At 46.7% G+C, this 144,179-nt stretch overlaps 1 protein-coding gene across 1 annotated transcript; it reads right to left on the bottom strand.

Annotated features, from left to right (window-relative positions):
* Positions 1-23,136: 23,136 nt before the first annotated feature.
* Positions 23,137-124,822, bottom strand: ALDOC (aldolase, fructose-bisphosphate C). Its single transcript, XM_078680110.1, has 9 exons — positions 124,688-124,822; positions 83,939-84,070; positions 82,588-82,799; positions 81,134-81,188; positions 71,138-71,298; positions 70,632-70,715; positions 28,498-28,672; positions 25,842-26,041; positions 23,137-24,384 (listed from the first exon to the last, which is right to left on the bottom strand). The coding sequence occupies exons 2-9, from the start codon at positions 84,048-84,050 to the stop codon at positions 24,289-24,291; spliced, it is 1,095 nt and encodes a 364-aa protein (XP_078536236.1). The 5' UTR covers positions 84,051-84,070; positions 124,688-124,822; the 3' UTR covers positions 23,137-24,288.
* Positions 124,823-144,179: the final 19,357 nt, after the last annotated feature.

The following is a 144,179-nucleotide window of genomic DNA, read 5'->3' as shown; positions in this document are numbered from 1 at the left end:
TACCATTTCAATTCCTTGAACACGGTAGGGCGATTTTATTTCATGTTCTCCTCCGTTTCCAACCCCACTAAGTGGCGTTATTGACCTTTTCACTTTCTCTGCTCAAGACTGTGTCTCCAACAGTTTCTTATCGCTACTGTATAATTACTCGCTCAGCGCCTCATTTAATTGCCTTGCTCTACTTAAAACGTTGTCTCGAGACTGCCTTCGCTGCTGTACCATTACGCTGCGTATTTGAAACTCTGTCTCGCTCTCCAAGGCATACTGTTACCTGCAAATCCCCCACGTTCCTTGCTACGAGTGAAGAGATAGCGTGCGTGCTGCGCAGCCATCCATGCATGAGCTTTCTTTATTGTTTTCACCAGCTGAACGTCTACGACAGCGTGTGTGTAAATTCCTCTGCGTAATGACATCCTATCCGCCTTGTCATTTTTGCGCATGACTGCTAACATGCATTTGTTTCTCCTTGGATACGGGCTTGTCTATTCAAGTGTGTTCTGTTTCCAAGCAACCACGCTACTACGGATGTCGCGCTCAGACCGCAAACAGTAATGGTGATGCGCACAGCCGAGTCTTATACATTTTTAGGTCTCGCCTGTCGATGCGCATGCGCATCGAGCAAGGCGAGAGTATTGCGAGTTATCCACTCTTTATCCACACTGCAAGGAATCGTGGCGATTCCTTGCAGTGCCCGTGACTTTTAAGCTCAATGCGCATGTGCATTGAGCTTAAAAGCGCGTGCACAGCCGCCCGCATTCCTCCGACACCTTTGAAGTGAAGCTTAGCTTCACTTCAAAGGCCCGGCTTCTTCACACCCACATGCCGCTCTGCCCCGCTCCGCCCTCTCCCCTGAGTCATCCTGCCTGCCCCTTCCCGCCGTGTCGCATTTCTCCTCCCCCCTCCCCTCTCTTCCCTCCGTCTTGTTTCGTCCATGTACCTTTTTCTTTTCTTTTCTTTAACGCATTGCACTTTCGCTGGTTCTGGCCGCTGAATCGACTAAATGCTCCCGCATCCGTAATCAGTGTTTTACCCTGAGGGTAGGGTTTAAATCCTGGCGTGTCCTCTCACCTTTCAGTAACATAGGTACCATTGAGTTGGATAACAACGAACAGCTGTTATATTATGCCAAGATGCTTCAGTGGGGTGAACATCCACCCGACCCCCTCCCCAATACATAGGTTTTGTTTAAAATCGAAAAGGTCATATTGAAATACCGTGTTGCATTATGGAACTGTTTAATGGTATGCTACTGTATTTTAAGCTGTGATCAACTTATATGTTGATACTCGGACCTGTATGTTTCTGCACTTTACAACCCATAGCTCAGTCATCTTGACTAGTGGCATGAAAGTGACTCGGTAAAGCAGTCTGTTACAGTTGATGCTTGTACTTGTGGTTTGCGCAGACCTGTTCTGGTTTCACGCCTTTTCTGGAATTGTTTTTTCCGTGAAATGTATTGTGAAAGACAAAAGGTGTTTATCAACTGTGCCTGGGAGAGCTGCAATCTGAGCCTGGCACATCGCGCCACATGCAATTTCCCAGATAAAAAAAATGCGTTAGGCTGAAATTCAACACTTCTCTTCAACCCCTCCGTGTGTGTACATTTTGGATGTCTGTGCTGCCGTCTTACGGCTAGAGCAGACAATTTAAATGGGAACATCAGAACATGTGATTTTGAGAGATTTCCGTTGCCGAGATTTCTTTTTAGTGAAAAGGCGACAATATTTTTTTTTGCAAATTGGTTAAAAGACAACATGTCATGCTGCACTATAAATGTCACATAATGGAGCAATTACTTGGACGTAACTGTATATAGACCTGTGCAGACGGGTAACAACATGCGTTGCACACGAAATTGCTACAATAAATTGAGTTGTCCAAACCTCCCCTTCTATTCCAGAAGGCACCCTTCCCATCAAGTACCTTTTTAATGCAGCACTCTCTGCGTGCTTGTAATCATATTGTTGGCCGTATAGGTGAGAGGTGCGTGCATCGTTAAGTTTTTCTTCCCCAGTCTCCTGGTGCTAACGTTCTAGATATTTAACACATACACACCTTCCGTTTTCAGAATCCATGGCTGGTGTTTCCTGTGTCAAACAATCATTTTGTGATGTAGCTGTGAGTCAGTCGGGAGCACAGACTTGTGAATTTCTCTCATCTCCACCTGATCTGTTTGATGAAGGAGTTTCGTGGAACATTTCGCCATTTATTTTTAAGTATATGTTATGGAGAGATTTATATAGCGCTCAGCTACTCCGTGGAGTGTCCCGGCTACCTCCCCATGAGGAACTATGATTATGGTGCTGGATGGGTATGCTACTCTGTGATTTCTACTCTTAACCATTTTAATGGAGGTCCTCGTAAACCTGTTTCAAGGTTCGGGAACCTCTGCTCACACCAGGTACTTCTGGGTTTCGAAGTGCAGGCTTAATACTCAGAACCATATGTTAGCTATCCAATGTTTAAGTGCGCTTCACAGAGGCACATGAACGTTTTGGGGTCAGTTGAGGAAGGGGTCATTACTAGATGTTTACTTGTCCGGTATTGCCTTGCAAGTGGAACTTCACAGACAACTACATAAAAAAAGCATTTGCAATGCAATAGGTCTCGCATTTGTGAGAGTTTAACCTATTGGCATTGTAAATGACAATGCCTTTTATTTATGTTTTAAAAACCAACACATAAATAAAAAAAATTGCCATTTACAATGCCAATAGCTCAAACTCTAACAACTGCGAGACCTATTGCATTGTAAATGCTTGTTAATACATGTTCCTGATTTAAAGGGACAAATTATACAGTTTCTTCACATCTATTTTATTGAAGCCTCAAGCTGTGCTCAGAACACCAGTGTTCACGCTGTTGCGCACAGCTCATCATTTTTAAGCCTACATTTTGCTACTGCTGATATCACACTCTAACCGCAAATATCAACGCTGATGCGCACAGCTTATCCCCATAGAAAATGTTTAAAAGCAATACCAATAATTTTCGTAATTCCACTAAACCCAGTACTTCAAGTAATGGGGAGCCTACGGTATGTATAGGATGTGGTAACCCACCTCATTCTAAAGAATCATGTTGTCCTGCTTCCAATGTCTTTTGCAATTATTGCAAAAAAAGTTGGTAATTTTGCAAAAGTTTGCCTTAAGTTAAAAGGACAAAAACTTTAAGAAACCTGCTGTATGTATAGTTGACAATGAGTCTTTTTCTGACTCTGAAATACTTTCTGTTGTTTCTGATCATACCACTGGCGATGTCATTGAAGGTGATCCTAAATCCTGTGTTGACCCTATCGTTGATATTTCTGTTGCAAGCAAGAATATCAAGCTCTTAGTTGATTCTGGTGCTAAATTAACCATGATCACTAAAAAACTATTTGATGAAACTTGGGAAGGTACTCAACCTATTCTTCCTCCTGACCGCACACCTGTGTCTTTCGAGGGTCGTAAAATTGACCTTGTAGGTTTCTTTGAAGAGGAGTTGTTTTTTAAAGGAAGGAGAATAAAAGGGAAAATCTATGTTGCTGTTAAAGTGTTAAACATCCTAGGGTGGTTTCACCAAGGACTTTTCGGAATGATCCTTAAATCTGAAATCAAAGAACAGGTCCCTGTTTTTGGGTGTTCCGATGAGGTCCAATCGCTTAAAGACAAATTCCCTTCAGTTTTCAGCTCTGATGTAGGGAAAATTCAGGGTTTTAAACACAGAATCATTGTTAAAGAGGGGCGTACCCTATAATGTCAGGGATGATTTAGAGAAGGAACTAATGCAATTATGTGAGAAAGGTGTTATTGAGCCAACTGAGTGCTTCCTTTGGTTTTCACCTTTGGTTGTTGCTAGGAAGAGGTGTGGTCAACTCAGGGTGTGTGTTGACTTAATGTCACTCAATAAGAAGATCTGGGTTGACTCACATCCTCTTCCGAAAATTAATGATCTATTTGCATCCACCAAAGGTGCCAAATTCTTCACCAAACTGGACCTGGCCAGTGCATATCACCATGTTGAGTTGCATCCAGATTCCTGTCATCTCACAGCTTTTGTGTCCCCTCTAGGCACATTTCAATATTGACGCATGCCTTTTGGGTTAGCATCGGCTGCGTCGGTATTTCAGAGTGTAATGTCCAACATCCTTAAGGGGGTTCTCGGAGTCTTCGTTTTTAAAGACGATGTACTGATATTTGCCAAAGATGTCTCCTCCCATGACTGAATTTTGCACAAAGTGTTAGGTTTGTTTCAGCAACATGGTGTTGTCTTAAAACTAGAAAAATGAAGTAGAGTACTTAGGTCATGTTCTCAATCAAGATGGGGTTAAACCTAGACCTGGTCTCCTGGAGGCCATTACCAATGCTTCCACTCCCACAGACAAAACTGGTGTAAAATACCTTTAGGGTCTTTGTGAATATTATTCAAGGTTTATTCCCTATTATTAGGCTTTCCTGTTTTCAGTTTCTATTTTTGGTCAATTCTGGTGGGTTTTTTTCCAGTGATTTCAGTACCTTAAAAAACAGTTGTTATCAGTGGTTACACATTTGCGCACCACTAAAAACAACAAAAAAAGTGTTTTCCGGTGTTTATGGAACATTTTGGTTTTATTATTGCTTGCTTTCTGCACTGATAGAACATGGTATATAGACAGTGTACGTATAGTGTTTATGAGGTCTAAATAGATTTTTGCAAATTAAACTTCTTGTAGTACACCATGCAATACTTCTTCAGTGAGTCTTTGGTCATGTGTGCTCGCTCTATCCTTCCCATGTAAACTGTGAAAAAGTCCTCTAAACATTGGGAATTGAGATGGGCAACGCCAAAACAGCCAGTACACAATTTGTTAACTCTGGCCACTGACATAGCTTTCCATGCCAATACTGGTGCACTTGAACATTGCGATTCTCATCAGAGTTATTGAAGCGGTCAAAAATGAAGCAGCACATTTTAAACTACGGAGGAAATTCCCCTTTACTGAAGGTATCTAGAACTTGTACAGAGTACCACAGTGAGATCTCATTGACTTCAAATGCCATTTGTGTGGAGGGACATTTCTATCCATCATTGCAAGCCATTTCTTATACATTGTAAAATAAACGTTCCTGAATTGTTCTTCAACATTGCTTTGCTTACCAAGTGGCAAGCACTCTAACATGGAACATGTTGCAGTGCGAAAGTCACTAAAGGTGTCGCCCAGCCTACTCTCTAGGAGATGTTTCACATCTACACCAATTATGCTGAACACTTGGCAGACAAGGGTTTTTTCAGACTCTAGCTTTTTATCATGTCCACTACAGCAGTTATGTTTTCCTGTAACAATTTAATAAAGCAGTAGAGTGTATTTTCTTTACCTCACTATCAATATGCAATCAAAGATCCTCCCATTTCTTGCCTTTGGCATCATCACTCAGCAAAAATTTGGTAAATGGTTGTCACATGGATAATATAGCATTCAAAGCCCTTTGAACTGATAACAATCAGCTAAAGGACACAGTTGGGATGACTCTTTCTTTGATGTCACAAAAAGCAAGAAATGATAAATATTTGCGTTTTAGTTCCTGTGCATAAGAAAACAGTGTTCCAGAATGGACTAAAAAGTAAACATCATCCCTCATTAACTCTGAAGAATGTAAAGATGCTTTCATCATACCATCTAACAAGTAGCAAGGATCTCCTATAGGGAATTAGTTCAGCTCGGGTATCAATTTTGACATGTCATCACACAACCTTTCCATATACGTAGCAGAGTCACTGTAAATACAAACAATATCACTCCAATCTTTGCCGAACTTGGAAAGAACCTTTTTTTGCAGAGCATTCCAAGTGACACAGTGTTCCATGTTTTCCAAAGGTCTAGTGTCATGTTTTCACCACTATCCCAGATGCTTGGTGATAGCACTTTGTATACATATACTTGTCACTATACCTTACATTGAATGTTTAAAGCCTGAGGTGTTGGCAATTCACCTACTATCCATACTGACCCACTAGAAACTGTGGGCTGATGCATTAAGGGTTTTTACCCATTCTCTGTGGGTAAATGTGATAACTCATTTTAGGAAAGAGTCTTATGAAACCAGCCATTTTACCTATCAGTGAAAGAATCAAACGCAGCCAAAATATTTCCAGATGCTCAACAGTTTATAGAATAATGAAACGAGACGTAAAACATGCTTCTAAACCCTTTATCTTTAGACCAAAGACCACAAAAACTGAAACAAGCAAAAAGAACAAGAAACAATATTTTAGTGGCATCCCTAAACATCAAAAACTCAAGCAGAATAATGTTAGCCCAGTCTTTCTTACTGCTAGCTTGTATAACAAAGTTACATTGTATTGGCCCTTCAGGAAGAAAAAAATGACTCTTTCACTCTCTTTTTCCTTTCTTTGAATGGCATTTAGTTTGTGGTTGTGCAGGTGTTTTTTCAGTGTTTATATGTTTTCACTGGTGAGGCCTATTTCTCTTTCAGTTGGGTTTTATCAGTTATTATAGGTTTAAACCTAAAACCCCACAGCCTACCTATTATGCTACAATAGTCCGCCCCATCAGTAATCTCCTTAAGGGTAATAGATTTGTTTGGAGCAATGAATGTGTGTCCCTATTTGGGGAAGTAAAAAATCTCTTAAGAAAAAGTGCCGTACTCAAACCTTTTTACTCAAGTTTACTGTGCTGTTTAACCGTTGTTGCTAGTCAGGTGAGGTTGGGACACAAGTTGAGGATGGTGTCGAGAAAACAATTGGGTTTGCATCTAGAGTACTGAGGTCACCTGAATTGCAATACTCAGTCATTGAGAAAGAACTGTTGGCCTGCTCATGGGCCATTGAAAAATTCTGCCCATATGTGTGGGGAAAGCGTTTTCTGCTTCAGACTGACCACAAGCCTCTTTTTAATATCTTGGGTGGTAGTCTAAGTAAGTGTTGCACTCCCAGAATCATGAGAATGGTTACCGAGTTGTTGCAGTATCAATTTGACATCAGACACATCTCTGGGGGTAAGAATGGGAGGGCAGATTTTCTTTCTCGTTTTCCTCCCACTGATTTCCAAGAGGATGAAGTTTCCTTCTCTGACCTCATTGAAGAGGATTGTGAAGATTGTCTTGTGGCAGGTGTGGACATCCCTGAACTCAAGTTTTGTTCTGAAGATGAATGGAGAGTAGCATTTTCTATTGACTGTGTGCTTCAAGATGTTTGTAATCTTGTAAGGAGCGGGTGGCCAAGAGAAAAGGTCTTGCCTCCTGCACTACAACCTTTTTCTAAGGTTGTGGATGACATTTCTTTGGAGGATGGTATTTGGTTGCGCAACTATTCCTCCACATTCGTTCAGGAAAGGGATTATAGATAGAGCTCATGATGGACACTTGGGTTCCTCTTTCACCTAACGTCGCATTCGTGACACTTATTGGTGGCCAGGAATGGATTCAGAGATTGATGAGTTTGTAATGGATTGCTGTATTTGCAAGTCTTCAGACAAGTCCATTAAAACTTTGGTTCCTCCTCTTTTGCCTGTAGAATGTCCTGACCGTCCATGGGTCAAACAGGGTGTTGATGTTATGGGACCTTATGCGACACTCAGTGGTAATTCAAGATTTATCTTGGTTTTGGTTGACTATGCATCCAGGTGGCCTGAACACAAACTTGTTAGAGAGGCTGACACTAAAAGCATTATTGATTTTTTGAGGGAGGTTTGGTCTAGAGAAGGGTTTCCTGAAATACAGGTTTCAGACAACAGTAAACAGTTTATTGGGAAGTATTTTGAATCTTTCTTGTCTGTTTCTGGTGAAAAACATTTAAAAAGTTCCCTTTATCATCCTCAAGGGAATGGACTTGTTGAGAGGATGAATTGAGTGAAGGGGGACTGTGTGAAATGGGCTAAAGCCAACAACCATGATGTTGTCAAATCCCTTAACAGCATGATATGGTTTTATAGGACCACCCCACATTCGTCCACCAAAGTGTCTCCTTTCGAATTGATGAGAGGAAGGAAGTCCAATACTTCCTTTCGTCCAGGGTGGATGTCCAAGTGATTAATGTGGAGTCAGATGTGCGGAAATTAATGTCTACTGTAAAAAGTAATGTTTCTGCTACCCAAGCTAAACAAAAAAATTGTTTTGACACTAAGAAAGGATCAAAGACCTCTATCCTCAAAGTAGGGGACACTGTTAAAATCACGAAGTCCATTCATGTTAACAAAGGTGAAAGCAAATTTGGACCACCTGTTAAAGTAATCAAGATGGTGGGCAATGCTATTCAAGTAGAAGGTGGATTTTGGTGGAACTTAAGCAGGGTTGCTACGGTTCAATGTTCGCAAGTATGCTTCAAGCAGGATGTTAGTCCTTCTCGCGCCACATAATCTGTTCCATATGGTGTCAGGAGGAGTTCCCGCAAAGTGGTTAAACCTGCAAGGTATAGAGAACAAAGTTTTGTGTGGTTTTTTCTGTTGTTTTAATTTTTTTATTATTTTGTTTGTTAGAAGAAGGAGAGGTAATGTAGTAATCTGTTAAATCAGATTATGTTTATTCTGCTTAATAATCCTTACATATTGTTAGTATATTAATGTGTTTGTGTTGCTTTATATTAGAATGTTCTACTGCTGCTTAGTTACTTGAGAATGTTAGTGGTTCACTCTTGAGTTTGTGACTGTTGAAGTTGGCTGCTTCCAAGCCAGCTCCTCTTCCATGTAACCTACTTATAAACTACTTTAGCAACGTTTGTTTTGGGGGATCAAAGCATAAGTTCCCGCACTAGAACTGACATCCCTAGTTGTCTAGTTCAAATGTGCAAAGGGCTTGAGGCACAATCCCCTATACCTCACCAATTGGTAAAGCCAACAGTTACCCCACCGGCTTACCCAAAGCAAATGCAAAATATTTAGCCCAGCACACTTTTTAGAAAGTCAAACAATTATCAAATTTATAATACAGTTATTGCACAAAGACAAGTTGATGTTATGTTTTTCTCATTGAACTTCATCCATTATTTTTCTTTTTTTTAACGTTTTGCAACCGCCAATGCATTTCGTCCGCAACACAATAATGATGGAAGAAAAAGGGAGGAACAATTCTGAATAATCAACAATGAGAGCCAATTGTACAAAATAAGAATAAAACCATATATTAAATTCACAGAACCCAATGTACAGCAATCCTGTTTTGTTCAATCAAATATATGCATGTATCCCAAAAAAGTGTTCTGAACATCAACATACCTCGCAATGTGTTTTTATGATGCGCTTTCATATGACCAATTTGCCCGTATTAGTGACCAGTCAATCTGTAAAAAATCTGAACAATGCAAAAAGGGCAGTCAAATTGGTATTTATCCTTTCAAGCATGTCGTATTTCATAAGGACTACTTAACCACATTACTACCTCCTTTGACAATTGGCTCTCATTGTTGATTATTCAGAATTGTTCCTGCCTTTTTCTTCCTTTTTCTTCCAACATTATTGTGTGACACCCTAACTTGGGTTCCAAAAAAACATTGCTTTTGATGAAATAAATTGTAACATAGTCTATGTAGCAAAAATCTGTATGAGAAAAGTTTTTCCGTATAGAGGATATTTAAATAATGAAGTCGATGTTTGATGTACATAATTGTCTTGGATTTTAAATGATTGTCTTCAGTATTGTAAATAAGTGTTTTTATGCACTTTTGTAGCCCTGAAGAAGTCAGTTTGTGAACGAAAAGCGTTGGCGGTTGCAAAACGCTTTAAAAAAAAGAAAAATAAAGGATGAAGTTCTATAAGAAAAACATAACATCGACTCGTCTTTGTGCAATAACTGTATTATAAATTTGATAATTGTTTGACTTTCTAAAAAGTGTGCTGGGCTAACTGTTTTGCATTTACTAATAAACTACTCAAGACATTTATTTATTTTATTTATTTTTAACACTTATAAAGCGCTGCTTATACCCTTGGGCGTCAAGGCGCTGAAACCAATATTAAAGAAGAAATGGGGGATAAGAGAATGAACAGATTTGACGGATGAGAAAAAAAAAAAGATTACTGAGAGAAAAGCCAGGTTTTCAAAAGTTTGCGGAACTGGAGCAGAGTAACGCTTTGTCTGATGTTAGGAGGCAAGGTGTTCCAGAGTCTGGGGGCCGCCACCAAAAAGCGTCGGTCACCCCAGGACACTGTTTTGGTGCGAGGGACAACCAGTTGGTTGAGAGTGGCTGATCGTAAAGCTCTTGTAGGTTTGTAAAGTTGAAGTTGGTCTCGTAGAAAATGTGGTCCTTGATTATTGATTGATTTGAAGACTATACAGAGTGCTTTGAAATGAATTCTTTTTTGTACAGTCAGCCAATGAAGATCTTTTATGTTTTTGGCAATGGATTCGAACTTTGTTTTGCCAGTAATGAGGCGGGCTGCTGCATTTTGTATAGTTTGAAGTTTTGCAGTTACTCGGATTTGCGCATTGAGAAATAAACCATTACAATAATCCAGGGATGAGAGGACAAGAGCAGAAACCAGTGTCTTAATAGCAGAATCAGGAAGAAAAGGACGTATTTTGCGGATCATTTTTAGCTTTAAGTGCGCTGTGGATACTGTTTTGTTGGCGTGATTCATGAAATTAAGTCCATCATCAAAGATAACACCCAAATTCCTGACCTTCGAGGTCGGCGTGGGAGGAGTGCCGAAGGTCTCTGGCCACCAGCAGGTGGACCAGGCTGGGGAGAGTGGACCAAAAATGAGTACCTCAGTTTTTTCTGAGTTTAGCTTTAAGCAGTTTGTCGCCATCCAGTCTCCTATGTCTAGGAACCCTTTCTTAAATTTTTCAGCTACTTGTTCTCCGTCGCCTTTGATCGCCAACACTAGTTGGGTGTCGTCGGCGTACGAAGTAAGGCTCATCCCATGTGCTTTGATGGTCTTAGCTAGGTCCGACACGTAGATGTTAAAAAGTGTCGGACTAAGGGATGAGCCTTGAGGGACTCCGCAGGGGGCGGAGAGTTGGGCTGATTGAAAGGGTCCTAGGATGACAGCCTGCGTTCTGTTGGCAAGGAAAGAGGCTATTAGGTTTTTGGCAGTATGACAGATGCCAAGTCCTTGGACACGGTCGACCAAGATGTTGTGGTCGACCGTGTCGAAAGCCGCTGATAAATCTAGCAGAACCAGTATGGCAGTGCCACCCTGGTCCCTGATAACCCTGATATCATCAGCGGCTTTGATCAAGGCTGTCTCGGTCCCGTGATATTTTCGGAACCCAAACTGCGTGTTATCAAGAAGCTGGTGTTCTTCAATAAACTCAGAAATCTGGGTATTCATGATCTTTTCAATTGTCTTTGCCATAAAGGGTAAACTAGCAATTGGTCGGTAATTTTTTAGCTCATTTTTGTCGAGCGAGGGTTTTTTTAACAGCGGTTTTAGTAATGTATTTTTGAGAGGATTCGGGTAATAGCCTGACCGCAATATTAAATTGCAGACCTGTGTGAGTGCCGGTATGATGACGTCTATGACTGGTCTGAGGACAGATAGAGGGCAAGGGTCTAGGGGTGAACCTGATTTGATGGTCAGTAGTGTGTTTTTTATTTGATCCTGGGTGACTGGTTGAAAGCACGGGAAGGCATTAGCTGGGGAGGAGGTAACGGATGAAGTTAAAACCGAAGGTGATTTGGAGGAGAATGCTTGGTAAATGTCATCTACTTTAGTGTAGAAAAAAGATGCAAGAGAGTCACACAAAGATTGTGACGGGGGGGCGTGAGGTCCGGGGAATTGCCTGATAGAGCTTTGGTGATAGAGAATAGTTGTTTACTGGAGTTCCTGGCCTTCTCAATTTGGTCAGTGTAGTATTCTCTTTTAGCTTCTGCTATCATGTTTTTATATAGTGCTAAGGATTCCTTATAGGCAGACTTACTACCGGCATCATAGTCTTTTCTCCAGGTTCTTTCCTTGCTGCGGTTTATCTGTTTTTGTGTCCTGAGTTTATCGTTATACCAAGGAGCGGTGGGTTTAGCTCTGTTACTGGAGTGTTCCTTGGAAGGGGCTGATTGGTGTGTTGCCTGACCAATCCAGTCATATAATTGCTGGAGAGCTAGATTAGGGTCTGAAGCGAACCCTGGGCAGGTTTGTATGAGTGTAAGCTTCAAGTTTTCTAGATTTATATTTTTCCAGTCTTTAAACGATAGTTTAGGTCCAGGTTGGGAATTGTTGTTACAATGATTGCTAGTAACAATATTGGCAAAGATTGCAAAGTGATCTGTCCACGACATGGGCAAAATATTAGTGATTTGCAGTCCTTCTAGGTTGGAAAAGATGGGGTCCAGAATGTGGCCTGCTTGGTGAGTGGCAGATGTAACAAGCTGTTTTAGCCCTAGATTGCCTAAATCAGTAGTAAGGGCAACAGAGTCGGCTAGGTGATCCAGATCTAAATGAAAGTTCAGGTCGCCGAGAACCGTGAAGCTGCTTTCTGTTGCTACAGATTCCATTATGGTGTTTATGTTAGACAAAAAGGTTGTTTTTGATCCCGGGGGCCGATATATTAATATACCCTTGAAATTAGACAAAGGGGAAATATTGATAGAGAATTGCATGGCCTCGCAGGCGGTGGAGGGAATAGAGGTTGTTCTAACAGGGTATAGATCTCTGGCGATTATAGCCAGCCCTCCCCCTCTTTGTTTGGGCCTGTCCTGACAATATGCCTTAAATCCCGGTGGCACAGCGATGACCAAATCTGGCTGTGAGGAATCATCTGTCCAAGTTTCTGTAATGAACAAAATATCGAGAGAGTGGTCGGTAAATCAAATATTTCCTGCCTGTGCTTACCAAGTGAACGCGCATTTATAAGGGCTATAGAAGTGATAGCACCTGCATCTTGGTTAATTGGAGTGCCGATAGTTTGTTGGGGGAATAGTAGAGGGATAGTGTGACGACAGTGAGGGCAAGTGGTGGCCATGTCTTTATGGATCTCTGATGGATTGATATGTAAACACTTGGACGTATTAAATGGACGAAAGGCATGTAGGTTGTGACTGGAATATGTTATAACATTTCCTGATAGATTTTGGGCAGGAGTTATGGCCCTGGGCCCGGTCCTGGCGCGGACGGGCGCAGACGGGCTTGCCTCTGGCACGCCTCCGGCGCGCCGCTGGCGCGCCCGCCCGCTGCGCGGGCGGGAAATCACTTTACTTTTATGCATCGAAAGGGCGGGAAGGGGGAGAGTGCTGGATCGACTAGAGCGCAGCCCTTCCCTGCTCAAGATGGCGTGTGAGGCAGGAGTAGTCACGTGACCGCGACCAAAAGGGCAGCGCTGTTGGGGGTGAAGCTGCAGTCGCGCAATGCAGCGCGCGATCAATTTCCAAAGGTGAGCACAAGAATTAGCCACCAGCAATGTATTTAAAAATACATCTCACAGTCATGGCCCTATGCACGGACAATAACAACAGCTGATAAATGCAGTATACAAGTTTTAAAACAGAGGATAGATAAGAGAGTCCCCCGGCTTCCGCCTCAGGGGAGAACAATATTAAAATAAAGGTTTTTTTACTGTATCCTGGTTACCTACTACAATGCCACTGAGTGCTTTGTGGAATATATAGATCGGAAAGGACTGTTATCTCATATATCATCTCTAATACCAGTATGGAAAGTGGGAGACACCTCCAGTGATGAAACTCCTCCTTAGGAGTTGTCAGCATCTTGAACAGATTGAGTTTACTAAATACTCTCTGCGCTTCAACACGTACATACCTAGGCATCTGAATCAAGCATTTTCTGTCCTGAAGGAGCAATGGAAAACACGTTGTAGGGACCATTTTGTACTGACTTAGCCGAACGACTCAAGAATGTATAGAACCTATCTATTGACAGTTCGGGATCTGAAATGTATAACGGAATATCGTTTGCATATATTAATATCCTTTGATCCTGTGTTCTCTCCCATCTAAGCCTTCTGAGCAAGAGGTATCTCTTTATCCAGCAAGTTTGCAGTTTCAGGTCCGTAGAAAAAAACAGCAGCAACAGAGGGCAACCCTAGAGAGTGCCCTTTCCCAAGTCAAAGGTATCTGACAAGATGCCATTTAGTCGTCTCAGGTTTAATATTGTGATTTTATTGGGCGTAAACCCTGACTGATCCTGGGTGAATCAGAGGCCGGATACAACCGGTAGCGGTGACAGGACCTTTGGGCCCTCACTGTGGGGAAACGCGATCAATTGACACATAACAGTTTTTCCCGCCCCTGGCATGTATGGTTGCAGGTATATATGATGGACACAACCAGATGGTTTGATGTGAACCTACTATAAGAGTTTAATCTGGAACCCCAACAGCCCTGAAGAAGTTGCCTGAAATTTCGTATGGGCGGCAGCGTAATTGATTATGGTTTGATTATAACCATTTTTAATTTGGGAAGCTAGCAGCACCAAATAAAGGTAGTTTCAGCTAGGTAGCTCCACCAAGTTTTAAATGTGAGGATTATCTGCTTATATCCTCATGGGGTCCATTGGGCATTCATGATATAAGCATGCTATGACACTTAGGTTTTGCGTTTTCCTTGGTTTCATGGGTCAAGGTTTTTGTTAAATAACACATACACACACGTTTCTTTAAAAGGAAAGGTGATAACCGATGATGATAAATGGACTTGCTGACGAGTACCAGCTAGCAGTCCCCTTGGTGTTACGACCGTGAGGTGCCTCCTTTCCTTTCCACATTTTTTCTTGCACATTAGGTGGATTATGATGGTATGAACATTTTAGAACTTGAATACGCCACAGCCTAGGGATGTAGTTAAGTCTGTGAGGGAGTTATAAAGTTTATTATAACCCCTGTAGTGCTGGATAGTCAAAGTTGGGTGTAATGACTGGTGATCAGGCCCATTGTTGATTGGTAATACGTTGAGTGGGGGGCGGCCTGATCACTTCTTCCCCCTATAGCTCCTATTGTTTGGATGATCCTGGGTGAAACCAATTCACAATTATTCTGTTAAACGGATTAGCTAATATTCTTGCAAGTAGATTTGTGTCTACGGTTCAAAGCAAAATTATTCTGTAAAAAGAGCAATTGTTTTTCATCTTCCAATGCTTGTGAACCAATATAATAGAGGCCATTCAGAGGTTAAGTGACAAGTGTCTCTCTCTTCTGGCTCTCTGAAACATATGTAATGTATTTTTTGCTAAATTACTTGACAATCTCTTAAACTCAACTGGTAGGCTAATAGGGCCTGGGGCCTTTCCACTTTGAAGTTGAATGATTGCTTCTACAATCTCTTATACCTTTAGCTTTTCCTCTAATATGTTTCCATCCAGCGTGGATCACCTGGGGATCCTAAGTTCCCTGATAAAAGCAATAAGGCCTATATCATCTGTCCCTAGCAGAGCAGTATAAAATTATGGCAGATGTTAGGCAAAAATTCATGCAATGTCTTCATATCCCGCGATAACCCCTTCCTTATCTCTAGTTATTTGGGCATTTCACTTTTCCACACTGTTAACACCCCCCATACCCCAGCCCTCAAAAGAGGGCATTGCAGTCTTTACCCAGGCCTTCAACCAAAAGGTGAGCAATACAGTCGGCACCCCTGGGGAAGCAGATGATGGGTTTGTCTCTCCCAGGGTCAGAAAGCCCACTAGAAACCAGGGATATTACATTCAAGCAAAACAAAGGGATATGGGTGTCCCACCTTTCATTGGGCCAAGGACCCCACCCCAAAAGGTGCAAACTATTGCAGAGATGGGGTTTGCCCCAATTTGGCCATGAAGGGGTGGAGGGCCCACTAGACACCAGGGATTTCAAAATGGCGACAAACAAAGAAAATGATGGCACTGACCCACTATGGCAGTGGGCCATACCACCAACCCAGAAGAGGCAAGTCTGTCCGGCCCCTGGGGGCAGACAGGAGGTTTGTCACAACCAGAAACCTTCCTCCTACTCTCCCTCCCACCCCGGGTGTTGGTGGGGCTAGAAATCCCACTAGACTCCAGGGATTTTACATTTGGCCAAAAAAAAGGGGTGTAGGTGTCTCAACCAGGATGTGGTGCCCCCCCTTGATAATAAGTAGGGGGGTTTGCCCCAAATTTGCCTTTGGGTTGGCAGAATGCTCTCGAGATGCCAAGAATAGTAAAATGATGCAGAAATAAAAGAAAGGATTGAGGCAGCTTACCCTGGCATCGGGCCATACACCCCACCCCAGAAGGGGTAATACAGTTTTAGTGGCCTCGGGGGGGAAGATAGGTGGTTTGTCTCAATTAGGGGGGTTGCCACATATCTTATCCCTTGGTTTTAGAAAGCCTACTAAACCAGGGCTTTTTTATTTGGCGAAAACAGAATTAAGGTTTTCAGGTATCCCACCCGGATATTGTGCCATACCCACAGCAGAAAAGAGGAAAAACAGTCTGTTTGTCCCCCAGTTATGCAAAGAGGGGTTTTGCCCCAATTTACATTTTCCGCCAGCAGGATAGAAAGACCACTAGACACCTTAGATTTCAAAATGGCACCAAAAGAAACAAAAGGATGGATAAAGCCAACCCTGGGATCGGGCCATACCACCAATCCAGTAGGAGTTTCTGCCCCCCTGGGGGTAGATAGATTGCCATGATTGGATAGGATGCCCTTAATATGCCCCCAGGGGAGGCAGCAGAGTCTACTAGACATCAGAGTAGAGTCAAATCTCAATATTGTCACACTTGTTACGCCTAATAGCTGCGGGTCGGCTGCGACCTGGGGAAGCCTACCAAACCCAGACACTACTGAAAACTAGATACCAATGGGAGTCCGATGTGATGTGCCTTGAATGGATCCCACAACATTATCTTACCCACAATGCCCTGCAAACATCAACCTTTGCCTAAAATCACCAACTGTCCTCACATTTTTGTAACATAAACTTTGGGAATCTGCAGTGTTCCACAAAATTCTTACCACCTAGAGTTCCCACACTTTTCCCACTGAAAACGCTACCCCACATGCGCAGCTTGGCCGAGTGTCTGCAACACAAAAGGCCCCAAAATACATTGCGGAGACATCTGCCAGTGGGGTAACTGTGGTATTTGGGCCCAGGCTCGGTGGCCATCTAAGGAAAGCTCCGAAACCCAGACAATGTTTAGAATTAGACACCCAGAGGAGTCCAGAGTGGCGTGCCTTGCATGGATTCCACCTTTTCTTACCCAAAGTGCCATGCAAACCCCAAATGTTACCTAGAATCACACATTTTCCTTGCATTTGTGCATCTGAAACCTTCAGAATCTGCAGGGATCTACAAAATTCCTACTACCCTGCGTTCCACCACTTGACTAGCATTGTCCCTCGTTTGATCAATTCCTTCCATGGCCACTAGGCCCAGCCACACAAGTGGGGTAGCGTTTTTATCAGGAGACGTGTGGGAACACTCGGTGCTAGGAAATGTGTGGATCCCTGCAGATTCCAAAACATTCCCTCATAGAAATGTGAGAAAATGTTTGTTTTTAGCCAAAGTTCGAGGTTTGCAAGGGTTAGTCCATTCAAGTTAAACCATCATGGGCTTCTCCAGAAGTATAGTTTCCAGAAATGTCTGGGTTGGTAGGTTTCTTACTAACAATTGGATTTCTCTGCATGTGTGGCTTCCAAATGTAAGCCCTTGTGCAAGAAAGGAAACATTTTGCAAAATATCCTCTGAAATACATAATAGTATGGATAATCACAAATTCAGAGGGGTACAAATAACCACTGTTCCTAAACTCAGCAGCTTGTGTACATTTAAAAAAATAGATAGGTTTCCTTCATACCCAATCTTTTCATTATATTTTACCATATGAATTGCTATCTAGTCAGTACACAATGAAAAATTATCATGAGATGCAGCTCAGTTGTTGCACTGTGTACTGCGTGTTTTTGGAGAACCTACAAACCCTATATATTGATTAGAAGTGTCTATCAGAAGTAATGACCCCCTGCTGAATTCAGAATTTTTTTCTACTCAAACTTGTATAGCTTTCTGGGATCAAATATGGATTTCACACCAGTTTCTCCCCCAAACTGCAAGTGGGCTGAAACAACAAAAATTAGGAAAAATAGACTCCCTCTTAGAAAAATAAAAAAACGGTGGTAAAAAATAATTTTTTGATACAACTCTTGTTCGAGAAAGCTGGGAATGGTGATCCTAACTTAGCAAAACCTTTGTTGATGTCATTTTTAGTTTAAAAAAACATAGGGGCATATTAACAAGGAACAGGGAAAATTAACGCTAGGAGCGCTTAGCGTTACTTGTTTTAACGCCCACTATCGCTGGATAATATTGCCTGGTTATCGCGTTATTAACAACGCTTACCGCCTAGGCAATAAAAAACCCAGCGATAGCGGAATTTTGGGAGGTTATCGCTGGTAATGCAGCGATCAAACTACAAGGATAGGGATATCCTTGTTGATAGACCATGGTGGTCTTAGCCATGTAATCCACCTCCCATTGGATTATATGGCTAAGTTTGAAAATTAGCAGACGTAAAAAAGTAGCAATAACCGTGGATAGAGCTGCTTTTTTTGTCTCTAACAGGGTTAGCGTGAAGCTTGATAATAGGAGAAATGTCGCTTAGCTCCTATTATTTTGCTCTGGAACGCCCACTTTGCATCTCATTAGAGCTAGAAAGGCAAGAGCAGTTAAAAAGGGTGCTAACATGCAATTTTGCATGTTAGCACCCTGTTGTTAATAGGGCAATATTTTTATCTCCGCTTCTTTGCGGAGATAAAGCCCTTGTTAATATGCGCCATACTTTCTTCCACAGCATCTTTTTCTCATTTTGCCCCCCAAAAAGAAAATATAGCTATATTTGAACTATTTTCTCTGTTCCCTTCAGGGAAATCTACTAACCCTGGGTGCCATTAGAATTCCGAAGGATGTTGGGGGAAAAAAAGGGTAAATGCTGAAGATTTAAGCGGAGTCCTACCCCAAATATCTAAAAAAGGCTTTGCACTTTGGGGGGGCTAGCAGTGAAGTGGTTAAACACTGAGTACCATACGTCAGACGAACTAGGACTTTCATGTGATTCTCACTCTATAAAAGATTCACCCCATTGTTGCTGAATTCTTCCGAATATTATACATTAGTATATAGTAAGTCAGGTGTGTCTATGTCAGAGGGATTATGTCCTGGTCTCATTATTTTACATACACCAAATTATGCAGTAATAATGTAGTCATTTCACGGGTGTCATGTTATTTTGCATACATTTTATGAATAATACAGGGATAGGTATATGCCTTGGTGACAGACAATTCTCACAGCATGCATTACGAAGCCTGGTTTCTGAGATGGGCTAGCCCCCAGCATTCTGGTCTAGGGGTTAGGCGTGGACTTCACATGTAAATATGTCACAGTAGTTTACACAAATGTGATGCAGTAACAAACACACACCATGCAGATAGGTAAAATTGGTTGCTTGTGTTCGATTGTCTTGATGTATTTTACATTAACATATGGTGTGGTATTGGAGTTGTATGTAACAATTGATTATGAATTGCACTGTATTTTGTATGTTAAACAAAATTTGTTTTATAACATAAAGCTTTGCTCTGAAGTATATCCGCTGCCCACTTGTGTCTATACATGGGCTTAAACGATGTGCAGATGTAACAAAATTACATAAAAATCTTAATCGAGGACAATTAAAGAAAGGTATGTCACCGTTGTAGAATATTTTAAAACGACTTCTGAACTTCACACACAGCAGACAAGAGTGACCACCGTTCAAAAAGCCAGTGTGCTACCTGAGAACCATTGCTGAAGTTGGCATCCATCTACTATGTCACTGATCCCTTTCCCAAACCTCCATCCCCAGAAAGAGCATCCCAACATTCTTAGTACTAAGGAGTAGGGTGTCTGTGGCCCAGAGGGCAATCTCACATCCACCTCTTATGGCCTTCAACCTGCAACACAAGAAACCTCATTTCCTGATCGTGAACCCATAACCTGCAACAGAAACACAAACACAGGTAGTATTCTCGCTACATGATTTATTTGTGTACTATATGGCTCATTAGGTGCATATAGAAAGGCCAGCACTTTTATGATATACACACACACACACACACACACACATACATATACACACATACAGCAGCAGTCACTTGTTCCCCTAACATCGCTTGCTCCTGTGCTTCTCATTTAGACATGTTACATAGCCAGAGAATGTGCCACTGTGCTTCGATGGGGAGGAGGAGGAGGGGCCACACAGGTGTTTCTGCTAAACCTTCCGAATAAATGGCAACACCCAATCATAGCTTCAGCAACCTGTCACCCCTTCAGAACCATGCAACACCACTTTAACGTCTTTGTATGTCACACAGTGCTTGAAGCTCTGGGGTGTCCTGAGAACGATTAATGCCATGTGTTACAATTGAACTCAATGGCACTCATTCATTACAACTCAGAGGGATGAAAAGCTGAGTGGACCCCGCAAACGTTCCAGCCTGTGTCCTGTAAGTTGCATACAGAGTTCTGCAGTGGATGTCCAACCCTATCAGTTAACTTACCAACTACTGAGATCTCAAGGTGAAGTCCCCAGTGCTGCAGAGTTGAAAAGCACAAATGGGTAGTATTGAAAAGTAAAATTTCCTAAGATTTTTGTAACTAAGCAAACTGTTGGTTGAATGTTTTCATTCTTTCAGTTGTGGTCGATTTGTATTCAGGTGGTATGTGATAGGATTTTGAAAAGGATTCCAGGAATGGGCTAAACAACTTTAAACTGACACAACATGAATCACTTTTTTGGTTCCTTTAACTCTTTGGAATTGGCACCAACAGTTTGTGCCTTACAGACTGACAGCATGATATTGTGAAAATAATAAAAAAAAATGGAGACCCTCTTTAGCGCGCAGAGGTGAGAAACAAACCCTGACGTTTCCATTTTGTCTTTGTCAGAAAGTCAGTTATTTTCGTGCAATGCTGACATGGAAAGCCCCGCCCTCAGCTATGGGTCTAGAGGCTTTTGAAAGAATTGTTCAGTGTGAGGCTCGAGCTGTGACCCCTCCCGATCCTTCTGTTCGTGGGTTTAGGATAGAGGCCCCTGACACTCCCCGCCTTCCTCACCAGTTTTACTTCTGATGGGTCTCCCTTGGTTCCTAGTTACCATCGAGTCCTCGTCTTCTTTTTACCATGTTCCAAGACCAATGTCGCCAGCCACGTCTTTTTATTTCAATCGCGAGACCATATGAGAATGCTATGTTTATTTGTTTCTGTTATCCCTTTCTGGTACTAAGCAAAACGTCGTTTCTGGGGGCCGATCTCCTAGCTCATCCTTTCCCACGTGTTCCTTGTTTTAAGTAATTTGTATTGATGCAATGACACTTGACGAGTGTGCTGTTTCCAAAACTTGCATCCTCTCTTAGACAAATGGATATGAATCTTTCTTGTCATCTTAGTCTTTCACTTATGTACCTGTGCAAAGATCAACTGATATAATACTAGCTACAAAGCCTAATAAAAATATGTTCTAAAAAAGCAAAGCAAAACTTTGTTTATTTATCCTTGTCGGAGGGGCAATGGAGCAGCAATTTCAGTTAACTGAAGCTTTTGGAGAAGAATATTTCAGTTCTGTTTGTGCTTTGGTGATGCTGGGTAAACTTTAGCTTAGTCCTGTTTGCTTTCTGCTCATGGACACTTTAAACATGTGGTCCATGAGATAAGGCCTTCGCAAAGACTACGGGGCTTATTTACAAGCCTCATGCGCCACCGGTACTCGCTTTTTCCCAATATGAAAAGTGACGTACCAGGGGTGCAAGGGGCTTGTAAACAAGCCCTATTGATGTTGGAGCTGCCCCTAGATGAAGAGTACAAAAGATTGTGTGATTCCTATGGCCCAAACTCTGAGGCCTTGGAGACAGTGTGTCCTTTTTAGGCTAGAAGATCATAGACCCTAAAAATGAACTGAAAATGAAACATAGTACTCTGGCTGACATCAAAGTGAAACAATCACAATAAGTTGCATAAAAGTGCATGGGCCTTACAATACCAGAAGGTTCTGACATAGCAAACTCGTTTTCTATAAGGCATGTAAACTGTTGATAATGAGGCTTTCTAGCGTTGCAATCTTGGTACTCCTTGAATGATTTTCTGATCATCAAGCATAACTCTGCTTGCACTCACTATGTGCCTCGGTTTACACTGGAGAGTGTCACGAGTCCAGGTTCTCGAAGGTAGCGGCATCCGTTGGATATGGTTTATGGGGTTTCAAAAATAATTCTTAAAATGTGCACCAAGATTGTGGAAACGTGGACATTGTGTCGGTTTTACAGATCTAGTTAGAACTGTTCATATGCTGAATAAATGTAAGAGCTTTTAGTTCATGGGCCTCGCTGGACATCAGTCTTAAAGATGCTTCAGATATATTATCAGGTGGTTCCTTAATATTGGCCCTTATTGGTGTGGCCACCTCTGTAAGCATTGTTGCTACAGTGTTTCCCTTCTTGCGTCAATGTGATTTCAGGGCAGGTTCTGATCATGGGGACTCTCCTGTTTCCTGTCTGTGGTAAGCTGCTTCCGCCCTTTGCAGAAATATGAGGTAAGCACTGCACTTAGCAACTGGTGAAATGAATGCGGAGAACAATGTTTTTGCTAAGAAAACTGTATCATGGTAAAACTTACACTGTGAGTACAAATGAACTCTTGAGGCTGTACTAGCAAGGGCTGCTAAACTCCTGCCTCATTCATGGCGGCAGAGACATTAAAATGTTATACTCACAGAGATTACAAACATCTCTCTAGCGTGCCCAAGAAAACACACTGAAGCACTAAAACCATAAAATACTGTAAGAAGTATTACAAATATAGTGTGATGACTGCATCAAATAACCAGATTACAATATTAAGGGCCTTAGAGTCTGTCGGACAGCTTACTCAAAACGGAACAGATACCCACGTCTGCCGTATTACAAGTGCCATAGGCTATAATGCACTTTTAGTATTGTGGACGGGACATCCGTCACATTTACGACGGAGTATCCCATCCAACAAACATTGAACAAGGCCCTAAGTAATCCAACTAACTTGTGAATAAACCACAAAGGCCTGCATGGTCAGTTAATGAAAGCAGAGATCATTTCGGAAAAAATGAACTCCATTAGGTTACAGTAAAAAGTGATTTATGCTTTAGACAATCTGTAAACTACTGAGGCATTTTTTGTCATTGATGAGATTCAGTTTTATCAGCACTACCTTGGATTTGAGGAATGAATATTGGAGCATAGGGAATCTTGCTCACAATCATCTTTTAATTTAAAGTAAAATAAACATTCAAGATGTTTTGAAGTGTTTAGTGTGAGTAGTATATAGTGATACCTTTCACATCAATTTCTGGCAGGAAATTTGACAGGTCTGGCGTATTCATTACCCCGGTCAGACTTCCACTGGCAGGTCAGGACCTCGGTGAAGAGGTGGGCACCAGTTCCGCCATGGGGAGTCTGATGTGGACCAGGTGTTCCTTGTGTTTCTGTGGATCAGTCCTACTCGAATTTATCTGAATCATAGAGACTAACAGTTGCCTTCATGAAACTGTTTGAAAATAACTTACAAACTTGAGACAAAGTTGTGGGTTATAGATACAATGTGAATAGCAAAGTTCTAGTACAGATAGTCACAGAAAATAATAATACGAATCCAAGTGCAAAAACAGAGGGCGTTTAGAAGGGGAAAAGGTAATAAATGACAACTTGTTTGAGAAAATATGGACTTGGAATGTAATATTCTCTGAATAGCAGCATCGTATATAGAATGAAAAGTGGGTTTGTGACAATATTGTTGTTTTTAAAGTGCATTCTTGCATCTAGTGTTCTGCTGAGCTAAAATGAGCTACTGCATTATTTGCTAACCAGAGGAGAGAGAGAGAGATAGATGCAGACAACCTGTCCTGGAGCCTCTTGGTTTTTCTCTCACCAATCCCTCCCATGTTCCAGAGGTTCTGTCTGGTAACAGGGCATCAAATCGAGGTACACGAAACAAAGAGGTCTCGGTCTCTTTCTCACTCATTTTCTCTCCCTCAAGCCACTGTTAGTCTCCAAGGCAACAGAAAAATGTGAACAATCAAAAACCTACAAAGGTTCCCTCTTAGACAAGATGTTACTTAGTAGCACACACCCTCAACAATCTACATGGATTGATTCATGTCCCAGGAACCTACCAAACCACACAAAAATTGACTCTACCCTACCTAACTCCAAGCTCTAGAACAAAGTCAAGTTAAAGAAGTTTAAGACATGACGTTTCTAGGAAGTACTGTTCGCAGGGAGGTTTCGCTAGGCCAGGGGCTGTCCTAACTACATTGGGAAGCAGAGGAATGGCAGGTGCAGCAGGAAGCAGGGATGGTGGTCAAATTGACAGTGGGGTGGCAGGCCATCCTGAGGCTGCTCAGTAAGCATGATTTTCCACATAGAGGGACTGGCTGGCCGCATCAGAATCCAATCCGCTGTGGTCGTACTGGCCTAGGGCTGCCATACCATTAACCTGAAAAAGAGAGAAAGAAAGAGATGGGTGACAGCCTGCAAAATGGACACAGTAAACAATCCAAACAGAGCAGGGAGTGCATGGCATAGCTGCAAATTCCTACCTGACAGCCTTCCTCTTTTTCACATACAGTTGTATGTTGGATTTAGAGTCACTGAGAGGTCATGTTTGAACTTTACATTCACCCACATATGCATGCGTACACATATACACACATTCCTACATACACACTCTCTCACATAAACACACTCTCACCTACACGCATGCCCACAACATACATTTAAAAACATTTTTTACTTACCTCTGCTACCAGGGAGAGTTATATTCCAGCTAATTGTACTCCATTTTTTTATTAGACTATTAGTGAATAATATATTGGTATACACTATTAGTGTAAAAAACAAAATACAAAAACAAAGAGATTGGAGCACCAACCACTGTCCATAAGGACGACCTGCCCCTGATGTTGCTACCTTCGAGACCATGAGTCTCAAATGCAGTGCCAGGTCGCAAGGAGCAAGCCAGGGGTCGTAGCTGCGACTACTTTCGACTCCTAAATCACGCCCATGCTCTTTCGCTGACAAACTATGTCCCATCTAGCCATATGTGGCTCCCCTGGCTGTCATGAGCTTTAGACTCCCTCAGGATCAAATACTTTGCCCTCCGCCATAGCGAGTCTATGCCCCACCACAACAACATATGCAAGATCCCTCATTCATTCCTATCTTCCTCCACCTCATCCTCTTCCTAGTCATCTCTCTCAGCTCACTCAGTCTCCAGTCGCACATGTCTGTCTCTCTATTCTCTTCTGTTTTCCATACTGTGTTGCAATATAATGCTAAAGAGTCCTCAACACTATCAATTCACACAGCTATAAGCAGTAAACCCTTCTCCCTCCAAGATGTAGCATATAGTCAAAAGTTGTGCTGGTGGTGGAATCTGGTGTTGCTCTCTTGGTCTTCAGACAAACTCTTCACAAGTTGCTATGGTGAACTTTGAGATGCAGGTATAAAGCTACATGGGGAAGGGTTATGGCAGGTATGCTCAAACAGCCATGTGCACTGAAATATATCAGTAGACTTATGGCTTTTACTGACCCCATTCTAAGTCGTACTATGGGGGTATGTGTACACTAGTATTTCTTTGACTAGGAGGCTCTACAAGGATGTAGAAAACGATCAGGGCTGGAGTTCAAGTGCATTGCACCTACTCACATAGCTGCATGCCTTTTCCACACCCCAGCCGTCATGTACAGGATGGGTGCATTCTGCACCAGAGTCCACTATCTGCTTCTATGCTGAAAAGTCCTTGCTCACCTCTCTGACCAGCTCTCTGGTCCTCTGTACTTCTGCTTAGAATTTCTGTCTGTGTGCTTCCTTTTCCCGCATGCAGCCTCAAGGCACTGTCCCCACTAACTCTTCAGCCAGCAGGGACACTTCCTCTACAAACATAATTACCTCAGCTCGTTTGAGGAACGCCTCAGTGGCCGCATTCTCGTTTTCCTTTTCGCCCCGCCACGCGTTGAGGGCTGAAGCTTGAAGGGCCCGTCCATAGGAGAAGGTGAGCGCCCATGGCCTGGCTAGTGGGCAGTTGTTGATGGCATTAAGGTTGATTGAGGCTTCCTCCTCACTCTGACCCCCAGAAAGGAAAGTAACACCTAGAAAAGACAAATTATTTAAAATGAAACTGGGGTGCATGGACAATGAATGCTCTGGATATGGGGTCCTATCCCCACATTCAGGAAAGGTGGAAGCAGCACCAAGTTCTGCGAGTTGAATTTGAAGGTAATGGGAGTAATTTAGTGCAAATGAGGAGTAACTGCAATTAGAGACAAGTAGGAAGGTAGAAAGGCCCCAGTGCTTGCCAGTATGTACCTTAAACAGAGACAAGAGGTTTGTGTCAGGGACAGGAGGGTTCATTGACTAATGCAATATCTACCTTGGATGGTGGAACTTAGAGGATGGAGTTACATGCTTACGTGTAACAGGCAAATACACCTGTGATGGAGGAAGCGGAGCCTGCATCCCATTGTGTGCCATCCGCAGTGAGGATATGGTGATTCATAGGCTGCACTTAGAACCGTGCAGGAGTAGGAAAACAGACCATGGCACTGTGTGCCATGGGTTGTGATGGAAAGGGAGAGTTGTGGTGCAACCGGCATGTGGACAGTGCATACCTGAAAGAGCTGCAAGCATGGTTTGTGGTAGTGCGCACCGGTACTAGTTAGGGGTCTTCCTTGAGCATATCCCTCTGAGAGTAGACTGGGAAAGAGCATGTTGCACTGGATATTTTGGGTGGTGGAAGCAACATACGCTGCTGTGAGCACCTGGGACAGAGAACACAGTGCATCACAGTGCATATCTCAGATGGGGGGTGGGTATGGAGTGTGTACATCTGACGGCTGGGGCACAGTGCATCGCAGTGTGCACCTGGTGTACCTGGACCAGCATCTTGTAAAGCCTACCTGGGACTAGTCAAAGTAGGCTGCACCACAGTATGTAACTTGGAGGGAAGTGGGAGGTGATTGTCTGTCGCCTTCAGCTGCTGAAGGCAGGGCGCATATTTACAAGAAAATAACGCAGTGCTGCACTGCAAGCCATCTTACTGCGCCTAGCTGCGTCATTAGGAAACTGCAGGGATGCGTCGTAGTTACAATACGACGCATCCCTGTGCTTTCCTCTGCACTGGCGCACAATAGGTTGCAGGGTGATTGTATTTGTGCAGAAGGCATACCTTCTTGCACAAAAACAATAATTGATGCAGAATGCAGCACACACAGAAAGAGGAAAACATGACGAGAAATAAAGGCATTTCTTCTCAGTGCACCACTTTTATGCCTCCCCTGGGGAGGCATTAGAATCTGACACATTTCCAGGTTTATGAAACCTTGTAAATCTGGGAATGCTTCAGAATCCATGAGTGTTACCTGGAAACACTCACAGCAACACCCATGGAACGCCTCTTTCATGCAGAGTAATGCATGAAAGGTGGCCATATTTACAAGGCAATGGCCTTGGTGGCTTTGCATGGTCTTGTAAATATGGGCCACTGCAGAGTAAAAAAAAAGTGACGCTCCAGTGGTGCAAGGGGCTTGTAAATATGCCCCATGGTATCTTGCAGTGTGAACCTAAGGCAGGCACTGTTATGTTACAGAACATGTATGACATGGCGGGGATATCGTACACTGCAGAGAGTTCCAGTGACTAGAGGGGTTTGGCGCAAGTCAGTGCATACCAGGGATATAAGGGGCACAGATGTCAGAATGCACACTAGGGATGAGGGAGGCACTGCACATACACTGTGAAAGGGATGGAGCAGTGCAGACGTGAGACATCGTTGAGTACTGTAGCACAAACCTATGATTGTGGTGGACATGCTGCGCCTCGTGTGTTCCTGCATCATTGGGGGAAGAGGCAAGATTTGTGAGCGCAGTGCAGTGTTTAACTTTGATGGCCAGGTGGGGAATAGTATGTCACAGTTTGTACCCGAGAGGATTTGGGTAAAATAGAATGCACACTGGGAAGTACAGCCTTTGGCACTAGGAAAAAACGCACAACAGTGCATAACTGGAAAAGTAGGAGGTGTGACGTATCACAGGTCCCTCCTTGGATGGTGAGAATCATGCTTTGTTGCAGCACACACTTTTGATGGAGGAGCACGTTGGGCATCGCTTTGCACACAGGGAACAGTGGAGAGCTTGAAGTGTTGCACTGTGTACCATGACCGGCAGGGGCATGGTGCATCAGCGCATGCGCCTGCGACTGCAGATAGCATGGCGCATCACGGCACATGAAGGAGTCTGGAGCAAGGTGTATCACAGTGTGTACCCGCACAGTATGTGGCATGGTGCGCTGTGGTACCTTAATGAGATGGCGAGGCACAGCAATTCGCAGTATGTAAGTGTGTGGCTCAGGGTACAGTAGGTCTTAGTGGGTACTCTGAAAAGCAAGGGAACAGTGTGTCCAGAGAGAGCACAAGAGAATCTAGAGGGTGCAGAGCAATGTAGTGCACAGCTGGACAGAGTGTGGTGCAGGGTGGAGTGCTTATTAGGGGGGAGTGGGGGTCACAGCACACATGAGTGATGACAGGGCCACGAAGCACTGCAGCTCATACCTGGAACTGCAGGAGGCACAGTGCGCCGCAAAGCAGTCACCGTAGCCATGGCTACCTCCTCTGGGCTGTACTTTATTAAGCAGGCATGGCCAGCAGTCACCATGTTGGGCTTCAATAGGGTGCCTTCCAGGTAGATGTGATGGTCACTCAGAGCTTTGTACACCGCAGCTAAGACCTGCAACCAGCAAAAATATCATTCAGAAGCTTGTTGGACTTAAAGACTCATAAAAGTAAACAGGACCTGTATACTGCCTTTCACAAACCCTTTTGGTGTAGAAAAGAGAGCCGCCTTGGCCTTTCTAATGGTCTACTCTTCATAGATGCCTCCTCTGTCTTGCCCTGTTGTTTCTATTTCTTTTCATGCCCCCTTCATCCTTTGCTGACTTTCTTTCTTGTCCCTGGTCTTGTTTCATCTTTCCTTCTAGAGATGAGGCTTTGTATTTTGTAGCACTCACACACTCTTTCTTGCTCTCTCTGCTTCTCTGAAACTCAAACCGACTGTAAAGACGTGGTACTACTTCTGTTTCTCAAGCTGGCAAAATCGCATTTCAAACTTAAATCTTTTAGGAACACAATCATGTGATGTGTTTCACACCCACTCTGTAACGCAAGACCAGCAACTTGGCAACTGCTATTCAAGGATCACATTCATGGAGTGATTAGAGAAAATGAGTAGAGGGGACGATGGGTTGAGGGTTGGCTCCGAAAGACAACAGTTGTGTGATAAGTTTGCTTTGTGCTCACTGATTTACTGATGAAACGGATGCCAGATGCTTGGGGTGATTTTGCTGCAGATACTGGATTGGGAGGGAAGGGGTTACACATGTGAAACAGAAAAGAATGTACCGTTTTCAACCTCTGGGACTTCATCTATATGGCAGTCGCTCTTTTTTTTTTTTTTTTTAAACATTTTATTGTCAATAAGGCATAGAAGACATTTACATTCACATCATTTACACTTAGTATCCCATTAGTACCCAATGCAAATCAGGAGCCGTTGCAGTCTCAACATTTTCAAACTTTTGTGAGAATGATACTAGTACAGATTAGAATTAAATAATCAGTGCAGCTCAGCAGACATGCGTATTCGACAAGGCTTCTAGTTCAGGTCCATTGCGCAATGTGATCATACAGTTTACCGCCCTGAATGCTTAACAAATCTAGCAAATAGAACTAAAATCACAACCGTGAAAACTTAACAGGTGTCATCATCACTCGGGAGTGTTATGGCCATACACAGACAGGTTCCCATTTATTGCACACAAACCCTATATGTGATCAATGGTGTCCTCCAGGTCCCGCTCCATCCCCCCACAACTCATAGTAGCACACAGCAGTTCCTCCCTCCTATTCATCTTCCTCATCCGACTCTACATCCTCGTCCTCCGGCAAGGGTGCACATGGCTCCCCCCTGTATTTGTTCCACGGCAGCCACACTTTATTCCACTTACGGGGACAGGCCCGCAGCACATACACCGCCCTTTCCTTCACTAACAGAAGGTCCATATTTCTAATCCAGCCATGCACCGTAGGTACATCCGGGGCTCCCCACTTTTGTGCAATGTCCCTTTTTGCAACTGTCACAGCCAACGTGACCCACAACTTTCCATACCTGTTCAGGTCTGTAGGGTCCCAAATGTTCAATAGGCATTTACGGGGTTCAGGGAGAAGTGACACCCCAAGGACTTGAGATAACGTGCGCATGATTTGTCTCCAGACTTCTCGGATCAACGGGCAGTCCCAGAGTGTATGGAGTAATGTACCCTCCTCCCCACAGCCTCTTAGACAGAAGGGGTGTGGCGCCCTCTGTATCCTGTGTAAAAGTGTTCTGGTGTAGTAGGTGCGGTGTAAGATCTTGAGCTGCACTAACCTGAACCTAGCCGATATGCCCACTTCCCTCGGTGACGCCAGCGCCTCATTCCACTCAGAGTCATCCATGTCCCCCACATCCTCAACCCACCTTTCTCTAAGTTTCTGCGTGGGGATTGCCAGATTGTTAACCAGTTTCTTGTACGTAAGAGAGGTCGCCTTCTGTTCCATAAATTCCGTCAACAACCTGTCCTCCAAAGGTGTCGATTCTGGAAGAGTGGTGTCAGGCGGAATGGCATGAAGGAGGGCGTGACGAATCTGCACATATCTGAACGTCTCAGTGGGGCCCATACCATACTGTTGTTGTAGCTGTGAGAATGCAATTACCGAGCCTCGCTCCCAGAGGTCTCCCACCACCGAGATCCCAATTTGATCCCACCATGCAAAACCTTTGCTTGATCTCAAGTTCCCCAGAGACTTCGTGTCCCACAGCGGTGTCAACCTGGTGATCTTCCCCTTCCATCCCAGACGAGATTGTGCTGCATGCCATAAGGTAGCCGTGTGCAACGTTGGGCCAAGCAACGTCCGAACCTGTGAGTGGTTATATAATACTGACAGCATGCCATCCGTTCCTAACTGCGACCAGTCCGCTCTATAAGCGGGGTCATCCCGCGGAGCATGGATCCAGCAATTAATCACCTTAAGTTGGGATGCCCAATAATACAATTGAAGGTTGGGAAGGGCGATCCCTCCGTCGTACCAGCCCTGAACCAATTTTGCATGCGATATACGGGCTGGGCCGTTGCTCCACAACAGGGCAGCTACCTGCGCGGCCACCTGGCGGAAGTATCGCGGAGCCACCACGTGAGGGGCGTTTTCCAACACGTAGAGAAACCTAGGAAGTGCCATCATTTTAAATAATGCTGCCCGCCCTAGGAGGGTCAGCGGAAGGGTAGCCCAATACTTAACGTCCGCACGTAAACGTGTCAGAGGTGGCACCAGGTTCGCCGTGTAGAAGTCCGCCGCATTCGCGGTGATGACAATACCTAGGTACTTAAAGAAGCCGTCCGCTAACTGCAGAGGGCAGTCAGGCCTCAACAAGGGTGTCTCGCCCCGAAGTATGAACAGTATGGATTTTGACCAATTCAGGGTGTAGCCGGACGCCTTCCCGTGCTCGTCGCACAGAGCCAGCAGGGCAGGAATGCCTTCGTTGGGATTGGTCATGTAGATCAGCATGTCATCCGCATACAAGGATACTCTATCCTCCCAGCCATCCTCCCAGGTGATGCCCCTAAATAGCGGCGTTGTCCTGAGCAGAATAGCCAGAGGTTCTAGCACCAGTGCAAAGAGCAAGGGTGACAGCGGGCATCCCTGCCGGGTTCCCCGCCCCAGGGGGAAGGTTTGCGAAATGTGGCCATTCGCCACCACATGTGCCATGGGTGACCTATATAGTAGCCGTATCCACGCTACAAATTTTGGGCCAAAGCCCATACGAGCAAGGACCGCAAAGAGGTACTCCCACTCCACCAGATCAAACGCCATCTTGGCGTCTAGGGACAATATGACTGCCTGGTCCGAGAGGAGGTGCGCCCGCGCCAGGACTCCATGGACTCTCCGCAAATTCAGTGCCGTACTTCTGTGCGGCATGAAACCCGACTGATCGGGGTGTATCAGGGTCTGTAGATGCTTAACCAGGCGACAGGCCAAGAGTTTTGCTAGGATCTTCGCTTCCACGTTGAGCAGGGAGATAGGTCGGTACGAGGAGCACGCCGTCAGCGGCTTGTCAGGCTTAGGAATGGCTACTATCGTGGCTATGCGTTGGTCCAGAGGGAGTTCAGCCTTGGCCAAACTCTCCACATACATATCGAGCAGGGGTTTGCTTAACAGGGGAGCCGACGCTTTGTACCATTCCACTGGTATCCCGTTGGGACCCAATGCCTTTCCAGATCGTAACGACTGTATTGCCAATTGGATTTCATCTGCGGTCAGGTCAGCTTCCAGTTCCCGTTGTGCTTCCTGCGAAAGCTCGGGGACTGCTATGTTACTAAGTGATGCCAATGCTTCCCTTTCCGTGACCTCCCGTGTCGGTGTGTATATATCCTGATAATGCCTCGCCAGAGTGCGAACTATCTGCTCAGGGTGTGTCTGCAGCCGGCCATCCTGTGTGTACAACCTTTGAATACCCTTATTACATCCACTCTTTTTATCCAGCCACGCCAGCATCTTCCCGGCTTTATCGCCCAGGTCATATATCCTGTGCGCTGTGGCTGCCAAGTGTCCCTTGGTCACCTTAGTAAGATGAGATAAGTACTTTTGTTGACTGAGGTGCAACGCATGAGCATTGGCCGGGGTGGGATCGGCCATGTGCGTTGCAGTCGCGGCATGTAGTGCCAATTCTAACTGGGTGAGTTCGTGTCTGGAGTCACGCTTATGCCCCGTAATGGCCGCCATCGCCGCGCAGGACTGTTTTGTACGCCTCCCATAGCACCGAGGGCGAGGTGACCGTGCCTATATTCTCCGTAAAGTAGTGTGAGGAGGCCAACTTAAGCTTTTTCCGAACACCCGGGAACTGTAAGTAATTGGGGTAGATTGGATAGATCCTGGCACGCTTCTGTTCTTTAGTCGTGATGTGAAGGGACAAAGGGGAGTGATCAGATACACCTCTGGGCAGGATCTCTAATTTGTCCACCATGCCCAACCCCAACCCTAAAAAGAAAAGGTAATCAATGCGTGATAGGCTGTTGTGTGTAGCTGAGTAGTGTGTGTACTGAGTTGCCGTGGGATTTAATTGACGCCAAATATCAGCGAGGCCCAGCGCCGTCAGAAAGCTAGGGAGCGTGGCCGTCCCTCTCAAGCGTTCCCGGACGGGAAAGGTGTCCAACAGCGGGTCAGATATGGCATTAAAGTCCCCCCCTATGATCATGTCACCTTCTGGAAGGTCGAGTAGGAATTGACCCAGCGCCGGCAGGGCTGTAGAGTGCAGCGCTGGTGGGATGTACACTGACACTATATTGAGGGGCCTCCCCTCCCACTGGCCAAAGAGCGCCGCAAAACGACCCTGATCATCCCTCTTGCAGCTTTCCACCATAAAGGGGGAATTCTTCTTACGGAGTATCCCGGTGCCCCTGGATCCCGTGGTGAACTCTGCATGTACCTCCATGACATATCCCCGCCTATCGAGTGCTTTGCAGGTAGTCCCAGCAAGGTGCGTTTCTTGTAACATCACCAAGTCGGGTCCTTGGCGTTTGATGGTCTGAAGAACCAAGCCTCGCTTAATCTTGTCCCCCAGACCCCTAACATTCCATGTGAGCAGTTTCAAGGGAGACACTACTGTTAGTGGCAGACCAGAGTCCGCGGGCGTTCCGCTAGCTTGTTGGGCCATATGGGGCTATGTGCAGTATAATGGACATGCAGAGTCGAAGCGGGACACCTACATAAGGACGTGCGTTAGGGAACCCTGAGTGTACAGCTTGTGTTCGGACCATGTGCCACGGTGAATAGATGATGACTAACAATAATAACCAGAACAAAACAACCCAACCCTCCCACCCCCTCCCTGCTACCCTGCACCACGGACTCGAACCCGCCCGCATCCCCAACTCGGCAGAGTGCATAATCCCATCCCCGTTCACCTTACTTGCTCGTGGGGTAGGTGAGCCCCCTACAGGCATCAGCCGATGCCCGCCCTACTCAGCTCCACCAGCATCAAGCTCCCAAGTCTCATATTGCATTGTCTTGCTGTCCGGCTAGACCAATCAGTCCTGTACAGGTTGTCCGGAGTCAAAGGGGTCCCTCTCGAGATCCGAGTCCAGCGCTGTCGCGCCCTCCTCGTTCGCGGGGCTATTCGATGGTCGATCCGCTGGTTCTCCGCTGTGTCGGCGCCCCTGGTCCCCGCGCGGGCGGTTCGGCCGGCCCACCTGTCTCCATCCATCAAGCCAGTCTCTAGCCACCTCCGGCATGTCGAAAAACCATGTCTTCCCCTCGGCCACGACGCGCAGTTTGGCAGGGAAAAGCATGGAATATTGTAGGCCTTTGTCTCGTAGTGCTTTCTTCACCTCCGTGAACGACTTCCTGCGCCTAGCCACCTCCGCCGTGTAGTCCGGGAAGAAAGCCAAAGTGGAGTTCTGAATTTTGACAGGCGGGGAGACCCTTGCCGCCTGGAGGATGGCGTCTCGGTCCCTATAATTGAACAATCTGGCCAGCACCGGTCTCGGAGTGGCCCCCGGTTTCGGCGTTCCACCAGGAACCCGGTGCGCTCTTTCGACAGAAAAGAAGTGGGACAGACCTTTAGGCTTTAGCTGGGATTTGATCAGGTCCTCAACGTACAGGTCCATAGCAGCTTTGCCCTCCGATTCCGGCAGGCCCAGGATGCGAACGTTGTTCCTCCGGGAACGCCCTTCCTGATCATCGAGCTTCTCTTGCAATTGTTTCGTGACTCTCTCCATGCGTTCCATGGCCACTTGCAGGTCCGAGGTGTCTTCGACTAGCGATTTCGTAATTACCTCCACTTGCGTCACTCTCTCCGCCATTTTTTTTAAGTCCGCCCGGAGCAAAGTGACCTCTGAAGAAATGGAACCCACAGTTGTTTTGACCTCGGTGAGGGTCTTCATAACGTCGTCTAGGGTGACCTTGGGAGAGGCCCCCGCGTCCGGGGTCGCTCCAGTCGAGTGGCGGCCGCCAGTCTGGGCCTGCCCATGCTGGCCATAAGCAAATTTGTCCAGCTTCGCCTGCGTGGACGTACTTCTTGTGCCCTTACCGGCCATGCTGGCTGGGCAAGGATGTGGGCGGTCGAAGCGTGCCGATAGGGCAGTGTGTGGTCCACGCGTTGTTCACTGTTCTTGGGCGGCCGGCAAGTCACTGTGGGTGCCTTCAGGTCGAAGATGGCGCCTTGCACGCCTCACAGGGCCCAGACGCTGCGCAGTCGGCCGCCGCGAAGAGCAGCACACCGGCCCACTGTAGTTTCAATGCGGCCCTCTGCGTGGTCAATGCAGCCCCCTTCACTCCCCTCAGAGTTTGCAATTGCGGTGTTATTTAATGCCGCTGGGTGGGTCTCGCAGGGGGGGGGCCCTCAGCAGAGTGCGCTGGACGCGCTCCGAGTTGCACCTTGTCAGCTCCAATGTGGGAACACCCGTAGACACTGGGTGCCCCACGACGATTCCTCTCCTGTAGGGGATGGGGTTCAGACGCGCCCCCTCGTGAAGTGGGGTGAGACTCCGGGCAATGGTCGCGCAAGAGGAGGGCAGCGCCCTCAAAGCAGCTTTCCTCACCGCGCCGCAGTATCAGCGTCGCCGGCCCCCGGTCCGTCACTCACTCCGCCGGCAGGATGGGTTCTGGTCTCGTCGGCCGCCCCCGCTCCTCCAGACGATGCCCCAGGCGAGAGAACCACCTCGGCCACACAGGGCGCACGCTCGCTGGCAGCGGCGCAGGCGTTCACTTCACAGGGCAGAACGTAGTTTCGGCCGGCCGACTCCTCCGCGCCCGGCCGAGGAGGGCACACTTCCGGTCAGGTCTCCCAGGCACTGTGGGTCGGTGCTTCAGGGCTGGCACAGGCCTCAGATCGCCGTCCCCAATAGTAGCCGATCCCGGTGTTCAGACACCACCTGGATCGGAACGGAGCATGCCGCTTGGGTACTTGGGCCGATGTCGCTCCTTCGAGCGGGCTTGAAGGACGGATTAATGCCGGATAGTTGCTGCGGGCCGGTTGCCTGGAGGAGCTCCCGCTTCAAGCTGCCACCATGTTCGGCAGTTGGCCACGCCCACTCGGCAGTCGCTCTTTTAATGTCAAAGACGAACACACACCAGTTGTTAGAGCATTGCTCAATCAGCGCCAGGACTACAAAACTGCCACCTATGTCAGCTCAGCATCCTACTAGATTCCTGCTACACGTATGTGTAATCAAAAGTGCAAACCACACCAACTGATCGTTACCATAACAATACATGGTAACTATGTTTGTTTTGTACAGAATTAACTTGTAGTGGTGGCCGCTTCTTACTCTCGGGCAATGAGCGGAAGGCCATCAAAACTTTGACTCCTTGCTTGGAGAAAACGGCACCTGATGTTGCAGATAGTCTGGCCATGAAGGAAGAGGTTTCAGACCCAAGCTGCAGCAGAGTTCAACTGCACACTAACAGGCCCCAGTCCCTCCTTAGAAGGTCGGGTAGGGTGATCCGGTTGTGTCCTGGATGAGTAGGAAGACTTCTTTGAAGGTCCTAGTTAGAAAGTTGTTTTTCTTTAAAGTTGCAAAATTGGATACATTCTTCAATTTGTGCACAGTGTTGCAGATTTGGGCTCCCATCACCCATAATGACTTCCCGCCATGGCTCCTTCCTTTAACTGCGATCTCAACAAGCAGATTTGCCTTACTACATCTTGGGCTGTACTTCAGGGTATAATTAAGGAACCGTCACTGGAGATGCTGACCCCTAGTACCACGGCTCTGGTCAGCTCGATTTGGTGAGCAAGCTGTAGAAGTCAAAAAGTCCTTCTCTGCAACATGAAATGCAGACTAATAATTTTGGAAACTCAGTAATATCATGATGAAGAGCAAGATTCGAGTCAGACCATACTGTGATGTTTTTAACTTCTTTGGCAGAGCTTGTTGCGTCACATATTTTGTCCGGATAGTGTCAAAGGGAAAGCTGTAGTCAAGAGGACCTCCGACTCTGAGGATATCAGTTTTTGATACTTTGAAGCACAGTTAGCTCTCCTTCATCCACTGATTTGCTAGGTGGTTCTGTTTTTTTGGCAATCTACCTTTTTGATTGCTCACTCGGCTACGCAGTTGACTATCATCTGCATATATGAAAAATAGTGTCTTGAGTTGAGCAATCCTTTGGGTTCGCGGTTCAACTTACAGGTTGGATAGTGGGGGAGCCAGAGGAGAGCCCCGTAGGATTCCACATGTTGGTTTTTGCATATCATAAGTAACCACGTTTGATGTTCTCCTTCAGTTTGACAAGAAGGAATGACTGCAATAGGCGACCATTCCCGAGATCCTGGACCATATCTGCAGTCATTCCAGGTGTGTTTTCTAGTCCACCATGTAGTAGGATTCAGACAAGTCAAGGATATTTTGTAGAAACCTGCCTCCAGGGAGGATAATAGGTCTTCTATGGCTTTGCAGTTGTGGTTTCTGTCCTTTCTAATGTCAGATTACCGATCATGAAGAGCCACATTGAGTTTAGAAGTTTGCATAATATGGCTCTTCATTATAGTGTAGAAAAAACATAACTGGTGTTATTCAGCCTCATAGATCTTCACTGGCTCCCCTTCCTGACAAATGTTAAGTGCAGCTCCATTTGCATTATCTACAAAGCTATTCACACCAACACCCCAGACTGCAATGTTGAATAATGACTCTCAGGTTACAATCACACATCTGATGAAAGTGGAGATTCAGTACTAACAAATTAACTTGAATGCCCCTCCAGCCCTAAACCTCGGCTTGCTCTTCACTAGCTGTTGGACCTGGCCCTCTTGGCAGGGTCATCCCTAAACTTTTTGCCTTCCTCCAATACTCTCTCTGACCTGTTTTTGTTGGTTTAATGACTCTGGGCACTTTACCACTGCTGACCAGTGCTAAAGTGCATATGCTCTCCCTGTTGTAAATTGTTACATTGATTGATGTTCATGTTTGGCTTATTTGGTTTGCTGTCAGTCCCTAGTCAAGTGCACCAGGAGTGCCAGGGCTTGTAAATACAAATGCCGCTAGTGGGCTTGCAGCACTGGTTGTGCCACCCACAGAAGCGGCCTAGCAAAATGTGTCTAGGGTCTGCCATTGCAGAACCTGCGTGCAGTCTGGTACTGTCATGCTGGCTGGGCAAGTGCACACACTTGCCAGCCCCTAAACCTTCCCTTAACTTCATATTAGTCACCCCTATGGTAGGCCTGAGGGCAGGGTGCATTGTAAGTGTAAGGTAGGACATGCTCTGATGTGTGTGGCATGTCCTAATAGTGAATTACTGCCAAATTCGTTTTTCACTATTGTAAGGCTACCAGTTCCCTTTAGGCCAGATGGGCTGCTGGAATTATTACACTCTATAATCCCAGCAGGCCCAGGGAACATGGTAGAAATTAATGTTTAGTATGCCTGAACTCAGAATAATAAAATACTTCTTTTAGTAAAGTTTATTTTAATATCCTGTGTTTGCAAATGCTACTTTCAGAAAGCTAGCATTTGCTTGCCTAACCATTTCAGCCCGCCTCTGCTTGGATGTGGATCTGACTGTCTGGTGTGTGTGAGTGACAGGGCTGGGAGGTGACAGGTGGTGAATGGCAGGATGACACCTTAGTGGGAGGTGGGAGTTTCCCTGAACTATGCATCAGGCTGTGCTCTGCCACCACAATGCTGGCTCCGCCCCCCTGGGGAGCGACTGATGACTCAGCCTGCACCTGGCCCAGGAAGGACCGAAGCTTGTCAACAAAGTGCTCCTGGCTGCCCCTGTCCACACAATGCTGGCTCCGCCCCCCTGGGGAGCGGCTGATGTGCCTGCCCTCACACTGAATGAAGAAACCAGAAGTACCCACAACAAGTGCTCAGGGACTGAGAGCAGTTAGGCAAAGGCCCCCCTGGCCTGTAAGAACAAAAGAAACTGGGTATAAAAGTAGGAGCCCTGCTCCTTGTAAATTAGATCCTGTTTGCGCTACAGAAGAAACTCTGCCCGAAGAGAAGGACCTGGAAGGACTACAAGGAGGAGTGCTGTCTCTGGCCTGTGTCTGGTGCCTTGCTGCAGAAGGAGAGGAAAAGAAGAGACTACAAAAGACTTTTGCTTTTATTTGAACTTTGTGCCAAACTCCTAAAAAGATCTCCAAGGGCTTGCTGTGGAACTTGCCCCCTGACCAGCGCCCCAGGAACAGTGGGCGCTACCCCCTGACAGAGGAACCGCTGTGAAGCGCTGCTTTCCCTCTGCACGCCTCTCCAGGAAAAGCGGAGCGCGCTGTGACCATCGCGCTCTTCAGCAACGCTCTGGGAGCTGCCCTCCCTCTGAACAACGTGACTGCCGCCTGCCCGGCCCAGAAACATCGTGAAGACCAGCTCAGCTGATCCGAGCACCGTGACTGGCCCCGAGCCGCAGCTCGCAACGTGAAGAAAGGTTGTGCCCGGTGCCTGCTTGCACCCCTTCGTGTCTTGTGCCCTTGAATCCGCCTGCCGCTGTCTGAAGAGCAGCTGCGGCGTGTGGGGCAAGAACGTCGCCTGGATTGATAGAGGCCTGCGCTGAGGATCGCTGCCCTCTACGTGTGCCCCCTTTGTAAGGAAAATCTCGAGGCGCTCTACTAGCGCGACCCGGCCCGCGCCGCAACGCCAACCTCCGAGCCAGAGCCGAGCCGCCGCTCGCTCCAACCCCGGTGGAAGACACCGCGACGCGGATCACCGCGCTGACCTGCGCCCAGGCTGCTTCACCCAAGAAAGGTACTGTTTCCTGCCCCGCGGTGCGAGCATCTGCCCTGCCTCGCTCGCACCGCCCTCTGCCTCGCCCAGCCCTCGGAGCCGCGTGCTGAGCGCTCCCAGGGCCCCCGCTCTCTCCCCCGCCAGCCGCGCACAGCCGTGCGGCTCGCACTGGGAGGCGGACTCTGACTCCCCGGCCGCCGCTCCCGCCAGAAGCGTGAGATTGGGCAGACCGGGCCAGATTTTCCTACGCGGAGAATCCCAGGGGCGCAGAGGGGCCCACGGACAACCAGGGGTAACCCTTGCTGATCAGAAACCGGGCCTGCAGGACAGGAAAAGTGTGTTGAAGAGCCTGTAACCCCTTTTTAAAGAAAAGTACAGAACTATTAAGAGCTAAACAAGAACTGTGGCATATGTTGAAGAGTAACTGGAACCTCGCATTTTAAAGTAACTAAACTGTATTTACAAGCCTGCTGCTGAACAAAATATAAAGAGAATATATTTTTTACTACAATACAGTTTGGTGTCATTGTGTGGTGGGTTGGTTGTGATGGTGTGATACTGCAAATGTTTAACCACATGTGCCCCAGAGATTAGCCTAGACTGCTTGCGCCACACTACCTAGAGGGTGAGCAGGGGTTATTCTTGAAGGTAATCCTTTGCCCTGACTTGGGAGAGAGGGTCCCTGCTGGTCGCCAGTGCTGCACTGCGCCAACTAGAGACCCCCATTTCCAACATTGGACGCAGCGGTGAGGATCTCGAATTTACATTTGCGGTGTCCATACATTAACTATTGACCATTGCACAGTGATGACAGTCCAGTAACTTAAGCCACAGACTCTTTTTTGATTTATGATTTGCGAGAAGAGATCTCCATGTGTTTTTGAAGTCATGCCTGTGTCAGTGAAAATGGAAGAGGCAGCATCCATTTCTTCTATTGACTGTGATTGGGAGAAACTAGAAAACTACACCGGGAAACAGCTCAAGAGCTTCTGCAAAAATTTGAACATTTCCATGACCGGACTCTCCAGAAGGGAGCAGTTCCAAAAGGCGCTGAGGGCCTGGGTTAAGGCAAGGAATGCCCCTGGAAAGGATTTTGAATTTGAGGATGCAGAACAGCAGCTGGAGGGACCCCTGACTCCAGAGTGGAGGGGTGCAACCTCCTCATTGGGTAGCAGTGTTTCTGGCCGAGGTCTGTCGCCAGAGGAGCTGGCGGACAGACAGGCAACCCGAGATCATGAATTGAAGTTGGCAGAGCTGCAAATAAATGGGCAACTGGAGCTAGAAACCAAGAAGTTGGCCCTGGAAGAAATGAAAATACAGCTTGCCCATGACTTAAGAATGAGGAAACTTGACTTGGAGCTCGAGGGGCGCGAGGCCAGGAGGGCTTCAGCCCAGCAACAAGAAATGTGTGTAGCTCTGAGATTGAGCTTTGCTGAGTTGGAGGTGGAGTCCAGCTCAGATGGTGGCAGCAACATTCAGGTATCTAGTGCTGACAGCATAGTGCGCGCACCTAGAGATGTGGCACCTGACTTGGAGGGGGTTAACATACACCAGGAGGTTCAAGGGCATGAGGTAGCTCCAGTAGTGAGGAAGCGTCCCTGAAGGGAATAGGGTGGCTGGCGTATCAGTTCATGGTCCTAGTGGTGGGAGGGATTCCCCCATGGTTGAGGTCCTGGTGGGTGAGTGTAAGGACCGCCCAGAAGAGTGTGGGTTGTGTGACAGAGACAGTTAGCTACTGTCTGGCCAGTCTCAGAAGAATGGTGTGGAGTATGTGTGTGAGGTGCTGGATGGAGAGGTGAAGGATGGTTTGGTTAACCCTGCTAGGGGGCTATGTAATCCAATTGTGGGAGAGCATACTTTAAGTCCCAGTTTTCCAGAGCTATGCCAACACCTGTTTGAGAGTGAGTTCTCTGACCCCAGGGAGCTCACGTTGGAGGCAGACCTTGTGGTAGATTCCAGAGGGTCTGGAGAGGCATTGGGGTGTGATCCTGTGGGGAGTGGCTCAGGTATCTTCCAGCCCAGAGTGGTGGAAGTGGCGCAGAGTAGCCCAGCTAGGTCCTGTAGTAGTGAGAGGGGTGTAGGGCCTCACGTCCTGTCCTTAAGGGGAAGGAGTGAGAATGGGTTTTGTCCCGGTAGTGCCCAACCTCAGTCTCAGAGCCTGGATGGTTCTTTAAGGGAACATCAGGTGGGGAGCCTAGGCTGTCCGGATGAGTCACCCGCTGAGGGGGATCCCCCAGTGGCTAGAGAACGTGGAGGCTCTGTAAACAGAGCTCCAGTAGTTCTGGTGACTGGCAGTACCACTCCAGTTGGGAGGGTGCAGAAGTCCAGAAGGAGGGGCGAGAGGGGGAAAGAGTCCCCAGTGGAAGAACCAGTGGGTCAGGGGCCAGCCGGCAGGGCTGCGTCCCCAGTGAATGACCGGGGGGACACCACTTCTGTCCTGGGGGATCGTCCCGCACTGTCAGAGGGACAGGGGTTGGGAGATCTGCGCCAGGCAGACTGTCGCACGACACATGAGTTATGTGCCACCCTCAGGGGGGGCAGGCGTGCTCCCCGGGAAGTCCTGGTGCGCCAGGCAAGTGTTCAACTGCAGGGTTGGGTCCCTGAGTTGAGAAGCCAGGTTCAGGTGTTGTCTGACCTGGAGGGCAGGACCACTGTAATCAGTGTCCTGGCCCATGTCGCTTCCAGGGGTACCACTCCAGTTGGGAGTGGGCAGTACTCTGGAAAGTGGTGCAGAGGGAGGGAGTCCTCGCCTCTGACCCCAGGTCAACTTGAGGGTTTAGACCCTAGGTTTAAGGGCCAGGTGCAGGGTGTCCCCCCTGACCTGGTGCCCCAGTTGCCGGATAGCACCCCTGAACTGGTGGGCGAATTGTGCAGGTCACCTGCCCCAGGTGCCCTGACAATTCTGGAAGGGGGTACCACTCCAGGTGGGAGAGTACAGAGCCCCAAGGAAGAGGACCGGGTGTGGGAGCGGCCACCCCAGTCTTTGGTACAGCCGTCAGGTATAGGCCTGGGGCTGGTGGGTCAGTGCCAGGATGACATACGTGACCTGACAGGAGGGAGAGTGGACAAAGGGTGCCAGGCACCTGGGGCTACTGCCCCCCGCTCTCTGAGGCCACAGAGGTTTGAGAGCCCTGAGAGGCATGAGGCCTGGGTCTCAGCCCTGACTACTGTCAGTGGCCACTATGATTTGGTGACTGTCTGTTGGGACACACCTGTGAGCAGGTTGAGGTTAGAGGCTGCACAGGTGGTGTTCCTAGGGGAAGAGAAGGGTGCCCCAGGGATTGGCTTGGTGGACCCTGAGAGTATGAACAGAGGATTTGAAATAGGATCAGATTGGCGTAGAACTGGAATGTGCCCCTGCTGTTGCGGGCCAGGTCCATGTTCTATCGCCCTAAGCAGGGAAGCCCATCACAGTGGTGATTGGTCTACCCTGCGTTTTGGCTGGAAGGGGGTTGTGTTGGACCTGGCCCTCTTGGCAGGGTCATCCCTAAACTTTTTGCCTTCCTCCAATACTCTCTCTGACCTGTTTTTGTTGGTTTAATGACTCTGGGCACTTTACCACTGCTGACCAGTGCTAAAGTGCATATGCTCTCCCTGTTGTAAATTGTTACATTGATTGATGTTCATGTTTGGCTTATTTGGTTTGCTGTCAGTCCCTAGTCAAGTGCACCAGGAGTGCCAGGGCTTGTAAATACAAATGCCGCTAGTGGGCTTGCAGCACTGGTTGTGCCACCCACAGAAGCGGCCTAGCAAAATGTGTCTAGGGTCTGCCATTGCAGAACCTGCGTGCAGTCTGGTACTGTCATGCTGGCTGGGCAAGTGCACACACTTGCCAGCCCCTAAACCTTCCCTTAACTTCATATTAGTCACCCCTATGGTAGGCCTGAGGGCAGGGTGCATTGTAAGTGTAAGGTAGGACATGCTCTGATGTGTGTGGCATGTCCTAATAGTGAATTACTGCCAAATTCGTTTTTCACTATTGTAAGGCTACCAGTTCCCTTTAGGCCAGATGGGCTGCAGGAATTATTACACTCTATAATCCCAGCAGGCCCAGGGAACATGGTAGAAATTAATGTTTAGTATGCCTGAACTCAGAATAATAAAATACTTCTTTTAGTAAAGTTTATTTTAATATCCTGTGTTTGCAAATGCTACTTTCAGAAAGCTAGCATTTGCTTGCCTAACCATTTCAGCCCGCCTCTGCTTGGATGTGGATCTGACTGTCTGGTGTGTGTGAGTGACAGGGCTGGGAGGTGACAGGTGGTGAATGGCAGGATGACATCTTAGTGGGAGGTGGGAGTTTCCCTGAACTATGCATCAGGCTGTGCTCTGCCACCACAATGCTGGCTCCGCCCCCCTGGGGAGCGACTGATGACTCAGCCTGCACCTGGCCCAGGAAGGACCGAAGCTTGTCAACAAAGTGCTCCTGACTGCCCCTGTCCACACAATGCTGGCTCCGCCCTCCTGGGGAGCGGCTGATGTGCCTGCCCTCACACTGAATGAAGAAACCAGAAGTACCCACAACAAGTGCTCAGGGACTGAGAGCAGTTAGGCAAAGGCCCCCCTGGCCTGTAAGAACAAAAGAAACTGGGTATAAAAGTAGGAGCCCTGCTCCTTGTAAATTAGATCCTGTTTGCGCTACAGAAGAAACTCTGCCCGAAGAGAAGGACCTGGAAGGACTACAAGGAGGAGTGCTGTCTCTGGCCTGTGTCTGGTGCCTTGCTGCAGAAGGAGAGGAAAAGAAGAGACTACAAAAGACTTTTGCTTTTATTTGAACTTTGTGCCAAACTCCTAAAAAGATCTCCAAGGGCTTGCTGTGGAACTTGCCCCCTGACCAGCGCCCCAGGAACAGTGGGCGCTACCCCCTGACAGAGGAACCGCTGTGAAGCGCTGCTTTCCCTCTGCACGCCTCTCCAGGAAAAGCGGAGCGCGCTGTGACCATCGCGCTCTTCAGCAACGCTCTGGGAGCTGCCCTCCCTCTGAACAACGTGACTGCCGCCTGCCCGGCCCAGAAACATTGTGAAGACCAGCTCAGCTGATCCGAGCACCGTGACTGGCCCCGAGCCGCAGCTCGCAACGTGAAGAAAGGTTGTGCCCGGTGCCTGCTTGCACCCCTTCGTGTCTTGTGCCCTTGAATCCGCCTGCCGCTGTCTGAAGAGCAGCTGCGACGTGTGGGGCAAAAACGTCGCCTGGATTGATAGAGGCCTGCGCTGAGGATCGCTGCCCTCTACGTGTGCCCCCTTTGTAAGGAAAATCTCGAGGCGCTCTACTAGCGCGACCCGGCCCGCGCCGCAACGCCAACCTCCGAGCCAGAGCCGAGCCGCCGCTCGCTCCAACCCCGGAGGAAGACACCGCGACGCGGATCACCGCCCTGACCTGCGCCCAGGCTGCTTCACCCAAGAAAGGTACTGTTTCCTGCCCCGCGGTGCGAGCATCTGCCCTGCCTCGCTCGCACCGCCCTCTGCCTCGCTCAGCCCTCGGAGCCGCGTGCTGAGCGCTCCCAGGGCCCCCGCACTCTCCCCCGCCAGCCGCGCACAGCCGTGCGGCTCGCACTGGGAGGCGGACTCTGACTCCCCGGCCACCGCTCCCGCCAGAAGCGTGAGATTGGGCAGACCGGGCCAGATTTTCCTACGCGGAGAATCCCAGGGGCGCAGAGGGGCCCATGGACAACCAGGGGTAACCCTTGCTGATCAGAAACCGGGCCTGCAGGACAGGAAAAGTGTGTTGAAGAGCCTGTAACCCCTTTTTAAAGAAAAGTACAGAACTATTAAGAGCTAAACAAGAACTGTGGCATATGTTGAAGAGTAACTGGAACCTCGCATTTTAAAGTAACTAAACTGTATTTACAAGCCTGCTGCTGAACAAAATATAAAGAGAATATATTTTTTACTACAATACAGTTTGGTGTCATTGTGTGGTGGGTTGGTTGTGATGGTGTGATACTGCAAATGTTTAACCACATGTGCCCTAGAGATTAGCCTAGACTGCTTGCGCCACACTACCTAGAGGGTGAGCAGGGGTTATTCTTGAAGGTAATCCTTTGCCCTGACTTGGGAGAGAGGGTCCCTGCTGGTCGCCAGTGCTGCACTGCGCCAACTAGAGACCCCCATTTCCAACATTGGACGCAGCGGTGAGGATCTCGAATTTACATTTGCGGTGTCCATACATTAACTATTGACCATTGCACAGTGATGACAGTCCAGTAACTTAAGCCACAGACTCTTTTTTGATTTATGATTTGCGAGAAGAGATCTCCATGTGTTTTTGAAGTCATGCCTGTGTCAGTGAAAATGGAAGAGGCAGCATCCATTTCTTCTATTGACTGTGATTGGGAGAAACTAGTAAACTACACCGGGAAACAGCTCAAGAGCTTCTGCAAAAATTTGAACATTTCCATGACCGGACTCTCCAGAAGGGAGCAGTTCCAAAAGGCGCTGAGGGCCTGGGTCAAGGCAAGGAATGCCCCTGGAAAGGATTTTGAATTTGAGGATGCAGAACAGCAGCTGGAGGGACCCCTGACTCCAGAGTGGAGGGGTGCAACCTCCCCATTGGGTAGCAGTGTTTCTGGCCGAGGTCTGTCGCCAGAGGAGCTGGCGGACAGACAGGCAACCCGAGATCATGAATTGAAGTTGGCAGAGCTGCAAATAAATGGGCAACTGGAGCTAGAAACCAAGAAGTTGGCCCTGGAAGAAATGAAAATACAGCTTGCCCATGACTTAAGAATGAGGAAACTTGACTTGGAGCTCGAGGGGCGTGAGGCCAGGAGGGCTTCAGCCCAGCAACAAGAAATGTGTGTAGCTCAGAGATTGAGCTTTGCTGAGTTGGAGGTGGAGTCCAGCTCAGATGGTGGCAGCAACATTCAGGTATCTAGTGCTGACAGCATAGTGCGCGCACCTAGAGATGTGGCACCTGACTTGGAGGGGGTTAACATACACCAGGAGGTTCAAGGGCATGAGGTAGCTCCAGTAGTGAGGAAGCGTCCCTGAAGGGAATAGGGTGGCTGGCGTAGGAGTTCATGGTCCTAGTGGTGGGAGGGATTCCCCCATGGTTGAGGTCCTGGTGGGTGAGTGTAAGGACCGCCCAGAAGAGTGTGGGTTGTGTGACAGAGACAGTTCGCTACTGTCTGGCCAGTCTCAGAAGAATGGTGTGGAGTATGTGTGTGAGGTGCTGGATGGAGAGGTGAAGGATGGTTTGGTTAACCCTGCTAGGGGGCTATGTAATCCAATTGTGGGAGAGCATACTTTAAGTCCCAGTTTTCCAGAGCTATGCCAACACCTGTTTGAGAGTGAGTTCTCTGACCCCAGGGAGCTCACGTTGGAGGCAGACCTTGTGGTGGATTCCAGAGGGTCTGGAGAGGCATTGGGGTGTGATCCTGTGGGGAGTGGCTCAGGTATCTTCCAGCCCAGAGTGGTGGAAGTGGCGCAGAGTAGCCCAGCTAGGTCCTGTAGTAGTGAGAGGGGTGTAGGGCCTCACGTCCTGTCCTTAAGGGGAAGGAGTGAGAATGGGTTTTGTCCCGGTAGTGCCCAACCTCAGTCTCAGAGCCTGGATGGTTCTTTAAGGGAACATCAGGTGGGGAGCCTAGGCTGTCCGGATGAGTCACCCGCTGAGGGGGATCCCCCAGTGGCTAGAGAACGTGGAGGCTCTGTAAACAGAGCTCCAGTAGTTCTGGTGACTGGCAGTACCACTCCAGTTGGGAGGGTGCAGAAGTCAAGAAGGAGGGGCGAGAGGGGGAAAGAGTCCCCAGTGGAAGAACCAGTGGGTCAGGGGCCAGCCGGCAGGGCTGCGTCCCCAGTGAATGACCGGGGGGACACCACTTCTGTCCTGGGGGATCGTCCCGCACTGTCAGAGGGACAGGGGTTGGGAGATCTGCGCCAGGCAGACTGTCGCACGACACATGAGTTATGTGCCACCCTCAGGGGGGGCAGGCGTGCTCCCCGGGAAGTCCTGGTGCACCAGGCAAGTGTTCAACTGCAGGGTTGGGTCCCTGAGTTGAGAAGCCAGGTTCAGGTGTTGTCTGACCTGGAGGGCAGGACCACTGTAATCAGTGTCCTGGCCCATGTCGCTTCCAGGGGTACCACTCCAGTTGGGAGTGGGCAGTACTCTGGAAGGTGGTGCAGAGGGAGGGAGTCCTCGCCTCTGACCCCAGGTCAACTTGAGGGTTTAGACCCTAGGTTTAAGGGCCAGGTGCAGGGTGTCCCCCCTGACCTGGTGCCCCAGTTGCAGGATAGCACCCCTGAACTGGTGGGCGAATTGTGCAGGTCACCTGCCCCAGGTGCCCTGACAATTCTGGAAGGGGGTACCACTCCAGGTGGGAGAGTACAGAGCCCCAAGGAAGAGGACCGGGTGTGGGAGCGGCCACCCCAGTCTTTGGTACAGCCGTCAGGTATAGGCCTGGGGCTGGTGGGTCAGTGCCAGGATGACATACGTGACCTGACAGGAGGGAGAGTGGACAAAGGGTGCCAGGCACCTGGGGCTACTGCCCCCCGCTCTCTGAGGCCACAGAGGTTTGAGAGCCCTGAGAGGCATGAGGCCTGGGTCTCAGCCCTGACTACTGTCTTTTTTTTTTATTTATTTATCTTTTTTATTTGGTAATCCTCATATATCACATATGAAACTCTTGATGGGACACTGGCTCCTCCATGCACTACTGGCCGTTCTGCACCGACCCTCATTCATTTTGGCCTAATGCAAGTTGGATTGCCCGTACCCTCAAGCGGCCACTACCTTCCCCTCCAAACTCCTTTTTTTCGCCGATCTTTGTGCGCCCTTTGCTACTTAGGAGTACGGGGAACCAGCAGGGCTCCAGACAAATCATTGGAAAACCAATCATCGAGATTGCCATGCCACCAAGGCTGCCCAAACACTCGTCTCACTTCTGGGATCACATGCCACATCTGATTTACAGGTTAACATAATCTGCCTCAGGCAATTAGCAAAGGTAGGGGGAGTTGGATCTTTCCATGCCCTACAGATCTCACGCCTTGCTAAGAGGATGATAAAGAATACGAATTTAGTGGTGAGGTCATTCACTTGATAGTTCGTTACAAGCCCAGACATAACTGTAAGCCTTGGAAGTACTATAGACATTAACAGTACTTCTTCCAAAAATTCCTTTATCTTCCCCCAGTAGTCCGCCAATTCAGGACAGTCTATAAACATATGAATGTCGTCAGCTCTCAAGCGGCCACACCTTGGGCAGTTATAGTCAATATTTGAGAATTTTGCCAATTTCTTCGGGGTTATATAAACCCTATACATGGTGTATATGTGATTCCTTTTCAGCGCAGCCGGCTTGATTACAGCATTTAACACCCTGAAAGAGTCGTGCCAGAAATCTAAAAAGGACCCGTCAGCCGGGGTAAGAGCGTTGCTCCACAATTTACAGATTTCAGACTCTGTAACATCCTCCCCCTCCAACATTGCCGAATACCAAAATGATATTTGGGATTTCCACTTACCCCTTCTAGCTACCTCTTCAAATTTGGGGTTTGGGGGGTTGTTATCATTGGGTATGTCAGGTCTCGTTGTCCACCAGCCTGACAATTGATAGTATTTAAACCGCGTCAGGGCTCCCCTAGTTAGATTAAACAGAGTGTCCCAACTTAAAAGTTGGCCTTCTCCCTGCAGGTCTCCCCACCTCTCCAACCCTGCCTGCTTCAAAGGTAGTGATAGTTGATCATTAAGGCAGGCAGGGAGGCCTGGTGAGTCCCATATAGGTACCTGCGGCGCATAATACAAGATGTTTAGTTTAGTCCTTACAAATACCCAATTTTTCAGAGCTGACCTTAAAATCTTCAACCTTACTTTCTTGAAAAATTTTGGGTCCCCAAACTTGTAAAGAAAGAAACTAGATCCCTGAGGGACGTCCTTTAATAAGACAGAAAATAGCAACCCCATTGATGATTGGTCTATATGGCCCGCCATAATTCTGAAATGCTTAAAATGAAAGGCATGGCAATACAACATTAAGTCTGGAAATGCTAGCCCTCCTGTCTTGAGACCCCTTCTTAATTTCTTCCATGCTATACGGGGGCCTTTTGCATTCCAAATGAATGAGCCCAATTTTCCTTGTAGCTTTTTAATTAAGGGTGCTGTAAAAGATAATGGAATTGCATTAAATAAAAAAGTGACCTTAGGAAGCACTATCATTTTCAGGAGATTTACTCTCCCATATATATTTAAAGGCAGAGAGGACCAACGTTGCAATAAAACAATTGTGTCTTTAATGACCCTTTCTAAATTAATTTTGGGGATTTCCTCTATCTCATTGACCAGATGGATTCCCAGATACCTCATTTTATTCTTCTTCCCCGTCGAACTAGACTGCTGGTTCCATTCCATTATTTCCGTCTTTTCAGCATTGATTGAGTACCCCGAAATATTACCAAACCCCTTTGCAACATCTAATAATCTGGGGATCGCTACGTCCGGATTTATAGTGTACATTAACAGATCATCCGCATACAATGCCAACTTAAGCTCCATATCCGCTATCTTGAAGGGTTTAATTATTGGATCAGCTCTTAATAAACAAACGAAAGGCTCTATATATAAGTCAAACAATAGGGGGGATAAGGGACATCCCTGTCGAGTACCTCTGGAAATATGGACCTGCTCAGTCAATGAACCATTTACTAAGACCTTTGCTGTCGGAGCTAAATATAAGTGCTTGATGGCTGTTATGTAGTTCATCGGAAAGCCAAATTTTTCCATCGCCAACCACATGTAGTTCCAGTCGACCTGATCAAATGCCTTGGCGGCATCCACTGCTACTATAGTCAGAGGCAGCTTCTTTTCTTGAGCCAGATCAATCGCTGCTACCACTTGAAAAGTCAACTCGTTGAGCTGCCTATCCGGAATGAAGCCCCTTTGGTCACTATGTACTACCGATTTTACTACCTTTGCTAGTCTTGTGGCCAGTACCCCCGCAAATATTTTATAGTCCACATTTAGAAGTGAAATGGACCTGTAGGACTCTATCCTACTTGGGTCCTTGTTTGGCTTCAACAGTAATGTGACCGTTGCCTCCGCCCATGACCTGGGGACTTGTCCTCTCCTGAGTAGAACTTCGTTGAATAATGGGGTCAGAACCCCTATGATCTGCTCTATAACAATCTTAAACATCTCCACTGGAAGCCCATCTGGGCCTGCGGCTTTGCCCTTAGCCATTTTCGCCAGCTGAGCCCTTACTTCCCCTTCTTTGATTTCTGAACTAAGGTAAGAGCTGTCTGACTCAGATAACTTGGGGAGCAAGACATTTGCAAACCAGGATTCCACTTGATGCTTACCCACAGAAGAACTCGGTCCATATAGGGCCTGCATATATCTCTTTGCTTCTTCTCTTATGCAGTCATCTTCGTTAGTTTTTTCCCCTGTACTTGATAAAACCAAACTATCTATCTGATTTCTTGTTCTGTCTGCTCGAGCCTTCCAGGCCAGGAGACGCCCACACTTCTCACCGTAAGCAAACTGCTGTAAATTACTAATGTCCCACTTTTCCTTCAATTCCTTGTCCAACCCTGCTTGAAATTCAGCAAGCAAACAGTCGAGTTCTCTCTGAAAAATTAGCCTGTTATCCGACTCCTCTGCTGATGCCCTCTGTAACTCCTGCTCCTTAAGCTTGATTCTTGAAATCTGTGCTTCCCTTTTCTCTTTCCTCAGTCTATTCCTCCTGATCATCAGGGTTGTTAAAAAAACCTCGGGAAAAAGCTTTATACGATTCCCAGACAATTTGTTTATTTGCTGACCCTGTATTGACTGTAAAGAATTCTTCAGACTGGGTCACTAAATCCTGTCTGACCCCTTCATCCAGCAGCAGCGTCCGATCCAATGTCCATCTCCTGAAATGTTTTTTCTGTTTCATATTAACTACCATTTCCACCACTGAGTGATCTGAAAGAATTGCAGGGACATATGATATAGAGTTGACTGCCGAAGTGAGATTCTTATCTACCAGGAAGAAATCTATTCTAGAGTGATGCCCATATCTTCTACTATAAAAAGAAAAATCTCTTCCCCCTGGATTTTTGAATCTCCAAATGTCCATCAAGTTGAAATCCCTCATTATATTCTTAAGTTCTGAACTGGTTTTTTTTGGTGGAGAAAATCTCACTCTTGATGTTCTATCCAGATCTCTATCAAAAATAAGATTAAAGTCTCCCCCAATAATTATTGGGCCTGTTGTCTCTATTAAATTGGTTTTAAGTTTCATCAGGGCACTCGGGGCGTCTAGATTCGGGCCATAGTAGACCGCGCAGACCAGAGGGGTGCTTCCTACCATCAAAGAAGCTATCAACCATCTGCCTGAAATGTCTGTTTCGTATTTTAACAACCTAATCCCCGAGCCTGCTCTAATAATCACGGCCACCCCCCTTGTACTACCACTTTGTCCCGAGGATATAATTTCCTGGATCCATCTACATCTCCTAAATATTTGACAGCCCCCCGCTCTCTGAGGCCACAGAGGTTTGAGAGCCCTGAGAGGCATGAGGCCTGGGTCTCAGCCCTGACTACTGTCAGTGGCCACTATGATTTGATGACTGTCTGTTGGGACACACCTGTGAGCAGGTTGAGGTTAGAGGCTGCACAGGTGGTGTTCCTAGGGGAAGAGAAGGGTGCCCCAGGGATTGGCTTGGTGGACCCTGAGAGTATGAACAGAGGATTTGAAATAGGATCAGATTGGCGTAGAACTGGAATGTGCCCCTGCTGTTGCGGGCCAGGTCCATGTTCTATCGCCCTAAGCAGGGAAGCCCATCACAGTGGTGATTGGTCTACCCTGCGTTTTGGCTGGAAGGGGGTTGTGTTGGACCTGGCCCTCTTGGCAGGGTCATCCCTAAACTTTTTGCCTTCCTCCAATACTCTCTCTGACCTGTTTTTGTTGGTTTAATGACTCTGGGCACTTTACCACTGCTGACCAGTGCTAAAGTGCATATGCTCTCCCTGTTGTAAATTGTTACATTGATTGATGTTCATGTTTGGCTTATTTGGTTTGCTGTCAGTCCCTAGTCAAGTGCACCAGGAGTGCCAGGGCTTGTAAATACAAATGCCGCTAGTGGGCTTGCAGCACTGGTTGTGCCACCCACAGAAGCGGCCTAGCAAAATGTGTCTAGGGTCTGCCATTGCAGAACCTGCGTGCAGTCTGGTACTGTCATGCTGGCTGGGCAAGTGCACACACTTGCCAGCCCCTAAACCTTCCCTTAACTTCATATTAGTCACCCCTATGGTAGGCCTGAGGGCAGGGTGCATTGTAAGTGTAAGGTAGGACATGCTCTGATGTGTGTGGCATGTCCTAATAGTGAATTACTGCCAAATTCGTTTTTCACTATTGTAAGGCTACCAGTTCCCTTTAGGCCAGATGGGCTGCTGGAATTATTACACTCTATAATCCCAGCAGGCCCAGGGAACATGGTAGAAATTAATGTTTAGTATGCCTGAACTCAGAATAATAAAATACTTCTTTTAGTAAAGTTTATTTTAATATCCTGTGTTTGCAAATGCTACTTTCAGAAAGCTAGCATTTGCTTGCCTAACCATTTCAGCCCGCCTCTGCTTGGATGTGGATCTGACTGTCTGGTGTGTGTGAGTGACAGGGCTGGGAGGTGACAGGTGGTGAATGGCAGGATGACACCTTAGTGGGAGGTGGGAGTTTCCCTGAACTATGCATCAGGCTGTGCTCTGCCACCACAATGCTGGCTCCGCCCCCCTGGGGAGCGACTGATGACTCAGCCTGCACCTGGCCCAGGAAGGACCGAAGCTTGTCAACAAAGTGCTCCTGGCTGCCCCTGTCCACACAATGCTGGCTTCGCCCCCCTGGGGAGCGGCTGATGTGCCTGCCCTCACACTGAATGAAGAAACCAGAAGTACCCACAACAAGTGCTCAGGGACTGAGAGCAGTTAGGCAAAGGCCCCCCTGGCCTGTAAGAACAAAAGAAACTGGGTATAAAAGTAGGAGCCCTGCTCCTTGTAAATTAGATCCTGTTTGCGCTACAGAAGAAACTCTGCCCGAAGAGAAGGACCTGGAAGGACTACAAGGAGGAGTGCTGTCTCTGGCCTGTGTCTGGTGCCTTGCTGCAGAAGGAGAGGAAAAGAAGAGACTACAAAAGACTTTTGCTTTTATTTGAACTTTGTGCCAAACTCCTAAAAAGATCTCCAAGGGCTTGCTGTGGAACTTGCCCCCTGACCAGCGCCCCAGGAACAGTGGGCGCTACCCCCTGACAGAGGAACCGCTGCTTTCCCTCTGCACGCCTCTCCAGGAAAAGCGGAGCGCGCTGTGACCATCGCGCTCTTCAGCAACGGTCTGGGAGCTGCCCTCCCTCTGAACAACGTGACTGCCGCCTGCCCGGCCCAGAAACATCGTGAAGACCAGCTCAGCTGATCCGAGCACCGTGACTGGCCCCGAGCCGCAGCTCGCAACGTGAAGAAAGGTTGTGCCCGGTGCCTGCTTGCACCCCTTCGTGTCTTGTGCCCTTGAATCCGCCTGCCGCTGTCTGAAGAGCAGCTGCGGCGTGTGGGGCAAGAACGTCGCCTGGATTGATAGAGGCCTGCGCTGAGGATCGCTGCCCTCTACGTGTGCCCCCTTTGTAAGGAAAATCTCGAGGCGCTCTACTAGCGCGACCCGGCCCGCGCCGCAACGCCAACCTCCGAGCCAGAGCCGAGCCGCCGCTCGCTCCAACCCCGGAGGAAGACACCGCGACGCGGATCGCCGCGCTGACCTGCGCCCAGGCTGCTTCACCCAAGAAAGGTACTGTTTCCTGCCCCGCGGTGCGAGCATCTGCCCTGCCTCGCTCGCACCGCCCTCTGCCTCGCCCAGCCCTCGGAGCCGCGTGCTGAGCGCTCCCAGGGCCCCCGCTAGCCGCGCACACCCGTGCGTCTCGCACTGGGAGGCGGACTCTGACTCCCCGGCCGCCGCTCCCGCCAGAAGCGTGAGATTGGGCAGACCGGGCCCGATTTTCCTACGCGGAGAATCCCAGGGGCGCAGAGGGGCCCACGGACAACCAGGGGTAACCCTTGCTGATCAGAAACCGGGCCTGCAGGACAGGAAAAGTGTGTTGAAGAGCCTGTAACCCCTTTTTAAAGAAAAGTACAGAACTATTAAGAGCTAAACAAGAACTGTGGCATATGTTGAAGAGTAACTGGAACCTCGCATTTTAAAGTAACTAAACTGTATTTACAAGCCTGCTGCTGAACAAAATATAAAGAGAATATATTTTTTACTACAATACAGTTTGGTGTCATTGTGTGGTGGGTTGGTTGTGATGGTGTGATACTGCAAATGTTTAACCACATGTGCCCCAGAGATTAGCCTAGACTGCTTGCGCCACACTACCTAGAGGGTGAGCAGGGGTTATTCTTGAAGGTAATCCTTTGCCCTGACTTGGGAGAGAGGGTCCCTGCTGGTCGCCAGTGCTGCACTGCGCCAATTAGAGACCCCCATTTCCAACACTAGCTAATCTTCAGAATAGAACTCAAGTGCCATCTCCCCTTTGACCAAACAGCCGACTCCTGCTCTGTATGTGCCACTGCATATTCTTGTGCTTGTATAACAGCCATGTACCTACAGCCAGCACACCTGGGCACACATTCTCCAGACTGCTGTAGAGTGCTCTGCTGCTCTCATTTTGGTACCCCCCCAAAAAGTAAACAAATCCTGAGGTTTATTTCTGTGTGCCATCTTTAAATGAGTGCCTGGTGCTGCAGTTTGTTTGTGAATAGGTTTCAACGACACAACTGTTAATTTCCAAATGCTTACTAGTAAAAGGACATTTTCTAGTTCTGTCCTAACACCAGTGGTTTGGAGAATTTACAGTGCACTTTTGAAGAACTATAGGTGCAATGTTTGTTTTTACAGGTAGTACATCCTAATCTGAATACTATAGTAGTTGTTTAGCTCCAGACTTCACTGCCATGGGAAAAGAATGACATATTTAGAGTTTTAATCAGTTTTTATGGTAGGCTCATTATTCGAGAGGATATTTTACATGTATCCATTTATTTAGGTTTTATGGTTTGCAGTAGCTTGGTAAGCATGGCATGGTTCCTAAACATTGCAAAGAGTACACTGTGCGACGTGGCAGGTTCACAGTTCTGCTGTGAATTGACAGTCAGTCTAAGACTCCCAGAGGCAGAGGAAGTTTAGTGTCTGTTCCAGCTGCGTCAGACAGACGAACGTTAGAAATCGCGGCAAACGTCTTTTTTGGCCTAATTTAGGAAGACCATGCATGATTTTTGCCTTCCCCATCTGACCTGCAGCATATAAGATTTGCTGAATACCTCTAACTGGTGCTCTTTTATTTTTCAGATCTCCGACTGGGGAACAGAATAACAAATTCAGAATGTAACAGGAATGCGTATCACGTAGCTACAGTCCTGGGCAGGGCTTGTAGACCACTGATGTCGATGTCATTCCCCATTCCGCAAACGGTAGGGCATGAAGTGCATATTCACTCTGAAAGTGCCTCTCTGCAGACCTTTCATCATTGATCTGTCTCAGAAGGGTCACACCTTCAACAGTGGTGTTCTCCCCATGCTGGAGAGATGTGGGACAAAAGCACACTGGCTAATGTTCTCTGGTGGTGCACCAATGGCACAGTTGTGAAGCAGAAGGGCTAGGAGAGATAGACAAAATGTTTGAAATATGGGTGATGATAAAGCCTGAACATATACGTGTGTGGGCTTCATGAAGTTGTTTTTACCATTTGTACTCAACTAAAGCCAAGATAGTGACACATTTACTCCTGACTGCAAAGCAGGTAATAATGCCCAAACGGACGACCCGAAGATTCTGTCATATGTTGAAGGGTTTGGAAAGCAAGAGTAAGTTGAGTAATTCAATTAACAACATATATTTATTTGACATTCCGGAAGTGCTAGAGACTGTTTTCCTAACTGCCTGCAGGATAATGTCTCTTTCCTTATAGTGAAAAAGGTTTGCAACAACAGGTCTAGGGACGGTGACTGGAAGTGAGTGCAGGACTCTAAGAGCCCTTTCATAGGATACGAAATGTGTGAGGCCTGGTAGAGCTAATGTTTGGTATTTCCAGTTTTCTATGAAGCCACCATGTTGTTGGCCTCTATATTTTCAGGCAGTCCTACAATAGGGATTTTGCTGCAATGCGACTACCTTTCAGAATCTTCAGCATGGCTTTTCAGATAGTGTGTTTTGTCTTGTACTGACGTCATTTTCCGTCGCAGCTCTGACACAGAAGGTTGAACCTCCAGGAGCAAAGGATTCGATTTGTTTTATGAGATTCTGTCATGGAAGCCTCTGTGGAAGTCTTACCTTAGCATGGAGCGGTGTTAGTTTCTATTAGCATGTCTGGCTTGTACAACTGGGTTTTTCCCCTTCATCTTGGCTGCTTTCGGGTTCGCCACACTGGTAATGTATTACTATTTCTAGTTGATGTAATTGTGTAGATCTGCTTTAGTCGAAATATGACAGCTGTGCCAGGTTCAGAGCATTTGATCTTGTACAGCTGCCAGCCAGGGCTTTAAGCGGGCCGGGTCTTATCGGTGCTGAGCACAGGCAGTTTTTGGTCTAGCGCCTAGCGTTGCAGTGCGCAGCACTGTCGCGCAGTGCGAGACCTCTTGTACGGGGTTTAGAAAGCTACCCACAAGCTAGTGCTTGTGGTTTTGCTTTCCCCGTCTGGCATTGGCTTGCACGTGCTTTTTTTTTTTTTAACGACACGCGATTGGGCAAAGACAGGGCAATGTCCCGCCTTTGAAAAGCCCCTTCCCAACGGTGGCTAGCATGCGCAGCAGCGCGTGTTCACTTCGCTGCTGCTGCCATGCTTCCTCCCCCACTCCTCTGTGCGCGTGCACCACTGGCAGTTACAAAGATTGTATGCATTATTTCGTTAGTTTTCCGTGCCTTTTAGCATATCACACAACAGCAATGAATACACATTTCAACTGTGCGGGGGATTTAAGTCACAGATCCCTGAATACCGCAGCAACAGAAAAAGTCTTCCTCTCGAGAGCACACCTCTGCCCCGGCATTGTTCTTTATTTTATTTTTGAGTTAAAAACATTATTGCAGCTGTTTACAATCAGTCATCGCGTTTAGAGGCAAGTGCCTCGGCATCGCCCCACAGCTGCCAGCACTTGGCGCTAACAGAGCGAGGCATGGGGTGCAGGGCTATTTTCTGAGCACGCGCCATCCCCCCCAGACTCCTGTCAGCGTCTCTCCCTCATGCGTCTGCAGCCTCTCGCCGCGGTAGGCCTCGCTGCCGCTTGTGAATGATGTGATGTTTCCATCACGCGGACAGGCTGTGCAGTAATTGGGACGTGCTCGCACCGCTCACCTTCCAAGACAGCGCTGCCAAAACACGGGGAATGTTTCTCTTCAGCCTGGCGGGAGAGGGGGGGTCTGGGCATCCGTGGTCTGGTCAGCCTGGCACAGACGTGTACGCCGCTTTAGTGCTATTTAAATCGCTGCATTAATTTATGGGCAGACTTGAGCGCGACCCACTCTCCTTCCCGTGCTGCTAAATTCACCAGCTTGAGGACGTTTTTTTATGAGGGAAGACGGGTGACATCCTTTGTGCTTGAAAGCGTGGTGCATGCATGGCCTTAGGTTCCGTTCTAAAACTAGCTGCCTTTATTAATTTGCATGCTTGGATTTATTTTGGCTAAACACTACGACTTCACCTACCACACTAACAAAAACTTGATTTCTTAACCTTTGGCGCCGATCCATCCTTTCTACGCAACCTCTGTGTTTTAACCATCACCCCATTAAGCCTCATGCACCCTCATGATGGGCCTCTCTTGGGCGCTGTGGCATTTCCAGGTGTAAACAAACACTGCCCCAGGAAGCCAGATAGTTGCTCACGTGTACTCATGACGGTGGAACACAGAAGTTGGTCTAGAAATGTAGTTTTCTACACATGGATGAGTGCTCCACGTTACGATAGTGGTCTGTTGAAATCTTTGTGTGCTGATTCTAGGACCGCACAGCTGGCGATTCGTGGGATCTAAAGGTGCTCAGATCTGTGCACATTGACATGTCAGTGATGTGTGGTGGTGTCCTGGCTAGGCTCCTGTGTATGCATCTCGTTAGGCGCATGGGTACTCACAAACTTTCTCTGGGGGGGAGGGCAATTTACAGGGTGGTTTGTGGCCGAGGGCCGCACCGGTGGGGGCAGGGGGCGGACTAAAGCAAAACAACCTGTGACCAAGAGGTTAAACAAAGGCCCACAGACCAGACCCATCATACACATGTCGGTCTGTCTGCGTGTCTCTGTCTCTGTCTGTGTGTCTCTGTCTGTGTTTCTCTGTGTCTCTGTGTGTCTATGTCTGTGTGTCTCTATGTCTGTCTGTCTGTGTGTCTCTGTCTGTGTGTCGCTGTGTCTCTATGTCTCTGTGTGTCTCTGTCTGTGTGTCGCTGTGTCTCTGTGTGTCTGTCTGTGTGTCTCTGTATGTGTCTCTGTCTTTGTGTCTGTCTCTTTATCTCACTCTGTGTGTCTGTCTGTCTGTATGTCTGTCTCTGCCTGTGTGTCTCTGTCTGTGTGTCTCTATGTCTCTGTCTGTGGGTCTCTTTCTGTGTGTCTCTGTCTGTGTGTTTCTGTTGGCATCCCATTAGGTGCATCAGTACTCACAAACTTTCTCTCGGGGGGGGGAGCAAATTTATAGGGTGGTTTGTGGCCAAGGGTCACACCGGTGGGAAAAGGGGCTAGAGCAAAAAAAACTGTGACCAAGAGGTTGAACACAGGCCCCTGCATTGGAGCATTAGTCCACTGAGCCACCAGACCCAGCATACACACGTCTGTCTGTCTGTCTGTCTGTCTGCCTATCTGTGTCTGTGTGTCTCTGTGCCTCTGTCTGTGTGTCTCTGTCTGTGTGTCTCTGTGTTTCTGTCTGTGTGTCTCTATGTCTCTGTCTGTGTGTCTCTGTGTCGGGGTGTGTCTGTGTGTCTCTGTGTCTGTCACTGTATCTCTGTCTGTGTGTCTCTGTCTGTGTGTCTCTATGTCTCTGTCTGTGTGTCTCTATGTCTCTGTCTGTGTGTCTCTGTGTCGGGGTGTGTCTGTCTGTGTGTCTCGGTCTGTGTGTCTCTGTCAACATCCCGTTAGGCGCATGGGTACTCACAAACTTTCTCTCGGGGGCAAATTTACAGGGTGGTTTGTGGCCATGGGAGGCACCGGTGGGGAGGGAGGTGTCAGGGGGGGCGGGGCTAGAGCAAAAAAAAAAACTGTGACCAAGAGGTTGAACACAGGCCCCTGCAGTGGAGCTACGTCCACTGAGCCACCAGATCCAGCATACAAAGGAGGCCTCGAAACGGGTCTCTATCGGGCTCTGTTTGGTGCCCTTGCACCGGTGGTCCGTTTTTTCCGGACTGCAGTGACAGCAGGCACATCTATGTGCGCGTGCTCACACTGCTCACTTCTCACTAGTGGAGAAGTAACGGCATGACGTCATGCCAGGTGAGCGTTGTAGCCTCTAATTCTGAATCAGTCCCTAAGCTCTCCAATTGCCTGTCCGTAGCACAGACATACCGCTTTGGGGGTCGATTCAGGCACTATATAAACAAATAAGTTAATTAAAAACTGCAAATGCTGTTCACGTCTGACCGCAGAGAATGTGCTAAAATCGATTGACGGTTCTCACCAGGTTCCATCACGTAATGCCCACTTTTGTTCAAGAGTAGAAGGCCCTCACTTCAAATAATGTATTTCTCTGCAATGGATTTTGAACAAACACATTTGCAAATATAAAACTTTAATCTGCCCAGGGCAGGGGTCGAGGACGGGGACGAGAGAATGTTGATCAGATACACAGTACTATTTATTGATTTAGTGAGTTATGCGTTTTGTTGTAGCGCGGGCTTTGTCGGAACACTTCACAAGTGGAACAGAAGTGAGACAGGAGCATTACGGGTACAAATGGCAAGTGCGAAGTTACGTTATATGTTGAAAGTGACAATCGTGTGCAAACAAAAATGCAGGAGGTGGCACACAGTGCGTTAAAGGAGCACGTGCGCAGGTTATGAAAACGGGCAAGGTGCGAGTGGAGGTATAATATTGCAATAAATGGAGGATGAGCGTACACGAGGGCAGGAGTTCCGTAGGCCATGGTGGCACTGGTGGAGGTACCGGAAGCAACCAACTGGAAGGGGTAGCCAACAGTGTGTTACAAGGGCACAGTGACGGGTACAGGTATTAGAGTACCAATCGCAGGTAAAGGGGTATTTCTGCTGCATTGGCAGTATCACAGGACACGTGCTCTGGGAGGGCACTCCCACAGACGGGGAGGATACAAAAATTTCCTGTACTAAAGGGTCTTCCTGCAGGTGAGGGCGCGAATTGCTATGGAGGTGTCTGAAAGGAAGCGAGCGTGGGGGGCAGTTGTGAAGGTCTGGGAGTAGTGGGCTTTTCGGAGCTGCGGCAGAAGTTAGTCCGGATACCTTCTGTGTTGCCTGGAAGGGATTAGACCAGTGATTTTTCCTTTTTAAGTCGGGGGTTCAAGCTGTGGTTTGTTTTGCATGTCAGGATGGCTAGTGCCTCCAGAGAGTTTCAGTTCCTTCGCGGATGAAGAGGGGCCAGCAAGGGGTGAATAACATGGGGGTGCTGTGGTCCCTTCATTTGGCCCCATAAATGAGGCGAGCTGCTGTAGGGGGAAAAGATTTGCAGGGGGTCAGGGGGATTGGGGAGGCCAGTATGGAGGCAAGTGCTGTAGTTCAGCTGGAGAGGACCAGCGAGGAGGCCAGGGTTGTCGAGGTATTGCTCCGGGAAGAGGGGACGAATTCCCACAGAAGGTGCAGTGGTATCGAGCAGGCTTGGCAATTGCATTAATGGGGGAGGGTTATTTGATTTTGTGCCGGGTATGACTCCAAGGGATTTTGCGCTGTCGACAATGATGTGTTTAGGGTTTAGTGGATTCTCTGGTCCATCTCTGATTTTACCCGGGGTGGAGCAGGTGTGGGGGAGTGGAGGAGGTTGTGCAAGGAGAGAGAGATTTGATCGGGGGGACGCCATGTGGTGTTGTTGGCAGGAGATGGGGTTGGGTATGACGGAGCCCCAAAGGGGGGGGAATGGGAGACGAGTGGAAGGATGGGCCCAATGTGGGGCAGGTGGACCTGGTGCAATTGGACAGTGTGGTGAATTCTGAGGTGGAGGGGGTGATGCGGGACAGGGGTGGGGGGGTGCAGAGTAATGGTGTTGGTAGTGTGTTTCAGGTATGCCCACGGCAAGGAGCGCCGAGTGTGACGGCCCCCCCGGCTCCCTTGGTTAGGCGGCGGGATTCAGTGACAACGCCGGCCTTGACGCCAGGTAAGGATGGTGACGGAACGGGGAGTGGTTTGGGTAAGCCTCGGCTGTCGGTTGGTGCGGATACCGGGGGTCCTGGGGTGCGCCTGGAAATGGCGAGGTATGTGAAGGGGTGCCGGGTGGGGTGCGGGGAGGGGGAAGAAGGGGTCAAGAGTTCTGGGCGTAGGCTCGTTGCCGTTTGAGATGGAGTATTGGACACCGTCGATGCAACCTCGGGGAGGGTGCCGGGTAGTTGTTAAGGAGGAGAGCGGGGTCCGGATGGGGCCCCCCCCCTTGTGGAACCGCCACTGCCGGGTTTGCTTGTTTCACCTGTCGGGGTGGTGCTCAATATGGAGCCCGGTCAGTCGCGGTCGAGCTGGCAGCGGTCGGGGAGTGAGTCGGTCGCGGACTTTATTGCGACAGAGCTATCGGGAGGTCGCATGCAGACATGGACATGGCGCGGAGGATCACCGGTTGGTGGGGAACCGTTTTGACGGGGGCAATTTTGGTGGACAAAGCATGGCCCATGGGTCGTTCGATTTTGCGTGCCCTTTTGGGCGATTCAGTTCCTGGTTGCAGTGGGCTTCTTCCTGGCGGACAGGCTCTGGGACGGTGACGCACGATTTGGATGACTCCTTTTTGGTGGGACGGCCGGGTTCGACGGACTGCCAGCAGCAGCTGGTCAGTTTTATGGGCCTCGTGGCTGCCTGGGGGTGCCCCTGGCGCCAGAGAAGAAGTACAGTCCTAGTACGGTGCTGTTCTTGCTTGGTATAGAGCTCGACTCCGGGCCTTGGAAGCACGCCTGCCAGAGGACGGGGGGCAGCAATGTTGGCATGGGGGGCGACAGCACTGCCCATGGGGTGTTCGATTTCAGGTTTGTGTGGAGCAATTCAGTTCTTTTGCAGTGGGCTTTTTCCTGGCGGACAGGCTCTGGCGGTGACGCACTATCTGGATGACTTCTTCCTGGTGGGACGGCTGGGTTTCGACAGACTGCCAGCCGAGCTGGACAGTTTTATGGGCCTTGTGGCTTGCCTGGGGGTGCCCCGGGCGCCAGAGAAGAGGCACGGTCCCAGTTTCGGTGCTGTCATTACTTGGTGTAGAGCTCGACTCCGTGGCCATGGAAACACGCCTGCCGGGGGAACAGGAGGAAGGCAACCTCATTGTGTTGGGTCTGACGCTGTCCGGTTTGACGCTGCGGCATCATCGACTACGGTTGTCGGCGGGGCTAAAGGGGGATTCGCTTGGGGCAGGCTTTCATGGGGCATTTACATGGTGCCTATGAGTGGACTTGGGTGGACTTTCGGCGGTCGGGAGCAGTGAGGCAGGGGATCGGTGGCTTCAGCAGGAGCAGGTGGTGCGGTTCAGGTTGAATTTGATGGAAGCTGGCTTGCGGGGGTGACGTTCACCGTCGGTGGGGGGAATGGGGGATATGGCTGTTGGAAGGCTGGGTGGGGGTTGGTCGAGGGGGAGGTGACAGTGAGTATGCGACAGGACAGATGGTACAGGGGTAGTTTCACAAGGTCTAAGAGTGCTTTTCGAAAAGGTTCAAAACCCAGCTGGGGAAATATCTTGGAAAACACACATGTTTGGGGGTCCTGCGGCATGCCCTATGGTGTATGGGTGAGGACCCGAAGGCATTACAGAGGCATTACTCTGGAGTGGGGCAGAGATGGAGGCTGCGCGTCCGGTTTGGGGGTCCTGCGGCACGCCCTATGGTGTATGGGTGAGGACCCGAAGGCGTTACAGAGGCATTGCTCTGGAGTGGGGCAGCAATGGAATCTGCGCGTCAAGTTGGAGGAAGGCTTAAGGCCCTGGAGGTCGGACTGTTGGCGGGAGTCTGTCAGGCTGTGGGGGGTGGGGTGAAACACTGACTTGAAGGACATTGCTCGCCTCTCACATGTGTGTCTTCAGGTACAGGGGCGGAGCCCCCTGCGGCGGCGCTGGAGATATTGGTGGACCCTCATTTATAAAGCAAGCAGAAAGGGGGGACCGGGGCAAGCACCAGAATCAGAAGTTGGAATGGGACGACAGGTTGTTTCATTGTCAGTGGCACAGGAAAGGGGCAGGTGCTGGCGTGGGTCATGGCCGGCTTTGTGCGAAGTGGCAAAGGGGAGAGTGCGTCAGACGTGGCCTTGGTACTGTGCAAGGGGTTAGCGTTGGTGAAACGAGTGAAAGGGGACCTGTTAGAGATACGGCGCAGGTAGGTTGGGTGTCATGTCAATTTACCAGAGTTTCGGTCCCAGGCGGGTTGGTAAGGGGACTGAGAGGCCAGTGGCCATAGATTGGACCTGGAAGAAATCTACAATGACATGTAGGATTTTGGGGAGATAGAAGGTTTTTAAGGGGATGGAGCGCCCGGAGCTTAGTACGGGGCAGTGGATATTTTCAGGGAGGATGGGGTTACACATGCCGGCACGGAATGGAGTTGTACGTGGTATACTTTAAGGAATCTCTGGATCAGGTCATTGGTGGCGCAGGTACCCGAGTGTCCGGGGCCTAGGGGGGGGTCGAAAGCCGTTAGCACGTCTTTCGAGTGGCGTTTTTTTCCTAATATATGGGGGAAGTTTAGGAGGTCTGTTTTGGATTAGCGGGGGGTAGGTCAAGCACAATAAAGTATTTAGCCAGGTGGAGAGGCAAATTGACGCTTTTGCTAATTGTTTACTGTTTGTGGATTGGGGGAACCAGTTTAGGGGAGGGGGTGGGGGGTTTGTCAGGAGATTACATATTTAGTGAGGTATAGTTTTGTACGGCACACGCCAAGGGTTTTCATGTGTAAGGTGCACCCGCTTCCAAAAGCGGCCTTTATCACACCTATCCTTTGAGTCTCTGGTCGGTGCTGTTTGTCTCACCCCCTCCCCCTTTGGGCCCCAAATTGGTGACTCGCGGTGAGAGATCGCACCGGAGTCAGGAGTTAGAGTCTACATCTCGGAGCTACTGGAGCGTCCTCATTCCTCTAGGCGCAGCTGTGCCTTGTTGGTTGTTCTCCGCACCTTCGGCTGTTTGTCTCACCCCCTCCCCCTTTGGGCCCCAATAGGGCTTTGGGGCGGGGGGGTGGGGGCGGCCGACCAGTGGGAGGCCTGCCACCCCCGGGGGGTTTTGGGGCCGGTGGAAGGGGGGGGTAGAGACCAGCAAGGTACGTGGGCTGGTTTTGGGCTGGTTGGTAGCATTGGGCTGGTGTTGGGCTATTTTTGGGCTTCTTTTGGGCTGGTTGTCATTAAAACCAGCCATTTTGGGTCATAGGCACCATTTCGGTGGCTTGTGACACAGCAGCCGGGCTGGGGTGTGGCGGTTATAATTATTTTCCCTCCCTCCCACCCTGGATTTCTTTCAGCTGCAAGGCGGGGTTTTCAAGTTTTGAGGCCTGGGGGGCAGGGGGTTGGGGCATTTGTCTTTTTTCAGGGTTAATAGGGTTTTTTTGTGGTGCAGTGGTGTTTTTTGGAAGGAGTTTTCTTGGGGGCCGGTGCATCAGGGTTTGTTTGATGGTTGTGGGGTTTGGTCGTGTCGCTGGAGCAGGTGCGGGTGTAATTTTCTGCCTGTGGGGGCGGTTTTTTCCTAACATATGGGGGAAGTGTAGGAGGTCTGTTTTGGATTAGCGGGGGTAGGTCAAGCGCAATAAAGTATTTAGCCAGGTGGAGAGGCAAATTGACGCTTTTGCTAATTGTTTACTGTTTGTGGATTGGGGGTACCAGTTTAGGGCAGGGGGTGGGGTGTTTGTCAGGAGATTACATATTTAGTGAGGTATAGTTTTGTACGGCACAGGCCAAGGGTTTTCATGTGTAAGGTGCACCTGCTTCCAATAAAGCGGCCTTTATCACACCTATCCTTTGAGTCTCTGGTCGGTACTGTTTGTCTCCCCCCCACCCCCTTTGGGCCCCAAATTGGTGACTCGCGGTGAGAGATCGCACCGGAGTCAGGAGTTAGAGTCTACATCTCGGAGCTACTGGAGCGTCCTCGTTCCTCTAGGCGCAGCTGTGCCTTGTTGGTTGTTCTCCGCACCTTCGGCTTCAACGGCGGTTGGAGTCCGGTATCTGCATGGGCTCATGCAGCTGATTCTTTGAGGAGGATCCAGCGCTGAACACAACTTGTTATGGCTGAGCATTCTTGCTCAGAAAGGTACTGTGGTGTGTTCGAATTCTACTACAGCAAATATTTGGATATTGCTTTGTCCAGTGTTTGAATCCAAGACATCGGGTTATTTTATTGTTATTTTTCTTTGGATAAGTGTTACTTGGAGACAATGTAAGTTCTATGGACATTATAAAGGAACAGTACTTTCTTTAGGGGGCTAAAGGAAAAAAGACATAACTTTGACAGAGAAGGATAAGTCTGTCCTTTGTATTCTAGTGCTGATGGAAGCACCTCATATCAAAAACCAGAACTAAAGCTCATGCTCTGCTTTTCCTCCCTCATTAACTGCATTCTCTTTTTTTCTTGTTCTTTGCTTTTGCCTCTTTGGAAATATTTATTAAGGAATGACAAACACTAGGGTATGTATGATTAAGAAAAGGCAACCTTATGAGAGAAAGGAGGGGGGCTGTGTGAGGTATTAACATATGTGTTCTATATTATATGTACCACCTCAATCAGTGTGAGAAGTATCATCACTGAGTAGGGAGTTGTATAGAGGAACACAGCAGCCAATGTAGCTTGGTTGCAGGTTTTAGACTGTTTAGTGAGATCATATGACAGTAGTTAGTGTTTTGTACTGTATTAATCATTGTGTTTTATGTTTTCAGGTATCTCGTTCCCCGCTGTTCCTACCCTAATTCATTTCCCTCACTTGATCACCTCAATACTCTGTGCAATATCCGTTAGAGTTGAGGGTGTCGAGAGGTGGACCCCTTTGAGCATCGCCCGGATTCTGAGGAGTTCCTGTGGACGTGACATCGCCAGCCAGTGTAGCTGATGGAGGAGAGGGCATGAGGCAGTCGGGGGGAGGGGAGGCATTTAAGACCATACGCGCCGCCGTGTTCTGGACTACCTGAAGTCTACACAACAAGGATTCATTGACCGAAGCCAAGAGGCCATTGCAATAGTCAAGGCGGCTCAGTATCAGTGCCTGTGTCAGGGTCTTTCGAGTGGAGTCGGGAAGTAGGGGAAATACTCGGTGTAATAGGCCCACCGCGAGATCTCCTCGTTTGCGTGGAGGGAGACCTGACTCGACTCACTTCTGGTCCAGTGGGAGTTGGCGTTCTAGTAGCCCAACTCCCCTCTACAAAAATGGATGCCCCTCCAGAAGCGCAGCGATGAGTAAGGGTGAAAGCTGTTGCTATTGGCACGAAGTGTTGTTCTAATCGCTTGCGCTCATTTGTGCACTCACGTATGTTTTTAATCTGATTTACGAGTTTAGAAACGGATCTTGAGTGATTTTAAATTATCGTGCTTATTTGCACAGATATGTTTTTTAAACTGATTCACAAGTTTTAATAATGGAAATTCACTAAGGTTACCTGCATTCTTTACTGAGCGCAACTCTCCCCGGTCCAACGCAAGATCTCCTCTTTTGCGTTGAGGGAGACCTGAGCCGACTCACTTCCGGTCGAGTGGGAGTTGGCGTTCTAGTGGCCCAACTCCCCTCTACAAAAATGGATGCCCCTCCAGACGCGCAGCGGACGAGCGCAGCAGGCACGCCAAAGGCAAGCTCATCTGCACCCGTCCACATCCTGACGTCTCCAGGAGCCAGGGACCCTGGTCGATCCGCCCTCGACCCTGGCCTGTTCCCCCTTCAAACCTACTCCAGCAAAGAAATGTTAGCACTAAGAACTAACCCTCGGTTGGTGTGTGAGGGTTCATCCTCAACACCTTTGCGGTGCCAGGCACTGCAGTGCCGGACGTACTGCTAGACAAGTCCGTTCCAGTTGTTTATCAATATTTACCAAGGGACAAGGACGGCCCTTTGAGAGCACCCCCAGTTTTTTATCCCACTTAAAGCCCTGCTGCCAGCACACAACAGAGTGGATGTAAATGTAAATGTCTTATCAAACCACGAATGTAGATGGAGTCAAATTATGGTCTACCACGATGCAGGACTTTTGATAAACAGACATTTCTTATCATGACCACTAGATGGAGCATCTGGACTATATATGAGTTAATTCAGTTTTTGGAACGTTGCATTTTGCAGATGCAGTGCCGGTCCTAAACAACGTAATCCTTTTTAAGTTATTGCTGTCATGCTTAGATTCATGTAATTGATTATATACCAAAAATACATGCTTGTGGCCACTCACTAGTAGTTACCAGTGTGAGAGGGCCCACCTGAGCCGCCCCATTAATTCCACACAATTACAACCCACTGGCGGCTGGCACACTCTGGGAGTGACCTCCAGGGTTCAGCTACCATTTTATTTATTTTTATTTCTTTTGAAACAATTGACGTAAAAAGAAAATAAAGAAAAAAGAAACTGCTTGATGTAAAAAAATTAAATAAAGAGAAAACAAACAGTGCAGTTCATTACAGTACCCATCGCAAACAATAGCATAATGATCCGTACAGCAGAGAATGCTGCCCACAGGCTCCCCTCCACTTCAATACATTATCAGCACCGCACAGCTGTACTGGACAGCCTTCCGTATTACACCAATTATGCCAAATCAGAGTATTCTAATAAATATGCTGTCACCGGTGTCCATATATCCTTGAGTCTAGATGCAATAGGTAGTTCTTCCGCATAGGTATCTAACACACTAGTAGCGCAGTAGACAGCTGTGTAGCAGTGAGTGCCGCTAGCGCCAAGAACTGTCCATCAGTATATAGGTCTCACAATGTGGTCACCCCTGCTGTCTTCAATATTACCATTGCCCTGGATTCGTGTGTGACAGATATATTTGGATGAGCAGCCAGGGGCATAGCCGGTGCATAGATAGAGGGTCTGCCTGTTCTAGCACTTAACCCGTGCCAGGCCTTCGAGGTGCTACGTGTAGTATTGATCTCTAGCCGAGTGATCTCAGGCCATGTATGTAGTAAAATGGCTCTGAGGGGAATAGGGTGGGCATCACCAGCTTCTACCGCCAAGTGCGACAGATAGCACTTTGGAAAGTACCAATAATGTGCAATCTGTGCTTGTGCACAAAGGTAATATAATTGCATATCGGGGGCGCCAAACTCGCCCCTCTGATATGGTTGTGTCAATATATCCCAGCTTCCTCTAGACTGCTTGCCAGCCGTTGCCAGTGTTAACATACATATTTTGAGGGTCTTAAAAACCGCACTGTTTACTACTATAGGTATATTCACAAACATATATAAAAACCTGGGCAAGACAGACATTGTTATTATCGCTACATGGTCAGCCAGTGACAGTGGTAGCCGTATCCACCTGGTGAGTTGGTCCGTCAGTTTCACAATTGCTCGTCCGTACATGCGGGCCATTGCCTCCGGGTCCCTGTGTATCCAAATGCCCAGATATTTGATGGTTTCAGTATCCCATGCAAATGGGAATTCCATATGATGTGGGGCAGTACTTTGTGTAAGGGGGAATATGGTGGACTTATCCCAGTTTATGCTGAGGCCTGAATATATTTCAAATCTCACATACTTCTGCATCTGCATACAGAGAGATAGCAAGTGGGTGTTGCCTAAACCTCAGTGCAGTGACGCTTGCCTCTGCCAGATTATATCAAACACAAGGTGATGATGGACGGAGTGCTGCAACCTTTCAGGCACTCACCCCCAGTCACAGACCTGGATTGAATCCATCATCGTTCTTTAGATCACTTCGGCATCCTAGTTCAGACCCAGCCATATGCAAATCAGTCTTGACCCTGTGCCTCCTGGGAACAGTCCAGACCGAACTGCCAGGCCAGGTCCTCCCTGGACCGGAAGCAAGCAACAGTGGAGCTACCATTTTATTCAAAACCTCGCGCCCGAACTTCAGGTGCATGCAACTTAAAAGCGCCATCTGTACAAGCCGGGTGTCTCTCCACATTCTTCCCCATGTTAGCTCGCCCCTTAATTAAGCCCATCTTTCTTCTTTGATCTGGGAGAGGCACTCCCACCCCCCCCCTTTATCTCGTCCCGAAAAAGTATGGAAATGGGTCATGGGAGGAGGGATGTGATCTTAGGGAGGAGAGGAATGGTGAAAGATGGTGAAAGATCTTACAAGATGCCTCCATAAGACTGAGACCCCACTTTCGCCTTTAATATATGTTTTTCCTGGGCACATTAGTATTCTATCAAATAAAGCTATACATGCGACTCTGTGATATTGCTATTTTACAATGCGGCTGAAAGAACCTTTTAAAGCTCTCTTCTATTTACCATATTCACTACATATAGATGCTCATAGGCGTGTAAGAAGACTATTCTTTCTCTGTTTGTCAAAATATATGATGCTTCTCCTCTGCTGTGGAGGCACCCGGTACAGCCATCTTAAACATTCACTGTACCTTCCATGAGCCATAGTAACACCCCCCAGCATGTGGGGGTGGAGCTGGCGCTCGGGAATGTAGGGGGTGCCCTTGCAGATCTCCCACCAGGCTGCCCCAATCCTCCTTCATCCACCTGGACAAGACTAGTGGGTATGAAAATACAAACATCCCTGCAAAGTAGAAATACTGGGCCATGTGACACAGCATCTCAGAAAGGTCTAGAAGATGTGTGGCATCCAGGTGACAACCTGTGCTCTGTCTCAAGCAAGCCTCTGCTCCAAGGGATCTCTGCTTGGCTGGCTTGTTTCGGGCACATAAGACTCACCTTCTCGGTCACATACTGGCATCGCTTCAGATCATGGTCCCCGTCGGGCAGGATTTCTGGTTCCACGATGGGCACAATGCCGTTCTAGACCAAGAAAAAACCAGTCAACAATTGCCCCAATACTCTTCTACAATAAGAACAAATAGAGTACCAGCTCGGCACACAAAACACAGCATGAGATGGCTCGCAGGCAAAAATAGCCACTAGCAGACCTCGCCTGCCTGACTCCACACACTGTGTATGGGGTGGCATTCCGCGTTCTCGCCTTCTCTCCACACATTTAAACACAGGTCTATAGCACTGTAAAGGCGCAGCTGGCAAGCCACCGGCTCAGGATGGGGCATCAGGCACCCTGTACATCTAGGTGTAAATAAAGAAGCCTCTCTAGCACCCTACAGCCTCATTCCTGCAAGCGAGAACGCAGGATCCTATCCTCTGCTTGACGAGGAAGGCGCGGGGGCACGGATGCTCTGGAGGTTGTGGCACTGGGTATCCGAAGACCTCACCTGTTGGCAGATGCTGGCGTAGCGGGCCAGGACATTGGCATTCTCAATAATGGCCAGATTTGAAGGAGTGTTGTCGCTGATCTTCAGAACGCAGCGCCACTTGGCAAAGTCAGCCCCATCCTTCTTGTACTGGGCGCACCGCTCCGCGAGGCCGTCCAAACCTGGGGGAGAATCAAAGGCACAGTGAGCACTGGGTGCAACAGGACACGTTAAACCCAAAGGAGCAAGGGGACAGGAAAAGCAAAGGGTGGCCGAAAAGGGCTTCACTCAGATATGTTCAATGATAAGACGCTTTTCATGGCATGCCCCAAGGTGCTTCGAGCACAGGTGTCCTGCAGAAAGCATTCTGTTCATTAAGTTTCAGGTTCGAAAAATACTATAACATCCTAATCTCTAAAATAGGTATGTTTAATGAAATGTGTTCAAATGTATGGGAAACAGATTAAGTCCAACATTCCTCTCCCCTCCCCTACCTTTACTAACCCCTCCCCACCCATTGTCACTTCCAAGCTCACTTCCATTCCCCCCTTGACCAAGGCTACACTTCTTCCCTTGCTCCAAAAGGTAAAGTCAGGCTCCCCCCTAGACTTTGCCCCTGCCCATATCTTGAGAGAAATCTTCTTAAACTGCCCTATTCCCCCCCTCACACTCCTGAACGATTCACTCAGTAATGGAGTGGTCCCCACCGCTCACAAACTTGCGGCTGTTATTCCTATTCTAAAAAAGCCCGGTGCTGACCCTTCATCCCCTTCCAATTACCGTCCTATCTCCCTTCTGCCCTACCTGGGCAAGGTTCTAGAAACCTACGTAACCAGCACCCTGAGCTCCCATGTGGAAACTAACCACTGCCTCTCCCCTCGGCAGGCGGGCTTTCGCTCCCTCCATTCTACGGAGAAGGTGGTGACCTCAGTGATGGACAGCCTACGCGAGGGCATTGATACCAACATCCCGCAGGCCCTCATCCTTTTAGATCTGTCCGCCGCGTTTGACACGGTGGACCACTCCATCCTCCTCACCTGTGTCAGGGCGGCGGGCATAGAGGGCCTGGCCCTCGCCTGGCTGGAGTCCTTCCTGAGTGGCAGGGCTCAGGCAGTCCACCTAGCTGGTTTCACCGCTGCCCCTCGTAGGGTGGTATGTGGAGTCCCCCAAGGTTCCTCACTTTCCCCTCTTTTGTTTAATTTATACATCTACCCCCTTATTTTTATGTTACAGCAGCTCGAGGTCACAGTGTTTAATTACGCCGATGACCTCCAGCTAATTTTCAACCTCTCCCACTCCCCCTCGTCCTCCCTGAATGTCCAATCCGTCATGTCATTCATCCAAGATTGGATGAACTGCAACCACCTCAAACTCAATCCGGACAAGACGGAGCTTGTCTTGACCGGAGGTGGTTGCAGTCCCTGGTCCTCTTCCCATTGGCCTTCTTCACTTGGTGTCCCCCGCTCCCTGTCCCCAAAGTCAAAACTCTTGGTATTTTCCTAAACTCCTCACTTTCTGTCCACTCCCAGGTTAATTCGGTTGTTTCTTCCTGTTTTTTTTCCCTTAGAACCATTAGGAAGATCTCTCGCTTCTTCTCTCTGCCTGCCCTAAAGATCATAGTGATGGCTATGGTGCTCTCGCGCCTTGATTATGGCAACATCATTTACAATGGCGCTCCAGCCTATGCCATCCACCGTTTGCAGCTAGTGCAGAACCAGGCTGCCCGCCTGATTCACGGCCTGCCTAAATTCCATCGAGTTACCCCTCTACTGCAGGCCCTGCACTGGCTGCCGGTGAAAGAGCGAGCCCTGTTTAAACTTGGCTGTACCACCTTTCAGGCCAAAATGGGCACTGCCCCGGAGTTCATCTGCTCCGCCATCACTTCCTATACGCCGGGAAGAGAGCTTCGATCCACCCATCTGTCCCTGCTAACTACCCCTCGTTTCAGAAAGAAAAAGGCGGGCGGAACAAAATTTGCAGTTCTTGCCCCTGTATTCTGGAACTCCCTCCCTACGAAACTCCGCATGACGCCCTCCTATACCGAGTTTCGGAAAGGTCTCAAAACTCTGCTCTTCTCCCAAGCCTATAATGTCTAGACTCCCCTTGCTCCCGTTAGCCTCCTTGCAACCCAACAGCGCCAAGAAACCGCACGGTATAAGCGCGCTATAAAAATGTTTTTAAATTCAAATTCAAATTCAAACAGTGGAGAGAAAGAGAAGTGAGACTGGGCGTGAGAGGACTGGGGGAGGAGATGAGGTAGTAAAGATTAGAAAAATGAGAGAGAAAAGGGAAATGAAGAACCTAGTTGTAGTAATGAAGAAACGATGTGGGTAGTTTAAATACTTTAATCCTTGAAGTAGAAACCTTCAGATGCCGTCAGCTTGTCAACACGGGACTCGGCTGCTATGTCAACATTCGATAGCAAGCGCCGAGCTGTCAGAATGGACTATACCAAAGTGCTAGGGAAGAGTGGGGGGAAACGGGGAAAAGGCAAGAGGAACATTCCAAGTTACAAAACATCATCCTCCCTAGGGGAAAAGGAGGAGAGGGAAAAAAAAGAAAGAAAGAACAAACCGGGAGGGCCGGGGTGGGGAAAGGAAGGGAAACACCCCACCCATAATCCTGACCCATGGTCTTTCGCAGAAGACCCACAGTAACTCAAAAACATTTTGTGTTCACATTGCAGATCACGATCTCATTATGTATTGTTTGTGCCAGTGAGGGGAGATCCTAGGTCTATCGCTCTTTCTGTCTTGTCTGACCTCTCCATTGATGTTTCCCCCTCCATCCTTCTTGAGCCTGACCTAGCTTCTTCCCCCCCTGTGGGCACCACCCGATCATGGCTCCATAATCCTCCATCCTCCATGACCACTGTGTTCTTTTTTGGCAATCTGATGGTACTGGGGGCATAAAACTTGTCACCCCCTTTTCTTAGTCTCTCCGGTTTCCTGACGTAGACATTTTGTCCTCGCTGGAATTCTCTCTCCTTGACTCCCCACTTCTTGTCGTACCATTCCTTGTATTTCCATTGATTGGTTTCGATCCTCCTCTTGATCTCTTTTGGATCGGTCTCTTCTATTTGCTTTCTTCCCATCCAATTGGGGGTCAGCTTCGTTCCAGCTTTTCTCCCTCTCAGTAACTCAAATGGAGTGCATCCTGTAGTAGACTTTGGAGTGGTGTGGTATGCCCATAGCATGTCTCTTATGGCTTCCTCGATGTTCTCCCCCGCCTGATTGGCCAACTGCATGCACTCTTTCAACATGCGGTTTACTCTTTCCACCTTGCCGTTTGCCTTGGGGCAATACAGTGGCGTGCGGATATGGGCTATGGAGCAGTCTTTCAGAAATTCCTTCATCTCTTCAGAGATCAGCTGCACCCCATTGTCCGTTACCAGTGTTAAAGGGATTCCCTCTCTCGAGAACACCTCTTTTAGGAATTCAATGATCGCCTTTGTGTTCACATTGTGGACAATCTTGCAGGTTATCCAGCTTGAATAGTAATCCACCAGAACCAATAGGTACCAATCGGGGGACCCTTTGCCATGGATGGGCCCAGCTATGTCGAAGCCTAACTTGTCCCATGGAACCTCTGGAACTTCCACCGGTGACAACGGTGCTCGTCTAGTGACTTTAGACTTGTCACTCAGGCTGCATGCGTAGCAGTCCCGCACTTTGTCCTCCATCTCACCGTCCATTGCTGGAAACCAGTAGTCCATACGTAGTCTAGCTTTGCTCAAACTACGGCCCAGGTGTCCTTCGTGCGCTAGTTCCACGAACTGGCTCCTTAACGCTTCCGGCGGGACCAGCTTCCCGGACTTGAGTATGAAATTCCCTTCAACTGATAGATCTTCCCGCACATTCCAGTACGGTTGGATCTCGGCCTCCATATCCTTGCACTTCTTTGGCCATCCTGTGAGGATATGTCTCTTCACCTTCTTCAGTACTTCATCTTGTTCCATCTGGGTTACCCATGCATTCTTTTCCACCGCAGCTAGCCTCATCTCCAGGATTGAGTCACCATTCAACTCTTCGTCCTCCTCTCCTCCTGTTGGTGCTCTCGATAAAAAATCTGCAACCCTATTTTGTTGTCCTGGAATGTAAGTCACTCTGAAATTATAGGCTTGCAATCCTACAGCCCATTTAGCTATGCGGGGCGTCATGCTTTCCATGTCCTTCTTAGTAAAAAGTGAGACCAGAGGTTTATGGTCAGTCTGAACTTCAAATGGAATACCCCAGATGAAAAACTTGTAGTGACGGATGGCCCAATAGACCGCAAGTGCCTCTTTTTCGATGGTCGAATAATTTGTTTCTGATGAAGTGAGGGTTCTTGATGCAAAAGCCACCACTTTGACTTTACTCCCCTCTCTTTGCGCTAATGTCGCCCCGATTCCTCTGTTGCTGGCATCAGTCGAGATGATGGTGGTTCCATTCGGGTCGAATTTCCCAATAAACGGGGCTTCAATGATTGCCTTCTTTATGCTCTTCATGGACATCTCTTGTTCCTTCCCCCAAACAAAGACACTATCTCTCTTGATCAATTCTCTTAGGGGCTGCGACACCATGGCAAAGTCCTTGATAAACTTAGCCATGTACTCAGCAAGTCCTAAGAACGATAGTACATCCTCTTTGCTATTGGGTGTGGGAGCGTCTCTCACTGCTCTGACCAAGTCGTACTTAGGCTTGATGCCATCCTCCGATAAGGTGTGTCCAAGGTAGTCCACCGAGCTTACTCCTAGCTTGCACTTGCTTGGTTTGGTGGTGAACCCAACCTCTTTCAACTTCTCTGACACCTTCTTTGCCATCTCATTGTGTTCTCCATCGCTACCACCGTAGATCAGAATGTCGTCTTGGAAACAGATCGTGTTCCTGCAGTCTTTCAGCACATGTTGCATGACTCTTTGGAAGGCCGCGGCCGCTGACGCCAAACCAAATGGCATTCGCTGAAACTTGAAGTTGCCGAAAGGGGTGGTGAATGCTGTTAGGATTTGCGAATCAGGATGCAGCTTGATTTGGTAATATGCAGAGGACAGGTCTAATACACTAAAGTACTTGGCCCCCCGGATCGTGCTTAACATTTCACTGATCCGGGGAAGGGGAAACCTGTCCACCAGGATATTTGCATTTAGATCTCTCAGGTCCACACAGAGTCTTATGCTGTTCCCTCCATCTTTTGCCGTGATCACAATTGGGGCCAGCCATGCTGAACTCTCAATTTCAGTGATAACTCCTTGACTAACCAACCTTTGCAGTTCCTGCTGGAGGGGTTCTCTCATGCGCAACGGTATGGATCTAGTCTTGTGCACTACGGGTACTGCCCCCTCCTTTAGAATAATCCTGTGCATATAGTTCTTAAATACTCCCAACCTTTCGCTAAATACCTCCTTAAACTTCCCTCGGTGAGGTCCCCCGCTATGCCTACCGGGTTAATCAGTAACACCTGCTCTTTGTTGTTCGGGTCTAATTTCATTCCCAACTCCTTCTGGTGTTTCCAGCCCAATAGAGTCGAGCCACTAGTGGATACATACACTTTCCCCACTGTGTGCCTGTCCTTAAATGAGATTCTCATCGTCACCATGCCCTCTAATGGGATTCTCCCCTTGTTGTACCCCTTGGGACTGATATCAGCTTGCATCATTTTGACAGGATGGTTTGCAAATTTATCCTCAAACACACTTTTGTCCACCAATGTGTAGGGTGAACATGAATCAGCATACATACTGAACTTTACACCATCAAGTAAAACATCACATTTAGGATAGATGTCATCCTTATTTTCATCCTCATCCCCCACTTGGAAAATAAAAGATTTCTCCCCCGCCTCTTCCTGGGGAGACTCCCCAATGGCGTGTACCGCTTTGCTAGGTGTCTTACACACCTTGGAGTAGTGCCCCCACCTGTTACACTTCCTACATTGTACATTTCTCGCCGGGCACTTCCAATTGTTGGCCAAGTGATTGGGACTACCACATTTAAAACACACCATAGTACCAGTCTTACTGCGAATCATCTCTTTACTCTTGTCCCCTACTTTACAAATGGTTTCACCCTCAGAGTGGGTCTTGTTTTCCGCCCTCTCTTTGTTCGTCCCCTCCTGTGCTTTCATTTCCCTCATACATCGCGCGGTGTGTTCTAGGCCCTTAGCTATGTTGATGGCCTCCTCTAAGTTAGGGTTCTTAGTGAGTAATTCCTCTTGTGTTTTGGTATCATTAGTGCATCTCACCAGTTGGTCTCTAATCAACGAGTCAGTGAGTTGCCCAAATTCACATGTTGCTGATAAACCTCTCAACACCGCTATGTAAGCACTCACCCTCTCCTCACTCTTCTGCCCCCTCTTAAAAAACGTATGTCTTTCCATCACCACATTTATTTTTTCTTTGAAGTGAGACTCCATCTCCCTTAATGTGCTCTCATAGACATTGATACCCTCCCCTACTTCCTCTTGATCATCCTCCACCAACCTCCCTGTAATATCTTCATATATTTTCGTCCCATGCGTGCCTAAATTGTGGAGCAGTATGTGTTGTTTCCGTATATTTGAATAATTGCTACCTCCTATGGCAATGAGATACGATTTAAATATGCCTTCCCACCTCCTCCAGGGAATAACTGGTTCTCCCAATTCATTCAGGAAAGGTGGAGGCTGACTCATTCCAGCACCAGCCATTGCCATGTACTGCCCTTGGGTTCCTAATACACCTTTAAAAGAGGAGAAAGTAGAGGAATACTAGGTGAATCTGGAGAGGTGTACTCAGAATAAAGTTTCAGTAAAACTACAACATACCCTCAACAAAAACACAGTTTCCTACATTACGATGTAATTTCAGCAAAACCCAAAGTTGTTTCGGAAGTCCCCTTTCTTTTACTACTAATTGTAGTCGGAGTAACCAATAGGAGTGCAAGCCCCCTCCCTTTATTGGCGGGAACTTCCTGTGGAGAAGTCTCTTTGGAAGTAGTTCCTGTCAGGACGGAGCTGCTCGAAGAAAAGATGACCCTTGGAGAGCTGCTGTGGTAAGTACGTTATGCTGACTCCTAATTTTCTTTACAGTAGAAATGTTTTGCCTGGATTCCTGATAGAATGCTGTGGCCGCTCGGATTAGGGGAAAATACGTCGGAGGAACTGCTATTCCTTCGCCTGGGAGCCTGCTGGTTATCGCGCATGCCCTGCGCAGCCGCTACTACCAAGGTGACGTGTCTCCAGAGTGAGCGCAGGCCGCAGATCTGTGCGCCGTGAGGTGACAGAAGCGTTGAAAATCAGTCAATAAATCTGCAAACAGCCCCTTTACTCGCCACTCAATAACGCCAAAATGCGCCACCTCAGTCCGTTTATAATTTTCCCTCGGCGCCCTTATAAACGACAAAATGCCCCCTGTGCCCGACCTGACACACGAGTAAACCTCCTTCCCCACAAATCCTTAAGTGTCTTCATGCAGCTCCTCTGATAGACACGAGTCAACATGTACACAGTGTCTCCTTCACAGTATTACTATTCATTCCAATTATTCACGCATCAGACCACGGCAGTAGTATCACTTAGCTCTGAGCTGCTAATCACGTGGACTCCGTGATTCTTCTGTTGACAAGCAATTAATTCACTCCAGGGGAACGGAATCCACTGTCCCTGGCACAGTCTCCTCACCTCGTCGCCATAAAATGTAGTAATGAAGAAACGATGTGGGTAGTTTAAATACTTTAATCCTTGAAGTAGAAACCTTCAGATGCCGTCAGCTTGTCAACACGGGACTCGGCTGCTATGTCAACATTCGATAGCAAGCGCCGAGCTGTCAGAATGGACTATACCAAAGTGCTAGGGAAGAGTGGGGGGAAACGGGGAAAAAGCAAGAGGAACATTCCAAGTTACAACACTAGTCTATGATAAATGTCTATCAAACAAACTCCAGAAACTCCCGAAAAAGTATGGAAATGGGTCATGGGAGGAGGGATGAGATCTTAGGGAAGAGAGGAAGGAGGTGGTTAGGGAAGAGAGGGGACATGGTGGGAAGGGAGGAAAGGGTAGACGATAGTTAGGGAAGAAGAGGGTTGATCATGGTTAGGGAAGGAGAGGGAGACGATGAGCTGGGACAAAGAAGGTACATCGAAAAAAGACATTAAAAAAGGGGCATAGGATGCAGAGCAGCAAGTGTGGGCTGTTTTGGCCCACTTGCCTATCAGGAGCAGAGTGGGTGCCATTGGTTCTTCATCATGTCAATCAGGAGAACATCTGTTGTTCATACACAACATCCCAGGGCTCACCTAGAGAGTTATCTGTACAACTTGTACCAGTATTGCAAACAAACACAGTGTATGTGCTCTTCACTTCTCGTCCTTAGGAACCTATTGTGATGTACTATGAGCAACACTGCACTGTGGTAAACGCCAAAGGCTGCCATAGAAAACTGAAAGAATTGCAGTGTAGCAGGTTCGGTTTGTATTCCAGGCACAAATGGAAATTATATGCACTATTTATGAAATGTATAGCTGCCTGGCTTCACGGCAGAGGCTAAACTGTCCATTTAAAATGTGAAATGGCCCTCTACTCTATAAATATCCAGAAACCCTCCCGAGAAAGAGACTCCTCATTTATTTGTTGACTTGCAAATAGCATTTGTCTACTTTGGCACATATAGTTTGCTGAAACACTTCCAAAAAGCAGAAAAGGTATGTCACATAATTAGCATGGTGTACTTTCAAATACGATTTAGTGTGACAATTATTTTTGTGAACCAATCTTTTCATATAGGAGCCAGGAGTCTGTGAAATACCATGTAATCATTGAAGCCAATTCATCCAAATGCCAGTGACAGCAGAAGTGATGTCACATAACCTGTGATCACAGTGTGGACACCTTTCCCAACATGATAAAAGCATTCAATAATACCTGATGCTGTGAAAAAATGTATTTCTTTACACAATACTGGTGTGAGATAAACGAATTGATGTGACAAAAGGTATAATTGGTGAATGTACATATTACAGTGCAAGCAATCAATAGGAAACAGAATGATGCACCAAAAATCAGAAACAGTCTTCCCTAGGCTGATCGAAGATGAGATTGACAATGCATCAAGCCAACAGCTGAAAGAGGCGGATCCAAAAAAGTCAAGGGCTGCATGGTGCAGCAGTGCCAGGATGCAGATATAAGGCAGGGCAGTAGATCACAAGATGAAGGACATTCATTTTGCGCCATGTCTGCTGTTTGTGCATTGGGTTTGAATTATGCAGATTGGCGCCAGATGTTGTCGTGGCCAAAAACCAAAAGGTTTCTGGCACGGCTATGACAAGCTAACATATTTTGCTTTATTTTATACTGTCTGCAGAATACAGAATAGAACACCCTGACAGGTTTGACTTCTGAATGCTAAAAACCCGTTATTCTGTGGGCATCAAATTGGTGTCATTCTTTATGTGATATGGTCTATCAGCTAAGAGCAAACAAGGCTCCAGTGCAGTCATAATTATAAGATGTTCCTTTCAAGGAGAATGTTGTGCAGCATCCAAAAATAGGAGAAATGAAAGGTTACAAGGCAAGTCTCTAAATGATCTGTACAGGCCATGAGGCTGAGATAGGGAGACTACCTGATTGAGTCAATCACACCGTTGGGAGGACAGAGGGCGAGAGAGAGAGGGAGAGAGAGAGAGACAGAGGGAGGGGGGGAGAGGGAGAGGGAGAGAGAGAGACAGAGGGAGGGGGGGAGAGGGAGAGGGAGGGAGAGAGACAGAGAGAGAGAGAGAGAGAGAGAGAGAGAGAGAGAGAGAGAGAAAGAGAGAGGGAGAGAGAGAGAGAGAGAGAGAGAAAGAGGGAGTGAGAGAGGGAGGGTGAGAGAAGGAGGGTGAGAGAAGGAGGGTGAGAGAAAGAGGGAGAGATAGGGAGAGAGAGAAAGAGAGAGTGAGAGAGAGAGGGAGGGAGAGAGAGAGAGAGAAGGAAAAGAAAGGGCGAGAGAGAGATAAATGAAAGAGAGAGAGGCTCTTGTGTCACAGTTGGCCCAGAGCCAATCATCCTGTTGGAGAGAACATTAACTACCTTGAGTTGTGGTCTCTCCATCAGTTCCTGCTAAAGGGACGACACCTTTATCGACCTGTGAAGACATTAAATAAAGTTTAAGGAATAAGAGGAGCATTCTCGAGAGACCTTCCCCAGCAAGCAAGAGCCAGCACTGTGCTAGCAAAAGGCAGCCTTACACAGGGCGCCCCCATGGGACGTGGTAGGCCCCCTTCTGTCCAAAACCACCCACTACATTGCCAGCCGCCCTTTACCTACAAGAGATTGTACCCTTCCAGACATGAGACAGCCTGTACGAGCGAAATGTACACTTGTCGCGGAGTGACGCGGATGGAGCCCACGAGCAACAAGCACAGTGCACGTCACGAGCAACACTGCTTGACACTACGCAGCCACCCATTAAACATTGCACCCCATTACCAGAAAAGATAGAGCCCCCGCGTGAGGGACAGCACTCTCCTCTTCTCAAAGCACAACAGCACATGGCAAGACTGCCTCGCACGGCGCCTCATCGACACTGCACTATTGTGATTGCTCACTGACGGTGAGATGCCTCTCAGGCTCCATGTCCTCAGTCCTATAGCTCCTCCATCACTGAAAAAGTGTTACCTGTGAGCCCACAACTTAGGACCTCTGTGTCACTGGTCTGGGATCCCTCCGCCGCCTCAATGGGTCTATATCTTATGGACTCTGGCCTGGGATCTCTGTTCTGAGATCATTCACCCACGATCTCATTACTAAGGTGGAGGAATATTGATTACAGGGGCCAGTGCCTCTGAAGGGCCCACAGGGCTGGGACAGAGCCAATCAGATCAGCTGCCTTATCCAAGGCTTTTATAGCCCTCTGCCTATTTAGAAATATTTTGGTTTCTCTGTAGGCAAAACCACCTCTACCTCTCGGTACATCTTGATGTTTTCTGTGCCCCTTACAAGATCTTTGCCCCTTCTTTGTCCCCAGAATCTTCACTGACTAGCCCCAATGCATATTTAGGATTTCAGCATGGATCCTTCCAATGCCCACAAGTCTTCTGCTCTTCTCCTCGGCAGCTGGGTAAAACCTACGTTTCCATCGCTGTCCAGAGGTCGGGGTGACATCACCCACGGAGACTGCCTTCTCGGTCCGGTTTGAAGTCTTCCACTAGTTCCCACACCCTCCACTTCTCTGTAGCAGCCTCCAGCTTCCTCATGTCTCCCTCCTGCCCACAGCCTCAGCGTTGTTTGAAGTATACCCCATGTCCCCCTCTAGAATGCCCAACACCCCAATGGCCCACTAACATATAGCAGCTTCTAATGTACTTCTTCTCTCATGGCACCCTTCTCCTCCCCTTTGAGATCCCGCACCTCCCCATGGAAGCCTCACCAGAGCCCACTAACACTTCAGTCATCTTCTGACAAACCACTCTGCAGCCCTCACTGTGGTCCGTCTTCCATCTGGGCCCCCTAACGCAAAGTGCAGAGCCCTTAAACCCCCCTACCTTGATTCCCACCACGATCCCTTTGTCTTTGATGATCTGCACAAAGTCGGTGCCACAATCCGCCGTCTGGTACATGGTTTCATGGAAGAAGATAACTCCACCGATGCAGTTCTGCATCCGCTCATCCGCGGTGAAGAGGATCTGGCGATACAGCCGGCGGTTCTCCTCCGTGTTCTCCACCCCAATCTGGTTCAGGCGCTTGGCCATGCTCCCTGAAACGAGAGGGGTGTGCGACATAAGGAACCGTAGTGCTGTAATGAGACTGCTGCATGGCTGTATTAACAGGGACACTGCAGTCCTGGCTGCACAGTGGTGACAGTAAAGGATAACTGCGCAGCGGGCTCTGCTGCCGGGGTTACAGGAGGCCTTTTCTACACAGCGGGCTGTGAAACAGTACAGACAGGGCCACCGGTAGTAACTGTGTGTAGATGTGGTGGAATTGCACCCAGCTGTATAGTGGCATGTAATTTAGCTCTGATGCGAGTACAGTAGTAGTGGTACTGTGTGTCAGGTGTGGCAGTATCAGTAGGGTCCTTATAGAAGGTACATAAAGATGTAACAGGCCGTGTTGTGGTAGGGACAATAGGCCATGTCAGTAGACAACAGCAGGCCATGATGTGCCTGAGACATTGTGGTTGTGGACTGGTTTACTGTCGAGTATCTGATGCTAGGTATATTGTAATAATAGCAATGAAGCAAGTCACTGCCAGGGACAATATAGCATGAGCAACCTAGACACCTGCACTGAGAAGGGCACAGTATTTGAAACAATGAGGAGCGGGCAGCAAAGATAACTGGGATGGAGGAGACAAAGTAATGGATTAATCTGATTTTTGGTCTCAAGTCTCACATTCCAGGTATTACATTGTGTGCAAATAGTCCTAGAAAGTCTCTAGAGGCGAGCGCGGCATAGGTCTCGAGGTAACACAGAGATTCTTTAAACTAGGATGTAGATATTACAGCACAGGTGTGATTGGCTAATAGCATCGCTCTACCACAATAGTATGGCAAAGAGAATTAAGTGTGAATCAAGAATGGAGCATGAAAAGATAGCCATCACCGAATCTACGCCCTGTAATTCACCAGGTTACATGGCTTTCTCCGTGGTCATATGTCCTGCTTCACTAAATAATTCCAAGAACTCTTGACCCCTAGATGCAGACCCCTACCTACCAACACCAGCTCAGCAAGCCAGAGCCAGGTATGCCATCTCAAGTACAAACATCATGCAGGGCCTTGCAAGAAAAAAAACAGGCTTCTCTCTACCAGGACATGCATGTCTGTGTCCCCATGGAAATACAGAAGTGTCAATATCAATCCCCATTCCTTAATCTAAGCATGCAGGACTCACCGACAGATTCATCAGCGGCAAGGATTCCTTTCCCAGGTGCCACAATGCTCTGAGCAATGTCCGCCAGCTCCTTCTTCTGCGCCGCAGAGAGTGCAGGGTACTGGTGAGTCATGATGAAAGCTCTGGTGTCTTCTTGGTAGGGAAATAGAAGGCAGGGAAACAGTCAGGTGGTGGCTGAATCTTGCTAGTCTACCTGGAGTGTGGTGACCGGCCTACCCCAAGGCCCAACAACATTGTCACTCAAGGTCTGAATAATTTCAGACATTATTACCCAGAGTAGTACACAGGTACCAAATACATGGTCCTAATAAGCCCTTACATAAAAAAGGATGGAAATTCAATTTCCAAGACTGGCTTTTTGGACTTTCACAAATCACCCAACTCATGTTGCCTGAATCCCTGATCCCGTCTAAATACTCTGAATATTTAAAATAATATTCACAAGGCAATCTTTAACTAAAGAAAATAGATTTCAGACACACAAGCTAGGAATTTTCAGAAAACTGCACTGTATAGGAAAACAATAATAAGAGAAACTGAAACTAATTAAAACACTATACTAATATGCTGGTTAATTATGATATGACGATATAAATGTATTAAAATTATTTGATGAAACAATAACAATCACGACATGTGGGTGTATCTTTGATGCCAAAGATCTCCTCTATGTTTATATCATGCTTGTAATTATTGTGGAAGGTTGGTCGGGCTCACCACCTTGAGAAAGGCTCAATTGAGCCGAAACACGTTGGTGTTGCCATTGAACTGCATATCAAGTATGCTGTAGCGTGGCCCTGGAGTGCCTGTCTTTCTTTGGTCTACTGAAATTTGTGGAATATTGAACGGGGATCCGAGCCTATATATATATTTATATACATAAATATATATATATATCCAAAGCAGCGGTATGCTGGTGTACATTCTGACCGCTGGTGTTGCAGAAAAGGGAGCCCTCTTTAACACAAAACATCCCTCTGGTATAAGGAAAGTTCTGCATCAGGAACGTAAGTATATCTCTTTTTTTCAAACAGCTCTCGACACAGGTACTGGAACATAAAGTTTTTATCAGCCATAATGCACCTTGTTTAAAGCAGTTTTTATACTCCTCAAGTGATAGTGATACCCGTAACGTGAACACAGACAAAATACTTTAAAATGTGTCAAATTGCCGAATGTAAAATCAAATATCACTTGAAATTCCTGCTGTGGTAAAATAGATCATTTTCAGTAAGTCAGTGCAGTTAAAATCATATTTGTTATTACAACAAAATAAGCTTCACAAACATCCGATTATGTTAAACTGTTTGTTATCACTTAGATCTCGAGTCCAAAATAACTGTTTTTTAAATGTTCGTTCTTCCTTTCATTCATGAATCTAAATACCATATGTAGCACTTAGAAACTGCATGGCTCTGCTGAATGCTTGAGTTCAAGCACTGAGTATTAAAACAACACAGTCTTACTGTTCCTCGGCTCGGCATAACTGGCCATGCAGCCAGCTCCAAGCAACCTCATTGTCCAAGAACAGAAAGGGCCGCCACAGAACAAAAGTCCCCGCCAAGGGTAGCACTCGGGCTCCCAGAGCCCACTCCCCATTCTGCCTCCGCCCCATTCTCCTTGAATATTCTCATGCGGTGCTCGTCAACCTCAACAATACATCCAAAGCAGCGGTGTGCTGCTGTGCATCCTGGGCGCTGGTGGTGCAGCAATGGGAGCGCTACCGCAAGCGCTCTTCAACACAAAACATCCCTCAGGTATAAGGAAAGTTATGTATCTGGAACGTACGTATCTCTGTTTTACTTCAAACAGCTCTCGACACAGGTATTAGAACGCGTTCGGGCTGCAAAGCTGTTAGAAATGGGGTAGCATGGTGCAGAGCGGGCAGGCCAAACTCCAGAGGACATGTGTGAAGCATCCACGCAGTACACAGAGGCACACTCCAAAAAGAGACATGACACCAGATTAGGTGAAAAGAATAACTTTTGTATTGTGTCAGACATACCATAGTAATCACAGTAATCACTATACTGCACCAACTGGAACCAGGGCAATATATACAAGGGGATTATTTAGATGGCAGGGCCAGTCGGGCCCTGCCATTGCTAAGGGACAAAGGATAAATGAGAAAGGTAAGTCCATCAGTCTCAATCCTGCAATGAAGACATCAAGCATTATCATGTGGCATAAGGTAGGAACCTGAAGCGTAAACCACAGTGACATAACGCATTGGTCAGGAACATCTGCAATAAAACTTCATAGCATGTCTTTCACCATAGGCATGGAATCAGGCATAGATCCCATTAGCATGCACGTCAGCACATTAGCATTGGTCTAAATCACCAGCCTTGATGTAACACGAAGCAGGAACACAGTGTGCATAAAACTAGCATACACACATTGGCATGAACCCCCTTAGGTATAAAACCTTGCTTAATCTCAAGCGGAAGGCATCAGGGGCATGCCTGCACTCCCCAATTAGCATTAGGTATGACATCTGCGATGCAGGCCCTAAGAAAAAAAAGGCCCCTATAATTTGGCATGCCCTTTGGGTAGAATCAAAGTACCCTCACGTGCTCTCTATAATGACATGAGGCATTCCAGGCGACAACATAAACATATTTGGGATTTCCTAGTAGGGTCACGCTAAAAGGAACAGTCCTCTGGCAAGGGTTAACTTTAAGCAGGATAACCAGGTTTCATAATCTCAGGTCCCTACAGGTAACATTCCCTAAGTCTGTGCGCCAAAGACAACATTTCCTATATACCTGGTCAACATAGGCACACATTCATTAAAGGCAACCCTTTGTATGCATGTATATCCACAATCAGCCGCATTCCTGATGCATGTGCGCTACACCAGGGACGTTTCCTATGCCGGGCTTGTATTACGCATAGGCAAATATGCAACCCCCGGAACAACAGGGAGGCAGTGATGCAAACAACGTTTCTTAGTACACATCCACCAAGGGTTACATCTCTTAGGCAGGTATAGATTCAATACCGTTAACAATTCTCCGGGAGGTGAACAGTCCCAGGAAATGGGGCTAACACTTATGTGGCCAGTTTAGATTCTGCTCGGGCTCACGGAGGTCCATGGCAGTTGGAAGTGGGGCTCTCTATCAAGGGTCTGGCCCTACGTTGCAGGTGCTCGCTGCCAGATGGGGCACCTGTAAAGTCAACAAGGCCACCGGAGGCGGGCACCGACAATGTGCCCCGCTACGCCCCCACCACGGTTGGCCTGGGCCCCCTTGGCCCCCACATGGCAGCTAGAGCCCCACACTCATAGGGACTCTTCTTCTCTCTGCTGCAGGCTGGACGGCAGGCGCGCGTCTTCCCTTTCCAACACGGGAACCCCGCCAGCAGCCTTCCTCGCTATCGGCTGCGCTACCACTCCTCATCCGGGTCTGGAGCAGATCGGGGGGGCTCTTGCTCTCCTGGAGCTCCCCTCGGCGATGTCCAGGCGGCCCGGGTCTTCTGGCTGCGCCGCTTCCAAGGAAACCAGGCACAGGAGCCAATCAGTTGGCGGCTTCCGGTGGGCGCGGCCGCAGGACCCAATGGGGACGCGCCTGCCACCAGACGGGGCCGATGATTTCGGCCTTGAGGAACGCTCCGGGGCCTACTGTGGCCTTTCCTCTACCGCGGCGGCCCTCCCAGGCTTCAGGGGCCGCAGCGGAGAGCTTCATTAGCGCTTCCCTCTCTTTCGCCGCGGTGGGACCCGCGTAGTTCCCCTCTTGACTCCGGGACCGGCAGCGGGGAGTTTGGGCACCACGACTCTTCTTCTTCTTCTGGCGCCCCCCGCCCCCAGGCGGAGATCGTGGCAGTCAGCGCTTCAGGTCGCAGCGCTCCCTACAGGTACGCAGGCGGCGGCGGTGATCTTGGGCAGTAGTGAAGTGCGGGGTGGGCTCCCGCTGACTTCAATCAGCACCACGTTGCGGCACACATGCGGGGTGGACACCCCCTCTTCCAGGGGGACACGCGGGGTAGGCACCCGCTAAAGGGGCACTAAAACGCGGGGAAGGCACCCGCTATATTGGTAATGGTGAGAGGCGGCACACACGCGGGGTGGGCACCCGGGATGGCGGCGATAACGCGAGGTAGGCTCCCGCTGTGCTTCACAATAAAAGAGTTCCTTTTTGGCCACACAGCGCTTAGGTGATCCCAGCGCTTTTGTAGCACAGCGCAGGGGGCACAGTTCTCTCAATACAGCAATGTAAGCCTAAGCTCGTCTTCATTGGCACTTTGAGTATGGCACTTCCAAGGTGCTAGGGCAGGAGACAGTCAACTGAAGTATAGCGCCCACCAAATATAGCGCTCACGAGGCGCTAGGTCCCAGCAGCAGACTCTGGGACAACAGGTCGTGCTCCTCACCTCCTGGGCGCAGTCAAAGGTGCTCCTTAACAGTCAGATCAAGCGCTCTTCTCTTCCAGGTGCTAGGGAGCAGCCAGGGCCCAAGTGTAGCCCTCACGAGGCACTAGGGCAGGAGAGCAGGTAGGCAGTGCTAGGCCAGGTCAGCGGTCAGTGGGTACTCATCAGTACAGGACAGCAGCTCCTTGGAACCATCATCCCCTGTAGCATGGCACTCCTTCTGTACAGCAGCCTGAACTCCAGCAGTGGGCACTCACTGGCCCTGTGGACAGTGGAGGGGTGCAGATGGGTTCAGGGGCCAGCACACAGGCCCATGTGGCGACACCCCCTGGCAGTAGGTCCCCTCTCTCTCAAGTCCACGCTCTGCCTGAGCACATGGTGGCACAGCCCCCCTACTTATACGCCCCTCATTCCACCTACCAGACAGTGCCAGAAGCTTCTAGAAGCGTCTGGGGAAACTGGTTCTAACTGGCTCAGGGCTAGAAGTAGAGCACCCTGCGTGCCAGACTTTCCCTCCAAAAGCTGGGATGGCTGGGAACCAAAGATCTAGACTGCTAACCCACCACAGTCAGGTGGCACCACACACAGCCATGGCATCCATTTTAAAAGCGACATCTCACCAGGGTGCATTCTTGCAATGGGGGAATTACAGGTACGCACACCATTACCATTGCATTACATTTAACATGGCATCTCACACCACACATGGCCTATACATTTCTCTACCATGGGGGAGACATCCTACAACAGGGGGGTTGAAAAGCGAAAAATTTCTGGAAAATGGGCCAAGTCCAACATAAACCTTCTTCAACCATAATGCACCTTGTTTCAAGCAGTTTTCTATATTCCTCAAGTGATACACGTGCTCTAAGATAACTATAACTTGCACCCTTCGGATCCACTGCTAATTACCCCATATATCACATCATTCATGACACCTTCTGTGACATCATTGATTACATCAGTGCAACATTTGCAATGAAATTATTGTTGAGAAAACTGCATGGCGGGGGCATGAGGTATAGAAACTTTAGGGCACGAGTTATAGTTACTTGAGATAACTCTAATTGGTGAATTTCTGTGGTTATTAGAGTCTAAAACATTATATTGTTGCTGAACATTTCACCTACCTTGAACATTATTTTAACCTTTGTTTTTTTCACGGATATATATCTATAGCATAGTTCAAAAATAAAGCCAGGGCCTCACGGTGTGCAATTCTTCAATTCCACAATGTCCTTGACATTATGGTATTAAAGAATTTTCACACTGTGAGGAGAGCCCTGGATTTATTTTTGAACTGTGCTAACATATTACGGTTTCCACAAAACCGTGGATGGGCACCAGCACACAAGGTGTACGTCATTCTCAATTTCTTTGTGGTCGGAGGAGATATATATATATATATCAAGCTCCAAATTCCTTCGTTTCAACAAAGAAAAGCCGCACTCATGGGGTAACGTTCAAGGCAAACTTTTAATTGCTATTCCTGCCAAGCGAACAGACACGTTTCGGCATGTAGCCTTCTTCAGTGTTGACATCACCGAGCGTCAGACATGTTTATAAAGTTTTTTGTGTTGATGTTTTTCATGGTCACAAACAAAGGAGAACAAAACCACTGTAGATAACGTGGGCGCCATATTGGAGCATGTTTTCTTATTAATGATTTGGCCATGAATTGGTACCGACTTTAAATTCGTAATTACGAACAATAAATCAGAATACAGTGGTGCAAAGATGATCTTGCCGTGGATCGGCTTATGTCCCTTGTTACATTTCATGAAACAAGAGCAAACAGAATCCAATCTAATTATCAAAATTAAGACTTGAAATAGCACTAGAATATCAAAATCAAATAATCTGAATCTAAATGTGTGCAAATATATACAGTGCATCCATGGTGGCTTTCAATTCACAATCTCACAAAGCATTAGTTCGTAAAATATTATAATACTCATTATACAGCTTGAAGTTTCATTACAGATAGATAGTGAATCACTCGAAATAGTCATAGAATAGCCATTCTATGAACCCAGGTGAACAGCCATCTCTTCCCCACTATTCAAACCTTTGGGAAACTTGGTTGACAAATCGATAATATATCTGGACTCCAGATGCCTCAACTTACGCAGCCTGTCACCCCCCTTGATAGTATATGGGATATAGTCTAGGCCAAAATACTGATGCTTACTTCTGTCGCTCTGGTGACTTTCGGCAAAATGTCGTGCAACAGGATAAGCCAGATCAACTTTGTCAATCGCCCTGAGGTGTTCCAAGACCCGAATCTTCAATTGGTGTATGGTACTACCTATGTAGCGTAGACCACAAGGGCAGACCAAACAGTACACTGCATACGGTGTACTGCAGGTGATAAACGTCATGATGGTCTTGGTTAAGCCTACATCAGGTATGTCTTACGCAAGAACTCTCTTGCTTGTAGTGCAAGCCTTGCACCTGACGCAAGGAAAAAAGCCTCTCATGTCTTTTAGAGTATTAGGTCGCGATGTATCTTTATCTAGATGGCTTCTCACCAGCATATCCTGTAGCGACCTAGCTTTTCTAAATGTAACCAAGGGAGACCTAGGTATGTCATCCCTGATGACATTATCCGTCATCAGGATATGCCAGTTCTTGCGCAACATATTTTTTAGATGATTGGCTTCAGGTGAAAAGGGGGTGATCATACAGAATTTCTCTTCCTGTTTGGGGATATTTTCCCTCGATTTCTCTTTGAGAAGCTCCTGTCTGGGAATTTTTCTAACTCTCTGCAGAGTATTTTCGAGTAAATTTCTGTCATAACCTCTTGAGTTAAACCTGCTAATGCATTCCGAAAAGCCGCCTCGAAATCCTGCTCTCTAGAACTATTCCTCCTTAATCTAATGAGTTCACCTTAGGGTATACTCTTAATCAACTTCGGTGGATGGTTGCTGCTGGCGTACAGGGTAGAATTACCGGCCGTAGGTTTCCGGTACAGTGCCGTATGTAATTCACCATTCTCAATAAACACCCTCAGGTCCAAGAAGTTGACTTCCACCGAACTAATTGAACCGGAGAAGTGCAAGTTGTAGTTGTTATCATTCAGGACATCGGTATATCTCTGTGCACTGTCCATTGTCCCTTGCCACACAATGAACAAGTCATCGATATATCGATGCCATTGTACAACCCTGCCGCTGTCCTGTCCCTCTGTGTGTCTGGACACCTGCATCTCCCTCCAGCCAACGAATAAATTCGCATAGCTGGGGGCGAAGCAGGTGCCCATCGCTGTCCCTGACACTTGTCTAAAGAATTGGTCCTCGAATAGAAAGACGTTATTCTTGAGACAGAACTCTGCAAACTCAAGTATCATCAAGCTATGTTTCGCAAAACGAAGTTGACGTTGATCCAAATAGTGCCAGATAGCAAACAAGCCATGTTCATGCTGAATGCATGTATATAAGCTAGTAATGTCCAACACCATTAGTAGGTATGTAGAGTCCCAGGTGATTGTCGTGATCTTGTTGAGAAAGTCCTTCGTATCTTTAGTATACGACTGTAGGTTTGCCACAAAAGGAAATAGAAAGCTGTCAATGAACATGGACAAATGTTCTGTTAATCCGTTGACGAAAGACACAATGGGCCTGCCAGGGGGATGTAAGCAGTCTTTGTGCAATTTGGGAAGATGGTAGAATGTGGGAACTGTAGGGTTGCTACTTCGTAAGAACATATGTTCATCGCTCCCTAGCATTGATTGATCATACCACTTCCTTAAAAGTCCGTCATAGAGTTCTACGCTCTGTTTATATGCATCGATGTTTGTTTGTACATAATACTTTACATCAGATAGTTGTCTGATAGCCTCCTTGCGATATTCAGATCGAGTCATCAAAACGACATCTCCTCCTTTGTCTGAGGGCTTGATTATGATGTTGGTATCGTTCATTCGTTCACTCTAATTGGTGAATTTCTGTGGTTATTAGAGTCTAAAACATTATATTGTTGCTGAACATTTCACCTACCTTTACCATTATTTTAACCTTTGTTTTTTTCACGGATATATATCTATAGCATAGTTCAAAAATAAAGCCAGGGCCTCACGGTGTGCAATTCTTCAATTCCACAATGTCCTTGACATCATGGTATTAAAGAATTTTCACACTGTGAGGAGTGCCCTGGATTTATTTTTGAACTGTGCTAACATATTACGGTTTCCACAAAACCGTGGATGGGCACCAACACACAAGTGTACGTCATTGTCAATTTCTTTGTGGACGGAGGACATATATATATATATATACACATCTTTGTGCAACACTATCTTTATTTGTAATACACAAGGAAAATGGTCTTCGCACATGAGTTAAGACTGGTAAATAAGTCCTACATAGAGAAGATAACTACACTTTTTAATGGTGCAGGTTTGTCACTTGCTTTTACGAATTTCAAGGACATGACTGCAAATCTTGTTATTGGTTTCCATCAAATAACAAAAGTTTCAATTACATTAAAAGAGCTCAAATACTTCTGAATGGAATATGTATCATCCTAAGAATAATTTAAGATCCCTTTTAAGGCTGTAATTTTTTTAGACAGTGTGTCCCCGATATTACTTCTTCTCCTCGATGTCACAGATACAAATACACACATTATAGTTGGATTAACTTTTCAAAACGACTACCCAGTGTAAGAAGAAAACTTCTTTGTCGATGACAACTGTCTACTGATTACCTTATTGCTGTACTGTATTGTGTAAAGTCATTACCTTGTTGCTGTATTTGTTTACTTTGACTGTATGCTCTCATTATTTCTAATATGTTTTGTTACAAGCTCCCGCTGACCACATTTGACCTACACATATACTCTCATGTATCTCGAATTATTCTTTTCACACTACTTGTACAGCGCTCTGATACCTTAGGGTCTAGCTAGTGCTATATATAAAACTCTAACTAAATAAACAAATTATGTTTTGAATTTGCAATCTTTTGATGTATTTATATTTCTGTACACTCAAGTCACCTCCCTCTTTCTATACTCATTTTTTTTTTAAACACCTGGTTCATGTTCATTTTACTTAACAAATTGGACAGTGTCTGGGAAGAGTATGTTCCTCTCAAGGAGATAATCCTTCTTCAACTTCATCTTTCTACAAGATTGTGTGTTGGAGCTGGGTCTTAGCTAGAGATATTCTGGTGCATGGACCACTCTCTGAAGGGTAGATAAATGCGAAACCTGCACATTACAGGCTTGAATCATGGGCGGACTGGCTCAGACGTTTAACATCTGGCAGTGCTTAATTTGTAAAAGGAAAATGCGGAGGCCCAAAGTTTTGCTAAGAAGCCAATGGCGAGCCCTGTCTAAAGTCAGGGTACTACTTACAGAGACTGCGTAGTTTTGATATCACTGCATGCCTCTTTAATCCACCTCCAGACACTCTTTACCGCTGTATCTAATTTATGCGGGTTCTTTGTTAAGTGCTGCTTTCTCCCTTAGCCACTGTTTTTTTGGTATTCTCTTCTTCCTTCTTTCTCCTTCGCAGTGTTCTCTGACTTGCTCTGGATCAGTCTGTTGAGAAAAACATAAGCGCTGCCCGTGGAACGCGTCTGAAACCCCCGGCTAAAATTAAGCACTGTTTCCAGAGCAATAAAATGAGCACCACTTTTTTTGGGATAATTAAAATATTAGCTGTTTGATCGGCTAGAAACTAGTTACTTTGTAGTACAATTTTACATATCTATTCTTTATTATTATTATTTTTTAATGCAAATGTTTGAACAGGTACATCATACAGAGAAGAAAATGGCCAAAGGGGGAGCAGGCACACTCATTATCCACCTAACCGTATTCTAAATCTCCAGATCCCTCCTGAGAGTACGTTTCTGCTAGAGACCTCACCTTTCACCTGGCCAATAATATCCTTTCCGGCTCTCGAGTGCAGAGCGTAAGGATTATCCAAGTTGAGATGAGCTTCTCAGAACCTAAATCTCTGGACAAGCCTCTGGGGCCATCTGCTCAGCCTGTGGATATCTGTGCTTTACGTGACTGAGAGTGAAGGGGGGGGGTCCACTGACACCTGGACATAGGCCCTGACTGAACCTTTTACCAATACCAACAGCCAGGCCCACTGCAATTATACAATTCTGTGACTGTGACTTACTGCATAGTCACTTGCCACTCAATGCACAAAAAACTGTCTAGGTCAAATTTGGGTGACCAGACGTCCCGTACTTCCCCAGACAGTCCCGGACTTCAGTGGACTGACCCGGTGTTCTGACACTTTTCTTAATTTTAAATACACGCCCGGGCGGTGTTGGGGACAAAATCAGGTAATTCTGCGAAGCAGATTTGAAAAGTATGCTCTCCTTTCGCAGGCGCCTCTGAAGACTGAATAAATGTAAGTAACTCATCTGTTTCGGTCAGGCGGCACAGGAGCAGGGCGGCAGAGGGCAGGAGGGCAGTGGGGCTCAGGGTGGAGGTCCTGCTAAAGATAATGTTAAGTAAATGTAGCCTTGTAAATGTGTGCCCCTATATATAAAGGCACAAATGTACAAGTCTAGTGTCTGCATATATTGGGACATATTTACAAGGCTATGCATAAACCGGCACAAGCTGGGTATAGAAGTAAGGCTACAGGCTTTAGCCATACTTTCATGTCTGGCCTGTCCCGGTTTTTTGATTTTTAAAATCTCGTCACCCTAACCCAAATGGATCAAATGTTTCTTTAAAAAAGCCCAGCACGTGGGGCCTTGCAATACAAAACACTTCGTAAAGGTTAACTCTTCACCTTTTTAGGTCAAATCTGGGCAGCGGATGCGCTGCGAGGCATGCTGTATTGAGGTATGGCATGGAAACCCGCCAATCTTTTCAATTGGCTCCCGTTACTGTCCTTGCAAAATCGTTGCTTTTTATTTGTGAATAAGTTTAATAGTCCCTCCTTGGAACCGCCTTGTCTGTATTTGTAACCTCACATACCGACTGGACTTTTTAGGTGTTTTGTTAAACGGTCTGCTTTATAAGTCAGTGAGCACTATTTTCTTTAATGATCTTCCCCTATTCCACCCACGACATCGCAGCACGCCGCACGCTTTTGCTAATGTATTTATTTAAATCACAGAGTGGTTCACTTTAACTATAGAAGCTGTGCATATTTAATTATTTAATTTACAGCACGGTCTGCTTTCACTTTAGCGGCCGCACATATTTATTTTATAGCGCGGGCCGCTTTCACATTAGCGGCTGCGCTAATTTATTTATTTAAGTAATAGCGCGGGCTGTATTCGGGCGCGCTACAGAACATTTCTACAAAATAATTTTTTCACTTTGGGTAAAAGCGCTCCATACACGCTTTCACTTTAATATTGGCCATGCACCTTTCTTTAGACGCTGCTCACTGTAACCTGAATGCACGAGCAGCGTCTACAGCAAGGGGGTAAATGCCATTAAAGTGATCCTACATTAGCGAGAGTGTGAGCTATTGGCAATAAAAATAACAATGCCTTTTATATATGTGTTGCTTTTAAAACATGTAAATAAAAGGCATTGTCATTTACAATGCCAATAGCTTAAAGGCTCGCAAATGCAAGACCTATTGCATTGTTAAATGCTTGTTTAGTTGCTTATAGTGTAATCTGGGAATAAGCTATGAGACTAATGAAGTAAAAGATTTCCTCCGGTAGGAACAATACTTCAAGAGAATGCAGCACCTATAATACAATGACACCACCAATCTCTAAAGATGCAGCTGAGATGGTACGTCATACTAGCGCACCTGCGACACAGTCTAATGATCTGCTGTGCACGCTCTAGGCAGAATAGGGCTTAGTGGACATAGCACGGCACACATATTCACCCAAATAATTTAATTGTTCCAAAAATGTATTCCATTCCCGATGCCATAGCAGCGTGTTCCAGCCTCAGCGACAACCAGCAGGGAAATGCACCATTACATGGCCATTGTAACCTACTTAGGCCTAACGTGCCCATCCATTGAGGCGGTGGGAGAGAAAGGAACATTACACGCCTGTCTCTACCACCATTTCGCAAGTGCAGCACCACTTCTCTTTGGCATGGGCTGTGTGTGCATGCCAAGAGGCTGGCATGCATAAAAGGAGTGAGCAAGGGTCACTCCCAAACATTAAAGATCGCCAGTGCAAGCTTCCCTCAAACAGGACAGGTACAGCCCTGGCAGTAGAAGTGCCAGCATGCTTCACCAACGCTCTAAATAGGCCACAGAAGTGCATGCATTTCTCACAATTGGGGTATATACAACTTAAGAAATAGTAGCAGTGCAAACCGGCCCCATAAATGAGACTGGTATGGAAGAGGCTGCAGTAGTATAACCAAGCATCCATTACAAATGGGACAGGTAGCAGCAGTGCAAGCTTCTCTTAATGGGGCAGGGAAAGCACAGGCAGCAGCAGTGCAAGCTTCGCTCAACAAACGAGACAGGTAAAGCACAGGCAGCAGCAGGGCAAGCTTCAGTGGAAGCTTCTCTTCACAACCAGTGACGGCTTCCTCGGAACGGCTTCCTCGGAACGGGGGTAGTGGGAGAAAAATAAATTAAAAGTACCTTCGGCCGCCGCCTCTCCTCCGTCCTCAATCAGCACCTCAGCATGAACGGAAGCACACAGGATTCTGGACTCTCCCAGCCAATCACGACGCTGCATGAGCAGTGTCATGATTGATCTAAGCGCCCTGTTTGGCTGTTCAGGCAGTGCCTGGGAGCCTGGGCATGTTCTCTACCAGGCTGTGCAGCACAGTCATGTGGAGAACATGGTAAGTGCGCATGACTGTTTGGCCGGCGTCAAACAGTCACGCGGATTTAGGGAGTGCTCACTCAGGAGAGCTCAGCTCTGCCCCGACCCTACCTGATGTCGAGTCACACAAGGACAAATTAAATAATAATAATATCTTGTTATTATCATTTTATCTTTATTTTTTTTGGACGGCTGAAATAGCAGTGGGGCGACACTCCTCTGCTTTAGTGGAGGAGCTGCCAATGTTAACAAACATGGCAGGTAAAGCACAGGCAGCAGCAGTTTACGCACCCATTACAAACGAGACAACTGGATGGCAGGCTAAAGCAGATTAATATACCTTAAACCTAAAATGCACTAAAGTCGTAAAGTCTGTAAAATAAAAAATAAAAATAAAACTGCGAAAAAGTACGTCTATAAAAGCCACTCACGTTCCCAAATATCATGCATAGACCTTTAGTTGCACATTAGTGTCACATGGCTCGTTTAAAAAGCACATCAATCCAATGAGGGTTTGTGAGTGGGCAACACAGAGAGGGTAGGAGACATAAATACCTCCTTTTGGTCTCCATACCTTCATGCAGGCTCCCTTGTACTACAGCTGCACTGCTGTGCTCATCCACTTCAGCTCTTACATGCATCAACCAGTCAAAACACACCCCGCCTTGGAGGTATAATCAGCCATTACAGGCAGAAAAAAAACACAGCCCACACTGGTCTTTTCGGCCGGCTCCTTTGTCGGTTGCCTACTGTTACCACTGAAATAGATGGAATGTTGAAAACGTGGTGGTGGATTCACAAATGTATGTATGCGTATGGGGTTTAGTGATGTCTATGTGAATTGGCCCCGGAAACATCTAAAATGGGAATGTTCAGAGAATGGTACATATATGAATAGTAAAAATGGAAAGGACTGCGCCCTCTTTGTCCTTTTACTAATAGGAGGTTTGGCATTTTGGGGCCAGTTCTCAAAGATGTTTATGAGTATTACTTAACACACTTGAAAGCCTTTGTCAATCGCCCCATATTTTCTTTTCAGATGTAATATGATAAAATATCAAGAATTATTCATATGGTCCTTCAGTGAAGGTGTGCACGGTTTATCTGGTTGATGGAACCACATTCATATATGACTACTGATCGAAAGGACAGTCCAAGCCTACTGCAGCCTCTGGGAGCACTACAGTTTCGTCCATTCTTCACTGCCTGCATAGGCCCCAGACACGGACACTACCTACCCCTACCGACCAAGGCCACCCCACACACTGCCTGCCCCAGAACAGCGACGCCGCAGTGTGCATTCTGACCTCAAGACCTCCAGGGATGCCCAGTCCACCCCGAACTCCCCAACAAACGACGATTTGGGCCCGAAACCAGAGCAGATTTCCTACTTTAATATATCTTCTGGGTCGAGTTTAGATACTGATCAAATAAGGTCTGCGCACCTTGCTTACAGCAATGTGTTCTGCAAAGTGCTTTTTTTTTTTGCAGAGGCAGGATATATAATGTTGTCTGTCATTTCCTAAATTAGGCCCCGCTTAGTGCCAGTGGAACAGTTTGTGTTGTGTCACCGTGCCTAACTGATTAAGGAAAGAAACAATCAATCAACACTGTAGCTTTATTCAGTTAATTAAAACCATAGAGATAATAAAACATATAAATCAAGTTACATTAAAACCAGTAACAATTATAAAACAGGTTGAACAGATCAGGCAAAGTTAATAATTCATGAGCAGTAGACACAATCTTATTTATATAAACTTACATAAAAACAGGAATAAAAATTCAAAATGTAAGTTCTGTTTTTCAATCTAATGGCACTGATTAAAAACTGCTTTTGGACAAACAGACAGCCTTACTGGTCAACAGTTAAAGACAAAGAAAGACAGGCCTACATTGAGTAAAATTCAGTGATTTCAGAAGCGCCAAACAATGCTTCAGAGGATAATGCCAGCACTCTCAAAACAAGTCAGAATGCAAAGTGGACTGAACAGAATCAAAGTCAGAAGGAAAGGGGGGCAAACGATTCGAAGCAGCACAACCACTAGGAAAACTTATCAAAAAACGCACAGAGTCCACCCAGACGTGTGCCAATAAAAATCTGTGTTGATCGCTGGTAACATAAATACGGCTCAATAAAGGTGACAACTTGTAATAAAATGTATGGATGAACAGTTTGTTTGGCGAGTTCAATATCGTCCAGGAGACTCTGTCGATAGGTAAAGAATACACAGATTTAGCTCTGGCCTTATCTATCTTCACAATAGATTGGGGGATGGAGAACCAATCTGGTTCCCCAATTCTGTGGCATACGAATTTTAAGAATTTGATCCATGAAATCTCTAATTATTTAGAGGTTTATATAGCGCTGATTAGACCCTAAGGTATCAGAGCGCTGTACAAGTAGTAAGCAAAGGATAATTTGAGCTACTGAGAGTATACGTCTAGGTCAAATGTGATCAGTGTGAGCTATAAACAAAACATATTAAAAATAGTGAGAGCATACAGTAAAATTACAAAAATACAGTAACAAGTTAATGACGGTCCACAATACTATACAGTAATAAGGTGATGACATTAGTGCCAAAGTGGGAATGACAGGATCAGGAGGCTACAGCGAGAAAGTCTGTGGAGTGGGACAAGGTCTTTGGGAAGCATAGATAAGATAACTTGTTTGCGGGTAGACGCAATTGTTGAGTAGCAGAGATTTGAGATCTTGTTTAAAGCAGTAGAGGGAGGGGTTGCACCTGAGATCTTTGGGGAGTGCGTGCCATATCCTAGGGGCATTTCCTGAGAAGGTGCAAGTATAGGTGGATTTCTTTTTCAGCTTAAGGGGTATTAGAAGAAGTGAGGTGGCGCTTCTCAGTGTCTGGCGTGGACCAGCTCTAGAGAATTTGGTTTCTAGGTATATTTTTTTTGTATGCAGAGCTTTGCTTGTGATGCAGGCAGTTTTGAGGATGCATCTTACTTCATTGGGAAGCCAGTTGATACTTTTAAGGGCAGGAGAGATGGGGTCAAACCGCTTTATTCAGGTGGCGAGTCTCGTTGCCACATTGAGAGTGGCTCTCACGGGTGCAAGATGACATTTTGGAGTTCCAGTGAAGATGGCGCTGCCATAGTCGAGTTTAGAGAGGACAAGCGATTGCACTACAGTCTTAAGGTCATTGGTGGGGATCAAAGATTTGATTTTTTGGAGGTGTTTCAGTGTGGGAAGGGCTCTTTTAGCTGAGTTGTTGATGTGCTCCTTCATTGACATGTTTCTGTCCAGGGTGACACCTAAGGGTGTTATGTTTGAAAGTGAAAGAGAGGAGTCCAGTGAATTCAAATTCTTGAGCCATTCTTGGATTCGTAGCGGATTGTTTTTAGGGGAGAGAATTAGCAATTTAAGGTACCATCTATTGAAAGCCAGTCAGAAATGACTGATCTATTAAACTGCATCTAAGGCATGACCCAAATAGATATTCATAGGAGCAAGGGACACATTTTATGTACATCTTCCAGATAAGCCAGACAAATATGGTGGCTAATATAGGTAGAACAACTAAGCAGTAGGGAGAGAATATGTCTACAGAACCTATTTTCTTTGCTTTGAAGGTTAGCCACAGCAACACAGCCCCAGACCCACCCACATCAAGCAGTTGAGTCCCATTTGCTTTCATAAATCTTGATCATAGGTTTCACTGATTTGTAGCCAATTTTGAACGTGAAATCGAATGCATTTCCCACAAATCTAACAAATTGCTGCCTCCAAGTTGCTGCTTGATGATGCCAACTGCCAGAAGAGTTAAAGGGAATCCCGAGGTACAGACATTGTTAACCTTGTTTATTACTGTACCCTATATTCTAAACTGTTTAGATGTTGTGGTTTGTAGGCCACTCATCATCATAGAGTTTTGAGAGGTTAGTGCTTAAGTTTAATTTGTCCAAAACCCAACCAATGGGTCCAGCATATATTTTAAACCACGAGTGGAGCATGGCAAAAGAACAGCATTGTCCGTATAGAGAAGGACTGGAATGGGTCGATATCCATTTTTTGGAAAATCTTAGTCATCACTCAGCAAAGTGTATTTCCAATTGATTGGTGTACAACATAAATAGGAAATAGTGCCAAACGCAGCCTTGTCGGACACCTCTCTCGTATTAAAGAAATTAATGCAATTTATCATTGCCTCAATATCCCACCCTGGCAGAGAGATTCAGATGCAATTAGCTCTGAAAATTAACCAAAGCCCAATCTACTCCCATTGCAAGCATAAGTGATCATATCTCTGATATGCTGACAGAATCAAACTCTGAACGCAGGTCCATGCAAGCAAGATGCATAGTCCTTGTTTACCAACAGTATATTTATTATTCAGCAGATAAAGTTAAAGACATTGCTCAATGGTACCCACTCTAGACCTAAAAACAAACTGTATATTTGAATTGATGTTATTGTCAATAGTCCCAAAAGTCCATAAGACCTCTCCCAGCACCTTAACAATAGAGTTCAATAAGTATCTTGGGCGGTAGCAGCTAGGAGTACCTTTGTTTCTTTATTTAAAGATGAGGACAATGATGGAGTTAGACTAAGACTGTGGTAAATTAGACGCACAGACCTTGTTTAAGACACTGGTCTGTAGGGGGCAGGGGAGTGTATACACTTCGATTGTTTTAAAGAGATACTTGTGAAGCCCATAAGGGCCTGAATTTTTCCCACTGGTCTATTATGGATGGCTTTAAAAATTCTTCGACAGTAAATACAGTAGGAGGAGTAGGTGGCAAAACAGTTGAAAGTTTGGAATCATGCACTATACTAGGAGCAGAGTATGTTTTACTAAACTGAGAGAGACACACATCGGCATTAATTAACACCTCCAGGGACAAAAAAAGTTGCATTAAAGGGGAAATTAAATAGCTTCCAAAAAGCATTGCAATGTTTGAGAGCACTAACAGCTTGCAATTTACCCCAAGCCTCAGTCCTTACGCCAATGTTTCGCCTAAAAAGTGATTTTTTATAGATGGGCCGAAGTAACAAAGTCTCTCCATTATCCCTAGTAGATTTTTTAATACATTCAGTAAATTCTGGTAGGGCTCTAGACATGAATAATCAAACCACTTCTTGGGTTTTGAACATTTATTTAAAAATGGAACTGTCAGCAAGCCTTTGGCTGGCACACAAACGATTTCAAAAGAAGCAATAATTTGACTAGGTTCTGCATATTCATCCAGACAAGTAAATAATATACCACATTCATTTTATGAATCAGCAAATCAATTAAAAAATATATTCGGGTTGATGTGATCCCATTTAAGACTATAATCTCTGTCCTTTATGGCTTCGACTCCAAGTTGAGCTAATAGGAGTGGCTTTTTGCAGTAAAAAAAAGCGAAACAAAGCAGCCAGTGTGTTATAGTAGATTACCCGCAATAATACAATTTTGAAGTGAGTGTGCTAAATCTCCGGAAATAGACAGAATATCGATGCTACCAGAAGAACCTCTTCCTGTAAAACTCAGGGTATGAGGAAAATCATCATTGAAAGCCTCTTGCACATAGACCAGTTTATTAATGCTAATCAGAATGTTAAAAGTTTCTCTTGTGGGTTGTGTGAAAATGCCCAAGTAACCTCCAAAAGATTATGAAAATCCACACAGAAAGTCAGATGGGATAAATTATACTTTTGACTTGAAATCAACCTATAGAATAACTGAAGATGCAGAATGAGTAGAATTTTTAAAACCCTCCGATAGGCAAGGCAGCCAATTAGTATTACAGAGGTTATTTCTTTTAAAATGATCATCGGAATTCACCAGCAAGATCTCAAGTGAATTCATGTTTCTTAACAATACAACTTGCTAGTTAGATGAATCAGTGTTAAAAAAACAATTTTAGAATCGAGTGTAACGGAAACCCTACTCAAGCAACAGCCACAATCCTTGTCAGAGTGAACGCAAAAAGTCACCAAATAAACCTGTGCTTACCCTCTGGTAGCTTGGCACAAACGCAGTTAGACTTAGAGGCAATGAGTAAAGTATTTATGAAGAACTTAAACAGTAAAGAAGTGAAAACACAACACAAAAAATATCCCACACTAATTTTGAAAAATAGAGTAAATTGTTAAACCAGTACACCCAAAGTTCTGTATTTTTAATGTTTCTAGTAAAATCTAGCTCCTAAAAACTCAAAGTACCAAACATGGACATCTAGTCGCCCGAGACCAGGGCAAGGTTGAAAGTTATGGTCAACCGCGATGGAGTGCAGTTTTGACTACACAAAGTGGATTGGGCCTGGTCTCAGCTTACCTTTGGACTTACAAGTTCAGCTGGGGAAGGCAGCTGGCGGTGTCCGAGGAGGAGACACCGTCATAAGGTTTCTATGTTCGAACGTAATCTCTTTTATGGAAGTTGAAAATCTCTAGCGGGTGAAGCTACTGGCTGTATTCAACGAGGGCTCCAGGAGGCCAGATACCTTTCCAGAAAGGAGCTGCTGAACAGGATTTGCATTTGCGGAAAAGAATTCCTCTGAAATACACAGCACCCCACAGGCAGCAGGGCAATCCTCCACAGGTCCAAAAGTGAACTGAAGAGTGAGTCTGAGGCTCCTAATTTTCATACCTGGTGCCAGATTTGTAGTGGGAGAAAATTCTGGAGTTTTACCCCACAGAAGTGGGTGGAATTTGCTGCCTCCATGCCCTGGCCCCAGGATGTCTGGGGGCACAATAGGCTAGTGTGAAGCTCTTTGTGTGTGCTGAGGCAGTGTTTTTGAAGTACAAATGGGACTGTGCACAACTCCCCCACTAGCCCCCCATCTTTCTTGGAAGTCCCATCTTTCTTGGAAGGCCCATCCTTCCAATACCCAGTCCCTCTATTGTGTGGCTGTCTGGGGGAATACACAAAAGCCAACTATACCTAGTCATTTGATCCAAGAACAGGTGGCAGCACCAAATGGCTAGCACAAGAAAATGCCAATATTCTAAAAGTGGCATTTTCAGAATTGTCATTTAAAATCTGGCTTAACCTTTTAAAGAGGGTTTTAAATAAGAAATCCTCAGACACCAAACATGATATTTATACCTGATCCCAAAAAAAGTTGTTACTTGTAATTATGTAATGTTATCCTATGGGAGTGATAGACCTCACATTAGTGAAAAACTACTTTAAGAGTTTTTACGACCAGGACATGGTAAACTTAAAAGCACATGTCCAACTTTTTAAATACACTGTATCCGGCCCTGTAGGCCTTACTAGCAGCATTTAATTTATGGGCCCTGGGTACCATGCTGTACCACTAAACCAGGGCCTTATAAGTAAATTAAACGTACCAATTGAGTGTAAGCCAATTTGACAATGTCTTAAGGAGAAAGCACAAGCATATTAGCACTGATTAGCAGTGGTAAAGTGCAGAGAGTCCTCAGGCCGGTCAAAACGGGTTCAGAAAGCTGGAGGGTGAAGGTAAACGTTTGGGGGTGACCCTCCATTGAGGGCTAAGTCCAGAAATATTGAACACCAAACAAGATCACCTAGCTTGGCCAAAGAAAGCCAATTGTTAAAATCCAGTGAATCTAAGGTGGTAAATCTATTGAAAGTGGGGATTACAAAACATGCGGTAGAAGTGACACACAGCATCTAGTAAAAAAAGATGGGTTATGTGGCTTCCCCTTTAAAAAAAAGAAAGAAAAATATTGGTTGAAGAGGAAGGTTTACAAAAAATTACCAAGAGGGAGCATATTTATACTAATGTTGTGTCTAGATACCATCAAAAATAAGTTTCCGCTGGTACAGTGTCTCTAAAATTTACCAGAATACAATCCCTGTTACACAATTTAGGGCCAGACACAATCCCAGGCACACACCTGACCATGTTAATTTCATATTAGTGCTGACAGCCATAAAAGATTTAAAGCTGACTGAGCCAGAACACAACTTAGTTTTTCAACTGCACATGGTCCTCGGCTGAGTGAGGGCCTTACAATGGCATATCTGTCAATAGTATGACAGAGTGGATAGCATAAGGTGAGAGCTGCAAGGTGGGTAAGGCTTGGCAGCAAAGCCTCGGCCTGAGTGCTGCCTCAAGGTTAGAAAAGTCATGAAACCTCCTAGGCCTTATCAGGAAGAAGGATGTGAATGGGCGTATCCGAAACTACTTGGAATACGACTTCATTGGAATCGAGTAACCAGAACGGCAGTGTGTATTATCGGTTGAGGTGACATAAATAAAATATTGTCCAGGTGCCTTACATTGGTCGTAAAACATATTTCTTGAGTTTTCAATTATGTGTGTGTGTGGGGAGGAGGGGCGTTTGAGCCCTGTCTGTACCCTGCCCCTTCGCTGGCTTTTTGGGCGGGTGGTGCAGTTAGGGGACTGCAGGTGGCAGAAATTGATGGGGTCCAAGATGGGGAGGTGGGGGAGAGGGGCGGGCTTACAGGCTTACAAGGAGGGGGCAGTTAGAACTGATCTCTCCTTTGTTACAGTGGTTTATTCTGCTCATCCTAAGCTCTCCTTTGTTACAGTGGTTTCTTCTGCCTATCCTAAGCGCCGGGACGCCCCTTTGCTGGGGCAGCTGTGCGCTATAGAAGTTTTCTTAACATAACATAACATAACATAACATAACATCAGTCAACAGGACAGTTCCAACTTTCACTAAATTTCGTATAGCAGGCAAGTGATCAGGACAAAAAAGTGATTGAGGCTCCGATTCAATTACGCCTGGGATCCTCGTTCAGACATGAGTCTGCAGGTGGGGCGGCTCTGAGGCGCTCAGCAGGGGGGGTGGCAGCGGCCGAACGGGCAAGGTCGCCACCAAAACCGAAGATAAAGCGGGTGGGGCCAGAAGCGGGAAAGGCAGGACTAGCGGATGATATGGCCTCAGCAGGATGGTCTTCTAGGGCTGAAAGGCCCCACGGGGGAGCCTTAGTGAAAAATAAGCTGCCGGCCGACAAAGCAGGAGCAGTGGTAGTAGGCGCAGGAGAATGACTGGAATGAATAAGGCGGGCCGATTCCCCTGGCAGCCGGGTACTTACCTCATCCGAGCCGCGAACATCGCAGCGGGGATTCCATGGCGAGAGCAGTACCACATGTGCAGCATGAGGTGGTGCCAGGAGCACAGGAGGTACCTACCAGCAGGGTATGTAGGCCTGCTGCTAGATTTATATACCCGCGCAGGCAGGCCTCAACCTGCGTGGGAGGCAGCACTCTCAAGAATGGGACCATGGAGAACGAGGAGTGCTAGGGCCCGTTAAAACAGTTTCTCCAGGGTCCGCCTTAGGTATGTGCAAGCTGTGCACCTGCACAGGGCCGCCAACCCCCAGGTGCCACCACACCAATATATATCCTTAATATAATAATCCTCTGAGGATGGATACATATTTGCGTGGCGGCCCCTGGCAGGCATTTGGCGGCCTCCGGCTCTGTTCCACTTAAAAAAACACTGACGCCCCCCCCTCTTCACTCCCCATGCCCGACCCCCTCTTCCAGGGCCCCCTACCTATGCTCCCTGCGGGCCGCCATGAGCCTAGAGCCGCCCCTGGTTTCTCTTACAGCCATTTGGTGTCACCATAGGAAGGCGGGCTTCTGGGGAATGGATGGAGATTGGGGAAGAGGGAAGATATATGGCAAGTGTCCTTAAGTCCAGGCAGAACATGAATTGGGGCGGGCCAGAGGCAGTGACTAGAGTTGTCCATATAGGTGAGAAGGGAATTTGGAAGGAAATAGTGATGAACGGCGTTAGAGGGCCCAGTTTTTTTTTAGGTAATTACCCACCCCACTGAAATGAACAAAGGCGGGCAGGTAGGCAGCAAAGAGAAAGGCCAGTGTTGTATCTGCTGCTCAGCCAGGGTCACTGTGGTGTGGAATGTTGGTGAGTGATGATGCTGTGGAATGTTGGATGGGAAGAGTCAGTTGGAGGATGGGCTGAGCAGCAGGGAGGCTGCTCCTGGTGGAGCTCTTTATTACATCTCTTGATCTCAACATCTTAATAACTCATCTTACATTATCTCCACCTGGGTGGATGACCCTTCATTTGATTCCAATATTTTGGTGACAATTTAAAGAGGAATAGGGAGGAACCTGCGTGTGTTAATTGGGCGAAAGAAGAAACTACTGAAACAAAACCTATATGAAACAAACCTGAGGAAACTTCTGGAAGAAGAATTTTAAAGGAACCTAAAAGTACAGAGGACAGTATGCTCTCCAGCCCCACCAGTGTCCTTCATTTGTTTACAATAGCCAGCCAAGGCAAATTGATATGGGTGGTGGATGAGGGTGTTGGGGCAAAGAAGGTGTAGACACTGAGAGTTTATTGCTGACCAGGTGGGAGAGGTAGGAGGCGTCAGAGGTACCAGAGGTGTTGGCTCTGCACCACTGGTAGAGCTTAGTGCAGCTCAAAAACCCCGCACCGAAGTCATTAGAGCCAGTTCTGGGACGTTGATGGACCATGGTGGACAGGCAGGAGGAAGTTGCTCTGCGGCCTCCTCCAGACAGCAGGAGTCCTACCAGGAACAATAGGAAGCTCAGTTTGGTGATGGTGGTGTGGGATATGGTGATGTGCATGGTACGAGTTATGAAGTAAGGTGTGAGGTGGTGTGCATGACGAATGATACGGTTCTGGATCACAAGGAGGAGAAAGAAGAAATGCTTGATGTCGCAGGTCAATAGCAAGACTAGTGGAGAGAGTCCAATGATTTGTGCCATGGGTGTGTGTGGTTAACAGGGCACGATGGAGTTGATGTTTTTCAGAAGGCATTGCCAAGGTGGGAAAAGACGAGAGCGGTTCCGTCCAGACAGATACGAAGCTGGCATCAGGACAGCAAGCTTGGGAGCGGGTTCTGATCTAGCGGTCAGGTAAGCAGTCAAAAAACTGGGGAAGTACAAGGAGGACGCAGTCTCTGTAGAGTCATTAGGAGTAAGCGCAGTTTACAATGGGGACGATAAGAAACTGAGGTTGTCTCGGGGAAAGTATGTTAAGGGACTGACATGGATGGGTACAACTTAGTGGGGAGGGTACAGTCACAGGATGCAGCGCAGTGATCAAGAGACAAGGATTCAGAGGTGAAGAAGGAGGACAAAGTGACAAAGGAGAGCAAGAAGATTAAAATTTAGAAACTTCCCTAGGTGGACATTACTAACCCTCAAGGAGGCTTAGAATCCCTGTTACTATAGAGAGTTGGATGCGGCTTTCCTTAAATACTCCAGTGTATATTGAAAGAAGGTCCCTGAATGTTGTGTGGCTTTATTTAAATATATAAATGTAGTCAAAGGCACAGTTAACTTTTGATGGTTGGACATGGGATGACAAGGAATTTAGGGCAAAATAGGCAGCAGATGCTGATTGAGTCTGGGGACAGCTGGACAAGAATTGTTTTTACAGAGAATGACACCAGCAAGGCAGGCTCCGACGTACACTGTCAGCAGGTGGACTTTGATTTACAATAACTTTCAGGGCTGTAGCCCACAGGAAAGGGTGGGTGCTGTTGGCAGGGGTCAGGCAGGAGGTGCAGTGGCATGCTGGGCATATAATAAAGTTTTATGCTTCAGAGAGTTTTGCCGCTTCCAGCACAAATGCTCCAAGTGCAGGGCCATAGTCATGTAGTGTGGGCCACAAGCTGTTAGTGTTGGGGCCCAAGGTGGCATAAGGGAACAGCTGCAGCCCAGTAGTGACAGGGGAAAGGGAGGACAGAATACTCTGGGAAAATGCTTGTACACCAATTAGAATTGGCAGATTGAGGCACTGTATATCAATGGGTAGTAACTTTGTGGCCATTGGAGGTTTTGAATTTGGGGGCATATTTACAAGGCCCCTGAGCTACCAGAGCATTACTCTTTTTGACGCTCCAGTGGCGCACAATGCAGAGCCATATTACAAGGCGATGCACAGCCATTCTGCTTGGCTTTTCATGACCTTATATTTATGGCCCGTTTCAGGTATTAGTCTGCGGGAAAGGAGTGTTCGATGGGTTTTGCTATGGGTGTTCCCATGCAACACCCATGGGTTCTGCTGCATTCCCAGATTTACACGGTTTTGTAATGCGTCATATTCTAACACCTCTCCAGGGGAATCGTTAAAGTTAGACAACAAGAAGTAATACCTTTATTTCTCCTTTTTTTGCTCTTTCTAGGTGTGCTGCATTCTGCAGCACACATAGAAGGAGGAAATGCCATCAATAATTGTTTTTGTGCAGGAAGGTGTCCCTTTTTGCACAAAAACAATCATCCCTGCAACGCAGGCACCCTTGCATCATGGTGCAAGGGTGCCAGCATTGGTGCTAGATAGAGCAAAGCACAAGGATGCGCTGTATTGCTGTAAATACGACGCATCCCTGTACTTTCCTAATGACGCAACTCATCACAGCAAGATGGCTTGCAGCGCTGTGCTGTGTCATTTTCTAGTAAATATGCCCCCTGGTTTCAAGTTGAGGGACGAAGGGCTGAGAGGACAGCGTTGGGTAGAGAACCTGTGTTCATTGTATAGACATGAGGAATGGGCGTGGACAACACTGATAAAGGATGTTCACCAAGAGTGACTAGCAGGCCCCTTTTCAGATTGGCCTTTGTCATATTTGACTGTTTCCTCTATTGAAGTGGTTCCTAATATGCAAGCTGAAGATGACTGATACGGCTCCATTCATTGCCAGAAGGGCAATTTGTAATGGATTTAATTCTGGAGTAATTGGGTAAGGTTCACTATGCCTCGGTTGATTTGCCCATTGCACTTATCAATAGAATGGGGCCCAGGGAAGCCTGTGACAAAGGGTGACATTAAGTCCGCTTTCAAGATTGTTGCCAGTGCACGCACCCCTTGGATTTCGAACTGCTGGAGGTTCAGTTTGCAGGTTTCTTTTTTTGTGGACAAAGCATGGATTATGGGCTGTTCTATGCCCTGTTCGAGACTATTTAGTACTTTTATGCAGTTTGTGATGGCAGCAGGCAAAAAAACTCATTATATATACAACTCTTAATGATGGGTTCCCCATTCTAACAAGAATGTGACACTTTACTGGGCAAGTTTAAAGAGTTGATGCAGGATCAGGGTGTGCCATTGGCACCAGACAAGACAGGTGGCCCAGCTGAAGTTTTAACATTTTTGGACGTGGAACTGGATTCTAAAAAGTCTGGAAGTGCAGTTGTCTTTGGACCAGAAAGAGATGTTGATGGAGTTTTTGGGCAAGATGCTGGCGAAAGAAAAGGCTCAGGTTAGGGATATTCCGGTCCGTCTTAGACAACTAAATTTGCTTGCAGAGTAGTGAGGGCCTCTGTGTATGGCTCTGTCTGGGACCTGGCTGCCCCACCACAGGGTTCGCCTGATTGAAGGAGTGAAGGCAGATTTGAGAGTTTGAAAGACATTCATGAAGAATTTTCATGGCATGCCCATGGCAGGAATGAGTGCGGAAGCTGAATGGCCTTTGGAACTGTTTTCTGATGGAGGGGCTGTATTTGTTCCCAAAATTATACCTTTGTATCCACAATTGGCACATGCTTGGCCACAGGCAAGCCCCTTGTAAAAGATACAATGGGTACCAAGGGCACTGTGACCAATGAAAGCCTCCGAGGGCTGCACCCATTGGGCCACCCTTAGAGGCCTTGCACTTTAAACAACAGCAGGCTGTGGGTTTTGCTGCAGAGACAAGTGAGGAGTTGATATGGCACACAGCTCTGTTTGCCATGCCTACAATCCACTGCCTAAGGCCTAGGTAAGTCACCCCTCTAGAAGGGTGCATTGGTCCTTAGGTGAGGGTATAGAAGCATGAGCCCTGTACCTCCTACAGTGTCTAAGTCCATTCATAGACATAAGTGTAGTAAAGCAATAAAGAATATATGGTCTTGGAGTTGGTCACTAAAAACTCCACAGCTCCATAATGGCTTTACTAAAAACTGGCAAGTTTGGTAGCAACTCTCTCAGCACATTAAACCCACACTGATGCTAGTGTAGGATTTAATGTAAAATGCGCTCAGAGTGCATCTTAGAGATGCCCTCTTGCCAGAAGCGTCATGCCTACCCCTCCAGGATGGGCTCCGCCCATGAAAGGGGAAGCTTCAAATGGTTTCCACCTTTTGAGCCTGCCTTTTGCTGCCCCCAGCAACTGGCTCCCACCGGTTCTGACCCCCTCTTGGGCGAGAGAATCATCGGGAAATCCAAGCTAGGAAGAGAGGTGTGCCCACCTTTGCAAATCCCACTCCTCAGGCGAGGAAAGGGAGGTGAAGAACACATATCAGTCCCCTTCAACTTGAAGATGAGGGGACTCAGCCAATTAGGAAGAGGCTAATGCCTCCTCCCACTGGAGGGTAGCAAAATATGGTGTGTACCCAGCACAAGGAAGGGACCCATTGGTCCCAACCTACATACTCCTTTAATGCCCCTAAATTTTGTATTTAGGAGTGATCCTGAACCTTGCCTCCACAGATTTGAGGAAGAAAGAGGAACAAACGAAGAGCCATGCTGATCCAGGAAGAAATCGATGCCATAACTGACTTGGCCCCAGCCCTACCGGCCTGTCTCAATCACGACCTGCCTACAGCAAAGAAACTGGCATGTCCAGCAGCAGCAGACCCCCAGAGCCCAGAGGACCTTCCCTGCACTAAACTAACAGACTCTGTCTCCTGTGAGCACTGGATTTGCTCAAAACAAAGACTTAACCATCAGAGTCCCGACTCCACGATTATGCACCACTCTGCACCCGGTTGCAACGGGCCGAGGCTGAGTGGCCCCATACTTCAAAGAGATCCCCCTGGTGATCCTAAGTTGGGATCCGGTGACCCCTGACCTCCCACAAGCTTTGAAAGTAAAGCTGCAGCCTTTACTTGAAGGGGCCCCCGACCACAACCGAAGGCAGTAAGACAACTGTTACGTTGACCGAATAAGTCCAGGAAGTCAGACCGCATCTGTCCGACTGGTGCTAACCGCAACCGATCACAGCCTAAGGAAACAAACGCCTAAGACACTCCAGCCCTCTACACCTTTCCGGCCTTTGATGGCCCAACTGACAGTGCCCAAGCATCCTCCCAGATCCCCTGTCACCTTCTCAGTCGTGGGTCAACTTCAAGAATTCCCCCCCAACCGAGCCTGCAGCTTCCTGAAATCGACGATCTTCACTGAGAAGCCCAGGGACCCCAATGTCTGTTTTACCACCAGCATCCGGCCACCTCGGTGCCGCTGGCAGTGCAGTTCTTGTGATGGTCGTTAGTCCCTGCAGTGCTGACCGCAACCTTAGGAGCTTTGCTCCCACACCCAAGTGGCAGCAGACCACAACCAAAGGCCCCCTTAGCCCGTTGGCTAACGTTGGGCCCCGGTTCCTGGCTGCCCCATTGCCACTGGTGGTGCAACTAGAGTGTCCACTTGGACCTTGGGGAGCCTTGTCCCGAAACCTCAACCTCGTAAGTCAAATACTTACCTCTGAGTTCGATAACCATTTTTCCTCCCACAGGGACTAACAGTATGAGAGTTTGGGTCTAGAAAGTGTTGTATGTATAACTGCTAATGTATGAGGAAAAGTGAGCACTACTGTAAAATAATCTGAAAGTAATCAACTGCATTTCCTTGAACAGTCGTGCCTTTTCAAGTATTTATTACCTACCTGTACCTAGTCCTATTTGGTATTATAAATAAACCATAAGTATACTTTTTTTATACTTAACCAATTGGTCTGGATTCTGTCTCTGAATGTGTGACATCAGCCTTGATTGAGTGAGTACAAAAAATGCTTAACACACCCTCCTGATAAGCCTAATTGCTCGACCATACTACCACAAATAGAGCTGTTAGTGATTGTCTAATTTAGCCTCTGCTATACCTCTTGGGACCCACTGGACTCTGTGCACACTATCCCTTACTTTGGTATAGTATATGCAGAGCCAGCTTCCTACATGCTGTCTCTTATTTACAGTGGCAGATATTCTGTTGGCTTGCACCATGGGTGGACGAGCGGAAGACAACAATGCAGGGGCACCTGTAGAAAGTTGGAGGGGCTGCATGATGTAACTGATCCATGGTTGTTTATCAGAAACCACAAGAAGAGCTTGCGGTCTCTAGCTTGGGAAGAGTTTTTGGCTTCAGCTGCTTGGCGCCGGGCGAGGGCAAAGACAGAAAAAGGGAGGATGTGGTCAAATTCATTATGCTGTTAATTAAGAGAGGTTTGTCGGCGGTGACTATCTCTGGTAAGTTGACAGGCGTGGCATTCTTCGGGAAACTATATTGACAATATGAGCCATCTGCTTGGGAGGTGGGGAAAAGGATACTGGAGGGTTGGACGCAGGAAAGTGGAAGTAGAGTAAATGTGCAGAGACCGGTGACATTGAGCATTTTGTGGGGCATGATCGGGATGCTTCTTCATGTGTGCAGAGATGCGCCAGAGTGTTTGTTGTTCTTGGTGATCATGGTGGGGCTGTTTTTTTGTGGCATTCAGAGTGGCAGAGGTCGAGAAGTCAAAGAGGAAAAAAGGTATTTTGGGGTGAAGATGTTCAGGTTTCATATAATGTGGTTCTGGAATGGTTACCCAAGACAAAGACAGATCAATCAGGACAGGGAAAATGCATTAATTTGTGTTCGTGGGAGAAGTTTTCAAATGGGGTGATCAGACCGGAGAAGGGTTTTTGGCATGCAGGTGGTGGTAAGCATTCAGCACCCTGAGTCCTAGGAGTAATGAGGAAAGCGTTATTTGCAATGGGTTTACCCAGATGGGATTTTGGTGCTCACTCAATTCATATTGGGATGGAAGCATTGCCCACAGCTGGTGAAGGTCCCGGGTGTGTTACTAGGGAGATATTCTCTCTTCCTCCTCGGTGCAGCCTCCCGGTCCAGCGAGAATGGGGGACTGAGATAGGGGAATGGAGGAGTGAGGCAGGGCCATGAAAGGAGGAGGTAAGTGAAAAAGTAAATTACAGAAGCTGCAATGGCGCTGGGGCATAGGGGCTTGAGAGGCCATTTAACCTTATCTATGTCTTCTTTTACTACTTCAATGGGGAGCACTTGGCTTGTTTCCTTGCTTTAGGGTTCATGCACCCTTGCTCAGTGGTGCTTGAACAGTTTTCAGAGTGGGGTGCCGCCATCAATGTTATATCACTAAAATCCTAGGGACTGTGAAAAGTCCTAGTCTCAAAGAACAAGTTTAGCAAATGAGACACATACTTTCAGCAGGTGAGTGGTAAGGGTGTAGTTTGTAGCCGGTGCATTTTGGAGAACACTGTCACATATATATTACTAAAACACAGTGTGGAAACACACTTTCATTTAAATACAGCACATTTTCTACTGTAATGACAGCTACATTTGCATGTAAAAATATACTGCACACAAACGATAATATGTGGAAATCAGGTTTGAGTGAATATTTATTATTAGCCCATCGTGAAGATAAGTGTCTCGATTTGTTTTGATCCTATTAAATTCTTTGTTTCGAGCACACTTCAGAATTTAAAAAAAAATCGGCCATGTGTGCTTTCCTAAAGGCTGAAATATTTGAACAGTTCATTTACAGGTATTTCAGTTAGCATTTGTAGAGCACTGTACAGTCACCTCTGGGGGTATCTGGGCGCTGGGGTGTAAAGTCTCCGTCAAAAAGTCAAGTTTTGAAGAAACGATGGGAGGAGGGAAGAAACGAGCAGAAAAGGCAAAACACAGGGAAGAAAAACAAGTGAGAAGAAAAGGCAAAACAGAGAGCAGAAAAAAAAGAGCAGAGAATGCAAAAACAAGGGCAGAAAAACGAGCATAAATGTAAAACAGAGCTGAAGAGGGCAAACCAGACGGCTGAAAAACAACCAGAAAAGTCAAAACAGGGCAGAAAACTAGCAGAAAAGGCAATACCGAGGGCAGGAAAACATGCAGAAAATGCAAAACAGAGGGCAGAAAAAGGCAAAGCGGTAGAAAAACAAGCAGAAAAGACACTACAGAGAGCAGAAGACGAGCATAAAAGGCAAACAGAAGAGAAGAGGACAAACCAGAGGGCACGAATAGAAGCAGAAAAGGCAAAACAGGACAGACAAATTAGCAGAAAAGGCAAAACAGAAGACAGAAAATCGAGCAGAAAAGACAAAATGGAGGGCAGAAAAATAAGCAGGAAATGCAAAACTGAGGGCAAAAAAAGGAGCAAAAAGGCAAAACAGAGCAAGAAATGAGCAGCAGAGGCACAGACAGAGGGCAGCAGGTAGACAGGCAGCAGAGGGTAGCGGACTGTCGGAGGCATTAGATCAGAGGCTACAGTGGTTGCGAGTACCACAGGAGCTCGGTTAAGGGATTGCACGGGTCTTGGTATTTGCACCGCAACCAGTAATGGGAAAACCACGGGGAAAAGAAGCGGGAGCGCCCCAGGATCTGGAGGAGAACACAGAAGTACAGGATAAGCAGGAGGCGCCTGTGCAGTTCTCAGAGGGGATGATGCAGCAGCTGGGCAGGAGAATTGTTGCAGGGGAAGATGGCACAAGTACCTGCTCAATGAGTTTGCGCTGCGGCCTCCATTTGTAGGCTCTGGGTGGAGGGCGGGGTGCTGTGTGGCAGGAGGGAAACAGGGGAAAGAGAAAGGAAACAAGCAGAAAAGGCAAAACAGAGGACAGAAAAACTAGCAGAAAGGTAAAAGAGAGACCAGAAAACGAACAGAAAGGCAAAACAGAGCAGAAGAGTGCAGGAAAATGAGCAGCAAAGGCAAAACAGAGCAAGAAACGAGCAGAGGAGGCACAATCAGAGGGCTGCAGGTAGACTGGCAGAAGAGGGTAGCTGACTTAGGGCAAGCTGGACAGGAGAACTGTCGCAGGGGGATCTGGCATGAAGACCTGCCAGGTATTTAAAGAAAAACATTGCTTACATTTCATGCGCTACAACGCATGCGATTACAAAGCTGTTGTTACAACGACCGCGTTGTTACAACGCAAGCCATTACATCGAAAGTTCTTTCTACGACTTGCTGTGGGAGCGCCCTAAACTAAGGAAAAGTATAATTTACTATTCCAACACCTTCCCTACTGTTGCACATGCTGGAGTTGGAATAGTAAATTATACTATTCCTAAGTCCAGCGTGCCCCCTAATGCAAGTCGTAGAAACAACTTGCGATGTAATGGCTTGCGTTCAATCAATCAATCAATCAGGTCATTTATAGAGCGCACTACTCACCCGTAGGGTCTCAAGGCGCTGGGAGGGGGGGGTGCCGCTACTGCTCGAACAGCCAGGTCTTGAGCTTCTTCCTGAAGGAGAGGTGGTCCTGGGTCAGGCGCAGGTTGGTCGGGAGTGAGTTCCAGGTCTTGGCGGCCAGGTAGGAGAAGGACCTTCCTCCTGTTGTCGCTCTTCGGATGCGGGGGACGGCGGCGAGGGCGTGGTTGGTTGATCTGAGGAGGCGCTTGGGAGTGTAGAAGTTGATCCGGTTGTTGAGGTAGCTCGGGCCTTGGTCGTGTAGGGCTTTGTGTGCGTGGGTGAGGAGACGGAAGGTGATTCTCTTGTTGACCGGGAGCCAGTGCAGATATCTCAGGTGTCCGGAGATGTGGCTGCGTCGGGGGATGTCGAGGATGAGTCTGGCCGAGGCGTTCTGGATCCGCTGGAGTCTCTTCTGGAGCTTGGCGGTGGTTCCGGCGTAGAGGGCGTTGCCGTAGTCCAGTCGGCTGGTGACGAGGGCCTGGGTGACCGTCTGCCTCGTCTCGGTGGGGATCCATCGGAAGATCTTGCGTAGCATGCGCAGGATGTTGAAGCAAGATGAGGAGACGGCGTTGACTTGTCTGGTCATGGAGAGGGAGGAGTCCAGGATGAAGCCCAGGTTGCGTGCGTGGTCCGTCGGTTTGGGTGCGGTGCCCAGGGCGGGGGGCCACCAGGAGTCGTCCCAGGCGGAGGGCGAGGAGCCCAGGATGAGGACCTCCGTCTTGTCCGAGTTCAGTTTCAGGCGGCTGGTCGTCATCCATTCGGCTACATCTCTCATCCCTTCGTGCAGGTTGGCTCTGGCGGTGGCGGGGTCGTTGGTCAGGGAGAGGATCAGCTGGGTGTCGTCGGCGTAGGAGATTATGTTGAGGTTGTGTTGGCGTGCGATGGCCGCGAGGGGGCTCATGTAGACGTTGAAGAGGGTGGGGCTCAGTGAGGATCCTTGAGGGACGCCGCAGATGACTTTGGTGGCCTCTGACTTGTACGGTGGTAGGCGGACTCTCTGTGTTCTTCCGTCGAGGAAGGAGGTGATCCATTCCAGTGCCTTGTCCTGGATTCCGATGTTGCCGAGGCGCTGTACTAGGGTGCGGTGGCAGACAGTGTCGAAAGCCGCGGAGAGGTCCAGGAGGATGAGGGCCGCTGTTTCTCCGTTGTCCATCAGAGTTCGAAGGTCATCGGTGGCAGCGATGAGGGCGGTCTCGGTGCTGTGGTTCGCTCGGAAGCCCGACTGTGAGGGGTCGAGGGATCCGTTCGTCTCAAGGAAGGCGGCCAGCTGTTTGTTGACGGTCTTCTCGATGACTTTGGCCGGGAACGGGAGGAGCGAGATGGGACGGTAGTTCTTGAGGTCGGTGGGGTCTGCTGTGGGTTTCTTGAGAAGAGCGCTGAGTTCGGCGTGTTTCCAGCTCTCAGGGAAGGTGGCGGTGTCGAAGGAGGTGTTGATGATGTCCCGCAGGTGGGGTGCGATGACCGCGTCGGCCTTGTTGAAGACGTGGTGAGGGCAGGGGTCAGTCGGAGATCCGGAGTGGATGGAGTTCATGGTGCGGATGGTGTCTTCGGTGCTGATCGGGGTCCAGGTGCGGAGGGTCGTGGTGGGTGGCGTTGTTGCGGTTGTGGCTTGCGTTGGTTGGTTGTTGAAGCTGTTGTGAATGTCCGTGATCTTGTTGTGGAAGTAGGCCGCGAGGGAGTTGCAGAGGTCTTGCGACGGGGTGATGTCATTGTTTCCGGCGTTGGGGTTGGAGAGCTCTTTCACGATGTTGAAGAGTTCCTTGCAGTTGTGTGCGTTGTTGTCCAGCCGGTCCTTGTATGTATTTTTCTTGGTGGCGCGGATCAGTTGGTGGTGTTTCCGGGTGGCGAGCTTGAGGGTGGTCATGTTGTCCGTGGTTGGTTCCCTTCTCCAGACTTTCTCGAGGACTCGACAGTTCTTCTTGGAGCTCTTGAGTTCGTCGGTGAACCATGGTGTTTTTCTGCTGCAGGGTCTGCTGGGTGGTGTTCTCAGAGGGGCGAGTTCGTCCGCGCAGTTGTTGATCCACTTCGTGAGGTTGTCGGCGGCTTGGCTGGGGTTCGCTGAGCTGGCGGGAGGGTGCTGGCTCAGGGAAGCGGTGAGCTGGTCGGCTGAGATCTTGTTCCAGCTTCTTCGAGCAACCTGTTGCTGGTGGTGGTGGATCGTCGTTTTTCGGAAGGTGAAGTGGACGCAGCTGTGGTCCGTCCAGTGGAGTCCTGTTGCGTGGCTGAAGGTGACGTCTTTGCTGGATGAGAAGACGGCGTCGAGTGTGTGTCCGGCGAGGTGGGTGGGGGTGGTCACCAGCTGCTTGAGTCCCAGGTTAGCGAGGTTTTCCAGCAGGGTGGTGGTGTTGCGGTCGTCGTTGTTCTCCAGGTGGAAGTTGAGGTCCCCGAGGAGGATGTAACAACGCGGTCGTTGTAGCGACTGCGTTATAATCACATGCGTTGTAGTCCATGCGATGTAACTTCACAAATTCATATTTAAATGCTCTTATGTGTTAGAATAATAAAATGACATCCTACAGAATTTCCTTTCAAATTCCATGCAAGATTACCATGTAGCTTGCTTCACATTTTCGGCTCCTCCGCTAAGGCGGAGGAACATCGTCCCACTGCCCCACCCCACCACCCCCATTCCCGAGGCAGCCGCCTCTGATCCTCTTACTTCGCAATCAGAGAAAGAAAACACAATGTTTCATGCTAAAAGAATAACCAGCAATTTGTGGGGCATAACCTGACATTTGACCCGTCTTTAAACACATAGCAATTGTTACAAGAAAAAAATCAAATCTACAGGTTGCTTCATTACTATTTTACCTTCTGAACTCCATCCAGCATGCTTATTTTGCAGGGTGCTGGAAGTACTTCTTCTTCCAGCGTCTATGCTCAATAAATCAGGGGTTTATAAAGCACGACTACTCACCCGTGAGGGTCTCAAGCAGCCGCACAGGTGCAGATAAGAGTGGTGGGCATGGGTAGGGCAGGAGGATTTCGACAGACGATAACGAGGGAAAATTAATTATTTAGTTAATTTCACCTCGTCGTCAGTCGAAATCCCCCCCACCCGGCCCCACTGATCTTACCTGCATGGGCTGCGACTGGTTTCAAAGCACGGGGGGCTCTTGGGTCTGGAGTATCATTCGAAGAGCCATGTCTTGAGGTCCTCCTTGGATTGGGTCGGTGGCAGATTGCCTGAGGTGGGGGGGGGGCAGGGTGATCCAGGTCTTGGCGGCGAGGTAGGAGAATGAACTTCCTCTGATTCTGGTCTTGTGGATCCTGGGGACGGAGGCTAGGGTGCTTTGGGTGGAAAGGATTTGTCTGGCGGGTAAGTGGAATGTGGATGGAGGTTCAGGTATATTGGTCCTGTCGTGAGGGGAGCTTTGTAGGCATGCCAGAAGTGCCCCATTGAGCTGGAGCCCAATGAACATCTATGAGCTATGGAAGGCTCGGGGAGGACCTGCTTCACATTCTGCCAGTGACAGCTTAATTTGTGAAAGGAAGAGTGCCAGTCCCGATGTCATGCTTATAAACCTGCGGCCAGTGCGATTAAAAATTGGAGTGTCAAATACAAAGACTCGTGGTCTTGACCCACCCAATGCCTCTTCAATACACTGTTAGACAGTCCTTGCCCCTTTATGTCACTCTTACAGGTTCCTGCCTTCTGTCTTTTTGGCGTTGTTTTTGTCTTTTCCTTCTTTCGTTTTTCTGAATTGTGTGCTTTTCCCGCTCCTGCTCTTGGTAAATATATTTTGCGAAAAAATAAGTGCCGGTCCTCAAAAATTACTGCCGATGCCCCCCACCTGCAACCACCTTCAAAGGAAGCTCGGACGCCATTTACCTCCAAATTACGTCCATGAAATGAAGCACTGTGACTGCATGCTGCATGGGGGAAACATGGCGGGAGGGGAGGCGAGGGGCCTGGGGGGATACGTGCGGGCGCTTCAAATCTGCGTTACGCCCCAGGGCTTCTCGGTGGGGGTTCGTCAAAATCTCCTATTCCTAAACGCCTGCTGAACTACATCAGTCTTTTGTAATGTCGTCTCACCCAACCCATCTAAAAAACAATTTATTTCTGTAACTTTACTGAAAGCGAAAATTCCCCCTTGGCAGCAATAAATGGAGGTTGGATAACAGAGGCAAAGTATGCCTGTGACAGGTGACAAATGCGGTTGGATAGGGGTGATGACGTTACCTGGACTGGCCGTGGAGCAGGCGCGAGGCACGGTCATTTAATGCTAAGCAATAGCTGAGCAGCCAGGGCGCCCCAGCCCTTCAAGGGGGGTCCATTCAACCCAAGGTCATCGCGTAACTGGAGATATAGGAGACTCGGGGCCCGCCCTCCTCATATTCTGCTTGGGGTGTAACATTTTGAGTTACGTCACTGAGGGGCCCGTGACGCTTGATTACAGGAGCAGGTAACGTTGGACAGCGATTGGATAATGGCAGGTGATAGCCGATGGGGACTTGAATATAAGGGCAGGCAGGTTTGGATTAGGGCAATTAAAAAAGGTAATCTCTTGAGGGTGTTATCCTCTTTTCAATAACATACATCCTCCCGTTAAGCAACATAACTACACAGACTTCCATTAGGTCACGTTCTTCACAAATATGTATCACCCTCCAAAAATGTTTCTTTTCTTTGTCAATTTACGTTAATGAGCTCCCCCCTTTTAAAAGCTGGCCTCGCCCTCGATCGTGCGACAACTGGTTGACTCTCGAATAAGGTTAAATTGTTCAAGGCACACTGGTATTTGGATAGAATATGGATTATTAATAGGTATATGTTGCATTAGGGTTCTGATGCTATATCAGATGAAAGGTGTCAAGGTGGTGGTACATGGGGCACAGAGGGTATAGATGCACATGAGGGTGGTGTGTAGGGATTTCGGTTGGCATATGGGAGGGGTGGTAATGGGGATGGTAGATGTTGTACAGGTTTTGAGAACCATCAAACTCATTAAATGTAACGTCTGTTATTCACAGCGCTTAGAAGAAGCAGAAGTGGCGTCGAGCACTATATCAACATATTATATGGACTATAGGTGCGCATTGCTTAATTAAGTGTTTTGGAGTTCAACAGTTGCGGGTGGTGCGTAGTGGATATATTAATTGGGTGGTAGATTATCGATTTCCCGTTGAGTTCCATGCCCTATGGGCACACTGTTGCCAGTCACAGGCTTTCATTTACCACATCAGTGCATTCTGGCACCCGCAGCCTCGGCTTAATTCAACTGGACTCCAGCGGGCTGCAATACACTGACACACGGTGATCTGTGAAGGACTGGGGCGTCCTGCCCTTGAATCACCACTCAGATGACTGCTCCCGTTACATAGGTCCGCGGGTAGCGTACAGTGGCGGTGCCGAGTGTCGTTTTTAATGGGGTCGGGTAGGTAATGGGCGTTGGATACGAGGTGGCGGGGCAAGCTGGTACTGGTGCATATTGAGCCGGGGCGAACATGTTATAAGAGAGGTGCCCGGCGGCAGTGTACGGGGAAGCAGGTGATACATGAAGGAGGGGGTAGATGGCGATGCAAGTGATACATTAGATGTGGTACTCGGGAGTATTGTGGGGATGCAGGAGATACATGGAAAGGAGGTACCCAAAGATGCAAGTGATATAATGTGTGGTACTCGGAAGATATATGGAGGCTGCAGGAGATACATGGAGAGGAGGTACCCAAAGATGCAAGTCATATAAAATGTGGTACTCAGGAGTATGATGGGGATGCAGGAGATATATAGAGAGGAGGTACCCAAGGATGCAAGTGATATGAGATGTGGTACTCGGGAGTAGGATGTGGATGCAGGAGATACATGCAGAGGAGGTACCTAAGGATGCAAGCGATATGAGATGTGGTACTCAGGAGATATATGGGGATGCAGGAGATACATGGAGAGGAGTTACCCAAAGATGCAAGTGATATGAGATGTGATACTTGAGAGACATATTGGGGATGCAAGAGATACATGGAGAGGAGGTACGCAAGGATGCCAGTAATATGAGATGAGGTACTCAGAATGTATGTTGGGGATACAGGGCATACACGGAGAGGAGGTACCGAAGGATGCAAGTGATATGATATGTGGTATCCGGGAGGAATGATGGGGATGCAGGAGATACATGGAGAGGAGGTATCCAAGTATGCAAATGATATGAGATGTGGTACTTAAGAGATATATTGAGGGTGCAGGAGATACATGTAGAGGAGGCACCCAAGGATGCAAGTCATATGGGATGTGGTACTCGGGAGTATGATGGGGATGTAGGAGATTCATGGAGAGGAGGTACCCAAGGATGCAAGTAATATGAGATGTGGTACTCGGGAGTATGATGGGGATGTAGGAGATGCATGGAGAGGAGGTACCCAATGATGCAAGTAATATGAGATGTGGTATTCGGGAGTATGATGGGGATGTAGGAGATTCATGGAGAGGAGGTACCCAAGGATGCAAGTGATATTAGATTTGGTACTCTGGGATATGGTGGGGATACAGGAGATGCATGGAGAGGAGGTACGCAAGGATGCAAGCGATATGAGTTGTGGTACTCGGGAGATATATGGGGGATGCAGGAGATACATGGAGAGGAGTTACCCAAAGATGCAAGTGATATGAGATGAGGTACTCGGAAGGTATGTTGGGGATACAGGACATACATGGAGAGGAGGTTCCGAAGGATGCAAGTGATATGATATGTGGTACCCGGGAGGAATGATGGGGATGCAGGAGATACATGGGGAGGAGGTATTCAAGTATGCAAATGATATGATATGTGGTACTCGGGAGATATATTGAGGGTGCAAGAGACACATGGAGAGGAGGTACCCAAGGATGCAAGCGATATGAGATGTGGTACTCGGGAGTAGGATGGGGGATGTAGGAGATTCATGGAAAGGAGGTACCCAAGGATGCAAGTAATATGAGATGTGGTACTCGGGATATATATGGGGATGCAGGAGATACATGGAGAGGAGTTACCCAAAGATGCAGTGATATGAGATGTGATACTTAAGAGATATATTGAGGGTGCAGGAGAGACATGTAGAAGGGGTACCCAAGGATGCAAGTGATATGATATGTGGTACTCAGGAGATATATTGAAGGTGCAGGAGACATATGGAGAGGAGGTACCCAAGGATGCAAGTCATATGAGATGTGGTACTCGGGAGTTGGATGGGGATGTAGGATATACCTGGAGAGGAGGTACCCAAGGATGCAATCGATATGAGATGTGGTACTCAGGAGATATATGGGGGCTGCATGAGATACATGGAGAGGAGTTACCCAAAGATGCAAGTGATATGAGATGTGGTACTTGATAGATATATTGGGGATGCAGGAGATACATGGAGAGGAGGTACCCAAGGATGCCAGTAATATGAGATGAGGTACTCGGAAGGTATGTTGGGGATACAGCACATACATGGAGAGGAGGTACCGAAGGATGCAAGTGATATGAGATGTGGTACTCGGGAGTATGATGGGGATGTAGGAGATTCATGGAGAGGAGGTACCCAAGGATGCAAGTGATATCAGATGTGGTACTCTGGGATATGGTGGGGATACAGGAGATACATGGAGAGGAGGTACCCAAGGATGCAATCGATATGAGATGTGGTACTCAGGAGATATATGGGGGATGCATGAGATACACGGAGAGGAGTTACCCAAAGATGCAAGTGATATGAGATGTGGTACTTGATAGATATATTGGGGATGCAGGAGATACATGGAGAGGAGGTACCCAAGGATGCCAGTGATATGAGATGAGGTACTCGGAAGGTATGTTGGGGATACAGCACATACATGGAGAGGAGGTACCGAAGGATGCAAGTGATATGATATGTGGTAGCCGGAAGGTATGATGGGGATGCAGGAGATACATGGAGAGGAGGTATCCAAGTATGCAAATGATATGAGATGTGGTACTTGGGAGATATATTGATGGTGCAAGAGATACATGTAGAGGAGGTACCCAAGGATGCAAGTGATATGATATGTGGTACTCGGGAGATATATTGAGGGTGCAAGAGACACATGGAGAGGAGGTACCCAATGATGCAAGTAATATGAGATGTGGTACTCGGAAGGTATGATGGGGATGCAGGACATACATGGAGGTGAGGTACCGAAGGATGAAAGTGACATGAAATGAGGTACTGGAGTAGCATATAAGAGATACATGGAGAGGTGGTTCTTAAGGATGCACCTAATATGAGAGGTGGTACTCAGGCGGTATGTATTCTGGAGATTAATACAGGGGTGGTACAATTTAGCAGATCTAAAGAGAGATACGTGAAGGTGCAAGTGATGCGAGATGTGGCAGCGAGGTTGTATATGTTTTGTATTGTGGTTATATAGCGCTTGGAAGCAGCATCTGTATGGGAAGGTGATGCACGTATGCAAGTGATGTGAGAGATGTCGGGGTGCAGCGCAGGGAGCAGTAGGTTGGGGTACAGCATTCGGTCGTGGAATATGCTGGTAGAATACAGGGAGGCGGGAATGGGATCATGGCAGAATGGTGTACAGTTTGTTATGGGAGAGAGGCGGCGTGTCTCACCTGTCTGTTCTCGATGTGCTGCTCTCTCTGTAGCCTCCACTCCCACCTGCTCCCGGCTCTGATGGAGAGAAGACGCTGAACCAGACCGAGCTCCGCTACAGCTGAATCTGCCGCAGAGCTACGTGCGAACAGGACAGGACTCCAGTGCAGGGGGCGGGGCCTGGCAAACGGAGTCCCCGACCCCTCGCGGTGCCATAGACAGAGGACTGCACGTGCCACTTCAGCAAAGCAACTACTGTCAATTGTGATTCACTGTTAAAAGAGGGGCCAACGCATTCTAATTAGACACAGTAACGAGGTGTTCGATCAGGGCACTGTTGTGCCCTAATGACCACGACAACATGCCTCAACAACATAGCCAGACAGCACCCACATTTTATTTCAATAAACATGGTGCCCTCGGTTTGCTAATTCAAGTTGCAACTAGATTAAACTTGATCTACCTGTAGACTAATCGCTGTCAAGATTTTTAAATTTGGTGTTAACCTATGCTGCCTGGTTTCCTGCCGTCAACATAAATAAGGGACCCCCTCTAATAATATTTTAAAGGTCAGGGAAAGAGAGGAACACAATTATATCATCAAGAAATATTCCCTCATGACCTAAACAATTCTGAAAATAACAATTTATATGCTTTGAAAATTATTTTTTTACACAGGGTGACAGCATTTGCTTTTTTTACATATGTAATTTTTATTACTTTTTTATATAAGATACATATTTCATATTTTTTTCTTTTTTTATCCAATTTTTACTTTAAAGTTATTACAATCATTTACTAAAACATGTGATACTTCATTGGGGCAATAAAAAACATACAATAACCATGCAGAGAAAAAACAAGATACTTAAATCTCACACAGACTTCATCCAAACTCTCTCATACATACTACATTCACTCTTTATTCTGCGTCTGAGGGATCGCAAGTTGTAGCGCGAAATTATTACGCAAGGTCGACGCGTTTCGGTGGTGTGGGACCACCTTCCTCAGGACCTTTTGGCAGAACAGTCAGATTTTCACAAAATAAATAAACACTGCATGGATCGATATCTGTAATGATAAATAACATATCATGTATTTGTACCATTATCCTGAATTAATTTGTCTTATAATCTAATTATACAATACAATACCACTGTAACTTAGAACACCCTGTGAGAACATCAACAAGAACTAATTCACAATTTATCTTTCATTACTTTTTTGTCTTTTGTCAGTAATCCAGAAACAAGCAACACAACACAGTTATCTCGGTACAATATTTAAAGATATGTAAGGTAACGTGAAATGTAACAAAAGTTGAAAAGATGAGTGAGAGAAAATTCGAATAGCGAGTATGCCAATTCTCTTGTTAGGTTTAAAAGACAAGTTTACACATGGTCAACCTAATGGTGGTGGTACAGGATAAGTTTATACGTTGTTAATTTCCACAAATATGACAGGCGTTCTTACCCTTTTGATTTCAGTAGGGTAGATCACCGCTTCGATTATAACTTCAAATTAATTTGGTCACACTGAATTGTTCCTAAAATAAATTATTTAGGAAATATACATTTATCAAGCATGAACATCTAAACATGTTGTTAAAGGATTTTTAGTTTATAATCCTGCGTATCTATTTGCTTACCAAAAAGCGTGCTACCCGTTCATTAAATGGCCGGTAATACGGGGGTTGTCTGGGGCTGTGAGCCTTAGTCGATAGGTATTATTTTCCTGAAAAAATTACAATAATCCTTAGTCTAATATGTGGCGTCAGAGATCTCTAGGTATATTCGTGATGTGAAGCACGCTACTCACCTTGTAATTGACAAAGGCGGCTCCTAGAATTTCCTTTATATACTTTGGCTTGTTGTTATATCATTGATCTGATGGGGGCATCTTTTTCGGTTAGTGGTGATTAACTGTGATAATAAGAGCAAGGGTAAAACATGAGATACAAATCTCAATTAAACTAACTGATAACACATTAACTAAATATCTAGTTATCTTCTTACTAGTTATAGGTTGCTTGCAGTAGTGCCATCATTTATATTAATACATTCGTGTGTTGTCCCTCTAATGAAAGTAAGCTAATCTAAAGCTGCTGAGCTATCGCTTCCAGATGGCGGTAGTATTACATGTGAGTATCAGGGTCTGAGCTGATTCTTGCCCCACAAAAGCATACCCTTCCCCACTGAAGCCCGACGATAAAGTTATTTGTGTGCGACTTATTTTCTACTAACAAGATTTAAACCAGGTTTAAATATTTAGGCGCTATCGCGTGGATTAACTTACTTTCATTTGCTGAGATGTGCATCATGTAACGCTTGCTCCGGAACTCCAACCCGTAACCCCGTAGGCTCAGAAGAACCTCACATAGGGTCTTCCTTTAAATATCGTAGTGTTCGCGCCGAATGTTTTCTTCACGTGATCGTTTACTGGTGGGTGCCATTTCTAAGTGGTGTCGTTTATTTTCTACCTATCTTCGTACCGTCCTCTAATTTAGATAGGCGTCCAAGCATAGAGCCAGTTACTCACTTAGAAAGTCAGAGCCGAATTCTTAGATCTATATAGCGGATTTTTGCACAAGCGAGTTGATATTCCATGAATCCAAATATCATATTTTATTCAATTTTGCGACAGCAATTACATTTTTTTTTTTTTAATTTAAAGTGCTACCCTGAGTTTTACGAAATTTAAGGGAGTATGTACGTTTTTACCGAAGAGAGCGGACACTGCGATGGTTTGAGTGTCACCTGTTTACAATAGCGGGTTCTTTTTAAGAGTCATTACTACACAGTGTTTCTTTCTCTGATAATGCCCACAGATTGGTAGCTGAGAGAACTGTGTTAACCGGCTTACAAGAGCGTTTTTTTGGGCGCCATTACTAAGTGGTGTTTATTTCTCTGACTGAGCTCACACCTAGTGAGTTCTAAGAAGTCTAATAAGATACAGATAACACTCAGATGTGTGTGAATCACACTATCATATTCAGGCCCCACTTAAGTTAAGATGTATATGTGTGAGCTGTATATTAACACACATATCATGTATGGACTTGTAGTCATTAATATTAATGATCCAGTGCTACGATTAATCCCATGTAAGTAACGCAGATTTCTGCTAATAATCACAGGGTTAGCATGCGGTATAAAACAATTCCTCGCAGCACAGATATCATGTACATGAACAATAGAACCACGATAGGTTCTTTTATTGAAGGGTTCATATTCTCTATTTAAAACTTAGAAGTTATAAGATGATTCCTGATTAGGTCGTTTTGGGAAGGATACAGCATAGTATTGTCTGAATTGTCAAAAATAGATTATCAGTGGGAGACAGTCGAAATATATCAGCCGATATATATCTTTAGATACGGCATGTGGGATAGGTTATTCTGTCACATACCAGGAGATATTTTCATTAAGACCCGTTCGCACACTGTCAAAACGAAAAATCCAATAACATTCACGTTTTTTTCTGGTTCGTTCCAATGATTCTCCATTTTTATATTGGATTTTTTCCAAGACACACCATTTGAGTTCAGATTCATTATGGTTCAGATCAACACAATGTTGGGTCAAAGGTGCTGTCATTTTTTTAGTCCTTACAGATGATTTGTGTTCACTAAATCTCTGTCTGAACTCTCGTCCCATTTCGCCTATATATACTAGACCACATGGACATACAATATAATAGACGATGTTTTTGCTCCTGCAGTTCATGAATGATAATGTAATGTTCATATTATTATGCTGAATGGTATTGCCTATTATCGCAGATTCACAAGCATGGCAATTACCACATCTGTGGTTGCCTCGAATAGTATCACCGTCAGTCAAAGTTGTTTGTTTCTCCCCTGATCGAGCTTTATACCTTGTATGGACCAGCCGGTCTCTAAGGTTTTTGTTGCGTCTGTATGCTACCAATGGTTTCTCCAAGATAGTTTCATTCTCTACTTCAAGAATTCTCCAATTATTGTTGATTATATTCTTTATTTTGTAGTTTAATGTGGAATGATTTATCACGCATGTAATCTTATCTTGAGATTTCCTTCTTTTATGTTTGAGCAAGGCATCTCTATCATAATACTTTGCTCTTTTAAAAGCTTGACGAACTAGACGGTGGGGGTAGCCCCTTTCAATTAGCCGTTCTCGTAGGGCTGCGCTATGGGTGTCATAATCAATGAGAGATGTACAATTTCGGCGAATGCGAAGGAATTCCCCAAAGGGGATGGAATCCTTCTGACAGTGAGGAAGGAAACTCCCAAATTGGAGGATGGTATTTTTGGCAGAGGGTTTACGAAAAAGACTCACCTTTAGCTCACCATCTCTCCCTTCAATAGCAATATCTAAGTATTCAACTCTTTCGCGACTGTAATTAGATGTAAATTTTAGATTTATATCACTGGCATTAAGCCAGAGGATATAATCCTCCAGTTGTATCGTGTCACCGTGCCAAATAAAAAAGATATCGTCAATAAAACGTCGCCATACGGAGACGTTCTCAAAAAAGGGGGCATCTGTGTTGTAGATATTTTTTCTCTCCCATTCGCCCATGTATGTGTTTGCCACACTTGGTGCACAAGATGCGCCCATACTTGTGCCCTTTACCTGCTTATATAGGTTACCTTCAAATTCAAAGTAGTTGTTAAGGAGGACGACCTCCAGACATTGAATGATAAACGCGTCAGGTCTATTATTGGGATATCTCTGGAGCAGAGAGGTAACCGCCTGTAACGCTTGACATTGAGGAATGTTGGTGTACAACGCCTCAATGTCAAGCGTTACTAGGATGTCAGTCATAGGGTTGAATGCCAGACCCTCAATTCTGTTTATCATGTCTCCTGTATCTCTTACAAATGACTCATATTTATGTGTATCCGTTGGTTAGTGCTACTTCTGTCATCTCTCTAATCGACACACTGAGTCTATGCGTTTCTCTGATATTAGCAGGTCTGTAATGTTCTGTATTTGACAGCATGTCCCTTATTTTGTTGTCATAATCAGATTTATCAAAAACTGATATGCCCCCACCTTTGTCACAAGGTTTAATCACCAATTGGGTGTTATTTTCGAGGTTTATAAGGGCCAAGTTCTCCTGTTTGGTTAAATTGAAGCTAAATCTTTGGGGTTTGGATAGTAATCTAGTTATATCTAGTAGGACCTGTCTTTCAAAGATCTGTACTTCTGGTCCGACCATGTCTAGTGTTGGTGTAAAAATAGAGGGGGGCTTACATTTTGAAAGATTTACTTCCTCCTCTATTGTATCTCTCCCCTCAAAGTATTTCTTCAACCTAACTTTTCTGAAGAAGGCATGGAGGTCTATGTGTAGTTTAAATTTGTCTATGGAGGAAAAGGGAACAAAAGATAAGCCCTTACTTAATACTGAGGACTCTTCATTTTTCAATAAGCTCGATGGTAGATTGTAAATGGGGAGAGTGTTACTACACCCATTGCGATTTTGTTCATCCTCTACCACAGTATTGCTGGTTCCTTGTCTTCACGTATTGTTGTTGAGGTTGTGGGCTCGATTTATGAGGACCCCCTCTGTGTTGTTGCCAGTGGAGTTGCTTCCCCCTGTATGGGCCTCTTGATAAAAAAAACCTGTTTTGAAAATTACGTTGACCATGTCTTCCTCTAAATGATCCAGAGTTGTAACGTCCTCCGCTCGGGCCTGGGTGTGGGTAGTTCTCATTATCAGACTCAGACGAGCCAGTGTCAGAAAAGTTGGTATAATTTTTTCTGTAATTGAAATTGGATGTATATTCATTAGGGTTCCCTGCTTGATAATAATTTGGATTCAAATACGGATAGATTTTCTCCTTAGAAAACCAACGCACATCATTTTTCAGTTTCTCTTTTTTTTTATTTGTTAGATAAGTTTCAAAATCTTTCATTTCGGTCTGTATTTTATCTAACTTATCTTTAGCATCCTCTACTGCATTGGATGAATTCAGTTGTTCTTCTAATTTTAGAATTTCATCATTCAATGTTATCAGGATATCCCTAGCGGTTTCTATGATTAAGAACATCCAATCTCTGGAGCACCGATTAGATATCAAAGACCATCGCTCCAGGAATTTCCGTATTTCAATGAATAGCGCTGGAGCATTTCTTACTCTGAGGCCAGATGGTATTACCCCTGCTAGTAAGTATTCCCGCATATAATATGCGTGTGATTCAATGCGGTTTGGCTCTTTTCCTGAGGTTAAGTAAATTTTGCCATTCGCTATTATCACCTAGTGTGTTGCTGGTGGTGCTATTTTTATCTACTACATGTCCCAGTAGGGAACTGAAATCTGCATCCGTGAACCCAAAGGTTTCCAGCCTGTCCATAGTTATAGGTCAGTATTAGTTAGAGAGATAGATTCTCTATAATTGGTTGTTAAAGAGTAAGAAAAAAAGGGAAGGATAGAATAAATGAAAAAGAAATTTGTTACGATCCTTATTTCAAAAAGTGAACTGTGTTAAGCTGCTAGAACGGATCAACCTTCAAAAGACTAGTTAAAAGCTCGTCAGTTGATCGACCAACTGAATCCCACAGTTAAATAACCAGGAATCATCTTATAACTTCTAAGTTTTAAATAGAGAATATGAACCCTTCAATAAAAGAACCTATCGTGGTTCTATTGTTCATGTACATGATATCTGTGCTGCGAGGAATTGTTTTATACCGCATGCTAACCCTGTGATTATTAGCAGAAATCTGCGTTACTTACATGGGATTAATCGTAGCACTGGATCATTAATATTAATGACTACAAGTCCATACATGATATGTGTATTAATATACAGCTCACACATATACATCTTAACTTAAGTGGGGTCTGAATATGATAGTGTGATTCACACACATCTGAGTGTTATCTGTATCTTATTAGACTTCTTAGAACTCACTAGGTGTGAGCTCAGTCAGAGAAATAAACACCACTTAGTAATGGCGCCCAAAAAACCGCTCTTGTAAGCCGGTTAACACAGTTCTCTCAGCTACCAATCTGTGGGCATTATCAGAGAAAGAAACACTGTGTAGTAATGACACTTAAAAAGAACCCGCTATTGTAAACAGGTGACACTCAAACCATCGCAGTGTCAGCTCTCTTTGGTAAAAACGTACATACTCCCTTAAATTTCGTAAAACTCAGGGTAGCACTTTAAATAAAAAAATAAATTTTTTTAAATTGCTGTCGCAAAATTGAATAAAATATGATATTTGGATTCATGGAATATCAACTCGCTTGTGCAAAAATCCGCTATATAGATCTAAGAATCCGGCTCTGACTTACTAAGTGAGTAACTGGCTCTATGCTTGGTCGCCTATCTAAATTAGAGGACGGTACGAAGATAGGAAGAAAATAAACAAATAAACGACACCACTTAGAAATGGCGCCCACCAGTAAACGATCACGTGAAGAAAACATTTGGCGCGAACACTACGATATTTAAAGGAAGACCCTATGTGAGGTTCTTCTGAGCCTACGGGGTTACGGGTTGGAGTTCCGGAGCAAGCGTTACATGATGCACATCTCAGCAAATGAAAGTAAGTTAATCCACGCGATAGCGCCTAAATATTTAAACCTGGTTTAAATCTTGTTAGTAGAAAATAAGTCGCACACAAATAACTTTATCGTCGGGCTTCAGTGGGGAAGGGTATGCTTTTGTGGGGCAAGAATCAGCTCAGACCCTGATACTCACATGTAATACTACCGCCATCTGGAAGCGATAGCTCAGCAGCTTTAGATTAGCTTACTTTCATTAGAGGGACAACACACGAATGTATTAATATAAATGATGGCACTACTACAAGCAACCTATAACTAGTAAGAAGATAACTAGATATTTAGTTAATGTGTTATCAGTTAGTTTAAATGAGATTTGTATCTCATGTTTTACCCTTGCTCTTATTATCACAGTTAATCGCCACTAAACGAAAAAGATGCCCCCATCAGATCATGATATAACAACAAGCCAAAGTATATAAAGGAAATTCTAGGAGCCGCCTTTGTCAATTACAAGGTGAGTAGCGTGCTTCACATCACGAGTATACCTAGAGATCTCTGACGCCACATATTAGACTAAGGATTATTGTCATTTTTTCAGGAAAATGATACCTATCGACTAAGGCTCACAGCCCCAGACAACCCCCGTATTACCGACCATTTAATGAACGGGTAGCACGCTTTTTGGTAAGCAAATAGATACGCAGGATTATAAACTAAAAATCCTTTAACAACATGTTTAGATGTTCATGCTTGATAAATGTATATTTCCTAAATAATTTATTTTAGGAACAATTCAGTGTGACCAAATTAGTTTGAAGTTATAATCGAAGCGGTGATCTACCCTACTGAAATCAAAAGGGTAAGAACGCCTGTCATATTTGTGGAAATTAACAACGTATAAACTTATCCTGTACCACCACCATTAGGTTGACCATGTGTAAACTTGTCTTTTAAACCTAACAAGAGAATTGGCATACTCGCTATTCTAATTTTCTCTTACTCATCTTTTCAACTTTTGTTACATTTCACGTTACCTTATATATCTTTAAATATTGTACCGAGATAACTGTGTTGTGTTGCTTGTTTCTGGATTACTGACAAAAGACAAAAAAGTAATGAAAGATAAATTGTGAATTAGTTCTTGTTGATGTTCTCACAGGGTGTTCTAAGTTACAGTGGTATTGTATTGTATAATTAGATTATAAGACAAATTAATTCAGGATAATGGTACAAATACATGATATGTTATTTATCATTAAAGATATCGATCCATGCAGTGTTTATTATTTATTTTGTGAAAATCTGACTGTTCTGCCAAAAGGTCCTGAGGAAGGTGGTCCCACACCACCGAAACGCGTCGACCTTGCGTAATAATTTCGTGCTACAACTTGCGATTCCTCAGACGCACAATAAAGAGTGAATGTAGTATGTATGAGAGAGTTTGGATGAAGTCTGTGTGAGATTTAAGTATCTTGTTTTTCCTCTGCATGGTTATTGTATGTTTTTTATTGCCCCAATGAAGTATCACATGTTTTAGTAAATGATTGTAATAACTTTAAAGTAAAAATTGGATAAAAAAATAAAAAAATATGAAATATGTATCTAGTTATAAAAATTACATATTAAAAAAAGCAAATGCTGTCACCCTGTGTTAAAAAATAATTTTCAAAGCATATACATTGTTATTTTCAGAATTGTTTAGGTCATGAGGGAATATTTCTTGATGGTTTCCTGCCGTCACCTTATGTCAATCAATCAGGGAATTGTAAGCATGCTACTCACCCCTGAGGGTCTCAAGGCGCTGAGGGGGGTTGGTGGGGGGTTGGTGGGGGGGCTGGGGGGGATCCGCAGATCTGTTTAGCCCAAAAGGCAGGTCTTGAGGGTCTTCCTGACAGTGTTCAGGGAGGGGGGAGACTGATGTCTGCCGGTAGCTCGTTCCAGGCCTTGGCTGCAATGTGAGCGAAGGATCTTCTGCCTGCTCTGGCTCCGTGGATGCGCGGGGTTTCGGCCAGTGCGAGGTTGGAAGATCGGAGGTTTCTTTTGAGTAAGTGGAAGTTGATTCTGCCGTTGAGGTATTTGGGTCCGTTGTTCTGTTTTCAATAACGATTTAATTAATTGTATTTATTTATTTTTATTTTAAATGCTTTATATAGCGCTGGCTGGACCCGGGGGTATCAGATCGCTTTACATGAGTAAAGATAATACAGACATACAGGCATATTGCAATTGTTCAGATCATGGGGATGACATAGGTTCGATTGAGGGGAACAAGTATCAATATACAAAAAAACCAAAATGGCTCCATGAGAGGGATAAGAAACAGAAATACATAGGTTCAGGTGGTCGAGTAGTATATGGTTTCCTGAGATGGAGGAGGGCGAGATGGTAAGGCAGGTAGGGAAAAGGAGAGGAAAAGGAGGAGGGGAGGGACAAGTAGGGGAAAGAAAGGATTATGGACCCCAATATTTCTTGAACAAGTGCAGTTTGAGGTCTTTTTGAAGCTGATGTAGGAGGGGTTGCAGTGCAGGTCTTTGGGGAGGACATTCCATATGCTGGGGCATTTCCAGAGAAAGAGCGAGACTGAGTGGTTTTCTTTTTTGTCAGAGGTTGGATGAGGAGGAGGGCGTTGGTGCTTCTCAAAGGTCGGGCACATCCTGCTTTGTTGAGTTTATCAGTAAGAGAAAGTGGGGCTTTTTGGTGAAGGGCTTTGTGCGTAATGCATGCAATCTTATAGGTGGATCTGCCCCCAATGGGCAGCCATTTAAGGGCCTTAAGGGCTGGGGAGAGGTGGTCGAAGCTTTTGAATTCAGTGATCAGCCTGGCCGCTAGGTTTAGCACAGATTTGAGTGGGGCTACGTGAACTTTTGGGGCTCCGGAGAAGAGGGCGTTACAATAATCATTTTTTGAGAGGACCAGTGATTGGACGACCGATTTAAAGTCGTCAACTGGGATGAAGGGTTTGATTTTCTTGAGATGACGTATGGTGAAGAGCGCTCCTTTGGTCGAATTTTTTATGTGGGTCTGGAGTGTTAGGCTGTTGTCAATGGTGATGACAAGTGATTTTACTGAGCTTTATAAGGTGAGGTGACAGTTGAGGGCATTAAGGTCAGAGATCAATGTTTGTATAGGAAGAGGGTTGTTGTTTAGAGAGAAGAGAATGATTTCCGTTTTTTAGTGTTAAGTTAGAGATGGTTAGAGTGGAACCAGGATTGGATTTTAGACAGGGTGTTATTAAGTTGTAGAACGTCAGAGTGGGATTTGATCTTATAGTAAAGTTGGGTGTCATCGGTATATAGGTGGTAGTTGATACCGGCTTGTTTTAGAATGAGGGTAAGGGGCTCCATAAAGAGGTTGAAGAGTGAGGGGGAGAGAATAGAACCCTGAGGGACACCTAGGGAGACAGGTGTGGGGTTAGAGAGGCAATTGTAGATTTTGATTTGTTGAGTTCTGTGGTGTAGGCAGGAGGAGAAACATTTAAGTACCGGGCCATTAAGGCCAGATCTAATTTTGAGCGCATTAAGTAAGGCAGGGTGGTTAACCGTATCAAATGCTGCAGAGAGGTCAAGGAGAATGAGTAGGCAGGTCTCGTCGTTGTCAAGGGAGTGATGGATGTTGTAAACAATACTTAGTATGGCAGTTTCTGAACTGCAACCTTTTCGGAATCCGGATTGTAAAGAGTCAAACAGGTTAAAGGAGACAATGTGATTGTCCAGTTGATGAAGGGCACATTTTTCAAGAGCTTTAGAAAGGAGGGGGAGGTTGGAGATGGGGCGGAGATTATTTAGGTCATCAGGGTCAGCATTGGGATTTTTAAAAATGGGAGTGATTTGTCCGAGTTGGAGGGAGGGAGGAACACATCCAGAGGTAAAGGAGGAGTTGATGATAGAGGTCCAAACAGGAGCAATGATGTGCTTGAGCTCCTGAAGGAGGTTAGTGAGAAGAGGGTCTTTGGTGTGTGAGGAAGGTTTAAGTTTGGATATGTTGTTAGAGACTTCGAGTTCCCTAACAGGGTGGTAATTGAGCCAGGAGGCATTGTTTTTAGGCTGAGGGTTAGAAAGGCTGGATTTCAGAGGGATAGTGGCGGGAGGAAGGAGGAAGGAGGGGGGAGTTGATAGGGAGGGAGGTTGAGAAGTAGAGACATCGATAGATAGAGGATGTGGCGGAGATGCTAGGAAGGATTGGTCTATAATGGCTATTTTTTCGGAGCAGAAGTTAGCAATTTCTTCGCCATTTACTAAATGTTGCTGTTGAACTGGGTGTAGGCCGCGAGGAGGGGGGGGGGTAGTCAGGGGGGCGGGATCGGCTATGCGATACTATTTCTCCTCGTTGCACCTTGCTACACCACCCTTATGATGGCGTAGCATTCTGACGCATTTCCAGATTTATGATTGCTAGTAAATCTGGAAATGCATCAGTGGACCTTGGTGTTTCGTGGGGACACTCACAGCAACACCTATGCCACATCCCTATACGCACAGTGTTGCGTGAAAAGGGGCGATATTTATAAGCGCAGGTAAAGTCACGCAGGGTGGCTTTATGTGTGCTTGTAAATAACACGCAGCAGGTTGTGCCGCCAGTGTGTCACGCAATGTGACGCACCAGCGACGCAAGGGGCTTGTAAATCTGCCCCATAATATTGCAATATTTGACTACTAAACAGGCAGTCAGAATTGCAGTTACCTTGCAATTAAAATGTATTTGATTGGAATGGTGGAGCAGGTACAATGGCACCGGGCCAAATCATCATCCTACAATCCGATACAATAGCCAAATATAACAGTAACTCGGATGATACATGTATCCTCGTAACGAGAAAGGATAGGGGATATTTTGAAGAAGAGTTGGGGGGAGCTGGGGAAAGGAGAATCGGCCTGAGGAGGAGGGGGAGGGGAAGGCGCAAGTGTGAGGAGGTAAGGCTGTGTGACCTCTGAGTTAGTGTTCATTGGTATGCATTTGTATACTATTCCGGGTGGTATGAATGTCCAAGAACGTAATGGTATGTGGTCCGGGAGTTTCAGTATCTCCTTGTAGGTGATAAGTTACCGGGTGGCGCCTGGCTGCATTCCTGGATGGTGGAAGGGGATTGGAATCCTGAGGGGATTTGCTTGTGCCTAGCTAGGCAAGAGAGCGTGGTTATTGATGGGGTCTTCAAGTCTGTTTATTGTCGAATGGATGTGGGAGATTTTTGTGTGCGGGCTGTGTGTTGGGGAGAGGTGCTGTTAGTGGGTGGCGCTCCTTTCTGCCCCATTTACTACCATTGATGGGGGCAAATGTTGCTGTTGAACAGGGTGTAGGCCGCAAGGAGAGGGAGGGTAGTCAGGGGGGCAGGATCGGCTATGCAATACTATCTGATAGTCAGGGTCGGATTGGGATTAAAAATCCGCCAGGGCACGATAAAAAAAGTGGCCCACATTTTCAAAACACTGCTTCAGCGAACTTTTATAAAAAAAAAAAAGGGAGGGGGCGTGGTTAAACAAATGCACGGATTAGCTTGTACTGTTAAAACGGATGTATGACGTTAAAACGCATACTTTTACAACGCATACCGTTACAACGCAAATACTATTACAACGCATGTATTTACAACGCATTTTTTTACAACGCAGGTACCTTTACAACGCATACCATTACAACGTAAGTATTGGTAAGTATATATAATTTTTTTAATTGTATATTATTTAAAATTAATATAATTTAATGTAATTGTATTTAATTTAATTTAATTTAATTTAATTTAATTTAATTTCATTTAATTAATTTAATTTAAATTTAATTTTATTTTATTTTTACCCTGTACCCCTTTACCCAAAAACCCAAAACTGACCCTGAACCCTAAAAATATCCCTTTACCCAAAAACCCAAAACTGACCCTGAACCCTAAAAATACCCTTTTACCCAAAAACCCAAAACTGACCCTGAACCCAAAAAATACCCCTGTACCCAAAAACTGAAAACTGACCCTAAACCCTAAAAATACCCCTTTACCCAAAAACTGAAAACTGACCCTGAACCCTAAAAATACCCCTTTACCCAAAAACTGAAAACTGACCCTGAACCCTAAAAATACCCCTTTACCCAAAAACTGAAAACTGACCCTAAACCCTAAAAATACCCCTTTACCCAAAAACTGAAAACTGACCCTGAACCCTAAAAATACCCCTTTACCCAAAAACTGAAAACTGACCCTAAACCCTAAAAATACCCCTTTACCCAAAAACTGAAAACTGACCCTGAACCCTAAAAATACCCCTTTACCCAAAAACCCAAAACTGACCCTGAACCCTAAAAATACCCTTTTACCCAAAAACCCAAAACTGACCCTGAACCCTAAAAATACCCCTTTACCCAAAAACCCCAAACTGACCCTGAACCCTAAAAATACCCCTTTACCCAAAAACCCAAAACTGACCCTGAACCCTAAAAATACCCCTTTAAAAAAAACCTAACATATAACATTTTAAATATAATTATATACTTACCAATACTTACGTTGTAATGGTATGCGTTGTAAAAGTACCTGCGTTGTAAAAACATGCGTTGTAAATAAATGCGTTGTAATAGTATTTGGTAGTGCGTTGTAAAAAATGTGTTGTAATGGGTGTATACCTGTTAAAACACACCTGAATTCAAGTTAGGCCACTTTTGCTCAGGCCCCCTGCCCCCGCTCAATATGCATATGTGAATGGGCCGGCCCCAGCGAGAGAAAGGGAGTGACACCTCTGCCCTTTGATAAAAGGGAAGTAAATGAGGCCCATCTGCCTCCAGAAAGGCCACTCAGGCACCAATTCACTGGGTCGCTGGTGGCATCGAACAACGCAGAAACCGACAAATCGCCCCCCAGACTGTTAAAAAAAGCAGCTCACAGATGGAGCTGGACACCGGCCCCTCAGGCATTGCCCGAGTGCCCGCGTTACCAATCCGACACTGCTGATAGTGTCTCTGATCTCAGGTGGGAATAGGAGGTCCTGTTACCAAGGGTCTGTGGATCTGTGTATTAGCGTGGCTGGGGGAGACAGTGGGGAGTGGAGGGGTTAGGGAAGGTGGGAAGGAGGGGCAAGACTGGAAGAGAATGGGGGAGGGAAATTAAGTGGTACGGGACGGGGGAAGTGTAGGGGTGGTGCGGGCACACACAAAGGGGTAGAAGGAGGGTGGGGGAGACAAATATGTGGAGAGGGTAAGAGCCAAATAGGAAAATAGAAAAGGTGAGGTAGAGTGAAGAGATTGGGGTACATTTTGCATGTATAGTCTACGTGGAGTGTGTGGGGGGAGGAGGGCGGGCATGAGAGTGGGTGAACCAGCTCAAGGACGAGGGTGGGGGGCTCACTGAATTCTAAAGGCAATACTTCCTCTGACTTTACTCACCTCAGTGTCTGAATATCAACGTTCCAGCCACCAAAATGCAGGCATAACCTTTCCACTATTCGGGAGAAGCTACAGTTAACCTCCATCTTGTGCCATACTAAACTGGGGGCCAACCAAAATGGATGGCCGTCAGGGTTGGAGGGGCCGAGGAGGTTTGGTTTCGAACTATGCTGAACAGCTCTCTGGGTCGATTTTTTGCTCGATCAAGTTGAGTACGGAAGAAGGAAGACTTTTCCGAGAAAATGTGTTTCTTATATGTGGCTCGGTTAAACAAGGGTTTGGATAGATGGAAGGACAGAATCTGGAAGTGCTGCTCAAAGATAGAGAGGTGGTGTTCCGAGGATTGTATGAGAATGTTACCGGTTTTAAATATAGAGATGTCAATTTCAGTGCGAAAAATTGGGGACGGGGTAGTAGATAGTTTGAGTCCATAAGGAATTTTGATAGATTTAGATATTGGGAGGCGTTGAAGGAAGAGGCTCTTTCATTTGGAGGGGCGTTTGGAGTGGAAAATGTAGTTGGTTTTTATCAGGGACGAAAGGCTGAGGTAGTTGTCTACAATGAGTGTTTCAGGATGCCGAATTAGCAATTTATGTTTAAAAAATTTCTTAGCATTTTTTGAGAGATTAGGAGGGTAAGTAATATACCCTGAGTTGGGGCCATGTCTGATTAGGGTTGAGTCTCGGCAGTGAGGGTGTGATTAAGGGGGGCATGATAGGTCACTGAGTTGAAGGTGGAGGGACAGGGGGCAAGAAGGTGAGAGAGGGAGCTCAGAGTTAAGGGAGGTGAGGTAGAGAGCAGACGCAAGGGTCGAGTAGCTATTGAGGGGATAAGTGAACAAGTAAGTCATAATTTTAAACTTGGAATAATACACAGTATAAAACAGGCTACTACATGTAAGAAGTTATTTTAAACTAGCCTAACATATAATATATGTGAAAAGTTGCTACATATGAGTCGTTGTTTTAAACTTGTGTAGCACACATTAAGAGACAGACTGCTAGATGTAGGTCATTATTTTAAGCTAGATTAACATACAGTATAAAATAAGCTGCTACGTTTAAATAATTAATTTGAACTAGCATGACATACAGTATAAGACCGACTGATACATATAAGTCGGTGTTATAAACTTGCATAATACAAAGTATAAAACAGGCTGCTACATGCACGTCATTATTTTAAGTTAGCATAAAATACAGTATAAGACAAGCGGTGCCCCTTCCTGCACAAAAACATTCAATTGAGGTGATATCCTTTTCCAATGTGTGCTGTAGAATGCAACACTGATTTAAAGAGGAATAAAACAAGGAGAAATGAAATCATTTCTCCTCGTTGCACCTCGCTACACCACCCTTAGGATGGCGTATCATTCTGACGCATTTCTAGATTTACGATTGCTAGTAAATCTGGAAATGCATCAGTGGACATTGGTGATGCGTGGGAACACTCACAGCAACACCTATGCCACGTCCCTAATACGCAAAGTGTTGCGTGAAAAGGGGCGATATTTACAAGCGCATGTAAAGTCATGCAGGGTGGCTTTATGTGTGCTTGTAAATAACATGCAGCAGGTTGTGCCGCCAGTGTGTCACACAATGTGACGCACCAGCGACGCAAGGGGCTTGTAAATCTGCCCCATAATATTGCAATATTTGACTACTAAACAGGCAGTCACAATTGCAGTTACTTTGCAATTAAAATGTATTTGATTGGAATGGTGCAGCAGGTACAATGGCACTGGGCCAAATCATCATCCTACAATCAGATGCAATACCCAAATATAACAGTAACTCGGATGATACATGTATCCTAGTAACGAGAAAGGATAGGGGATATTTTGAAGAAGAGTTGGGGGGTGCTGGGGAAAGGAGAATCTGCCGGAGGGGGAGGGGAAGGCGCGAGTGTGAGGCGGTAAGGCTGTGTGGCCTCTGAGTTAGTGTTCATTGGTATGCATTTGTATACTATTCCGGGTGGTATTAATGTCCAAGAACGTAATGCTATGTGGTCCGGGAGTTTCAGTATCTCCTTGTAGGTGATAAGTTACCGGGTGGCACCTGGCTGCATTCCTGGATGGTGGAAGGGGATTGGAATCCTGAGGGGATTTGCTTGTGCCTAGCTAGGCAAGAGAGCGTGGTTATTGATGGGGTCTTCGAGTCTGTTTATTGTCGAATGGATGTGGGAGTTTTTTGTGTGCAGGCTGTGTTGGGGAGAGGTGCTGTTAGTGGGTGGCGCTCCTTTCTGCCCCATCTACTACCACTGATGGGGGACAAATGTTGCTGTTGAATTGGGTGTAGGCCGCAGGGAGAGGGGGGGTAGTCAGGTGGCAGGATCGGCTATGCAATACTATCTGATAGTCAGGGTCGGATTGGGATTAAAAATCAGCCCGGGCACGATAAAAAAAAGTGGCCCACATTTTCAAAACACTGCTTCGGCGAACTTTTATAAAAAAAAAAAAAAAAACAGGAGGGGGCGTGGTTAAACAAATGCATTAGCTTGCACTGTTAAAACACACCTGAATTCAAGTGAGGCCACTTTTGCTCAGGCCCTCTGCCCCCGCTCAATATGCATAAGTGAATGGGCCGGCCCCAGCGAGAGAAAGGGAGTGACACCTATGACCTTTGATGAAAGGGAAGTAAATGAGGCCCATCTGCCTCCAGAAAGGCCACTCAGGCACCTACTCACTGGGTCGCTGGTGGCATCGAACAACGCAGAAACCGACAAATCGCCCCCCAGACTGTTCAGAAAAGCAGCTCACAGCGGAAGCTGGACACAGGCCCCTCGGGCATTGCCCGAGTGCCCGCATTACCAATCCGACGCTGCTGATAGTGTCTGTGATTTCAGGTGGGAATAGGGGGTCCTGTTACCAAGGGCCTGTGGATATGCGTACTAGCGTGGCTGGGGGGACAAGGGGGAGTGGAGGGGTTAGGGAAGGAGGGGCAAGACTGGAAGAGAATGAGGGAGGGAAATTAAGTGGTACTGGACGGGGGTTAGGAGGAGGGTGGGGGAGACAAATATGTGGAGAGGGTAAGAGCCAAAGGTATCCCTGATTCCTATAGGAACATAGAAAAGGTGAGGTGGAGTGAAGAGATTGGGGTACATTTTGCATGTATAGTCTACGTGGAGTGTGTGGTGGAGGAGGGTGGAGGGCGGACATGAGAGTGGGTGAACCAGCTCAAGGACGAGGGTGGGGGGCTCACTGAATTCTAAAGGCAATACTCCCTCTGACTTTACTCACTTCAGTGTCTGAATCTCAACGTTCCAGCCACCAAAATGCAGGCATAACCTTTCCACTATTCGGGTAACCTACATTTAACCTCCATCTTGTGCCATACGAAACTAGGGGCCAACCAAAATGGATTCCACTTGTCCTAGTACTCAGACCACATTTACAGTCCTACTACCATGCATGTTGTATACCCATCATATATACACACACTAAACATGCACACAGAATGCCAATGCAAGGTTTAGAGTTAATGTACAAAGCAAAACTTTTTTAATGGGAGGGGTCAGTCACACACACTCACTCCTGACACAGAGAAAAAGGCCTGATCATAATAAAGATTCACAAACACTTGGCACGCTGCCTACACCACTTAATGTTACTTGTCACTGACTTGGGCAGTAGTCCTACTCCCACTGAGGGCACACTTTGGATGCCCATCAAGATCACAGAATAGATTCTGAACCTTTCATACCAGGAATATGCCGATGCTTCTTGGCACACACTTGATTAGCATAAAGCCAGGGACCAACAAAAAGTGAGGATACGAGTTTCACATGCGATCCGGTACCCAGGATAGGGGTACATGCCTGTTCATGCCTGTTCATCATGCAATGGCACCCTTCTGTTCCAATAGCTGTCAAAATCCAGACCAAAAAATTGGCAAAGCCAGTGGGTCTTATGTTTGAAATGCATGTGCGGAGCTATTGGTATTGCCAGTGCTTGTTAACTTTGCATTTCCAAAATGGAAAAAAATATTTCTATATAGCGACCAGTGCATCATCACACGTGCACACATACAGCAAGCCATCTAAGAAAGCTCTTATTTTATTAGAATAACAGTTTCAATATAGCTACTGATGCATCACCACGAACGTGTACCCATTAGTGGCTATCCTGAGATGGTTTTCCTAATAAAAACAAAAAAATAAACAAATACTTCAAGATAGATGCCAGTGCAGGGGCACAATTGATGATGGACCGGCTGTCATCTTGGCATTTTAATGTGAAGTTTACATTACAGGATGGATAACAACCATTTTAAAACAGTAATTTAAAAAAAGCATGCACAGGAATGCATAAAGAAAGAGATGAGATGTCTGGTAGGCATCACGAGATGGGCAGCAAGATTAGGGGCAGCATTGGTTAAGCAGAACAGCAAGTGGCTGGCATAAATGATTTTGTTAGGCTGGACCAAACTTTTGTAGACTGGGTGACACACTTTGTGATTAAAAAGAAAAATTTGGGGCCCAAAATCCCAACTTTGCACCATTTTGCAGTTCACAGAAAATGTGCCTGTCACAAAAATACAGCCAGCCCCGGGGTCCATCACTGCCTGAAACTGGGCCAAGTCACAGCCCGTGACCTGGCAGTGTCCAGCACACGGCGCCCTGGATTTCTGTTTGAAAGCTCCGCTCACTCT

This window comes from Lissotriton helveticus, chromosome 3_1, assembly GCF_964261635.1.
Source record: "Lissotriton helveticus chromosome 3_1, aLisHel1.1, whole genome shotgun sequence".
NCBI lineage: Eukaryota > Metazoa > Chordata > Amphibia > Caudata > Salamandridae > Lissotriton > Lissotriton helveticus.
The sequence above is the reverse complement of the archived record's forward strand: the minus strand, read 5'-3'. Positions and strand labels throughout refer to the sequence as shown.

Bases quoted from the DNA above. Each gene is read 5' to 3' on its own strand.
- ALDOC (XM_078680110.1), bottom strand. From the start codon at position 84,050: ATGACTCACCAGTACCCTGCACTCTCTGCGGCGCAGAAGAAGGAGCTG. The intron at 81,189-82,587 runs GTAGGGGGGTTT...ATGTCTTCACAG, and splicing joins GGATCGTGGTGGGAATCAAG to GTCGATAAAGGTGTCGTCCC. The intron at 70,716-71,137 runs GTGAGGTCTTCG...TTCTTGGTCTAG, and splicing joins ACGCCAGCATCTGCCAACAG to AACGGCATTGTGCCCATCGT.